This window comes from Miniopterus schreibersii (assembly GCF_964146895.1).
Source record: "Miniopterus schreibersii genome assembly, chromosome: 1".
NCBI classification, from domain to species: Eukaryota; Metazoa; Chordata; class Mammalia; order Chiroptera; family Miniopteridae; genus Miniopterus; species Miniopterus schreibersii.
This window is the reverse complement of record NC_138101.1, coordinates 74,202,961-74,312,971: the sequence shown is the minus strand read 5'-3', so window position 1 is coordinate 74,312,971 and position 110,011 is coordinate 74,202,961. Positions and strand designations below refer to the sequence as shown.

Sequence of the window (110,011 nt, the reverse complement as noted above, 5' to 3'; positions counted from 1 at the left end):
TCTGGACTCTGGGGAAGGGGCTGCCAAATGCAGGGAAAGAAAAGCAGCACAGGATAATGGTCTCTGCAGTTGAACATCTCCAACACCAGAACTCAGCTCTCCAGAGTAAGAGGTTTGCACTGATGAGCAATGCCACATTCCCTTGTTTGAACCAGCAGAAATGAGATGTAGAAGAAGCAGAGAAGGTGGGGTGGGAGACAGTTTTGCAGGAAGCTGTAACTGAAGCAGGACAGAGGAGAGAAACTGCATGTGAGTACCCTTGCAGCTGACAATGGAGAGAAATAAAGGCTAAACACACACACACACACACACACACACACACACACACACACAAAACAACCCACAACAGATTCCAACACTAACTCTCTGTGCCTGAGAATTTCTGCTACTCTGGACCAAGACCCCAGAATATTTCTTATCTAAGCCCCTGCAAATGTCTTGTTTAGGATGGACTTGACTCACTGAAGTTTCCACAAAAAGATGGAAAATGTACGCAACACAGATCAATACAAAGTTATACTTTAAGAAGAAAGAAAGTTAAGTTACCCAAGAAAAATATTGTAATGGAACAGGTGAATCCAGGGACCAAATACATTGCCATGAATTTTTAACATGTAATGAAGCAATGGCCTCTGTAAATAAGAGCTCATAGCAGAGATTTAAGAAAAGATAAGGTATATTTAAAAAAAAAAGAGGTGAAACCTGGGGTGTTTGTGCTCAGAAAATTCGTGTGAAGGTCACAGTGGAAGTGGCACATCTGATAATAGTCCCAGTTGAAAATACAGTATGAGGCCTGGATGGCAAGACTTTGAGAAAATGAGAACAAACCTAAATGGATGTGGACAGAATTAAAATTTTAGAGAACTTTCTGGGTAGACTGGAATGCACTAGCTGGTGTGAGATGTTAGGTATTGAGAAGGTCGAAGAAATAGGAATTATAAGGATAATAGGATTGGATAGTGTCTTAATTCATTCAAGCTACTATAACAAAATACCATAGATTGGGTATCTTACAAACAGAAATTTATTTCTCATAGTTTTGGAGGCTGGTAAACCCAAGATCAAGGTGCCAGCATATTGGTTCTCTTGTGAGAGCCCATTTCCTGCTTCACAGATAGAGTCTTTTAGCTGTGTTCTCACATGAAGGGGTTAGGGAGCCCCATGGATTCTAATCCCATTATATAAGTGCACTAATCCATTCGTGGGGGCTCCACCCTCATGACTTAATCACCTCCCAAAGGCTCCACTTCTTAGCACCATCACCTTGGGGTTTAGGATTCCAACATATGTATTTGGGGGACACAAACATTAAGACCATAACAGAAGGCTATTGCTAGTTTCCATTGGTATTTTACCAAAAAAAAAAAAAAAAAATAGTGGGTGTTTAACAAGCAACTGAAAGCCAAGTTTCAAATCCAAAGGAATTTCCTAGTAGGTTACAAAAGGACTCTCATCTCCTGAGTAAGTGGGAGGGTAGACAGCACTGAAAACTATGTCCCGCCAACATTTCCCCCTTGTTTTAAGACAATGCAAAGACCTCTTCTCCACAAGACAGAGCCTTCTTTCTACTTCCCCCTGGCCATTAGTTTCTAGCTAGGGTTGAGAAGCAGCATAACTCAGTCAGAGATTTTGTCCCTAGAGATGTCCTATTCCAACAATTATCTCCATAATTCTGCAGGTCAGGCCTGCATGGCTGCCGTTCCAACAACTCTGCTACTCATTATAATTGTACTCCCTTCATTCTTGCCCCCCGCCCCATCTTCTGGTGATTAAGAGCTGGCACTGGCCTCTCTTACAGACGTATCATCCCCATTGCTATCAGTGAGCCTAGCTGGACAGCCAACAAGGGTAATACTCAGCTTGTACTGTCAAAAGAAATAAAGGCTGGTTTACCAGGAGGCTGATGGAAGACATCCAACAAAAAGTCATGATCCCTTGCCCAAATTCCACTTCTGAGCCAGTTATTAGGCACAGAACTCATTGACAGAAGAGGAAGATGGTTCCCCAGGAGGAAGTACTCTGAAATACCACTCTGCAAGTATATATAATAATAATTCCCCCAGTCCTTCACCCAAGGGACTTTTGGCACTTTAATCAGGCAACTGTACTTGGGAAAGAGAAATAAAAAAAAACATTTTGAGGATTCTTGTTGACATTTATACCTGGAGATCTGAAGGATTATATGGCCCCCTTATTCAAGTTGGGATATAAGAGGACAGATAATAAATGGAGTCCTGGCCGAGGTCCAGTTTAAATAGACTAGCCATTTTCACAGTTTCTGAGTGTGTAATGGAGATTGATATACTTGGGAATTGCCACACTCCCTACCTTGGTTCTTTGGCCTGTGGGTGGGTGGTCTGTGGGTGACGGATATTACAGTGGAAAAGGTCAAATGAAAGCTTCTGAATATCCCTTCTCCCAAATCAATATAGAAAATAAATACAAATACTATTCCCCAGGGAATGGGGAGTATGGCAAAATTTAATACCACACTTAAGGATATAAAGCAGGAGTTGGTAAATATTTTAGACTTTGCAGACCATACAGTCTCTAGGGCAACCATTTGGCTTTGCTACGTTAGCACAAATGCAGCTATAGGCAATATGTAAATAACATTTCTGAATCTGAATAAAACTTTACATATGGACACTGAAATTTGAGTTTCATACAATTTTCATGTATCACAATATACTCTTCTTCTTTTGATTTAAACCATTTTAAAATGTAGAAACCATTTTTAGCTCACAGGCTGTATAAAAATAGGCAGTGGATTGAATTTGTCCTGCGGGTAATAGTTTGTGAACCCTTGACCTAAATGGCGAAGTGTGGTGGTTCCCATCATATTCCATTAAATTCACTAGTCTGACCTCAGAAAACATCAGCTAGATCCTGAAATAGAACAGTAGACTACTGTAAAATCAGCCAAGTAGAAGCCCCAGTTGCAGCTACCATAGCAAATATGGTACGTTTTCCAGAGCAGATTAACACTGCCTCAGGTACATACCATGTGGCATTATGATTTCGTCAATGAATTCTTTTTTATTTCAATCAGAACTAGTTGCAAGAGACAATAATCTACATTTACAGTTTTGCCCCAGGGCCATGTTAATTCTCCTACCCTCTATCATAATATTTGAAGAGATCTGGATGGTCCAGACATCCTGCAGAACATCACACTGATATTTTGCTAATTGGGCCAGATGAGTAAGAAATGGCTAGCCTGCTGCAAGATTTCATAAGACACTTGGGCTGCAAAGAGTGGGAGGTAAACCTTAAAAATATTCTGGAGCAGTCTATGGGTTTGGACAAATGTATAATGACATATATACATCATTACAGTATCATACAGAGTAGTTTCAGTGCCCTAAATATCCTCTGTGTTCTGCCTACTCATCTCCTTCCCACCCCCAAGCTCTGGCAACCACTGTCTTTTTATTGTCTATACAGTTTTGCTTCTTCTAGAATGTCATATAGGTAGAATTATACAGTACATAGCCTTTTATGATTGGCTTCTTTCATTTAGTAATATGCATTTAAAGTTCTTCCATTTCTTTTCATGGCTCAATAGCTCATTTCTTTTTAGTGCCAAATATTATTCCATTGTCTGGATTGACCACAGTTCATTTATCCATTCACCTACTGGAGGACATCTTGGTAGCTTCTAAGTTTTGGCAATTATGAATAAAGTTGCTCTAAACATCTCTGTAGAGGTTTCTGTGTGGACATAGCCTTTCAGTTCCTTTGGGTAAATACCAAGGAGCTCAATATTGTATAATAAGAGTATGTTTAGTCTTGTAAATGTTAATTTTGGCAGATTGTATCTTTCAAGGAAATGGTCCATTTTACCTAGGCTATAAAATTTGTGGGCAAAGAGCTGTTCATAGTATTCCTTTATTATCCTTTTAATGTCCATGGGACCTGTAGTGATGTTCCCTCTTTCATTTCCAATAATAATATTTTTTGTCTTTTCCCTTTTTTTTTTTTCTTAGTCTGGCTGGGATTATTGACTTTATTGCTCTTTTCCAAGAACCATCTATGGTTTTATTGATTTTTCTCTACTGATTTCCGGTTTTCAATTTTACTGATTTCTATTCTAATTCTTATTATTTCTTTTCTTTTACTTACTTTAGTCTTAAGCTGCTTTTTTTTCCTCTAGGTCCCTAAGATGGAAACTTGTATGACTGATTTTAGATCTTTCCTCTTTTCTAATATGTTCTTTCAGTGCTACAAATTAATTTTTAAGCACTGCTTTTTCTGCATCCACAAATTTTGATAAGTTGTGTTTTCATCTTCATTTAGTTAAAAATATTTTTAAATCTCTCTTGAGATTTCATCTTTGACCCATGTACTAACCTCCACATATTCGGGGGAACTTCCAGTTGCCTTTCTATTACTGGATTTCTAATATAATTCCACTGTTGTCTGAGGGCAGGCATTGTACGATTTCTATTCTTTCACATTTGTTAAGGGGTGTTTTATGGCCCAGAATGTGGTCTATTTTGGTGAATGTTTCATGTGAGCTTGAGAAAAATGTGTATTCTGCTGTTGTTGAATGAAACAGTCTACGAATCCATTATACACAGTTGATTGAAGGTGTTAAGTTCAGCTACCTCCTTACTGATTTTCTGCCTGCTGAATCTGTCTATTTCTGAGAGAGGTGTGTTATCTCCAACTATGATAGTGGATTCATCTATTTCTCCTTGCAGTTCTATCAGTTTTTGCATTACGTAGTTTGATGCTGTTGTTAGGCAAGTACACATTAAGAACTGTTATGTCTTCTTGGAGAATTGACCTCTTTATTATTATGTAATGTCCTACTTCATCCCTGCTAACTTTTCCTGCTTTGAAGTCTGCTCTGTTTGAAATTAGTATAGTTACTCCTGTTTACTTTTGACTAGTGTTAAAATGGTGTATTTTCCTTCATCCATTTACTTTGAATCTGTATGTGTCTTTATATTTAAAGTGGGTATCTTATAAACAACACAGAGTTGGAAGACTTCTGATCGAATGTTAAAATTTTCAAAGGTGAAGGTGTAAATTTTAGGAACTAATAGAAGAAAGCTGAGGACTCTCACCTTTGAGCTCTCCTGGTGGGCAGGCAGCAGGTCTTTAAATTGCTTCTGGTGCTGTTACCATTTTGAGACAGTATGCACACATTCCAACTTTCCAGGATTTTATCATCATCAATAGTAACTTATTTGCACTGTGTAGATGACTCAGCTCTGGGCTGAATACAGAGAGGAAATTTGCAAATGGGTATAAGGTACACAAAGGGGACAATGGGGTAGAGGAACCCCAAATGCATCATATGGGTCACTGAATGGCTATATCATGACACACATGAAACGCACCAAAATATACCCGAAGCAGACTTCCAGGAATGGGTACCAGCTGCAGTTTCACTCACTTTTCTCTCAAAAGAATAGCTATACGCAGGTCAGTTGGAATGAAGTTCTAAGGATAACTGTAGTCTTATGAAGCTGGGGAATACTGCTATCTTTGTAAATGATTACTTGCCACAGTCCTCACTACAGGTAAAGACCCACCGATGTGTCAGGACACCACCATTTCAAGTCATGGACTTGATGACCTTAATATCCCTTTTACTTTAAGGCTCTACTTTTGATTTTTCTTTTTAAGGGACTGGTAACGAGAGGAGAGTCTAGAACAGAAACTTTGGAACCTAGGAAGATAAGGTAAGGCCAAGCAATGACAAGTTATCTCAAGCTTATTCTTACAGTATTGCCTGTGTCATCCCCCTCCATAAAGGAAGCACTCCCATTGGATGAGTAGAGCACTCTCTCCTTGGACAACAAAGTCTTGCTCTTTGGGCTCCCTTTCAAAAACTCTCTGGAGTCATATCTTCCTTCTGTTGGTACATTCTTTCAACAGGCAACTAAAAATGATCATATTTAAGTTTTTAAAACTTACATTCATATTCCAGCTCTCCCTACTTCTTACACACACAATATCTTCATTGGACATGTGGTCCCAGACATTCATGGCAATAATTTCTGTTTGACTTCTATGGGAGCTTACATTCTCCTGTTGATTTTTGTTTCAGAAAGTAATTTATTTCTAGGCTCTAGGGTTTTGTGTACTGGCCACATGTATACTATTTAGTATCCTTTACAAAAATGTCTTTTGTAATAAAGATTTCAGGAAATTATCTCCTATTGCTATCAGTGGGGTGCTCTCTGTGTCCCCACCTGTTATTTGTGGAGGTGGAGCTCTTGGGATGCCACAGGAACAAGAATTTTCTGAGGCACCCTTGGGAGGAGGAAGAGGTATCATGGAAAGCTTTATAGATGAGGTAGCATTAAGGGAGTTCCCCTTCATGGTCCCATTTCCTTCCATTCTGCCATGGAAAAAGTCCCATTTTGTCTTTAGCAAAGTTAGAATTAAAGCCACTGCCCACAGTTTCTGCTCCATATTAAGGTCCAATGTAGTCCAGCATCTGGCTAAGTTAGCTTGTGTTCCCAGCTGCAGTCCATTGCACATGGGGCCATGTGGCTTCTAGGGCCACATGGCAGGCTACCATGGGTCATAGAGCAAGCTAGTGCAAAAAAGCAGGAGGGAAGCAAGGGGAACAAGAGAGCAAGAATTCTTTGTCTGGGGATTTTAACCTTCTAATATTTTTCACATTTGCAGTGGCTTCATCCCTCTAGCCCATTTTTTTTTTTTTTTTAGGTTAGATTGACAGGCAAGCATCTTCCCTACATCACCCCAACTTCACTATGCATGTGCCCATCCCTCTCCCTCCCAGTGATTTACAGGGAATGGGTGGTGGTTCTTGGGGAGTGTAAAATTGCAGCTTCCTGATGCAGCTGCCCAGATGACTATGTTTACAATGTCCGGTCTCCTCTTTGCTTTTTTCCTAGTATTAATATTAGCTAACTAATTATGACAGTAACTCTATCATTTCTTATATATTTAATTACAAACTCAGTGATGGATTATTGATTTATTTAATGATTTATTTATGATCCTACTTAAAGTTCTTTTTCTAGTCTAGTAACTCCAAATAATGATTGCCCACAGTCCACTTTCATATTCCAAAATACACATTTTTAAGCCAGAGGATTGTTTCCTAACAGGGAGCATGAGAATCAAGATGAAAAGTGTGTAATACACATATATGTATGGTTAGGAAAATGATAAAGATGACCTCGGAGAAAATAAAAACCTTTCTTCTGTTTTTCTCACCTCCTACCATTCACTACATGTCACGGTAAGGTGGCAGCTGTGACTAAACAATACCAACTGTATCTACCTCACCATGTGAAAGGACCACAAGCGTTAAAGAAGATGTCTTTTTCAAAATATCTATAAGAGTGACCTTCAAAGAAACAGAACAAGAAGTGCTAGTGAATTTTTTGTTTTCTCACAGGTATCCCTCCTTCCTTCCTTGCCTTCATTTCCTTTATGCAAGACTTCTTCCTTAAGCAAAAACATAGTTTCTTTCTATTACAAAACAGAAAATAGGATTAAATTTGTTTTCATCCATTTGTTTCCCTTTTCTATGGTGGTTTGTTTTCCCTGCTCTAAGAAGAAACATTTTGTTTGTCTGAACTTCATTCCAGTAAAGAAAAAAAAATCTGAAACATCTTCTTCAAGCCTGATTCTGACCATCCTCCTGTTAAAGGCTATAGAGTGACTCTCCTGCATGCCTCTATGCATTCTTGAGTGAGAGAAGGGAATGGAATTGAGCAGTCATTGTAGAGTCATATGATCTTAGGGTTGAAAGAAACCTTCTTCAATACTTAAATCTTTTCTATTACACCCACAATGTTGGGATTTCAGGGTGCTAATTAATTTTATCTCTCTCCCCTCTGAGTTCTGAACCTGTTGTAACATAAAAAGAGTATGATGTTGTAATTTATAATAAATATATATTTGGCCTTTGACATTGGTTCTGGCACAGAGCTCCTAAACCCCTTGGAATTTCCTCAGAGATGAGACTGATATAGGTGTCTTTTGTTATGTTAATGAGATGACTTTTGGAAAGCACCCAAGGATGGAGACTAGTAACCAGGGGAACCAACCGTGTGATTTGAGGATTGGGACTTTCAGTCCAACCCCCTGACCTTGGGGAAAGAGCTGGAGATTGAGTTCAATTGCCAATGGCCAATGATTCAATCAGTGATGCCTATGTAATAAAGCCTCCATAAAACCCCAAAACGATGAGGTTCAGAGAGCTTCTGGGTTGGTGAACTTGTGGAGATTCACGGAGAGTGGCATGTTCAGAAAGCACCACCCGTACTTCAACTAAAGTAATTCTGCTTTTGCTGATTTAACTATTGGTTTCCAAATTTAATATAACTTTTTTTTAAAAGAAGGAAGTTTTCATGCTTTAAAAATGTTTGACATGAAAGCTGACATCTGAGAATGAAGACCAAGACCAAGCTGAGTTTTAATATACCCTCGTGGCAGAGTTGTAGATCACCTTCAGCTGACATGCAGCATGGGTGAAACTTTTTGTGTTGTAAGCCATGAAACTTTGGAGTCATTCATTACTGCAACAATACTACCTAATAGTCACTTTCATCTCTCACAACTTATCCAATCTACTGGAATGTAAATTCCATGAAAGTAGGGGCATGATTTTATTCACTGCTGTTTCCTTAGGTCCAAAAAAGGTGACTGGCGTATAACAGCGACTTAATATATGAATGAGGCCTCTCTTCTAATACTCTGTCTTCCCCCTGGCTCTCAGGTGATGACTTTGCTTCTAATTTCACTGAGAAAATTAAGCAATGAGAAGAGATTCATCTCACTTCCCACCATCACATTCACCAACAGACCTACCTCTGACCCATTATTCACTATCTTCCACCAGTTACAGTAGAAGGACTATCTATGCTGGTATCTCAGGCTGGTTCTTGCATCTATGCACCAAATCCTCTGGCCTTTCTCATATTCAAAACTTTGTGTTTTCGATAATAATAATTATCTATCTCCAGCATTTTCATTAGCATGACATTATACCATAACTTCCTTCTTAAAAAAACAAACAAAATTATTTTTTTAAAAAAAACCTCACTAATTGCCTGCCTGGTGTGGCTCAGAGGTTGATTGTTGACCTATGATCCAGGAAATCAAGGTTTGATTTTCAATCGAGGTTTGATGCCCGAGTGGCGGGCTCGATCCCCACAGTAGGGAGCATGCAGGAGGCAGCCAATCAATGATTCTTATCATTGATGTTTCTGTCTCTCCCTCTCCCTTCCTCTCTCAGAAATCAATAAAATCATATTAAAAACAAACAAACAAAAAAACACTTCAATAATTGCTAGGGATTCGAGGAAAGGATGAGTAGGCGGAGCACAAAGGATTTTTAGGGCAGTGACACTACTCTGTATGGTACTCTAACCCATATAATATACACCACTAAGAGTGAGCCCTAATGTCAACTATGGGTGATGATGATGTGTCAGTGCAGGTTTATAAATTGTCACAAATGTACCACTCTGGTGGTAGATGTTGATAGTGGATGAGGGGGTGATGGGTATACGGGAAATGTCTGTAGGTACCAATCAAGTTTCCTGTGAATTTAAAACCACTCTAAAAAATAAAGTCTATTAAAAAAAAAACTCACTAGGCCCACAGCTCCTCCAGATACTGCCTTATATTCTCTGCTCCTCTTTAGAGCATGACTCCTCAAATTAGTTGTTTACACAACACCTACACAATATCCACTTAGATGCCAATCACCCATGGCCAAAACAAGAACTCTTGATTCCACTCTCCCTCATATCCCTAAACCACTTTCTATTCACCTTCACTATCTTGGTTAAGGGCAACATTTCTCACTGAGGACTCAAGTCAAAGAGCTCAGTCATCTTTGGTTCTTCTATTTTCCTTACATCCTTCATCCAACCAATCAAGCAAATTCTGTGGGCTTTACTTTTAAAATAGATGCCCAAAGTGGGCATTTCTCATCATCTCCACTGCTATCGACTCAGACCAAACCACCATCATCTCACTTGGACAAATGCAATAACCTGGTTGCTTTACTCCTCTGCACCTCTCACTTCTGTCTCTTCCTCACCTACTCACACCAGCCTGCTTGCTGGTCCTAGGACGTCAAGCTCATTCACACCACAGGGAAGCTCTTCCCCCTGACAGCTACATGTCTTGTTCCCTCATTTCACTGAGGTCTCTGGCCAAGTATCACCTTCTCAAAGGGGCTTTCTTGACATCTTCACCAATAAAAGCATCACTTCCACTCCATCCCGGGCATGCTTTATTTACCTGTATTATTTTTCTTTATAATACTTATCACCACGAAACATCGTACTATGTATTCATTTGTTTATTTGCTTATTGTCTGTCTGCCACATCAGAACTTAAACATCATAACAATGACTAGAATTTTGTCTATTTTATTCTCACTTAATGCCCATGCAATGTGCCTGGCACATAGTAGGTACTCAATAAGTAATAGCAGTAACAGAGCACCAAAAAATGAGCTCAGTAGAAAATGAATAATTATCTTCTTTTATAAAACAGACAAACAAGTCACCAACATGGGGAAATATGGGTAATAATATGAGAGATAGGCGTTTAAAAAAAAAAGGCAGACAGGTGAGAAAAGGAGAATTAGTCTTGTCTTCACCATGGATAAAATTAACCTAATCTCAACAGATCTCAATCCCTTCATTTATCAAATAAGAAATAGAATATTTCACAGTAGTTTGGGGAGGAAAAGAAGGAGGTAACTTATACAGAAAGTTCTGAAATTCTCAGAAAAAGTACATTTCACCAATTCAAGGTATTGTTAGTACCCCATCTTACCATGACTGATGAAGCAGATAAATGGATTCCATGAATTTAACCACTTGCTTATGTCACTTCTAGGTTCTTCAGCCAGGCTCCTTTGTTCCATTTTAATCCTCCAGATGCCATATAAAAAAAAAGTTGACCTATTATGAAATTACCACAATGTTCTCTATTTCATTTCTGTTTTTAATTTTTATTTATTTTTATTTTGTTTGTTCAACCCCTGAAAGTAGAAGTTGCTGGAAAAAAATTGTGGGAAAAGCTGTCAGTTTTTATGGATGGGCAAAGTTACTCAAAACCTAAATAAGCAAAATGTTATCTTCCTCTATCCTTACCTTCCTTAGGCCCACACACTCAGAAGACAAGGCTACCCAGCCCATCTGCTCTTAAGAAGAGGCAGTCCAGAGCCAAAGAGAACAACATACTTTTCTCCTAAAAGAAAGGAACTTACATCAGCTGGCTAATTGCATCCAATTCTCTGTATTCATTTTGAGGATACTGACCATCCTGACTACTGAAACTGAAGATATGAGTACAGTCAACCCTGTGTAACACATTGCCTAATTGTGGACTCAGATATATGGCAATTGAATATTTTCCCTCAAACCCAATTCCATGAAGTAAAAGCCTGATGAAAAACCAGTCGAGGCTGATACCATATTAATCTGGTCTTCCCAAACCAGGGCTTCAAAAGAGTTCTCCATGCAATCATTCATTCAACAGATACTTACTGAACATCTAAATAAAAAGGTGACTTAGAGGCATTTCCTGCCTCTAAATACATGTTGGAATGATCAACCATGTCTCCAGAAATCGATAACACAGTTATAAATTTGAAACTGCAGAGTGATGCAATAATAGCATTATTTAAGAGGTACGTCTAGACATAATACCTGGGGATCTAGACATGATACCAACCCTAAGTAACTGTATGAGTGTAGGCATTTCACAACCACAATGAGAATCAATGTCTTCATTTATAAAATGGAAATTGTGATCTCATTCAATTCCTGTGAGAAGTCAATGAGATAGATAATATGAAATGCTTAGCACAGTGCCTGCAATGTAGCATGAGTTTAATCAATGCCAGTGATTATTATTGATATTACTGAGACACAGAGGAGAGAGGGCACTTCCCATTGTAGGGATAAAGAGAGGTTTCCTTTAGAAGATGGCATTTGCGCTGGATCTTAAAGAGTGAGTTAGATTTAGACAGACAACCAAGAGAAGAGGAGGTCATGTTGGGGGATTAGTGAGCAGTTGATTTTTTGTTGCTGTTGCTTTTCTGTAGCAAAGACAGCATGAAGGAGAGTAGTGGAGAAATCTTGTTGAAGAGAATTCTAGGGTAGGTTATGAAGGATCTTGAATGCCAGGCTAAGGAATCTGGGCTTAATTTCACAAACACTATGGACATTCTTAAGACTATAGGTTTTGGATATGGGAAGGGAAAAATAACAGTGTTCTTCAGGAAGATTAAGCTGGAAGCAATGGGTAAGAATGATGGAGGTGTGAAGAGATATATTGGAAAGCTCCTTGGGAAGCTAGGTAGCCGTCTAGACAAAAAATGACTCAGGCATGCCTGCAGGTCTTATCCTAATACCTACAGACCACTGAGCTTAGCTGGAGCTCAAGAATCTGCTCCAGGAAGCCAGTGGTAAATATTAATCAGTGCTGGCTTGAAAGACAAAATGTATTATTATCCATACATAAACTAGAATCACGATGGAAGAGGGAGGGAGCTTTTGCTAATATTCATCCAGCAAACACGTCCTGCCCTCAAATGGAAAGGGGAAAAGGAATCTGACTTTTAGACAATCTGTGAGGTCCAACAAGAATGGTCATCACAAGCTACAAAATGATAGCAAAGTCAATTTTCAGTTATCACAGACGGAGGACTCTGTTTTTGATTCATACAAACCAACCATTCTCTTCCAGTATTTTATAGGCAGAGCAATTCACAACGGTCAAATAGCTCCTTGGGAACCTGACGTGTGAGTTGGGGAGAGTTGTTTGATTCATAGTGGATTTTGGTTTTCAACAGTAACCTCTGTGCCCCATTTAGTAAAATCTGGTGGAAATTACAAACTGTAGAAATTCAACTCACTGTAACAATAACAGGATGCACCTGTAGATTTCGTAGAATTAGCAGCAGCATTCTCTCAACACCAGTTTGAGAGAAATAAGACTGTTTGCATATCACCAACTGTGCCAAATCTGAAGTAGTATTACACATCTCTCAGTGATGGAAGTTATCCATCATGGCAGGTACTGTTCATCCCTCCACCATCCATTCAACAAACATGTACTGAAGACCTCCATGTACCAGCTTCTTTTCTTTGGTTGATTTGCTATTGGGAGTATTATCAATTTGACAGATGGTTTGCAGTTAGTTGGGGGCTTTTCTTCTCTCCAACCCCCATAATTAGATTGTGAACTCTTTGAGAGCAGGAACCCTATTTTTATTTGTCTTTGCATCTCCCAGACCCTGAGTGGAGTGTCTTGTTCCTGGACCCTAAATCCATGCTCATTGAATTATACTAAAGGATGCAACCAAGAGTGCAAGAACTATAAAAAAAGTGAATTGTGTGACCTGAAATGGAGATTTCAAGTCCATATCTAAAAGATAAAGATCAGAAAGGCCTGTGGTGTCCTCTTACTAAACTGAACGAGAACATCAATTATGTCAACAATAAGCTCTTTTCACCACCTGTGGTCATTATGCTGCCACTATCCAAGAAAGCAGAATTCTTTTCTTTTTGGATTGTGACTCTGAAACCACAGCTCAGCCCATCACTCTGCTAGAGAGGGTGTGAGATGAGAGAGCAAGACTGCTTTTATGTGGTGCCGCTGGGTAAGGCAGGGCAGGACTGAGTGTTTAAAGGATCCCTGCAGAACCCATCAGTCATTTCCCTTGTCAAGGGCCCAACTCGTCTCCTCTTTGAGTACATTGTGAGCAACCCCAGAGCTTAATTTCTTAGATCTCCCCTATATCCTAGCATAATTGTAGGTGTTCAATCAACGTCTGTTGATGTATTACTTGATGGCAGTGAAATTCTTTTGTCTGAGTTTCCTTTGCCTTCCTTAGGCTTCCCTGGTAAAGGTGCTAGCAAACAATGAAATGGTAAAGAGGACATCAACAGGAAAGAAAAGAGAGAAGCCACGTGATTTCTGAGCTAAATAGACCTCCCTCTTAACCCTATCTCACAGAAAAAGCTGAAATCAGCATTTTAACTCATCCTCAAAGCTAATTCAACTCCAGAAGTGATAAACAAAAAAATGGGAAATTTATTTAAGATTTTTGTGGAATGTTAGAGAAAAGTTTTAACATTGCAAAGCAAATTGCAAACTATTATCTGCCAATGATTTTTAAAAATCTCTTTTAAGGTCTCTATTATTTCTCCAAGTTCCCCTTAATTTTCTGCTCTATCCTAATCTCTTCTCTGGCACTCTCTTTTTTTTTTTCTTTCTTTTTTAATATATCTTTATGGATTTCAGAGAGGGAGAGAGATAGAAACATCAATGATGAGAGAGTCATTGATTGGCTAGCCCACAACCCGGGCATGTGCCCTGGCCAGGAATCGAACCCTGATAGCCTGGATCCTAGGTCAAGCTCAACCGCTGAGCCACGCCCAGCCGGGCTCTGGCACTCTCTTTCAACTCTACTTCTCCATTGTCTGTCCACCATTTATAATTTTTCTTGCTCCTGGCATCTCTAGTGTGCAAACTCATGCCCACCCTACCAACCAAGCCTTGGAGAAATAGTGTTTTAGTAAGTAATAAGTGGATTCAATAGAGAGCTCATCTTAGCAACTTTTAGTCTCCAGCATGACTCCATCCTCAATGATCAGGAGTTAGCAAGCTATGGTGGTAGCCCATCATCAAGTGGGACTCCCCATCTCTCACTGTGTTCACTTTTTTCTTATCTCATTTTTCCTTGTGCCAGCCTTTCTTCTTACTTTTTCTTTCTGCACTCAATCATCATAATCCATTTAATTTTCCTTTCATAGGAGAATCTGTGACACTATTCATTAGTGGATTGTGGGGAGAGATTGGGAAACCAAGGCTTAAGATAGTCTGGATGATAAATGCCAAAAACAAAGTTTGTGTCTTCAAGGACCATCCGAAAGAGTGGGAATGAGAGAACAACCAAAAGTGAATGGCTCACTCCTATCCATTAATAGTACCACTTTTCTGCCACTCACCTCACCTCAGTCTCATGCATCTGGATTTAACCCTCTGTTGTCTTCTTCCATGTCTCCTGCTGTTCTCTTCATTTGGTGCTTGCTTACAACTTCACAGGGGAGTGTTCAAGGAAAGGAAAAGATGAAACTCTAATCAGTGAATTCCACCTCTGCCAAAGCTCACAAATTCAATACTCTATACAGCAGGTATTAAAGACTGCATTTTTCCTTTGCAAGATATTCTGACATCATTCCTCCTAGCCATTTCAGTTTACATCACCTCATTCAGATTCTTATTTCATGCCTGGAGAGCATTTTAGCATCTGTATGTATCCAATCTCCCCTGTACCTTTACTCTCTCCTGCACACTGCACCAGCGCAGGCTAATTATGATGTCACTTGGACTAGGTCATGCCCCTATTTAGACATCTTCAGTAGCTAAAGTCCAAACATCTTATTCTGTCCTTCAAGTTCCACCCCACTCTAAGTCCGACTAATGTTTGTTTCTACCCTTAGCTTCTACCATCTGTCTACGCAACTCCACTTCTGGTGAACCACAGATCATGCCTTGCACCTCAATACCTACCTATCAAGGACAAACCCATCCTTCAAGGCCTTTTCCTGATCATATCAGCCTAGTAAATTTTCCCTTCCTGAATTTCTATTGCTCTTTTTATAATGAACATAAGTGTTTGTCAATTTATACTGTTAGAAAATTGTCTCAAGCCAAAGATAAGGCAGTCTGGGTCAGAAATTTGTTGTCTGATGTGAAGAACAGTTTATTCTAGGAATTACCAAGTATTTCTGAAAATAGAGCTGAGCAATTTCCTGATAAACTTAGATTCAACTTGCACATTTGACCATCTGTCCTGTGAGGAACTTAGTTACCTTAGCCAAATGTTCCTTTCTTGAATCTAATCTATCAATGTTATCTAACTACCTTTACTTCCTCAGAAACATATATATATCAATCAGGAAAGAAACCTATGAACTGGACTTACTGGAAAGTACCACCTTGCAGTCGGCTTGAAAAAAACTTTGACATGTGCTAACAAAGAATTTGTCTGAAATTGCTTTACTATATGTTAGTGATATTTTTATGCAGATATGCCTTAACAAATAGCAGTTGGACACCCACATGTGTTACCCATTATGTTAGGTGACATGAGTTCAAAGACAAATTGGGTATAAGGTCCATCTTCTAGAGGCCCACAGTTTAGCATGGAGATCTTTAATCTGTGATTTTCAGACCCTTGAAGTTCAAAGTGCCCATGACTTTTCTGAAACAGTCTGCCAACTTACTGAGTATATGCTGATGGATTTTTTTTTTTTAATCCTCACTTGAGGATTGTTTTTTGAGAGAGAGAGAGAGAGAAAGAGACAGAGAGAGAGAAACATCAACATAAGAGAGACACATCCATTGGTTGCCTCCTGCAGACTCCCCAACAGGGGCCAGGAATCAAGCCTACAACCAAGGTACCTGCCTTTGGCTGGAGTTGAACCCAGGACCCTTCATTCCACGGACCAATGCCCTAACCACTGAGCCAAACCAGCGAGGGTGCTGATGGACATTTTTTTCCAAGGGAAGAAACCATAGATTCCACCAGATTCTCAAGAGGGTTCTTAACCTGCTAAAAGATTAACCACCAGACTAGAGGAAGAAAAGGTGTGTAAACAGTGGATTACAATGCAGCATGGCACGTGCTATGGTAAAATGAGTATAAAGGATTAGAAAAGGCCTCCTGGTGGAAGTGATCCTCAAGTGTCTTTCCATCTCAATTGTAAATTCATTCAGGACACCAGCTTTGATATATACAGCCTCTAACATTATACACAATTCATGAAAAAACGGGTCTACTTTCTTCTCTTCTCTCTCCATCTTGTCTCTGCATAGTGCAGTGAGATACCACCCAGAAAGCTCAAGGTCATCAATGACTGAGCACTAAGACTGAAAGCTCAGTTCAGTGTAAACAGTAAAAGTCACCTGGGTTATTTGTTTTACATTAGTCCATCTTAGCACCAAGAGTTGGTCCTCTTATTTTTTCAGAAAAACTGTGGGGGCTTTGTGATATGGTATTTTAAATTTTTTTCAATAATATGAATTTAAATATTTTATAATTGCAATCAGTTAAATACTTGAAGATATTTGTTCTGCTGCTTTACTAGTGGCCTTAACGGTTGTTTAGTTACTTGAGCTCCAGGCAATATGTTGGTTCAAATATCAAGGTAATGTTTATGTGAAACTTACAAATAAATATTTTATTACTTTGCTACTAATAACTACAACATGTCAAACAATTTAATCATTTAGTCAGATTTATTGTTTAAAGCAAAATGGCAGAGTCCCCATATTTTGAAAACATTTTTTTATTAGAAGTTCACAAAATGCTATGTTTTTTCCATTTATGATGAGTCACATTAAAGCTATTATACTATTAAGTGATTTGAGAATTGTCAAACCATTCCTAAACAAGCCTGCCATCCCATGGGAAATCACTTATACAGGAACACGAGGTGTGTGATCTGTCCATTGAGACCAGTTATATTAGTTAGGGTAAGCTAAGCTGCTGTAACAAATGACCTAACAATAATTTGGTTGAAAGTACAAAAAAAGTTTACTGCTTTCTTACATAGCAACTTGAGGTATGTGTTCCTGGTCATAGGTGGCTGTGCTTCAGGCACTTAGGAGCCCAGGGGGAGCACAGTACAGCCATTTTCAACACCCAGCTTCCAGCTGGTTACAGTATTCCAGCCAGCAGGAAAGAAGAAATGCCCGGGTTTACAGTTAAACAAAAGAGGCAGAAGTGCTAAACATCACTGCTACTGATGTTTATTGGCAAGAACTTCGTTACATAACCACACTTGGCTAGGGGAGACTGAGGAATGTATTCTATTCAGTTGCCCAAGAAGAAGGAAAGAATGTTTTGGTGAACAGCTGGCAGTCTCCATCATGCTGACTGTCACATTGTTGATTTATTGCTCTCTGGACTTTGTCACATAACCTGAGTTTTAATTTTGTCATGTGTTTGTGACATTAGTTTAATGAATACCCAACATTTATATCACACAATCATGTTGACTTGGCTCTATGACTAAAAGACTTTTACATGGTTCTCCAACTGGGACTGACTTAAATAAGCGACAAGTCATAACATTTCAATGTAAAAATGAAAAACTCTAACATGAAATTTCTTAAAAATGGAAAAGTGAGTTTCCTAAGATAAATCAACTGGCAATTTTTTGGAACAGTGAGCAATTTCTGTCCCTTTCCCCCAACATATTAGTGCAGGATAGGATGTAAAAATTGTCAAATATGGTCTCTGATATGGGGGCTCTAACTTAGCAACACAACTCATAAAAATCAGTTATTTGATTTAAAAGGCTCTCAAATCACTATTTTCATTTTAATGATTTATGTATCATTTTAAGTAATAAAAATGTAAAATATTTAATCTATGTTTTAAATATTTTGTTACTTTGCTACTAATAAAATAAAATGGATTTGGCTCTTCTAATTACTGTGAGGAAGGGTTGAGGAAAGTTGTGTAGTAAAGAAAAAAAAAATCATGATTCAAATTTTGATTTTTAAAAAAAATGTATCTTTATTGTTGAGAGTATTACAGGTATCCCATTCCCCCCCCCCCAATTGATCCCCTCCACTTCTCTCCCATCCCCTTCACAGGCCTTCACCCCATTATTGACTGTGTCCATGGGTTATGCATATATGCATATAACTTCTTTGGTTAATCTCTTCCCACCCTCCACCCCACTTCCCTCTTTCCTCTGAACTATGATTGTCTGTTGCATGCGTCAATGTCCCTGGATCTATTTAGTTCATCAGATTCTTTTGTTCATTAGCTTCTTCTTAAAGAAGACCCTTCAACTTTTCCTGTAGTGCTGGTCTGGTGGTGCTGAACTCCTTTACCTTTTTCTTATCTGTGAAGCTCATTATTTGACCTTCAATTCTAAATGATAGCTTTGCTGGGTAGAGCCACCTTGGTTGTAGTTCCATGTTTTTCATCACTTTGAATATTTCTTGCCACTCCCTTCTGGCCTGCAAGGTTTCTGTTGAGAAATCAGCTGACAGTCGTATGGGTGCTCCCTTCTAGGTAACTAATTGATTTTCTCTTGCTGCTTTTAAGATTCTCTCTTTGTCTTTAACCTTTGGCATTTTAATTATGATGTGTCTTGCTGTGGGCCTCTTTGGGTTCTTCTTGTTTGGGACCCTCTGTGCTTCCTAGACTTGAAAGTCGATTTCTTTCCCCCGTAGGGGAAGTTTTCTGTCATTATTTTTTCAAACAGGTTTTCAATTCCTTGATCTCTTTCTGCCTCTTCTGGCACCCCAATAATATGAATGTTGGGCCTCTTGAAGTTGTCCCAGAGGCTCCTTATACTATTTTCATATTTCTGGATTCATTTTTCTTTTTGCTTTTCTGGTTGGGTGTTTTTTGTTTTCTCATGTTCCAAATTGCTGATTTCTCAGAGTTCTCTACTCTGCTGTTGATTCCCTGCAAATTATTCTTCATTTCAGTTCCTGTAGCCTTCATTTCAAATTGGTACTTTATTATGTTATCGATTTTCTCAGTTATTTCCCTAATAGTCTGCTTAAACATCCTTAACTCTGAACTCTCTATCTGTTAGCTTCCTTGGATCTATTTCATTGAGTTTCTCTTCTAGAGATTTATTCCGTTCTTTCCTTTGTGACAAGTTTCTTTGCCTCCACATTTTGGCTGCTTCCAGGTGTTTGTTTCTGTGTATTAGGTAGAGCTGCTATGCCTCCTGGAATTTGTAGAGTGGCTTTATGTAGTAGGTGTCCTGTAGGGTCCAGGGGCTCAGCCTCCCCAGTCACCTGAGCTGGGCCTTCTAGGTGCTCCTCTCTGTGGGCTGTGTGCACTGTCCTGTTGTAGTTGAGCCTTGGTTGCTGTTGGAGCTCCTTGGAGGAACTGACCCATCAGCTGTGAGGACCAGCTGCAACTACAGCCAAAGAGCTGCTGTGCTGGAGACACCCTTATGGAGCAGGATTTACTTCAGTGGAGCTTTGGTGTTCACCAAGTGCGCCCCTTGAGTGTGTCACTCATGGATGTGGTAGGGTTGTAATCCAGCGTGGTTCAGTCTAACCACCAGGTGCACTGTCTCTGGCGCCTCCCGGGAGGTGCAAAGTCAGCCTGTGCCAGTGCCTTGCCCAGGGCCACTCAGCATGAGCTACACAGCAAACCGTAGTTGGCTGCTACTTGTGCTGGGCTTGGAGGTGTCCAGAAGAGGCCAAGCTATGAGCCAATGCAGGCTGCCACTACTGCCAGGCCTGGGGCCGCTTATCAAACTGTATGGGGCCCGCTGCTGCTTGTTTGAGAGACTTTAGGAAAGTCCTAAGCATGAGGCTAGAGAGCTTCACAGAAACTTGCACAGAAAAGCCCCTGGAAATGGCCTGGATGATCCTGCAGGTGGGGAGGGGCGGGGCCTCCGGGAATCATGGGGCGGGGCCAAAGGTGTGAGTCAGGTGCTGGGGATTCAAATATGGCGCCTGCCTGCCGGCTGTGTGCGGGGAGGACTCGCCAAAGGAGCCATGGCCTCTGCAGCTCTTCTGCCCGGGAGGAAGCCGCCCCTCCACCTCTCGCCCGGATCTCAGGCAGGTTAGTTCCTCCCCGAGGGTCCCAGGTCCTTTCAGGCTGCTGCCCGGCGCTGGGCTCAGAGGGAGCGTCCGAGTGAGTCCGTGCCGGGCCCTTTAGGAGGAGCTGCTGGGGCTCCCGCAGCCTCCGCGACCCTCAGGGACAGTCCCCGCTGGTTTCACAGCCCGGAGTTGTGGGGACGTCTCTTTCCGGCCTGGAGCCCTGGGCTGGGGGCCTGCTGTGGGGCTGGGACCCCTCCCTCCTCCAGGAAATCCCCACCGCGGAGATTCCCTCTGGGTTTCAACCGCGGCACCGGGTGTGGGCCTGCGGCACGTCTCCAATTCAGCCCCGATTCAGCCCCGATCCGCCCGCGTCTCCGCCCCTCCTACCCGTTTCGGTGCTTCTTCAGCTCCCTGGTTGTGGGGCTTCTGTTCAGCCAGATCTCAGGAGGCTCAGAGTGACGGTGGTTCTGTATTTTAGTTGTAATTTTGATGTGTTCGCGGGAGGCAGTGGGTGCAGCTGTTACCTATTTGTTTCTCTCCAAATTTTGATTTTTTAAATTTTATTTTAGAACTCAAACCTTTATGTGTGCTGTAATGGGGAAGACAAATGATTAGTCATGTACATGAGGCAACAGTACTAGTTCTTACCCAACTTATTTCCCCATACATGCATAACTAATAGTCTTTTAATTCCAAGGACAGTAATTGTGTCATGGCCAAGTTACTGGTTAAGACCATCATCCAGCATGCCAATATAGAGATATATATATACATATATGTATATATATGTGTGTGTGTGTGTGTATATCTTTATTGCTGAGAGTATTACAGAAACCCCTCTCCACTTAAAAAATTTAAAGTGAAATTTAAGGGTCAGAGGGACATGATAACAAAAAGCCACTGGTATTACTTAACCAGTTGAATAGATGCATCTCAAACAAGTGATGCCATAAAGGGTTTACAGATCCTTCCCTAAATTTTTACAATTAGACCACATCTTGCAAAGGCCCCACACCATTTTGCTCTTACTTCCCAAACTGATGTTGGCTGACAGTTTCCTCCTAGTACTGGATCATTTAAAAAGCACAAACTTTCAAATGAAAGATATGATGGATTTTAAACTCTAACCTGGAGACATGAGTTGTTTGCTACCAAATATTGCAGTAATTTTACAGTGACCACAAAAGGTTCTTTGGTTCTTTGTTACAATGACTATGAAAAGATTAAGCAAAAACTTTTGTTGTTGTTAATACTGATCAAAAAGAAAAGATGTGTTTATAAGGCACGAAGTAACATACAAAATTCCTTCAGAAATCATTGTTTTTCACTTGTAATACTTTCAACAATAAATTTAAAAAAAAAAGTTACTAATATTACCTAGTATTTTTTCTGCCCACAAGCTGTATTAAATTCTCCAGGGCTCTGCCCACTGATATTTTCTCCAGAGAATTCCCTTCCATTCACATTTCCTACCATCTCACCCTCTGCAATATAACTAATCACCCCTCTCCCTTTCTTCACCCCACCCCTCCCAGTACCAGTGTCAAGCTGTCCTGCCCCCTCCTACAACCCTCATCCCAGGGTCCTCCCATTTGAATGCCAAGGTTGCTTTGGAATCTAATCAAGTAAAATTCAAGTTAAAAACACAAAGATGAATCAAAGATCACTATCAGTATCCTGACCATTACCTTCTCTTAGTAATCTGCAATGCAACCAAAATGCCCAAACGAGATCTGCCATTTCTAACAGAATTTGGGCATGACCAACTTGTACCTTCCCAGACTGCAGTACAACTCCCACCCACCTAATTGTTTCATTTAAACACTAGCCTAAGACATTTCAAACTTGAACATTTCCCCACAGTTATATCATCACACTAAGAATTCCTCGGACTAATGCAGAGGCAGGCAGGTAGGTAGGTGGGTAGGTGAGAGGGTCACTGAGCTCCATCTGCAAGCTCCATCTAAAAGCCATCATATCACTCTGTGGTGCGGCATCAATGTTAAAATGCTCTACAGCTTAAGAATCTTCTGGAAGCAAGGTTCGTAGCAGAGAACTAGCATGACAGGAGTCTCCATATAAAAGATGCAGCATCTGAAAATCACCCAAAAAGGAGGGGTGCCTGCTTGCATTCATGTGCCTGGAGGTTGGTGCTCCAAGATCAAAATTCAAATAAACACATCTGCTGGTCGCTCAGATGCACCTGATTTGTACTTTAAGATTGCCCCCTTAGAAGGTCATCTGAGAACATTAAATGTTGGCTTCCTGAATACAGGGCTTCCTGAGCAAGGCCTGGACACATGGCATTGGAGAACCTCCACCTAAGGCTCTGGAAATTCAATGTGCAGGCATTAATTTAGGTGGGCTCTCTCCTTCAGGGTCTCCCCCACTGCACTGCTCTCACTCACACTGGCCAGGTGCTCCATTTTTCCTGGTGCCATCTGATCACCACGATGAACACTATAGTAACAAACCATCATCCATGAGGCACTTTTGTAACTTTCAGCTGGTACCACTTTCAGCTGGCCCACCCAAGAGTGCACATTCAATCCCCACCCTCTCCACCCTCTCCGGCAAGCAACTCCAACCCAGAGTCTCAGCAGGGGAGCCTTTCTTCCTTCACGATTACCAACAATACCCACTCTAACGGAGACTTCAGTAACTTTCCCAGGCTTCCCAGATTACCAGAAGCAATGTTTTGAGTGGATAACCTTGAGAGAGTTAAAGGGAGGAGGAGTGTCAGAGTGCGTTCACAGGAGAGATTAACACTAAACCTAGAGGAAAAGTCCAAAGGGGAGCACTGCTACTTGGAAAATAAAGAGCGGGTAGATTTTGTCCAGACACAAACATGTGCCTCAGCAGCCCCGCCTGTTGGACACATTAGGTGCCACACCAGTAACCGCAAAGGATGGCACCTTACCTCCTGAATCACTACTTAGACCACCCTCACCACTAACCAGTCTGGCCTCACACCCAGACCTGGCTTCCACCAGACTGGGCCTGGCCTGGACCCCTTCCCAGACTGAGCCAAAATTACATACCAACCTGGGCCAGAAACATCAGCCCAGTGAAGCTAAGTTCAGTTTCCATAAGGCCAGGCCTCATCCCCAGGCAAGTTTACAACCCTTTGTCTGGAGAAATGGGGGCTGCTGGTATTGATAAGTTCAAGGTCTGCCCTCCAGCCCACCTGCGGCCCTGTACCCACTGCCTTCCTTCCAGATCATTTTCAGGGTATCAACTGCCCAATTCCCCCTGGTCTCCAGCTGGGCTGGCGAGACCCTCAGTCTCCTCCACCTCCTCCTCTCTCTGCCTTACTGCTTCCACACAAACCAGGGCACTGGGGGCTCTTTGAGCCCATGTAGGAGTGGCACCCTTACAAGATCAAGTTCCCCTTCTCCAATAGGCAGCAGTGACAGCTTGGGGTGTCGTCGCCCACCTCCTTGGTTACTGCAGGCCCTTTCAATGCAGCTTTCCCCAGGATAGTTTCCCCAAGATCTAGTCTCCTCCTTAAACTTCCTTCTCCTTGTACCCCACCTCTGCAGCCTCATCTAACTCTGCCATTGCCCTCATCCAGCCCCTAAGGCCCTAGACTGACCACTTCCTCTGCACAACTAGGCCCAAGCCCTTGGCCCTCCCTGTCGCTAACTCCTCTGATTATTTTATATAGTAAGGAATTAATCAGTGAGATTAATTTTTGCTGTCTACTTTAATCCAAGTATACCTATGGGTCCTGGTAAATATTTCTTTGATCTTCAAAATATTTATAAATAAATATCATTAAACTTATTTTTACTTTAACTTTATAAAGAAAAAAGAAACTATGTAAAACTGAAGATATTAGTAAACTTTAGATAATTATTACTTTCTAATAAGAAATATTAATTCCTAAGATGCTCTAGAGTTTTAAAAAAAATATGAAGCACATTAAAAGCTTGGAGGTCATTATGGTTTTGTCTGCTTCCTCATCACATATGACCTTGCTCTCTAAGGTTGTCTGGATTTCACATTTTGGCCTTATTTTCCTTTTACTGCCTTACTCTAGAATAGTGGCCACAAGCTTCCCTCTTCTCCTTCCCTTTCTGAACAATTCGGTCCTAAAGCTTTCAGGTGGAGCAAAGCAAGAAAGGCAACTGTGGTGTGCAGTGGGAGGTGACATAGTAGCCCAGACTGGGAAGTGTCACAGTCCAAGGAGGTGAAAAGGGTGTTCTCCATGGGGAGCCTGACTAGAATGGGGAGTTAGTGTCCAAGCAGAGTGAAGCAAGGATCCCCACAGGGAGCAGGCCAATGGGGGAAATCTGAACCTGATCAGGGTGAGAGGAGTTCCAAAAAGACAGGCAGATACTCAAGGGCTATCTGAGCCCAAGTGGGGTGGGGAGGAGGTTCACACATGGAGCTGGTGGCAAGGGGTGTCAGAACCAAGCCAGTGGAGGAGGTCATCCTCAAGAGGAATGGCCCAGCATAAGCTTGCAGCACCCAAACAGTGTCAGAAGGATGTCCATGAGAACACGGGAGGTAGCCAGGGAAGGGATGTCAGAGCCCGATCAGGGTGAGGAGGCCATTCTCTCAGAGTCTGGGCGTTGGCAGGGGTTCACAACCTGCCCAGGGAGAAAAGGGTACCCAGGTGGGGAAGGGGGCGGTGGTAGAGATGAGAGACTGATTACATACACGAGAATTGATTAAAAAGTAAGTAGACTAGAGATAATGGAAGCCAAATTTCCCACAGTCAGGGAAGGGAGTTATAAATACAAGAAAGGACAAAACTAGAATTCAACCCTGTGGTATAAGATTGGAACTGGGATGTTGGGATGTATTAGTGCAAACTCATGGTTTTCAATATGTATAGATGGATATAGACATAAATATAGATATAAAGGTGAGTGTGTGTGTACATGCATATAATCCCTAGGTCTGTACATGGGAAGAGCCTAGGAGTAGTGCCACCCCAGTAGCAATGAGCATATCTTGGCTTATATTAATTTTTAAAATTTATCTTTATTGTTGAAAGTATTACAAATGTCTTCCTTCTTCCCACTGATCCCCTCCCCCTACACCCCTCCCCCCAGGCCTCCACCACACTATTGTCTGTGTCCATGGGTTATGCATATATGCATATAGGTTCTTAGGTTAATCTCTCCCCACCCACCCTTGCCACTACCCACCCCTGCCTTCCCTCTGAGATTCGTCAATCTGTTCCATGCTTCTGTGTCTCTGGATCTATTTTGTTCATCGGTTTATTTTGTTCATTAGATTCCACACATGAGTAAGATCATGTGATACTTGTCTTTCTCTGACTGGCTTATTTCACTTAGCATAATACTCTCCAGGTCCCACCATGCTGTCTCAAAGGGTAGGGGATCTTTCTTTTTTATAGCTGCATAGTATTCCATGATGTAAATGTCCAAGAATATGCTTGATATGATTTCAGTCTTCTTGTACTTGTAGAGATTTGTTTTGTGTCCTAACATGTGGTCTATCTTTGAGAATGTCCCATGTGCACTTGTGAATGCCCCATGTGCACTTGTGAATGCATATTCTGCAGCTTTGTGGTGAAATGTTCTGTAACTGTCAATTAAATCCATCTAATCTAGTGTGTCATTTAGAGTCACTGTTTCCTTGTTGATTTTTTTGTCTGGAGGATCTATCCAGTAAAGTCAGTGGGGTGTTAAAGTTCCCCTACTATGACTGTATTGCTGTCGATCTCTCCTTTGAAGTCTTCCAGAAGTTTTATGTTTTTTCAGCCTGTACAAGTCTTTTGTTCTGTGGGACTCTTGTAGACAACATATATTTAGGTCTTGTTTTCTTATTCATTCAGCTACCCTAAGTCCTTTGATTGGAGCGTTTAATCCATTTATATTTAAGGTTATTATTGATAGGTACTTATCTATTGCCATTTTATTTCTTTGTGCCTATTCATTCTCTCTATTTCACCTTCTTATCACAATCTCTTTAACATTTCTTGCAATGCTGGTTTGGTGGTAATAAAGTCCTTTAGCCTTTTTTTTTTGGTCTGGGAAGCTCTTTATTTCACCATCTATCTTGAATGATAGCCTTGCTGGATAGAGTAGTCTTGGTTTCAGATCCTTGTTTTGCATTACCTTGAATATTTCATGCCATTCATTCCCTTCTGGCCTGTAGCATTTCTGATGAGAAATCAGCTGACAGCATTAATGGAACTCCTTTGTAGGTAACAGATTGCTTTTCTCTTGTTGTCTTTAAGATTCTTTGTCTTGAATTTTTGGCATTTTAATTACGATGTGTCTGGGTGTGCTCCTCTTTGTATTCTTTTTGCTTGGGACTCTCTGTGCATCCCAAACTTGTGTGACTTTTTCCTTGACCAGGTTAGGGAAGTTTTCTGCCATTATTTCTTCAAACAGGTTCTCTAACCCTTGCTTACTTTCTACATCTTCTGGCACTCCTATAATGTGGTTATTGTTACATTTCACGTTGTTCCACAGCTCCCTTAAGCTGTCCTGTTTTTTAATTGTTTTTGCGTTTTGGTTTCCTGACTGATTATTTTCTACCCTGTCTTCTAATTGGCTGGTCTGATCCTCAGCTTCCCCTAATCTGCTGTTTATTCCTTCCAATGTTTTGTTTTTGTAAATTTCTGTTATGTCATTCTTAATTTCCTTCATAGTTTCCATTTCTTTTCTCATGCTGTTGAGCATCCTTATGATCAGCATTCTGAACTCTATATCTGATAGATTGCTTATCTCCATTTCATTTAGCTCTTCTTCTGGAGAATTCTTTTGTTTTTTCATTTGGGGCTTGTTTTTTTGTCTCCCCACTTTGGCTGCCTGTTTGGATTTATTTCTATGTATTAGGTAGATCTGCTAGGTCTCCCAGTCTTTTGGATGGTCTCTGGTGCAGGCCAATGTCAGAAGCTGTTTGTGAATGGCCTTGAGTACCCTGTTGGAAGTTTTATGCACTCCACAGCTTGTGGTTCTCTCTGCTGGGGCTGGGTGTGTTTGGATAGGACTGAGATGCACACCAAGGTCTGCTTTTCCAAGCCCTGGGTCCAGAAGCAAGTGAGGCAGAGACTCAAAGCACCCAGAGGCTATTATTCAGTCTCTTAATGAGCCTCAGGCAGTAGAAACTGCACAGGGTGGGACAAGAGGTTTTCCAGCAGGGTGGGACAATTGCTTCCTCCCTCTCCCATCCCCCCAAGGCAAAAGCTGTTTGGAAGGTAAATGTCTGCCTAAGAAAGAAATCCTCTGCAGTATGGGGGAATGACTTAGCACAGGAATCCAGATGGCTGCCTTCTGATTTCTATTTTCCCAGCCAGCACCTCTGGATTCTCCTGACACAGCTCTAGTCCACTCTGCCCTCCCTCCACCAGAGCCCAAGGTGAGTGGTTGCACATGAAACTTTGTGTGTTGGCCCTTTAAGAGGGTGCCTGCAGTTCCAGCTGTCGCTCCCTGGCAGAGAGAAGCCCAGCTGCTTTGCACAGCCAGATGGACCTTCAGCTGCTGCCTGTGGGAGCCCAGCCAGCTCTGTTGTGTCTCCGCACTTCCTACCAGTCTCTATGGGGTCTCTACTTTTCATCCTTGGTTATGAGGGTGCTCTCCAGCTGGTCTTCAGTTGCAGCTGATTGTTCAGGATGGTTTTTCTATATTTTAGTTGTAATTCCAGTTTGATCCTGGGAGAGTGTCAGTGTAGCTTCCACTCAATCCTCCGCCATCTTGGAATTGTCCATATCTTGGCTTTTAAAGATTATTTTTCTCTAAAGGAATTAGGGAACTTTGGATAAATAGTGATTCCAGGGATTGAAGAGAGAAAGCACAAGATGAGTCTGGAAAATCTTTTTATGCCCCAAAGCAAGGAAGTAGTCAAAGAATGATGGGAACATGTCAAAAGGACACAGAAGCCAGCTTGAATGGACTTCTAATGGACAAACAGGAGACAATTTAGGCATTGAAATAAATGACAGTAATAGAGTATAACCCAATGAATAAAATAGAAAATCATGAGTCCACATAGATATAAGGAAATGAATAAATTGAAAATTTGTTGTGTAATGGAATTTTAACATCTTATCAAAATATATTCATTACAGAGGACAACAGTGACTGTATAGTGGGGGCACCTGGAAGACACCACTTTAATCAAGTGATCAAAGTGAACATCGGCAGTAATGGGATAAAAGGGTGCCTTAAGGACACAGTGCCCCACTGTGTTATTCTTGCCAAAAATGCAAAACCTGAATCTACTCATGAGGAAATAATAAGGGATCCAAATTGAGGGATAACCTACAAAATAACTTGCCTGTATTCCTCAAAAGTGTCAGGTCATGAAATCAGAAAAGACAGAGGACCTACTAAAGACACATGACAACTAAACACAGCAAGTGTTTCTGAACAGGATCCTTTTGCTGTAAAGGACATTATTGAGACAATTAGAGAAACCTGGGTCTGAGGATTCAATGTCAGTAATGCATCAATTGCATTTCCTGATTTTAATGGCTGTAGTGATTTTGGAGAGTGTCCTGGTTCATAGGAAATACACACTAAAGAATTCAAGAGTGATTAAACACCACATTGGCAACACTTGTAAATGGTTTGTGGGGGAATGTTATTTGTAATATAATTCCAATTTTTCTGTAAGTTTGTTTCAGAATTATATGATGATAACTATAGCTAGCAAAAATCTCCAGCTTAATAACAGGGATTGCTTCATGCTCCATACCATTGAAAAGGTTTCTAGCAATGAGGTTAAGCCTGCTATGGAATCTTAAAAGATAATCTTCTCACATTTTGGTAAGTATCCCACTCTGAGAAAGAGATCAGTTTACTATTTTTCTCTACAAACTCTTGTGCTTAGCCTGGAAACCACTCTCACTACATTGCAGGATCCCTCTCTTCAGAGGTAGCTGTCTTTCTGAGAGGTCAGGGGTAGAAGAAACACAAACTGGGGCCATGATCTGCTTGGCTTGCCCAAATGGTCTTTCTTTTGTCAATATCTTTGCTTTCTTTCTAATGTTTTAAAATTTTTATTTTACTATAACAAGATGATTGCTAATGGACATAAATTTCCAGATAGCAAAACAGTCAACCATTTCATGAAAATGAGGAGATAGCTCTCTGATAATTAAACAAGGAAGCAAGATTTAATTTTGCAAAAAAGTCCAAAGTTTAAAACCAAAGGCCACTTTTAGTGTTATCCTTTAAGAAAAAGATTAATCTGGAGATAATTATAAAACAACAACTCACATTCGGGAATCCAGGATATCCTGATAAAATGACTATGGTTAGTACCAATTATAAATCTTGGGAAATTATTAATGTGTTCTGAGTATGGGTCAGTCTGCTGCTGCTTCTTCAAATACCTAACTATTGGTGATCAGTCTTAAGGCCCACTAGATTTATTTATTTATTTATTTATTTATTTATTTATTTATTTTTAGTGTGATTTAAAAAAATTTATCTTTATTGTTGAAAGTATTACAGATGTCCCCCTTTCTCCCCTCTCCCATTGACCCCCTCCACCCCACTCCCACCACCTCCTTAGGCCTTCCCCACACTATTGTCTCTCCGTGGGCTATACATGTATGCATATAAATTCATTGGCTAATCTCTTTCTGCTCCCCCACCCTTCCCTCTGAAATGTGTCAGTCTACTGCATGCTTCAATGTCTCTGGATCTTTTTTGTCAGCTTATTTTGTTCATTAGGTTCCACATATGAGTGAGATCATGTGATACTTGTCTTTCTCTGACTGGCTTATTTCATTTAGCATAATACTCTCCAGGTCCCACCATGCTATCTCAAAGGGTAAGGGATCCTTCTTTTTTAAAGCTGCATAGTATTCCATTGTGTAAATGTACTACAGTTTTTTAATCTATTCATCTACTGATGGGCACTTTGGGCTGTTTCCAGATCTTAGCTATTGTAAATAACACTGCTATGAACACAGAGGGCATATATTCTTTCTAATTGGTGTTTCTGACTTCTTAGGATATATTCCTAGAAGTGGAATCACTGGGTCAAATGGCAGTTCAATTTTTAATTTTTTGAGCAAACTCCATACAGTTTTCCATAGTGGCTGGACCAGTCTGCATTTCTACCACCAACAGTATACTATGGTTCCCTTTTCTCCACATCCTTGCCAGCACTTTTTGTTTGTTGATTTATTGATGATAGCCATTCTGGCATATGTGAGGTGATACCCCATTGTGGTTTCAATTTGCATCTCTCTGATGATTAGCGACGTTGAACATTTTTTCATATGTCTCTTAGCCATTTGTATGTCCTCTTTGGAGAAGTGTTTAGTCAAGTCTTCTGCCCACTTTTTAATTGATTGAATTGTTTGTCTTCCTTTTGTTGAGTTGTATGTGTACTTTATATATTTTGGAAATTAGTCCCTTATCAGATGTATCATTGGCAAATATGTTCTCCCATACATTGGGTTCTCTTTTCATTTTGATGCTCGTTTCTTTCACTGTGCAGTAGCTTTTAATTTTGATGTAGTCCCATTTGTTTATTTTTCCCTTTGTTTCTCTTGCCCTAGGCAATGTATCAGTGAAAATTCTGCTCCATGAGATGTCTGATATTTTGCTGCCTATGTCTTCTTCTAGGGTTTTGATAGTTCCATGACTTATGTTTAAGTCTTTTATTGATTTTGAGTTTAATCTTGTGCATGGTCTAAGTTGGTCTAGTTTCAGTTTTTTGCATGTATCTGTCTAATTTTCCCAACGCCATTTATTGAAGAGACTGTCTTTACTCCATTATGTATGCTCTTAACTTGTTTGTCAAATTTTAATTGAGCATAATGGCTTGGGTCAATTTCTGGGTTCTCTGTTCTCTTCCATTGATCTACATGCCTGTTTTTGTGCCAGTACCACACTCTTTTGATTACAGTGACTGTGTAGTGTAACTTGATATCTGGTATTGTGATCCTTCCAACTTTGTTTTTCTTTCTCAAGGTTCTGCAGCTATTTGGGGTCATTTTCAGTTCCATATAAATTTTGGAAGTATTTGTTCTAGATCTGTGAAATATGCTGTTGGTAATTTAATAGGGATTGCATTGAATCTATAGATTGCTATGGGTAGTATGGACATTTTTATGATTGATTCCTGTTTATTCCTTTCAAGGAATTTTTAAATTTTAGCTATGTCATTCTTCAATTCCACTTGATTCTTATTCATGATTCTACCTTTTTTTATGCTGGTATAGTTCTCATTAAGTTGCTTTTAGTTCTCACTAAGTTGTCTGAGCATCCTTGTAACCATTACTTTGAACTCTTTATCTGACAAATTGCTTATCTCCATTTCACTTAGTTCCTTTTCTGGTGATTCCTCCTTTTCTTTCATTTGGGGATTGTTTCTCTGTATCCCCATTTTTGCTGTCCTTTTGTATTTGTTTCTGTGTATTAGATCAAATTGCTATGCCTCCCAGTCTTCTTGGGCTGGTCTTATGTAGTAGATGTTTTATGGGACCCAGTGGTGCCGTCTCTTAGATCTTCCAAGCTGGGTGCTCTAGGAATGCCCCTTGTTTGAGTTATTTTGGTTTTCCTATTGCAATTGGGTCTTGCATGTTGTTGTCCCATTTGTGGATGGAATCTCCTCTTAGGCTGGCTGACTGTGAGGCTCACCCCCAATCATGTCGTGCAACCCTGATCATGTCGTGCAACTATTGTGGAGGTGCTGATACAGCAAAAATCAAGAAACAAAAGAAACAAAACAAAAACATACACAAGACCCCCACAACGACAACAACAGCAACCACAAAAGAAGAGAGAATTAAGAAAGAGAAAAGAGAGCCAGAATGATAGGAGAAAAGAAAGAAAATATGAGGAGAAAAAAAAAGGGGAAGAAAAAGGAATATGAAGGGGCAGAGATGAAATAAAGAAAATAAGAATAAAAAATAGGGGAAGGAAAATGGTATAAAAGAGGAAGAAAAAAAAATAGAAAGGAAAATAGAGGAGAGAGCAGATAGACCCAAAATAAGGAAAGGACAAAAGATGAGAAAGCAGGAGAAAAAAAAAAAAATAGGAAAAAAAATTGAGTAGGAAAAGGAAAGAGAAAAATTCAAAATATGAAAGAAGCAATAGAGATTAAAATAATTACAAATCAGTAAAGCAGACAGATAAAGAAGATAAAAAAAGGCCCGGCCGGGCGTGGCTCAGCGGTTGAGCATCAACCTGGGATCCAGGCGATCGGGGTTCGATTCCTGGTCAGGGCACATGCCCGGGTTGTGGGCTTGATCAATGACTCTCTCATCATTGATGTTTCTGTCTCTCTCCTTTCCTCTCTCTGAAATCAATAAAGATATATTAAATAAAAAAAAATAAAGAAAAAAAAGAAAAAAGGAAAGAAAAAGAGAAAAATTTTTAAAAATGAAGTGTCATTCATCTCAGCAGAGTTTGGTGCCTCCTGGGAGCTCCCTTTGGATCCTGCTCTTCTGATGACTGCAGCTGACTGTTCTGTCTGCCAACTCTGGGCTTCCCAGGAAGTACTTAGATGCTAAGCACTGTGAGAACCTATCCTCCTTTGGCTTTCAGCAACCTGCTTGGAGCTCCAAGTGATCCCCAGTTTGTTCTTATGTCCACTGGACTTGGCTAAGCCTTGGCCCAGCTGCACTCTAAGACTAGTTTGTTAGCAGCACTGGGACCCAGGCTGGGTCAGCAAACTTCCTCAGGTTCCCTGAAGTCTGCCTCCACTCACCTTCTCCTACCAGCCAGCTGTCAATCTTAATCACTCAAACGTCTGTTTCTGAAAGGGCTTTAGGTAGAACGGAGAGTACAGACCTTTGGGTCTCCCATAGAGAGAGGTGCTGTTCAGATTTCAGGGAAAGTTGTGGGTGTGTTTTCTTGTCCCAGAGATATTCCTCTGACAGTGTCCCAGAATATTACTCTGCCCTCAGCAGACAGAGATCCTCGTAATGCAGTCCAGTGGGATCAGCTGGATAGCGGGAGTTTCCATCACTCTCCCTTGCAAGGGAAGCACCAGTCAGGTTCCCGGGGTAGTGGGGTGGACCGCCCCATCCCCACGCCAGTGACTGAGGCTTCCTGGGACTGTTCAAGGGCCTGGGCTTGGCCTCTGCTGCTGTCTCCTCTGCCAAGGTCAAGATGCAGGGTGTGGCAGGCAGGGCTCCTGAGGGTGTGGTGGGCTATATCACCTAGGGCAGGGGTCTTTCCTTTTCCTGAACTGTGGCCTCTGGGAGGAGCTAGTGTGTCTCAGGAAAAATGGTCGCTTCCGTTTGGGGGAGTACAACCAAATGCTGGACACAGGGCTTCTGTTTTTCTACATTTTCCCCCCAGTGCTTCCCACCCCAGCCTCTCCTTAGGCACCTCAAGACCTCACCCCCCTCCCTCCTCCAAAGCCTCAGGTGAGTAGCTGCAGAGGAAACTCCTGTGGGCTCTAGGTTTAAAAAAAACCTGTCTTTTTCTCCTATCAGCTCCGGACTCTCCAGTGGCCAGCTGCCCTGCAGCCTTTCAGGGCTGGGTGCTCCATGGGCCGCTGGTCTGGCTCTGGACCCTGGAGCCAACCGGGGTCCTGGGCCTCCATCCTCTCAGGGGAATAACCCTCCCAGAGCTCAGGGATCCCTCCTCACTCAGCCTGCCACCCCGGGAGCTGGGTCAGCCCCTCTTGCCCTTCCTACTAATTAGTCTCCAGGTATTTTCTGTCCTTCCTTGATATCAGTTGCCTCCTCAGCTGGACCTCAGTTGGTAATTCCAGGTGAATGTTCCCCAATTTAGTTGTATTTCCAGTCTGGTCCTGGGAGGAAGTATAAGAAAGGTGCCCACCTATTTGGCCTCCATCTTCTCCCCCCACCCCCTACCAGACTTTTTAAAGGGATTAGTGGCACCCAGCCTGGTTGGCTCAGCGGTTGAGCATGGACCTATGATCCAGGGGATCGAGGTTGGATTCCCAGTTAGTGCACATGCCAGGGATTCTGGCTCGATTCCCCAGGAGGGGATATGCAGGAGGCAGCCCATCAATGACTCTCTCATCATTGATGTTTCTCTCCCCCTCTCCCTTCCTCTCTCTGAAATCAATAGAGACATATAAAAAAATAAAGGGATTGGTGGTCACAGAACTTTAGGAAATTGCCATCTACGGTCAAGTCACCTCTTCCACATTCTTGACATGGCTATGCTCCTCCATTTCCTGTGACCCCTGCTGACTCCTCAGGGAGCTGCCAGTCTGGGGGAAGACCTCAATTTATGAAGTGCTAGATGAGACCACTGCCAAGAAGTGCTTGCTCACCTTCTTTTAACGGCAGGGGAATCTCCCTTTCCTGTTCTGGGTGAAGCTGAAGAAGATTCATCAACGAAGCCCAATCCTTCTCACCAACCCCAGCCCACACCTCCCAGCAATTGAACTTGAAAAACACCTGGTTAAAACCACTTCCTATATGAGACTAGAGAAGAGGCTGCCAGGCACGATTTCCTGGCTGAACAAATCAGCCTCACGCTTATAGAGAGCCACTCCTGGCTGTCACAGAGACTGGATGGACCAGCAGGGATGCATCTCTAATGGATTGATCCTGTCATCCCCCATCCTCTCAGCACGATGCTAACAAGAGGCTGACAGGAAACCCAGAATTCTGCAGAGAAAGATCTCTTGACTGTCCCTAAGCAGGCAGTCTATCCCAGGTGCTAAGATGGAGCTACACTTGCTGATGTGGAAATTCTTCACATTCATCATGGTAACTGGCTGCGTGACAGGTAAGGGGTCACAGATGCCCTTGGGAACTTGGGAAGGTTAATGGATGTCACCTCTCCCCAGCCAAAGAATCAAAGAGGGCACCTAAGTAGAAGGTACAGAGAAGGGGGTTGAATCCTGGGCTCTACCCCTTGTCTATGACCCTCTGGGGCCCCATTTTATGCCTCAGTTGTTCCTGATCTATATAAAGAGCTAAGAATGGTGGACTTGCCTGTCACTCATAGTTTTTCACAGTTAATTCTGGGATGAATAGAATGACCTGATATTTGAAAAGAAATTTTATTTTCTTTCTCAATGGATTTAGTTTTCTGCTGCACCCACCAGCTGTTAAGATAATACTAAGAATCTGCTAGAAATCTCTCTAAGACCAGGAAAATGTGCCTGAGATGTCAGTATCTTATAGGAAATATTAGGATAATTTAAGATCTCAGAATAGTTTAGCTTCAGTGTTGTACCCTTTGATTTTTACTGCCTCTGGAAATCATACCTAGGAAACTCCTTAAATGTGCAACTTTATAGAAATTTTTGAAATATAATCATGCTCACTTTCAGAGTACTACTTTTTCTTATGTTCTTATGTGTGTATATGCATGTACTATATGTATGTGTATAAGGTAGTTATATATATGCAAATTTTGAATTTCATTTATCCTTTCAGATGGGTTTTGTCAATTTTTTTTTTTTTAAGAAATAACCACCAACTTCTACCTCAAAACCACCCTTCCTAATTGACTATGAATTTTCTCATGACTTCTTCTCTTGCTTACCCAGGAAGACAGATAAGGTAGCAAAGTCTATAATTTCATATCCTTAATTTCTAGATATATAATAACACTAACTGGCCACAGATAAGAAGTGAAACATGATGATGCATATATCTTTTTGCTTATTTGAGGGAAGTGGACAAGTTATGTTGGGCTGTGAACTGACCCAGGTATAGGTATGTCTTTGGAGCTAAAGTGGGTATGATTTTAGGAATGCTTATAATATGATTTCTGTCTCAGCAGGGTCTTTGCAAAGTGGGAGGTCAGTCCAAGCCAGAACAGAGAAGTCTTTACAATTATTCATGCCCTATTTCTGGGAAACACATTTTAAGTAAACTTGCGTTATTGCTAGCAAATGGTAACTTACCTCAGGATATGAGTGGTCTTGCTGGCAGTGGGGCAAGTGAAAGTATTATGAGAACTCTTTCATTCACTCAGTTCTCCAAAAATCTATCCAATACCTCTTATTCCCATTTTCAGCACTGTAGGAAATATAAAAATGAACAAGGCAGTCTCTATCCTTAAGAGATTTATAACATAGTAAGAGGGAGAAAGGCATAGATTTAATAACAGTAATACAGTAATAAAGTCAGAATGTGATAAGATCTATGGGAGCATGAAGCTATCAGAGAAGGCTTCATGAGGTGGCATGCAAGAAGAAACCCTGATGGATTAGTGAATTTCCATAAGCGGAGATTCCAGACAGAGAGGACCATATTAGCAAAGACACAGCAGAGCATTAGGGACCCACAAGTGACCTGCTGTGGCCCCCAGCACTGGATGGTGATGTGAGAATATTGGGAATTAAGACTGGAAAGGTAAGATGGGGTCAAATTAATGATCCAAGGTCTTGGATAACAAGTTAAAAATATTTAACTTCATTTGGCAGTCAACAAAAGACTACTAAAAAGTAAAAATTATCATCTATAGAGTACCTTCTATGTGCCAGATATATGTCTTGTTTTAATCTTCTTAATGACTTTGCAGTGTGGATGTCACAAACCCACTAGATGAAGAAGAACCCAAAACTCAGAAGTCACACAGGCAGTGACAGAGCTGGGGCGCAAACCCAGGTCTCTCTTGCTTGTGCTCTTTCTGTTCTGTTCACTTCAGACAGGGTCAGAGCTCTGTGGACAGGACTCTGGCATAGGGTGGAGAAACATTAGGTGCACAGAGGCAGTTCATGAGGCTCCTGAGATAGTCCAATCCAGAGGCAAATGAGGACTTGGTGGTTAAAGAGAATGCAATGGATTGGGTAACAAATAGTCCCTTCTCAGACTTTTTCCTCCAAGAACCTAGTCTTAAACAAGTCTTTTTATTCCTCAGGAGTGAGAGGTCTAATGAAATCAAACAGATTGTCAACAGATGCAATTTCTAGCTGATTCATAAGGCTGATTTTCATTCTGAAAGTTTCCGAAGCCACCATTTAAAATTGTGATGAGTTACAGTGGATGTATTAATCAACTTGGATGTTTTTAGTCTCCATATTACTGGGTCCTGGGATGTGGTTAAAAGAGAATTCTCCTGATGTTACCAATAGAACACGTTATTGAAGGCACCTTTCTCAGAATTGTGGAAATTCTGAGACTTTATCTATGCCTTCATCATCTTTCTTTCATTCTAGGAATTCTGTGATCAAATCTTCATCCCTTAGACTCAAAAATAAAAAAACAAAAAAAGTGCGGAAACCCATTAAGATGATTTTTCTAATTGTCCCTTCTTGTAAAGACTACTGCCCACACTGGAATTTCCCACCTTCATATTTGTCATTAGATCATAAAATGTTTAACACTTCACACTTAATCATTCAATTTGTCTATATCCTAAAATGTTATTATCACTGTTACCTCGCTCATTTTCAAGGCATACCTTGGGGAACCCTGGCCGGGCAGCTCAGTTGGTTAAAGCGTCGTCCCCATACACCGAGGTTGCAAGTTTGATCCCAGGTCAGGGCACATACGAAAATCAACCCATGAATGCATAAGTAAGTAGAACAACAAATTAATGATTTTTTCCTCTCTAAAAATCAATAAATAAAAAACATATTTTTAAAAAGACATACCTTGGTGAGATAGGGTTTTGGTAAGCCTACGGAGTACCTCATAAAACAGTTGCTACTTTTTAAAAAATAGTGTATTCTTAAATAGACAGTGCTGTATATTGCCTGTGCATGTGCTCCACTTTAGATGTGAGGAAACTGAGGCATAAAAGAATTGACTTCACTAATGGATAGTTAGAGATTCTAGCCAAGAACTGTGGATGTGCGCGACAGACCCACCACTTGACCCCATTCATTTCAAAGAAAGCATTTTTAAACTTTTTTGGCTAACTCTTTGAATATTCTGGATACTTCTGTGTAGTTTCTTGTTGAAGTAATTCCTATAATAGGTAGAGTCACCCTTAAGTCAGGCTATCCCTCAACATGGTGGCCATACAAGTTAATTTCCCTGCTCCTCCCATTGCTCAGTGATCAGTAGGAACCTTAAAAATAAACAGAGTTCCCTTAGGGAGTGGGGCATGTCACCTGAGGTCAGTGGAGAGAATTAGAGGGAAATAAGACTTTTCAGGGAGTTGACAGAGGGCCAAACCACTTCCTAATGCACTTGTTGGAGGACTCAAGAGAAGACATGTGAAGGATGTGATTTTTGACAAATTTCTATACCTCCCTGGGCCTCAGTTTCTCTCTGTAAAATGAGAAGGTTGATAGAGATGATTTTGAGGTCCCCTTCCAGTTTCTGTCAAGAATTCTGAAAAGGGGGATAGAAGAAGAAGAAAAAAAGCTCTGTTTAAAAGGCACTTTCAAGCTGGGGTACTTTTGGATGAAAAAGTTTCCAAACTGAAGACATACACCACAGGATCTGGGTTAAGAAATCTTTGAGTGTCAAAGTACCAAAGCTGACATCTCATTGTAGGTTATTTCCAACTCTCTCTGCTGCACTCAAGCGTAACCCAGTGCTTCTCTAATTGCTGTAGTTGTAAATGTCAAGGCAAAAAACCTCACTGTTGGTGAGGCCTTCTGCTGCTTGTTTGCTGTTGAAGGAATTTTTTCCTGAAACCATTTCCTTGTTTCTGACCGGAGAAATCTTACACGAGTGGGAACCTATTTCTCTTCCCCTTATTCCAGGCCATTCCCTGTGAGAAAAGTAAAGAGTATCTTAATTCAATTGATTGCTTCAAAAAGTTACAAGCCCTTCACCCCTGAAAATGTTAAATAGAGGCTGAATATTCCCATTTCTGAGGAAAGCCATGGATTTGTGCATATGCTGGCAGGGAAGGCGGACTGGGTGATGTTCTGGGTTCTCCATTCTGGTTCTCCTGTGTCGTCTTCCAACCTCTATTGTTTGCTTCCCCTCCTAGAAAAGGAAATTAGGGACACGTGATTTTCATACTTCTCAAATCCAAAAGCATCCAGATCACATATAAGTATGGATTTCGGGTTTTAATCCACTGTCTGCTTCCCCACTCCAAACTTTGGGTGGCAGTGAGAAACATAAAAGGAAGGAGAATTTGAGTGGGAAGGTGACTGAGCCTGGGTGGTGGGAAGCCACTAAACGTAAAATTTGCCCTAGTCGATTTGGCTGTGGTTAGAGTGTCAGCCCTTGGACTGAAGAGTCCCAGGTTCAATTCCTGCCAAGGGCACGTACCTCAGTTGCAGGCTTGATCCCCGGCCCTGCGTGCGGGAGGTAACCAATCAGTGTGTTTCTCTCACATTGATGTCTCTCTCTCTCTCTCTCTCTCTCTCCCTCCCTTCCATTATCTCTGAAAAGAAAAGCAATGGAAAAAATATCCTCAGGTGAGGATTACAAATAAATTTTAAAAATTTGTGTAGAAAGGTCCAACCAGCAGAAAGCTTAAATGATAGGCTCTGATCCCTTTCAATTTAGAGTCTAGGATTTCTTCTCTCTATATTGACAACATGTACCATCCTGGCATCAGTCTATGGTCCATCCAGGGGCCCTCTGTTATTGGGGGGTCTCTACACTTCTGAGACCCTCTTCTCTCAATTCTTTCTCTAGGCAGGTATCAGGTAAGGAAAGATTGGACACCCTTAAAGACCTTCCTCGCCTCCTGCTTTCCTCTCTGGTGACCCTTTCTGATGATTTCTTCAGTAAGTTCTGGTTAGGTAAAGTTAGATGCTGCCCCAGGTAGCATTCATGGCGGGGAAAGGCCCAGAGAACCTCACTACATAAAGATGAATCTCATGTATCATTCCTATATACACAGCCTGAATTTCTCAACAGGAAAAACAATGTGGTAGCAACAACCCATCTAGCCTTTGGTTATTAATTTTTTTTTTTTGAGTAGCAAATTGGTAAATCCTTGAGAAAATTTGATGAGTTCTATTAGCTATCTCTTTAGAAAAAAATGTGCAAATGCATAAAATTTTGGATAAGCTTCTTGTGGCTGAAGCCTCCCTGCAAACCAGGGTCCCCATGTAAGACCTCTCATTACATAATTTGATACCTTAACACCCATTGTCACGAACAGAGAGAATGAGGCACAGAAAGTTACCCTCCCTGGTCGGGGGACTATAATTGGCAAGGGCAACCTAAGAGGGCTGGGTATCTAGTGAAGATAGCGAGTAAAGGTACCAAGGACAAACCGATGACACAGGCAAGCAAGAGAAGTGGTGAAGCCAGGGCTGGGATCTAGACCTTTTCCATCCCAGTCCAGTATTCCCTGCATGTCTTTCCATAGACTCTCAAGGACATGCATTCACCTATCCATTCAGGCATTAGGATTACTGAGATAAAAAAAACTGACAGCCCTTGCCCTCAAACTGCTTTTGGCTTAACAACGGGGATGAAACATCTGCTGAGCAATTCTCTTCTTGACTGACAAGGGAAGCCAACAGTGTTTGCCAATGAGTCAACAACCCATCACTGAATCCCCCCCATCAGGCTTTCAAATAAGTCACCCATTTAGGGGAAAAGAGTAATATAATTATCTCTAGGTATTTTAGGTATTTTCCATTCTAAGATTACTCACAGAGTTTTTGGCTATTTGGCTTGATTTAAGGATACTCTGGGATCTGCTGCCTTCAATAAGGAAACACAAGTCCAACAGGGAAATGCATTTAGAGCAGTGGTTCCCAGCACCAACCACACATTAAATGTGCATCTGGGATGCTTTAAAATATGATGTCCACTCCGCCCCCCCCAAAGAATAATTAATGCCAATTAGTTCAGATTATTTGGGGATGAGAATTGGACATAATTTTTTTTAAGGATTGAAATCCACAAAATAATGATCCCCATTTTGGTCTGATTCCATGATTTCATTTCTATTCATTAAGAATGGGTGCCCTATCGCAGTACTTCCCAAACTTCAATGTATTTACAAATCTGTGGATATTGTTATGAAGCAGAATCTGATTCAGGATATCCAGGGCAGGGGCTGAGATACTGGTTCAAACAGGCTCCTATATGAGGCCCGTGTTGTTGGTGCATGGACCCCATTTTGAGTAGCAAGGCTCTCATGTGAGAGAAGAAATACGAACTGTGTCTATCCACACAGAACTTGCAGCTAAAACGGGCAAGCCAAGCTGGGAAAGATTCAAGATCAAATATTGCAAAGTAGTATGTGACAAAATTGATACATGCCATAGCGATTAGAAAAGGTGGGTAATGTGCTTCCTGGAGAGTTAGGGAAGGCTTCTCGGAGCAGATGGCCCTGGGACTTACTGGCTCTGAATTTGTGATTGTGAATATCAGGAGATGGGTTGGAGGACGATGTTTTCTAATGATTTTGCTAAAGTTGTATACATGGATCATGCTCCATGAGTAACAAACTGAAAACTGAGGAGTTTAGTAGGGCAATGAAAGAAATGATCCATATTTCATATATCTATGAGCATTTGTGTGTTTGTGTGTGTGTGCTGAGCAAATAAGACTCAAATAGCTAGTGATTCTCTGATTTAAAAAATACTTTTGCTCATACAAAAAGCATCTGAGTGCTCCTCATCTCACTTTAAATCCTCTAATATCTACACATATTATTGGGACCTGGTAGACTTCATTCACACAATAGATCACTGGATCATCGTCACCAGGGCCACATGACAATTCTGGGTAACAGTCAAGAAGTCCAGGGTCTTATTTCCCTACATCCAAATGTTGTCCCTGACCCAGCCCCAGCTAACCACATGCCCCTGGCTAGAGTCCTGAGAATCCGTCCTGACAGCTCACACCTGCACCCCCACCACCCAATTCATGGGGCTTTTGATCAGCAACTCTGCCTGAAGCCCAGTACCAGGCATCCTGCCCACAGGAGGACTGCAGGCAGCAGAAAACTAAGGCACCAAAGTGTGGGTGTCATAGGTGAGGGTCACCACGCCAGGAAAAGGAAAAAGGGAAGGAGTAAGGCGCTGATTAGAAGTCTGTGCCTCCAGGCAGGCCCATCCCACGGTGGAAGGAGAGGGTGAGATTAGTCAGACATGCTTTCTGGCTGCTTTCTCCCTTTCCCAGGTGTCCCCATGCCCCTCATTCCAGACGTAGTGAAAGAATAGGCTGGTGTCAGACTAGGAGCGTTGAGTACTTTTTCCTCAAAAAAGAAAAAAAAAACACCCCAGCACATTTCTAAAGATAAAAGGGAAGGTCTAAGAAGGCAATTGGTTCCTTTACACTAAAGAGCATGGAAAATTGACTAGTTTCCAGTAGGCCCTGATTGCCTACAGTGGCCAAAAAAGGCGAACTGATGAGGGAAGCTGTGAACCGGAAAACAGATGGCTGGTTAAGGCAGGCCACGCACAGATACCAATACCAACACCTAATTTTTCCTTTCAGGCTTATTTGTTTTCAGCCAGACCCAAGAAATATTTTGAACTGTAATGATAACAACAAGAGCGACTACTCATATTCTATATGCTATCTTTCCGGCATTATGTGAAAACATAGCATTTCTTCAGTTAATCCTCAAAACAAGGCAGTCCTTTTTATTATGCCCATTTTACACCTGGCAAACTGAGGCTCATAGTGGCCCAAAGTAACCCAGCTAGGCTGAGCCAGGCAGTGTCATTCCAGAACCTGCGTTCTTTATTCTTCTAAACTGCTGCTAAAGGTCAAAGATATATGTGCTGTGTTAACAAAGAAATTTATCTTCACTCTTTAAAAAGTTGAAGTAAATATGCTGTGGGGTATGTCCCACTGCTTCTGTGGCTGTGCATAAATTAATGTGCCTGTGCCTACAGAAACCGAACGCTGATGCCACGGAGCTGTCCCTTAATGTAAGAGAGGGACTGATCTCTTCAGGCCCATTGAGTCCTTGGAGTCTTAAATTCTCTGAATCTTGCTGTTCCCCTTCAGTGTTCCCTCTTCCCCCCAAAAAGCAGCTTGAGTTGTCTTTTTTGCATTTGACGGTGCTTCAAAGAAACTTCAGTCAGGCCAAGTCTGCCCCAGACGCCCACAAAACGGAGGAAATTCTGAGCACCTCCGAGCATGAGTCAACCACACCATGTTCAGGAATTGCCAGATCTGCCCACGGAATCACCCACTCTTTTCTGTTTGGGACCAAAATAGATACCTCCTTCAGCAGCCTCACTGCTTTCTGTACTCTCAGCAATAAAAACAAAGGCAAGGATAGGTGGGTGCTTCTAAGGCAACATGGTGGGTGTTTTCTCTGCTGTGAAGGTTTTCAGTGAAAATGTTGCTGCCAAGGCAGAGCTGACAGGATGGGTGGGACGGGTGGAAGAGGGAAGCCATCGGGTGGCTGGGGACAGTCTTGCCTGCAGCAAGACTTCCCGTCATTTGCTCATTCCTTTGTTTATTTATTTATTCAGCAAGCATGTACTGAGCAACTGCCATGTGCCAGATACAGGGTAAGAGATGAAGGTAACCCTGTCCTCAGTCTGTAGGAGGTCACCAGGCTGCAGGGGAGAAATACGTGGCACAGATAATTACAACACAGGATCTAAGGCACAAGTGTAAAGAAAGAGTGATAGAACACACAGATAGAGAAATGTTCATTCCTACTGCAATCCCAACATCTTAAGTCAATAACTGCCTCATGTTTATACTAATATTTGGGACAAATTATTACTCATTAAAATTATTAAAATCAAACACCAGTAATTTTGAATTTGGAACAACATAGAGAGAGGATGTGCAGAAGCTTTCTTTTTCTCAAGAAATTCCTTTACAGGAAAATGAAAACACTTCAGGTGGGAGTATTTACAGTCCTTTAAGATCAAGCTGTTTGATTTCCTCCAAAGCCCCCAAGTGGTTTAGAAGCCCCATTTATAGACGGTGCTGACCAAGTGCTGCCTCCCCAGCTGGGCGTGAACCATTTCCCCATCCTAAACACTCAGGAAAGATGTTCCTCTCCAAGGGAATGTAATCAGTTCAATTTATGTTATTATGTACTTAAAAGCGAACCAACAGTGTTCCTTAAAAAAAAAAAAAATTTTGTTTTTTTTATAATTTCATGAAATGAGCCCTTTGGAGCAAACTGGCCCATCTCCTCATTGAAAGATCAGTTACTATGATACCAAGTAAAGGGCAAAGGAATCATTTCTAAGAGTTCTGCTTCACATCCCCAAAACATAGGTTGACGTCAGCTTCTTCCTGTCTCAGAGCTCTGTGAGTTTCCCGGGAGTTTTGGAGGTGATGGTGATTGACTTTACATGAGGTCGTGCATCTGACACCTTTCCTGGCTGTGGCCAGGGCTGTCTCGGCTTCCCCGGCTGATGAGACCGGGCAGAGCCTTCAAACCCAGCTGAGCACCTGTGTGGTTGGTATCTGTTTCCGGCCCCTGTGGTAGTGACACCTCTGTTCAGAGACTGATTTAGAATAAAAGGATCTTTGTAAAAAGAAAACTCCGTATTTTAAGTGGAAAGCAAAACAAGCAACTACAAAAACACACACACACACACACAAACCAAAACCATTTTAAAATAAAAGGGCAATTTCCTCAGACATCCTGCTAACACTTAAGAGAGCACGGAGACCGCAAAGGGTTAGCATTTCAGCTCTCGGTATTCAATCATTTTGTCATTTATTTCACTTTTGGCTTTCACTGCATTTCACTCATGGGCTGTGAATTTCAGTTTCCGTCTCCCAGGAGTTCTTGAGTTTCACTCCTCTGGTCTGAGTTTGTCATAGGCTGGTGCAAGAGGAACTTTCAGTCAGAGTGGGCCAGGCCCCCTAAGCATCCTCCCTTCCTCCTCTACACGTGATAGTAATTGGGGCTCCAGAGCCTTTTTGTGGGCCATCCAGGCACCAAGCTATACACTGCATCTATTATCTCATGGACTCCTCATAACAACCTTATTAGATGGGTACCATTATTATCATTCCCATTTTACAGATGAGGAAACTGAGGTTGTGAGGCCCAAGAAAGCAGTGGAAGTGGGCTATCTGCTCCATCCTTGTACAAGGAAAGCAGCTGTCCCATGACTTCTTATGTAAGCCTCCCATCTCTCATTTTTAGTCATTCTTTGAGTGACCCCCCAAATTAATCTCCCCTGAAAGCAAATTTCATGATGACTTTTCCCTGATCAAAGAGCTCAAACCATTTTCCACTGCATCTGGATCATATTTCCTCTGCCTGGCATCTAATATTCTTACCTGGATGTCCACATGTCCTCTGTAGAGGGCACCCCAGCTCCATGCACCCCAGCCAGCAGCTCTCCTATTCTGCAAACACATCTTCACCTGTGATTTCAAAGCTTGGCTTCTAGGGGAGCCTTATTTCTCCCCTTACTGGAATAATTTTTCACATCTTACCTGCCTACTTGGAATTCTGCCCAACTGGAAAACATCTTGGGAGAGCAGAAAGGGCTCATGAACAGCATACTACAGAGCAGTGTTAGGCAAGGGGAGGATATGATCTGGACTTTAGAGAGTTGGCACTGGCTTCATTGAGAATGATTAGCAGCAGACGGGAGGCAGGGATTGGTAGACCCCAAAGAAGCTGAGTTAGGCTGGTAGGTTAGGTGAGAGTGGATGGTAGGAAGATTCCTTAAACTTCCATGGGCTTTCGTTGCTGTGGAAAGAAAATGGGAATAACATGCCTCCACCCCAGTGGGTGGCTGTGGGGTTTGTGAGACAGCCTGCCTAAAGTAACTAGGATGTAGTAGGTGCTCAATAAACATGACTTGCTGGACTTCTAATCTGTACAACTGAAGGCTCATTGGACCTTTTCACATAAATATCTCACAGGCTTCTCAAACTTGACACATCCAGAATTGTTCCCCCAAGGCTCTTTCTCCCCTATTTCCTGTTTCCATGACAACACCATCATCCACCCAACTGTCCCAGAAACCTGGGCAAATTCCTTGTTTCTTTCCTTTCATTGGTCCCATGTGGCCCAATCAAGTTCCAATCCCTGGAACTTCCAGCCCTTACAATCTCTGAACCTTAGCAACCTCTCTCCATGATTGCTCTCATCACCTGCACTGAGAAGGCCTACGATAGCATCCCCACAATGCAGGAAAGATGCAGGACAGGGGCAGTGGGAGGTCAGAGGCTATAGTGACCCCAGGAACAGATGCTGCCAAGACACAAAGGGATGAGAGGTATGAACACTTACTGCTGTTAGGCTGCCAGGTCCAAGTGCTGCCTTCACCACAGACTGGCTGTGTGACTCTGGGAAGGTCACTCACTGAAACCTATCAGTGCCCCACTTCCACTATCTATAAAATGCAGATGGTAAGAACCACTCATCTAATAATTAATTAATTATTGAATGATTCTTATTTATACTTATAGTAATTATACTATAGTATTTTGTATGTTATTTATCATATATTTAATTATATTTTAATAATATATAGTATTTGGCATTAATATTTATAATAGCCTACTTTATAGGTGACTGAGAGGATTAGGGAGTCAATATGCTTAAAGTGCTTAGAGTAGTAGCTCCTGGAATGCAGTAACTCTGAGATACCTTGGACAAAAGTGTGCATGTTATGCAAGCAAGAAGATTAAGAGAAGGCGTCTTTAAGCCCCCTATCAGTCCTGACATTCTATGGCTTAATAAATACTTGCCCTATAGTGAAGTGAAAAGTAACATTCTCTTCTTTTTTTTTAGCACAAAGCAATTCTCAGTGAATCATGGTAACATCTTAAATTCCCATGTCCTTAGAAATGCAGCCACCTTGGATTCAAAGCCCAATATTAAGGCCCATTGCAGGACCAGAGACCATGCTTCCATGTATTAGCTAAGAATTTATGTAAGGCTGGAATGGTGTAGAGTGCTGGGGAACATGGAAGGCTGTGTTTCCTTCAGCACTGGCTGAGGGAGTCCACAGACTGAATTCAACAAAAGCGTTGAAGTTAAGTTGGCTTTTCTAAGGCCAGTCCCTGGAGTACAAGAGAGGACTTCCGGTATCATTTAACTGACAATCTTTTTTTTTTTTTTAAATATATCTTTATTGATTTCAGAGAGAGGAAAGGCCAGGGAGAGAGAGAGATAGAAACATCAATGATGAGAGAGTCATTGATTGAGCCCGCAACCTGGGCCTGTGCCCTGACCGGGAATCAAACCCTGATCGCCTAGATCCTAGGTCGATGCTCAACCACTGAGCCACGCCCAGCCAGGCTAACTGACAATCTTGACATAACCTTCTCCCTACCCTGTGTTGCCCACCCATCATCCCACTGGAAGTCTGAGGTCAGGGGACCAGCATGGCAGGGGTCTGGCGAGGACCTGCTTCTGGGTCCCAGATGGCCACCTTCTCATTGTGTCCTCACATGGCAGAGAGCAAAGAGAGGAAGCCAGCTCTCTTGTGGCTCTTAGAAGGGCATGAATACTATTTATGAGGCTTCACCCTCATGACCTCATCTAATCATAAAGGCCCCACCTCCTAATATCATCACAACGGACAGCAGGGTGTTGTCATATGAATTATATGTTTGTGTGGGGGGGCGATACAAACATTCAGTCCAAACAGTATACACTTGTGTCTTGTTTAAAACTGAGCATGACTCTTGAGAACTGGGAGTGCCTCAGAGTGAGGGTTCCAAGCGTCATTCCCAGGAGGTGGGTGTGGAGATGACAGGAGAGGGTGGATGATGGGTTATCCCAGGTTCTGTACATGTGGGTTTGGTGTGCTGGACACAATTAGGGCCTGTGTCAAATTAGGGCCTGTGTCAACGTGGCTGGTCCTTGCCTGACATCCAGACTAGGCCATAGTTTTGAGGAGAAACGCTTTGTTGCTGAAGTCTCCATTGTTGCACATGACTTTTTTCTTTCTCCATCTTTTCTTTGTTTCCCTTCTGGTCTTATGTTTTCACCTGACATCACACTTACCTATCTGGTATTCTTTAAAGTATCAGTGGAAATTCTACTGTTATCCAGTTGAAAATCCCCTCAACTCTGCAGTCTAATTTCCCAGAAAACTCTCCTCGTAGAATACTGTCTGTGGGATTCACCCATGTGGCCTATTTCTACTAAATATCATTCCATCCCAAGAAATAGGTTTCAAAGATTTGAAGGAAAACTGCTTTTAGATTTTAGAGAAAGAACAAGAGTATGTATTTCTACCCCCTTGTTTTTCTTATCTGATAACCCTTTAATTTTCATCAGATTGACTTTCTGTGGTGAGCTTGTGGTTAACCCTTTCATGTACAAAAACTTGTTATCAACTGAGAAGACTTCCAGGGGCAGAAAATAACCAGCCCCAACGGTTCACTTGCAGAAGTGTTTGAGATCCTGAAACATGATAATTTCAATTTAGAGACAGCTGCTAGGAGGAATATTTTTGGTTGCCTGCTTTCTTTTTTCCTTCCAAGGTAAAGAGAAAATACCTGGATTCTCAATACCCTACCTCCCTTTTATTCTTGGTAACAAGTGATGATGAAGGCACAAGTTGTTTTCCAGAAGGGTCTTACCCTATGAGTCACTCATCCTTCAACTGTGGAAACTCTGACTATTTGACCTTCGAGGCCCAGCCAGGTCTCAGGAACTGTGGATCAGATAACACACAGATGATGGATGCTAATTACTGCAGAATGTGCCCAACTGCACCCAGATTTCCTCCCTCAGAGCACACAGTCTCCCCTCTTATTTCCCCAGGGAACCAGGTGACTTTTTAAATCCTCACCTGAGGATATTTTTTCCATTGATTTTTAGAGCAAGTGGAAAGGAAGGAAGGAGGGAGGGAGGGGTAGAAAGAGAGACAGAGAGAAACATTGATGTGAGAGAGACACATCGATTGGTCACCTCTAGCATGCACCCCAACTGAAGCCAGCACTCAAACCTGCAACACACATATGTGCTCTTGACTGGGAATTGAACCTGCAACTCTTCAGTGTGCAGGCCAACACTCTAACCATTGGGCCATGCCAGCCAGAGCAAGGCACCTTTGTTTTTCTTTTTTCTTTGTAATCCTTACCCAAAGATATGTGTTTTTTTTTGTTTTTTGTTTTTTTAAAATATATTTTTATTGATTTCAGAGAAAGGAAGGGAGGGGGAGAGATAGAAATATCAATGATGAGAGAGAATCATTGATCGGCTGCCTCCCTCATGCTCCTGACTGGGGATGGAGCCCATAACCGGGACATGTGCTCTGACAGGAAATCAAACCACAATCGCCTGGATCATAGGTAGACGCTCAACCACTGAGCCACACCCGGCTAGGCTGAGGATATGTCTTTTTTATCCCACAACCTAGGTATGTGTCCTGACCAGGAATCAAACCCGCAACCGTTTGGCGTACAGGACAACACTCCAGCCAACCTAGCCACCTGGCCAGGGCAGTTCCTTTTCTTTTATCACATTAACTTCCATTGACCTCGTTGCCCCAGCCCCCATCCTTGAGACACCAAACTTTGCTTCTGCCAGTGCACTCAGCATTTATCCTTGCTGAACAAAGATGGATATTTGCTTGAATGAATGAATGAATGAACAGTATTACCACTGCCGATGCTCCCAATCATTTAGTCAGTGCCTACTTGCTGCCCATGTTGATGAAACAGTTTAAATAAATAATAGGTGATGCAAGCAGCCAGCAACAATGAGAAGTGACTGGAAATATTCAAACTAAACAGTGGGGACCTAGCTGGCTGTGATCAGGGAATTGACCGTATTTTATTTATTTAATTAGTTTATTTAATTTTTCTTTCTTTTTAAAAAAATCTTTACCTGAGGATATGTTTTCACTGATTTTAGAGAGACAGAGGGAGGGAGAGAAGGAGAGAGAGAAAGAAAAAGAGAGAAACATTGATCAGTTGCCTCTCATATGTGCCCTTACTGGAGATTGAACCCGAAACCTAGGTATGTGCCCTGGCCGGGAATCAAACCTGCAATCTTCTGGTGTACAGGACTAGTTCCAATCAACTAATCTATTATAAGCTATTCATGTGAATGTAGGTGGGAGGGAGGAAACTAATATAGAATTCTCATAAATAGTTCTTAGAAGATGAATTCAAAAGAAACTCCATTTCTTTGCTCTGCCACAATCGAGCTTTAAGTAATAATTTTTTTCCAGCTCACAAAGTAACCTTACATATTTTATCATTTTGTCCTAAAACAGCACTGCTTGAGGGGTTATAAGGCAACAAATAGGATTTATGGGGCTTTTTACAGATTTCAAGATCCTTTCGCTTACATTATTTCCACTGACATATTTCTGTCATTCGTAACTATGCCATTCACACTCCAGCAAAACATTTTACTTATAGTCCCCTGAACACAACATTCCCTAAGCCAGGTGACCTATTCTGCTGACCCTGCCAGGCGAACTCTATTCACCCTTCAAACACAGTATAGTCAAAAGTAGCCTTTCTCCTCATCTGGCTCATGGATTCCCTATCAGGGGGGCCTCATGTCAGGAGACACAGAAGACCAATCAGCATGGCCAAAGGCAACGACTTGGGGTGTCCAAGAAGCTCCTATGGTCACATGCTGGTTAATGGTTCTGAGGAATCTGTCTTCTGCTCTGATTGGCAAACACAATCGCCAAAGTAAAACAACAAAATGTAGTTAATACCCCCCAACAAAAACTGAGTCCGTGTAAGACAAACCCACTTCCTGGATCAAAAGAAAAAGAAGGGAGGCTTGTTGTTGTTATAACCAGAGATGAGTCACACAGGTGGAGAACACACAAAACCTCACCTCTAGGCCATTTATTATGCTACTAGTACAATCAGTTCTGTACTTCAGGATGCTCTATTTGACAATATTTTAAAGACATATTAGAGGGATGGAGAGATGAAATGTAGAGAGAAATAATAAAATGCTATTGCTATGGCAGGTGAGCAGTTAGGAGGTGGTAAAAGTGGAGATGAGAGGAGATATGAACAAGAGTATTGAGCAGAAGGAGGCTTTGGCCTGGTAGCTCAGTTGGTTGGAGCATCATCCTACGCCAAGGTTGCAGGTTCAGTCCTTGGTCAGGACACATACAGGAAGCAACCAATGAATGCATAAATAAGTGGAAAAACAAATTGATCTCTCTCGCTCTCTCAAAATTAATTAAAAAAGCGTAGTGAGCAGGTAAAAATAATGACTTTTGGGAAGTGATCTGATATGAGGGCAAAGGAGAGGTGAAATTTGAAGAGAATGATGAAGGGTCAAGCTTGGGAGACTCAGATGATGGAAATGTGAGGGTCACTAAGAGAAACAAGTCCAAGAAGGTCAGAGGGTTGTGTGTGTATTTGTTTTTAACTTTTAATTTTGAGATAATTGTAGATTCACATACAGTTGTAAAATAAGAATAGAGATCCAATATATTCTATATTCAGTTTCCCTGACTATAGCACAATATCACAAACAGGAAGTTGACATCGATACAATCCATCAATCTTATTCAGGTTGCACCAATTTTGTATGAATTCAATAGTGTATGTGTGTGTTTAGTTCTATGCAACTTTATCAAATGTGTAGATTCACATGATCACCACCATAGTTAAAATCACAACAGTTCCCATCACAAGGATCCCTCCTGCTACCCTGTTGTAGCTGTAGCCACCTACCTCCTTCCTTCCTAATCCCTGACAACCACTAAACTATTCTCCATTTCTATAATTTGTCATTTTTAAAAAAAATTTATCTTTATTGTTGAAAGTATTACAAGTGTCCCATTTCCCCCCCCAATTGACCCCCTCCACCTTGCTCCCACTCCCTCCCCAGGCCTTTACCCCGTTATTGTCTGTGTCCATGGGTTATGCATATATGCATATAACTTCTTTGGTTAATCTCTTCCCACCCTCCACCCCACTTCCCTCTTTCCTCTGAAATATGATCTTCTGTTGCATGTGTCAATGTCTCTTGATCTGTTTAATTCATCAGATTCTTTTGTTCATAAGCTTCTTTTTAGAGAAGACCCTTCAACGTTTCATGTAGTACTGGTCTGGTGGTGATGAACTCCTTTAGCTTTTCCTTGCCTGAGAAGCTCTTTATCTGACCTTCAATTCTAAATGATAGCTTTGCTGGGTAGAGCAATCTTGGTTGTAGGTTCGTTTTTCATCACTTTGAATATTTCTTGCCACTCCCTTCTGGCCTGCAAGGTTTCTGTTGAGAAATCAGCTGACAGTCGTATGGGTGCTCCCTTGTAGGTAACTAACTGCTTTTCTCTTGCTGCTTTTAAGATTCTTTGTCTTTAACCTTTGGCATTTTAATGATGATGTGTCTTGCTGTGGGCCTCTTTGGGTTCCTCTTCTTTGGGACCCTCTGTGCTTCCTGGACTTGTAAATCGATTTCTTTCCCCAGGTAGGGGAAGTTTTCTGTCATTATTTTTTCAAATAGGTTTTCAATTTCTTGGTCTCTTTCCTCTCCTTCTGGCACCCCAATAATATGAATGTGGGCTGCTTGAAGTTGTCCCAGAGACTCCTTATACTATCTTCATATTTCTGGATTCTTTTTGCTTTTTGCTTTTCTGGTTGGGTGTTTTTTATTTCCTCATATTCCAAATTGCTGATTTGATTCTCAGTATCCTCTACTCTATTGTTGATTCCCTGTAAATGATTCTTCATTTCAGTTCATGTAGCCTTCATTTCTGATTGGTACTTTATTAAGTCATCAATGGTCTCACTTGTTTTCGTAATAGTCTTACTAATATCATTGAGCATCCTTATTACAGTAATTCTGGACTCTATCTAGTAGCTTGCTTGGTTCTATTTTGTTTAGTTCCTTTTCTGGAGATTTCTTCTGTTCTTTCCTTTGTGACATGTTTCTTTGCCTCCACATTTTGGCTGCCTCCAGTTGTTTGTTTCTATGTATTAGGTAGAGCTGCTGTGTCTCCTGCAATCTGTAGAGTGGTTTTGTGCAGTAGGTGTCCTGTAGGGTCCAGTGGCTCAGCCTCCCCAGTCACCTGAGCTGGGCCTTCTAGGTGCTCCCCTGTGTGGGCTGTGTCACTGTCCTATTGTAGTTGAGCCTTGGTTGCTCTTGGCATCACTGGGAGGAATTGACCCCCAGGCCAATAGGCTGTGAGGACCAGCTGCAACTACAGCCAAAGGGCTGCTGTGCTGGAGACACCCCTATGGAGCAGGATTTACTTCAGTGGAGCTTTGGTTCACCAAGTGTACCCCTTGAGTGTGTCACTTGTGGATGTGGTAGGGTTGTAATCCAGTGTAGTCGAGTCTGGCCACTAGGTACACTGTCTCTGGGGCCTCCCAGGAGGTGCAAAGTCAGCCTCTGCCAGTGCCTTGCCCAGGGCCACCCAGCATGAGCTACACAGCAAACCGTAGTTGGCTGCTACTTGTGCTGGGCTTGGAGGTGTCCAGGAGAGGTGAAGCTATGAACCAATGCAGGCTGCCACTACTGCCAGGCCTGGGGCCGCTTATCAAACTGTATGGGACACATTGCTGCTTCTTTGAGAGATTTTAGGAAAGTCCTAAGCATGAGGCTGGAGAGGCCACTTGCATAGAAAAGCCCCTGGAAATGGCTTGCAGGTGGGGAGGGGCAGGGCCTCCCAGAATCACGGGGCGGGGCCAAAGGTGTGGGTCAGGTGCTGGGGATTCAAATATGGTGCCTGCCTGCGGCTGTGTGCGGGGAGGACTCGCCAAAGGAGCCATGGCCTCTGCTGGCTTTTCTGCCTGGGAGAAAGCTGCCCCTCCATCTCTCGCCTGGATTTCAGGCAAGTTAGTTCCTCCCCGAGTGTCCCAGGTCCTTTCAAGCTGCTGCCCGGTGCTGGGCTCCGAGGGAGCGTCCGAGTGAGTCCGTGCCGGGCCCTTTAAGAGGAGCTGCTGGGGCTCCTGCAGCCTCTGCTACCCTCAGCGACATTCCCCGCTGGTTTTCACAGCCCGAAGTTGTGGGAGCGTCCCTTCCTGGCCCTGGAGCCCTGGGATGGGGGCCTGCTGTGGGACTGGACCCCTCACTCCTCCAGGAAACCCCCACCACCGAGATTCCCTCCCGGGTTTCAACCTCGGCACCGGGTGTGGGCCCGAGGCTGTGTCTCCAGGATCCAGCCCCGATCGGCCTGCGTCTCCACCCCTCCTACTGTTCTCGATGCTCCTTCAGTTCCCTGGTTGTAGGGCTTCTGTTCAGCCAGATCTCAGGAGGCTCTGAGTGCTGGTGGTTCTGTATTTTAGTTGTAATTTTGATGTGGCTGCGGGAGGGGGCGGGTGCAGCTGTTACCTACGCCGCCATCTTGTTCTCCTATAATTTGTCATTTTCAGAATGCTATGTAAATGTTATATAATATGAAATTGGCTTTTTTCACTCAACTTAAGTCCCTTGAGATCCATCTTTCTGCACTTAATTCCCCTGAGATCCTTTTTTCTGCATTCCTTAGCTGGCATTATCCTGTAAAGGAGTGCTTTCTCCCCTCCCCCTCCCATCCCATGATTTTTTTAGTATCACTATCGATTGCTATCTTTTAAAATTATTTTATTACTTTCATCAATGATTCTCTTGGGTTTATTAGATATACTATCATAACTTGTAAACAGGGATAGTTTTATTTCTTTTATTTCTAATTTTTATGCCTCTACATTCTTTAATCTGATTGCATTGGCTAAAACCTCAACGGCAATGTTAAGGAGAAGAAGAAATAGTTTTGAACAGAGTTGCAGTACCAGAGGCTAGCCGAGTGGAAAAGTAGAAGGATGCAGAGTACGTCTAGACTAAAGCTGAGGGCTAGAGATATGGACCTAGAAGAGACGGCATGGCATCTTTGCTAAGAACATGGGCTCTGAAGCCTAGATGAGACTCCCAGCTCCATTACTGTGAGTCCTTTAGCTCTGTGACCTCTGTAGAGATCATCCCGAGATTTGTCATTACCCCTACCTGATGCTTTTTGAAAGTTTCTCACTATAGTCTGCTAAATTCCCAATTCATTTTACTGCTATATTCACATTTGTTCCTGACCCTGCTATCCTGCTTGGTCAGTATTTTGAATCTCGCTCCTGAGCAAAGCCAATGGCATCACCCTCTGAGCTTTTATGGTTTCCTATGGTCAATGCAAACCTTTTATCCACACTTCTGTCCTTTTATCCTTTCCTATTCCTGACATGTTTAAGTCTGCTGCTTGAAAGAATTTCCTAAAAGTAAAAGCAAAAGTGAAAAAATTTTAAAGGGAGAAAAGAGGGTGGTGATAGTAGGTTTTCTTGTGATTCCTGTCCCACCACCTCTCTCTGAACTTCAGTCTCCTGCTATGTAAGGCCAGGATGACAATATCTACCTTTCAGGAGTGCAGTGAACATTAAAGGCAATCTAGACAAAGGAGTAGCACACAGGCAGGGCTCAGATATTGGTTAGTATTACATAAATGGCCCCAATTGGAGGACCTGAGCTGTCTGACTTTTTCAAAGATAATGATCTAAATTAAACCACAACATTTCACAAACATTTTCCAGTGACCCAGATAGTTTAGACATAGCTCTACTCCAAGAGAGAGAACCTTCCACAACTGGGTGAAAAGCACACTTGTTCCTGAAGATTATGATTCTACATGATGGGAAAGCATTGATCCGGGGATCAGGATTGCCACCACTCGAGGAATGACACACAGCCTGAGTTCCCTTATCTACAAAATGTGGAGGTTGGCCTAGATGATCTCTAGGGTTTCTCCCAGCACTCAGGTCTTAGGATCCTTAAGAGTTATATTCAACATGTCCTATGGTATTTCCTGCCAGAAACACTTGGTTTTTGCTGGTTGGGTTTCCTAAGGAAAATGGATACTATCTTTGGCCTTAAGTATATCGAGGTTCTTCTTAGATTTGACATAGAAGATGAATAGCTTTATGTCAAGAACCAGATCATTTCTTTATCGGGTGCCCTAAGCTCTTAATGTACTTGTATATCCCTTGTGAAAAGCTTAGTAAATCATCATCATCATCTGTGCTTAGTTATTCTAATGTCCACCCCCCATCTCTACTGTATAGACAGAGAAGAGGAGAGGCGGAAAGATGAAGCTGTTTATTCAGTTTTGGAAACAGTGCTCGCTGGGCTGTGGGTAAACATAACTTGACCTTGATTCACCCACAGAGCAAAGAATTTTATCACAGTCTCTGTCCACATCCTTTTGAAGCCCCTTCTTTTCCTTATCTTTCATGTTGCTCACATGGGCCACAGGGGCCAGAGGAGTTCTTTCTCATTTTAGACATCAGACAGAAGACAAAAGTATCACGTTTTTTTACCCACCCGTCTTTCCTCCTGCCAAGGAAGTTTTCGCCGCACCCTCTTAGATACTGAGTAATGTGCCCGGGACCAAAATGCTCTGTAAGCATGTTGCGTGGCACCTACTCTCTGTCTACTGGGCCAAGAGGACAGCCAGAGAGGGCGGCTGCAGCAGCCACTGCTACTCTGTGGTTGCAGCACCAGCAACATCTGGGAGCTTGTCGGACATTGTCTTGGCCTCCACACTCGCCTATCCAACCCAAATGAGCATTTTAACAAAACCCCCGAGGGGACTTGTGTGTACATTCAAGTTTGAGAAGCACAGCTGTGAACAACTTAAGGAGAAGTCCCGCTGGTTGGGAGAATCCAACTTAGATTCACTCTCCCGGGTCAAATGACCTCCAAGTGCTGATATTTCTAGTTAACTCAAGGTACACAAACAGTGCCTCAGCACAAAACTCATTTTAGTTCTAGTCCCTTTAAAAGACAGACATAAACGCGTAAAAAATAAAGGGGTACCTTTATATGGGGGGAATTGGCAAAACAAGATAAAAAGGTGTCAGGATTCCAAATCCAATGAAGAACCCCTGGATCACTTGCTCCTGTCCTTCTTACTGTGTGAGGGGGACACTTATAGGAAGAAAAGAGAGTGCCTCATTTCACCACGTTTCTCATCTTTTATTTGAGACCCAAGCTATAGGAGCTGCACATTTATTCCTCTGGGAATAGTGATGGGTGGTTCATGTATGGTCTAATACTGGAAAGGAGAGAGCAGATGCCTGGGAGACAGAAAAGCTGGTTTGAATCCCTAAATGTGTTGCTGTGTATCCTACAAATGCCTCATCTTTCCCTACCTAGCATGGCATGTGAATGAGATGGAGAAGTTGAGTCTCCAGCAATCCACTGGAGGGAAAACAAAAAAAAACCCAGCAGTAAAAAGAGTGTCTGAGAGTTCCTCACCTTCACCCACCTTTCTATCCAGAACTGATTGGTGATACAAGCCATAGGAAGGTGGCTTTCAATTATCATCACTAGTGTCACCTGAGGAGGCCAAAAGTGCCCATGGAGTGTTATACTTGAGTTGAGTAAGAAGCAACAAATCCATAAATATCCCAAGGTAAGGTGGGCCCATGATAATATTTCAGACACAGTGATGGAGGTGGGGTGTGAGAAGGGAGTGGAACACGTGAGATCCTGCCTGTGTTGTTCAAATTACCACTCATAGAAAAAATATGAAATAAGATGTGAAACATTTTCAACATTAGAAGAGCTCAGTTTAATGAGCTCTTAGTGGATGCTGAAACCCTTGGGATTTTCAGGATTAATAATGTGTTTGGCATCTCCTTTTCTCACTGCCCACATAAAAGGCACAAGAGCTGAAAGTTAAGGCCACATCAGTGTACCCCTGTGCCTATGGTAGGACTCCCCTACTGGGAGCCCCACTTCTCAAGCTCTGGGCACTTATTTATCCCCATCTCCCAACACCAGGTTAGGAATCTAAAGTTTTACTCTACTCCATAGGTAGCAGACACTTTAAAAAAATTTTTAAATCAAGTATTTATTGACACCCATAGATATTAGTTTACAATAATATATATCTTTTTAATTTATCTTTATTGTTGAAAGGATTACAAATGCTCCCTCTTTCCCCGCATTGAGCCCCTCCACCCTGTACCCCTTCCCCCAGGCCTTCACCACACTATTGTCTGTGTCCATGACTGAAGTGAGAATCTGGTGTTCAATTGGAGAGAGAGATGAAATTAGATGAAGTGGTTGGAAGTCTTTATCCACCATTACTACCTCTGCTTCCCCCTCCTCCTGAATTCTTTCTTCTTTCTCTTCACTTTTCCTTTTTTGGAATCTGTCTTCCAGCCCTAGAACTGAGGATGGAATGCTTAGATTAATTACATTTGAGTTAAAGGGCTCCTTCGCACTGATGCAGAGAACTAACTAAAATTTGCGCCACTTGTTTCCATTTTTATTTAAAAAATAATATAGTACCATCTTGGTCGACATGCCAAATATACCTTCTGACTCTGCCTAACTTTATATCACAAATATTTCCTGGGAGACATCATAATCATTTTTAATATTTGCATAATGTCACAACACACTGATTTCTCTTATTTAACCATTTTTCCTTATGGCACAGTTCGATAGTACCTAGGTTTGTGGTTTAATAACAAGAACAATCTCTGAACATCTTTGTTCTCTCTCCTGTTGAATTGGTTGCTTAGGCACACTTCTTGTAGTGAGATTCTGGGGTCAATGATTATAAACATGATCCTGGCTTTTTATATGTATTTATGTCACTTATTTAATTGGAAAATGAACTCTGAGTTTTCCAAACACACTGCCACACAAATAAAATTGTATTACAATGCTGGTTTTTAAATTAGGGACTGCCTTTGGATTAGTCTAGACCTTGTTTTTGCAAGAAATAAACTGGGGCACATTGGTTCAATCAGCAAATATTCTGCTCATCTGTGAAGGGTTCTATATCAGGTGTTGCAAGGGGCTGCCAAGGGGACTAGGACACAGTTCTGGCCCCAGAGGGGATCCTAGTTGTGGTACTAGGTTGCAGTATAAAAACATTGGGTTAACTGGTGGTTTGGTCTTTTGTTCCTGGTAAAGTCAAGATCACACAGGCTGGGGTAGCTGCACAGAGGAGGCACCAGCGTGATGCACGGGGTGGCCACAGCAAACCTGGGAAGCCAAAGATGCTTGTCATCTGTGGGACTCTACGCTACTGGGTCTGAGTTCAGGCTCTGAGGACGACCTGAGCTATCCACGTGTCTTGTATGAGACTCTGGTTCCTCATCTACGAAATGGAGACAGTGTTTCCGTCCAACACTGTTGTCAGGATGAAATGCTAATGTGAAAGCCCTTTGGAACCAAATAATCCTATACAAATGTCACATATTAGTGATATATCAACCTTCCTCTTTCTCTATCTCTTACTTCCAATCCATCACCCTTCTCATGTGTTTCACTCCCTTATAATTCTTTGAGAATCCAGTTCTTTCCCTCCTTGGGAAGAATGTATTTCCCATTTTTACTCCAAACCTCAACTAGTTGGCAAACAGCAGAGGGTTGTATGAAATAATTTACGTTAAGAAGTGGTATTAGTCTGCTCAGGCTGCCATAATAAAATACCACAGAATTAGCAGCTTAAACAACAAAAATTTATTTTCTTAAACCTCTGGAGGTTGGAAGTCCAAGATCAAAGTGCCAGCAGGGTTGGTTTCCTCTGAGGCCTCTCTCCTTGGCTTGCAGACAACTGCCTTCTTGCTGCCTCTTCACAGGGTCTTTTCTCTGCGCCCATCCCTGGCATCTCCTGTCCAAACTCCTCTTTTTGTAAGGCACAAGTCAGATTGCGTTAGGGTCCACCCATATGACCTAATTTAATCTTAATTACCTCTTTAAAGGCCCATTCTCTATATACAGTCACATTTTAAGTTTCTGGGGGTTAGAACTTCAACATATGAATTTTGGGAGATACGATTCAGTCCATAACTAAGAGCCAATGATTAAATGATCTTCTAAAATTCTTGGCATTATAAAGAGGATGCTGAAGGAGAGAAAGCCATAAAGGAAAGGATGACTAAATGAAGGATAGTGATTGTAGCATCTCATGAGCAGTTGGATGGGGGTGAATTTGGGGCTGGGGATCTTCTTGGCACCCTTCACAGACCAACACCTAGGCAGCCACTGACAGTAGGCACCTTAAATACTCTCAGGAGAGAAAATGACATCTAAATCCAGAATTGTACCAATACTTAAAAATTACAGAGAGAAAAATATTTCCCATCCCACTTTTTAAAGAAAAATCTGTGTTTGCCTCCTAAGCTTCTCAGCCCATTGTGACCCAAAGGAATGGGTAGAGCTGAGAACACAGAACAATTTCTTCTAGTCAGAGCCTCTGGTAGGAATGAGAAAGACAGGTACAAGAGTAAAGGCAGAGAAAAGCCCCTCCCCGTCAGCTGAATTTCAAGAAAGAACTTTCAGAGTTTTTAGTGAGTAAAAGTAGAGAATAAGCAAAGCTGCCATGCTGTGTGGGGAGAAATTTTCAAGGGATAATATAAGGAAAGAGGGTTTAAAGACATTTTGCTAAGTCGTGTAAATGGAATTCTCCTTTGTTATTGCTCTGCAAGAGTTCAGAACAGACGAAGTACTTTCAATTCTTCTTTATTTTAGGTGTTGTACTGCTGTTTCTTTCATGACACCATCCTGAGAAAGGCCAAAAAAGATTCCAGATTTATTCCTATTAGAGTAAAAAGAAACAAACCTCCAGGGCTACCTTTCCCATGCACTCTCGTAACTCCCACTTTCTTCAGGTGGTATTTGGAACATCCTTGGCAAGGTGTTTCAGGGAAAAGAATTATAACCAAGCTTATTGCTGGTTCTTAAGTATAAACCAGGGAAGTTTCACTGTTCCTAAATTCCAGGAAAGATTCTTTTAATGTATAGATCTAGTGTCTAAATATTTTGTATGTATCTAAATATTTAGATAAAAGGAAAGTCTGTGGGGGTGAAAAGTTCTGGAACTCCTTGTCCTCACATGACCTCCTCAGCTACTCGGATGAATTCATGATGACTCTGGAAATTTCCATGGCCTTATTTAGAAAAGCATGCTATTATGCAATTAAAGAGTTTTTAAGGACATTTGTCTGCCTTTTTTCAAATTTATGTGTTTATAAATTTTATTGGTTTGTGGTTGAGTTACCAGATTCCAAATGCATCTGAGGTTGGTCAATACTTGATTATTTGCGGTAATTAATAATTGCAAGAGCTGCTAAGTATACTTCTTAATGGTTTTTTGAGGTAAAATTATGGATAGTGAAATGCACAGATCTAAAGTGTACAATGTGATGAATTTGGCAAATAACATCTGTTACCTCACTTCCAGTCACTCCCCAACCACCACAAGCAACCTGATTTCTTTTTGTATACTAGTTTTGTCTTTTCTTGAACATCATATAAATGGAATCAAACAGTCTATAGTATTTTGTGTCTATCTTCTTTAGTTCAGTATGATGTTTTTGAGGTTATTGAAAGCTACTCATATGCTTTCATTCCTATTAGACAAATACCTAGGAGTGGAGTGGCTAGATGTAGCATAGATATATATTTAACTTCATTTTTAAAACTTTCAGTTTTCCAAAGTAATGGTATTATTTTACACTCCTATCAGTAATGTAAGAGAGTTCCAGCTACAGAGAGTTCTCCAGCATTTGGTAGTGTCACTCTTTTATCCATTTTACCCCTTCTAATGGACTATTTCATGGTGGTTTCCAACTTGCTTTTTCTTTATGTCTTCTGATGTTGAGCACTCTTTCAAGTGCTTATTGATAATCATATATCTTCTTTGGAGAAGTGATCCTTCAACTGTTTGCCCCTTTATTTATTGGGTTATTTGCCCTTTTTATTGATTTTTAGTTCTTTATATAATGTGGACACAAGTCTTTTTATCAGATATGTATGTTGCAAATGTTTTCTCCAAGTCTATCTCTATCATTTATTTTTTCCATTTTCTTAGTGTCTTAGGATGAGTAGAAGTTTTTAATTTACTCTTCTTTTATAGTTAGTGTTTTTCGAGTCCTCTCTAGGAACTCTCTGCCTATAGCTACTTGCAAAGCTACTTGCCTTTATTTTCTTATATAAGCATAATAGTTTTAACTTTTATGTTTATATCTACAATGTATAGGTCTAGTGTCTAAATATTTAGATATGTAATAAAATGAATTTTTGTATATGGAGTGTTCCACTGATCTATCTGTCTCTTCTTTTACCAATACCATGCCGTCTTGATTACCACAGCTTTATAGTAAGTCTTGAAGTCAGGTAGTGTTCACCCTCCAACTTTGTTCTTCAATATTGTGTTGCTTATTCTGGGCCTTCTGCTTCTCCATATAAACTTTGGAATCAGTTTGTTGACATCCACAATATAACTTGTTGGAATTTTTATTGGGATTGCGTTGATTCTATAGGTCAAGTTGGGAAGAACTGACATATTGACAATATTGAATCTTCCTATCCATAAACATGGAATATCTCTCCATTTATTTAGTTCTTTGATTTCTTTCATCAGAGTTTTATAGTTTTCCTCATATAGATCTTGTACATATTTTGTTAGATTTATAGGCAGGTACTTTATTTTTTGGGTGATAATGTAAATGCTGTTGTGCTTTTAATTTCAATTTTCACTTGTTCATTGTTGCTATATAAAAACAAGCAATTTACTTTTGTATATTAGCTTTGTGTCCTTTAACCCTACTATAATTGCTAATTAGTATAAAGAGATTTTTTTTTTTCTGTTCTTTCATATTTTGTACATAGTCAATCATCACATCTGCAAACATGGGCAATTTAATTCTTCCTACCCAATCTGAATAACTTTTATTCCCTTTTCTTTCCTGTTGCACTAGCTAGGACTTCTAGTACAATGTTGAAAAGCAGTGGTTAAACAAAACATCCTTGCCTTGGCCAGGTGGCTCAGCTGGTTAGAGGGTCATCCCATACACCATGGGGTTGCGGGTTCAATTCCCGGTCAGGGCACATACCTAGGTTTTGGGCTTGATCCCTGATCAGGGCTTGTATGGGAGGCAACCAATGGATGTTTCTCTCTCTCTCTTCCCTTTCTTCTCTCTCTAAAATCGATAAAAACATATCCTTGAATAAGGATTTTTTAAAAAAGGAACAGCCTTGCCATGTTCCTCCATTGATTTTCTGATTATTATGCATATCTTATTTTAGCAACAAATTTACCTTCTGATACTTAAAAAAGTTGGTTGGTATTGATGTGATAAGTGCCAGTGAGTGGTACTGATGATATGGGCTGTAGAGAGAAATGCCATTTTGCAGGAGTTAAGGGGTCAAATAAACTTCAGCCCAGTCTCTATATGAATTACCATTCTCTTTTTCTAGACAGGGGAAAAATGGAGAAAAGCAGAGCAAGTTACCTTAGTATAGTATGTCATGAAATCTTTAAAAAATTAGTAAAATAATTATTATAACACCCACTTTACCAAAAAGGAAGCCACATCTTAGGTAAGTAAAAATAATAAAGTTATATAGCTAGTTAACTGATAGAACTAGAATTTAGAAAACCATCTTTCTCCCCTTTCCACCATGCTGCCTTTCTTGCCTTATTATGATAATTGTTATGATTGCCAGAATTTACTGAGTGTTTATGGTACATGTTCTTCTACTGATGCTGGCCCGCTGAGCCACTCCGATTGCTATCAGTTACTCCCTTCTTGGTTCCAGGTGGGGTAGGCTGTCCATGTTCTCCGCATCTTCTGTTCTTGGGGGTAATAGGAGTGTCATCCATCCTAAGTCTTGGATGGGAGTGATCTCTAGGATGACAAGACACTGGGCAGAGTGTCGGGAACAGAGAAGCTTCACTACAACCCAACTGATTAATAAGCAATCGGCAGCAACCAGCAACGACTGCAGCAACCAGTCCAGATTTGGTGCCCATTCTGGCGGGTGGAGAGGCTGACAGATGGAGGCCCCTGCTTTCTTACCTTTTCCTGCTTCCTGTAATCCTTCCTATCCACTTCTTTTATCCAGTGTGTAGTTTTTTCCTAAAAATCTAGTTTCTTGAACCAGGAGAATTTGTTGCAAGATATGCAATGCAGTCATCTTTCTGATTAGACCAAAGCCTTTTTCCCCTTAATAATTGGGCTTTTGGCCACTACATCAGGGTCTTTAGTGGGAAACCAGGGAATTTGAAAAACTCACAGAGGGGTAGGTGGGTGAGAAACACACACTTCCTACTAGCCAGACATTGAGTGAAGCACTTATATTTTATTTTTTTAATTATATTTTAATTCTCACCCGAGGATATTTTTTTCCACTGATTTTTTTTTTTTTTTTTAGAGAGTGTGGGAGGGAGGGATGGGGGAGAGAGGAAAACATCAATGTAAAAGAGACACATTGATTGGTTGCCTCCCGCATGCGCCCTGACCAGGGCTGTAGATTGAACCTGCAACTCAGGTACGTGCCCCTGACCAGGAATTGAACCAGAGACCCTTCAGTGTGTGGGCCTATGGTCTAAGCACTGAGCTACATTGGCCAGGGCTCTATTTTTTTTTTTTTTTAATATATCTTTATTGATTTCAGAGAGAGGAAAGGAGAGGGAGAGAGAGATAGAAACATCAGTGATGAGAGAGTCATTGATTGGCTGCCTCCTGAATGCCCCTGACTGGGGATCGAGCCTGCAACCTGGACATGTGCCCTGACATGGAATCAAACCCTGATCGCGTGGATCCTAGGTCGAGGCTCAACTGCTGAGCCACGCCTGGCCGGGCTCTATTTTTTTTTTAATGGTACAGAATCATTAATTACAGAAAGTTGGACAATCCTTATTTCCTGAAAAGTTCTTATTTCTCACACACATTTTGTCCCTTAAGTAAATATGCATTGCTTTTCTCTCTTTTCCTTATATCCGTTGGTCTTCCTTTCTCTACTTGCTCAACATGAGGCATATGCAGAATAAAACCTCATTCATTTCTATTCACTTACTTTGAAATATATTATAATTTGAAGAGAAATTTGGTTGAAATTAAATTTTGAACTGTCTCTCATACGAAGGTCTCTAAAGAACAGTGGCAATAGCCTTTGTTTCTGTCTCAGAAAAAGTGGGGTATATATAAACCTTTAAATAAAACGAAGAAATGTGTGATTAAATCCCTACATGATTAAATGTGGGAACATTTGACTGGGCCCTCCTGAACTCCTAATATGATTCTTTTCCTTCACAGAGTTTTGCGTCTCCCCCCCAGATGTCAGACACGCCACATTCAAAGCCCTCACGTACAAAACAGGCACCCTGTTAAACTGTGAATGCAAGAAAGGCTTCCGCAGAAAAATCAACCAGTCGGCCTTTATGAATTGTACGGGAGCTGCTGGCCACTCTTCCTGGGAAAACCAGTGTCAGTGCGTGAGGACTTGTAAGTGTTTCCTTTTATAACTACCAAGGGGAAGAGAAGAAGTATAGCAAAGAGTGAAACAGAGCTTCAGCTTTTGTTCACTCAGCCCCATAGAAAAAATTGGCCAGTCTAAACTATATGGTAACTAATTTTATTGGTTTCTGGAATATTCATTCGCTAAACAAATATTTAAGGAGTGTCTTCTAGTCCCAAGGACTGGTCTAGGCACATAGGATACCCAGCACTAAAGAAATTTATATTTCAGGGGCAGGGGGGAAACAGACATTATACTAATAATTACTGAACAATTAAAAATAATTCTAGTTCACAACAGTGTGAATGTACTGAATGCCACTGAACTATACACTTAAAATGACTGATGTGGTAAATTTTATGTTATGTCTATTTTATCACATTTTTAAGAAATAAAAAAAAAAGTCGTCTGAATGAGCCTATATGAAGACTATAAAAAATAAACAATTCTAGTGGGAAATATCTACCTGTAGGGCTGAACTAACTCGTTTTTATTCTAGTTTCCAAAGCTTGTACTTCATACCACCAATATCTTTTTTTTTAAAATATATCTTTATTGGCCTCAGAGAGAGGAAGGGAGAGGGAGAGAGAGGGATAGAAACATCAATGATGAGAAAGTCATTGATCGGCTATGAGCCCGCAACCTGGGCATGTGCCCTGACCAGGAATGGAACCCTGATCACCTGGATCCTAGGTCGACGCTCAACTGCTGAGCCATGCCCTGCCGGGCTTACCACCAATATCTTAATTGATGAAATATACTTATCCTAGCCCCACCTCCAGAAACACAGCAATGTGAATTCCTAAGAATGCCCTATGACCCCTCTTCCCTCCTCTCCCTTTCAGTGACCACCTCTGCCACCCTAAGGAAAAAGTTCTAGGCACAAAACAGGAGCATTGAGAGAGGCACTTCCTTCCCTGACAAGGGTAACAAGGAAATAGAAGCTCATGCTACTGAATTCTTGTCTTATATTTTACTGGCATTTTTCACTCTGGGTGCCATGGAGCCTTTTGGGGATTTCTTTAGAGGTGAAATATATTATCAGTCTAGGGCCTTCCCAGCCCAGTGTCAGGAACTGGCATTCCAGAACATGAGGAATAGTCCCCAAAGACCCCACATCCCCTTGCTGGGTCAGAATAACAAGCCCTAAGGCAGGTCAGACTGGTGTTGGGGATGAGGCCCCAATTCAGCAGGAGGGAAGCAGAGACGCAGAGGAACTTGTTCACTTAGAATTTCTTTATGCCTGAATTTCACAATATGGCTTGAAAACTTACAGCTCTCAGTGCTGGACATGATTGGAATCATTTGGTGGACTAAGAGTCCCCAAGTTCATGGCTGCTGGGGAGGGCAAGAAGAGATGGCAAAGCTTTTTGCCCAGATATTGTAGGCAGATCACCTCCCTGGAATGGCAATGAAGGAAATGACCCCCCAAGATGCTTTCTAAACCTAAGTTGATCTGACCATGATTTTGCCATTTAATTTTCTTCTTTGAATCCTGAAAGTTCTCTTATTAGTCCAACTTCCCTACAGGGTCTTTTATCCAGTCTGTGGTATTTAGAATGTGGCAAATAGTAATGGGTTCATGTGTCTTTTTATTTCTTAATCCTGAAGATGGTGTTGGTGGCTGCAGTGCCTTTTGTCCTTCCCAAACCATGTATGGACTGCAAAATTGAGAGATCGCTGCTCTATTGAAGTTCCCCACAGTCTTTTTTCCCCCAGAAGATCCCCTCTCTGACCCTAAGTTAGAATCCCAATTCCCCCTCATTTTAGTGCCCTTACTCAAGTCCTTTGCCAAACTCTTTACAGTAGAGAGGAGGGTTGTAGAGAGGTTTAGTTTTCATTACTTTAAGATTGCATCTCTCTAGCTTTTAAATAAACTGCTTCAGGGAAACAAAAGAGTCAGTGGGCTGTTGAGTCAGATCACTTCCTGTTGCCATCACACACATACCCATGCACCATGTTGGCAGGGTTGATGGCCAGCTTGGAGTCCCTCTGGGGAATTCCCAAATACACAAAAAATTCCACTGGAAAATCTTTCAGTACTTTCAGAAACATGCTGAAGGCCATTGTCATTACACACATGAGTACTGACAGGCCAGTGCTGTCCTGGGCTTGACGTGAGCAGGGCCCACTGAAAGTACCCCAAGGGCAGGGCTCGTGTGTGGCTCATCTTTGTTACCCCAGCACCTTGATATTTCCTGACAAGCTGCAAGCAGTAGAAAGATACTATTTCTGAGTAAATGAATACATGTAGAATGTTTACTATCATAAGCATTTGTGAAGTTATTTGCTTCATTCCATTCATATTCTCTAGCCCCCAGGGGCACAGACAAACAAGCAACTCCTAAACCTGAAGAACAGAAGGAAAGAAAAACCACAGAAATGCAAAACCAAATGCATCCCACAGACCAAGTTAACCTTCTAGGTAAGAGGCGAAGCTGAACAACTGTTGTCTTAGTACTTGGAGTCAACTCTTCTCTTGTGGGTATATGATGTGCTCCCCCAAAAAGGAAAGTCTGTCCCACTCTCCTCTCCTCTAAGGATATCATGTCAACAAGCGCAACTGTATAGCATTTTCAAGCTCTTGGCTCAGCATTTCAAGTCACTCTCACAGAAGCCAACCTGGGCTCCGAGTTTCTTCTAGGTTTGAGAGCTGCCTGAATAGAATTCAGTTCAATTCAATTTAAAAAGCATGTATTGGGACTAAAAGTGCCAGGCACTGCCAATAGAAGATACAAACATGAGCAGACACTAGTCCCTGCTCTAAAAGAAATACTATGTTTTCCCCCTAAGTAGAAGGTAATAAACTGCCAGCAAAGCAATTTACTTCAAGATGTTTCTTACGATGTGTGCATGTGTGTGTAAAATGTGCTGAGTCATACTGGTGAGTCTTGAAGCTGCAGATAAATACCTCCTAGCTAATGGGCTGTGGGTGAGTGAGCACCATAACTACCCAGTTGTTGCTGCAACTTTCCACCATGAATGATGTTGATTGAAGTCAAGTCATAATGTCAGGAAGAAACAGAGCCCATTAGGAATGGCTGAGATTTGGCCGACCAGGTGACCTTATACAACCCTATGGTCCCATGCTGATTGTATAACCTTATAAAAAACTTGAACATATTGTATATAATCTCACTTGAACCTAACAACCCAGTGAGTCAGGGAGCAGGAGTATTACTTCAAGTTACTGAAGAAATTGAGACATTGAGAAGGTAAAAGACTTGGCTAAACTCACATAATTTAGGAATAAGAACTTGGGTCTCCTGAGTTAGACTAGGGATCTTTCTACTGATTTACTTACTTTGGACTAGTTTGAATTTATTTGCAGCTTTCATTATTATTATTATTATTTTAAAGACTAATCCAGGGACATTGTTGCAACAAGATGTCTTTATCCATTTACCCCCTGCCAGCTTTGTACTGGAATGGTGTTTCAAAACACATTCAGTCGTTTTTCTCTTCTCCCATGATACCCTCTACAATTATTGAAAGGTTTCTCAAAAGGTCAATGTTTGTTGTCCTTACTCAAGAGATAACCAGTTGGTTCTGGCTAAGAGATATTTCACAGATTGTCTTAATTAGGCTGTTTTCATTTAAAAGAAGCAACCCCAGTTAAAAACAGGTTCAGAAAAATAGATCCAGAGACATAGAGGCATGGAACAGACTGAGGGATCTCAGAGGAAAGGCGAGGTTGGGGGAGTGGGTGGGGAGAGATTATTCAAAGAACTTATATGCTTATATGCGTAATCTATGGACACAGACATTGGTATGGGGAAGGCCTGGAGGTGGGGTGGATGCGTGGTGGAGGGGATCAATCGGGAGGAAAAGGGGACATCTGTAATACTTTCAACAATAAAGATAAATTAAAAATAAAATAAAAATAAAAAATCATTGGGAAAAAATTTGAAGCTCTCAGGAAATAAAAAAACATAAAAATGTTTTGAAAAATTATTTTTAAAAAAACAAAACAGGTTCAGACAGTTATGGATTTCACTGGCTGTAAAAGAAATTTTTTGAGACTATAAGTTCAGTCATGATTTGCAAGGTGGTATACTAGGGCAGACCACTCGGGACAGAACCACTGAGCTTCCAGCTGGGGCAAAAGGTTATACAGAGTATTTGTAGAGGTTATATTGGGTACTCAGGTTGTGGAAGGTCTGGAAGGTCAGAGAATACGTGTAGCTTTACGTGTCTGGGGAATAGAGGGTACCTGTGGTTCCATATTACCAGATTGGGTATGGGGTGAAAGATCCTGAGATTAAATCAGAGCAGGGCATGATCTTTGGAGTTAAAGGTCCGTCAGGCTTGAATTTTAGTTTGGGAGTGGAAAGTTACTGGGCATGGGGAATTTTCAGAGGGCTCATACAGGGCAAGCTCCAGGTGTGGCTTGATCAGAGATAAGGCTCCAATTCTCTGAGATTCTCTCAGCCCTTCTCTCCTCAGGGCTTTGGCTTTGTCCACAGTCCTTCTGCCATGGTCCTAAGGTGACCATTAGCTGCAACCCAAGGATGTAGCTTCCTCAATCAGCAGTGGAGATACAGGGTGGTTGGTCTTCACTGACCCAAATTGGGTTGAGCCTGCCCTTATCCCTCAGCTGAGACCACCCTTCCCTCTCCTGTCCACTTATCAAAACCCTCATTAGCATCAGAACTAATTACTTATTCCCCTGTGTTCCCATAGCAACTGTCTGTTCCTTAACTATAATACTCAGCACACTCTGCCTTCACAGGTCTTTCTTACCCAATTGACTTACCCCTCCTACAGGAGTGACCGGGTCTTTGTGCCTTTCCACAAACTACTTAGCAAAGTTCCTGACACAGATGTTCTCAATACATATTGGTTAAATGAAAGAAAAATCAATGAACAAATGAATGTGTAAACAAAAGAGTAAGAACCAAGGTCCAGTCTCTAGGAAGGGGAACCTTGGGTTTACTCCCATTGCTTTCCCCAGCTTGCCTTTGGAATTACCTTTCCCTCTTCCAGGCCATTGCAGGGAGCCTCCACCATGGGAGCATGAAGCTTCAGGGAGAATTTATCATTTCGTGGTGGGCCAGAGAGTTCACTACGAGTGTGCCCAGGGATTCAGGGCCCTACAGAGAGGTACTGCCGAGAGCATCTGCAAAATGATACGCGGGGCAATGAGGTGGACACAGCCCAAGCTCAAGTGCACCAGTGAAAGTAAGAACGATCAGTTTCTAGGTTTGGCGGCACCTTCCTGAGTTTACTACTTTGCCTTTTCCATCAGGCCCACCTGCCAGCTATGTAACCTTGGGCAAGTTGCTTGATCTCCTTGGGCCTCTGTTTTTTCTCATTCTATAAAAAAGACTAGATAAGCTCTAAGGTCTCTATCACTTAAGGTCCCCTGTACCCTGAGTGGGGATATGTAGCAGGAGAGGGAAAAGGAGGAAAGATCTTTTGAGTGTTCCAAAGCCCCACTCACTCACTAGTGATATTGCTTCTCCTTTCCTAGCTGATCCTGAAATTCCGCTTCTTCCTCAAAGCTACCAAGGCTTCCTCTTGTTCAAAAGGGAAAGTCCAGCCTGCAACTCACACATTTCTAACTTACTGATAGATAATGTTAAGTCCAATATTTGTACAGTGCTATACTGTTGACATGCAGCTTCCCCTTGTATAATTCCTACATGAACTTTGATAAAAGTGCAAATGTGCAGAGAAGGGACTTATTCAAGCACAAACAGGCACACCCACACCCTCATTTACCCATACACACAACCCACCTCTGTTGAAGTCTTCTGCTATTTTCATTCTGAAATCGTATTACTATTTCTACAATCAAAAGTCACTTTTGGTGTGTGGTAGAGTGTCAGCCCACACACCAAAGAGTTGTCGGTTCGACTCCCAGTTGAAGGCACGTATCTGGGTTGCAGGTTTGTTCCCTGGTCCTGGTAGTGCTACGTGTGTGAGGCAACCAATCAATGTGTCTCTCACATCAATGTTTCTCTCTCTCCACCTCCCTCCCTCCCACTCTCTCTAAAAATCAGTGGGGAAAAAACTCTTCTGGTGAGGGTTAACAACAATAACAAGTCACTTACATTGCCCTGGCCTGGTGGCTCAGTTGATTGGAGCATTATCCTGTACACCAAAAGGTTGCCAGTTCAATCCCCGGTAGGGGCGTGTACAGGAGCCAATCAATAGATGTTTCACTCTCACATTGATGTTTCTCTCTCTCTCTTTCTCAAATGAATATAAACATATCCTTGGGTGAGGAATCTATATATAAAATCACTTACATTTAACAGTGGGTTACTGGTTTCTTTGCTCACCACTCTTTCCAATATCCCATGTCTTCCCCTTGGATTCTTTGGCAATTCTGTTTCTTTCCTGTAGCCTGTCTCCACTGAGCCACACTGCTGGCCATAGCAGGTCCCTGGTTTCCTTTGTAAAGGATGACAAGGTGGGGCGGTGTCCAGGGTAACTGACGACACGCATGCTGAATGGGGAACCTTTCACAGAGAAAAGCGATCCTTTTATACCTTTCTACTTTGTTTGATGGTTCCATGGTCTTTGTATTATTAGGACCTGCTTCCAAGCCAGATGGAAACCAGGGCTGAGTAAGAAGCCTGGGGGGGGGGGGGGGGAAGAGTTTCTCAAAGTTCTATGGAAAACCAGGATCAGAATTAGAATTCCCCCTCACTGGTCTCTGCTGGGGCCACTTACCCACTTCCTTGTGACTCTGATGTAGAGCCGTGTGACGTGGCACCCACAGATAATATACCCAGAACTGAGATTCACATCTTAGCTAGTGTGTCCGGAGTCAGCTGAGGAGGACAGGTGGGGTTCGATGTGAGACCCCACTTCCCCCAGCTTCAGTTCCATGAGCATCACTTACTCTCTCCTCCAGGTGATGAAGAGTCTCAAACAAGCACGGATACTCCTTCTGGAAGTGAAACTCCCTGGCCCTTGATAACGGCAGGTACTACTACAGGTATGGCTAGAGTTTGTTTCTATGAAGATAAGAGCTTGGCCATTAAATCAAATGGGAGAAAGGAAAGGCAGTTTTCCTGGGGCAGCCCTGCCAGCAGATGGGCCACAGCTGCCCCCTGGATGTTAAAGACGATTAGGTGTCTGCATCTGACCTCCCAATCCTCATATGCTGGGAAGCAAGTGTCAAGAGACACCAGACAGAGAGCAGTGTCTCGAGGCAGAAGAACAAAGTGCTTGCATACAGCCTCCCCTTGTCTTTTACATCCCTTCCACCAATCTCTGAGGTTCTAGGGAGAAGTCCTAGCACTCTCCAGCCTGTGCAGTCCAATAATTGCCTAAACAGAACATCTTCCTTTCTCTCTTTTGCACAGATTTTAAAAAACATACAGAAGTGGATACACCCACGGAGATGTTCATATTTACCACCGAGTACCAGATAGCAGGTGGGTAGGAGTCACTTCTGTTATTGACAAAATGTACACCAGACAGAGACTGTGGAGTGTGTTGCTGGGTGGGTGGGTGAGTTAGTTGTTTAACATGACCCCCTATTCACACTATATGTTTGTAAGAGTAAAAGACTAACCCAGAAATTAACGTTACCTAAAATCACAGTAATCACTTACAGTATGTTGTTAGTGAAGTCTCAAACCAGCCCCAATCAGTTCCTCCTGAATGGATCCTAAATGACAAAATACCCTGTGCCTGTATGTGAGGGGAGAGGCAAAGAGGGAGGAAGGTGGTATAACCAGGGAATGGAAAAAAACCCATCCCTTAAACACTACAGTTGTTTCCTGGTAGGAGGAAAATATGCTTTGTGGCAAGAAAAAACAAAAATAGAAACGAGCTCCTAGAAAGAGAGTAGAATGGTGATCAGCTAGGGCCTGGGGCAAAAAGGGAGATGGTGGTCAGAGGGCACACACTTACATCAGAAGATAAGTTCTGGGGATGGAATGTACAGCATGGTGATTATAGTTAACAATACCATATTGTATATTTGAAAGTTGCTAAAAGACTAGATTGTACATAATCTCACCACAAAAAGGAAAAGGTAGTTATGTGATGTGATGGAGGTGCTAGCTAATGCTATGGTGGAAATCATATGGCAATATGTAAATATATCAAATCAACATGTTTTAGACCTTAAACTCACACAATGTATATGTCAGTTATATCTCAGTAAAGCTGGGGGAATGAAGAACAGGCTTTGAGGCACACCTAAGATAGGTAGGTAGGTAGATAGGTAAGTAGATAGATACATAGGTAGATAGATACATAGATAGGTGGCTCGCTCCAGTACTATTTGGGAAATATGAACACTTTCAAGAGATGCTAAAGTGTTTATCACTTATCTTTATGTTTCAGTATTTCTTTTACCTGTCACAGGCCACACTCATGGCCTCTTTAACTGAAGCCTGGCCTCTCAACCTTTCTGAAGAGAGTGTCTGTCAGTGTGATCTCACCTGAAAGCCCTTTGAGGAAAGGCTCCATGCCCTTCCCCATCCATGCCACCTCACTCAGTTCTAGAGTCTCCTAAGAAATCGGGGGAGGGAGCTGAATTCTGAGAGGGGAAATCAGAAACTGCAGAGCCCACCTCTTCAGGAAATCCTTGCTCATGGGGATGGGGATGGGGGGGTGTTCTCAGCCTGCTCTGTGACCTAGCCCAGGACGTGCCTTTGCTGACCAGCAGCTTCTCTGTTGACAGTGGCCAGTTGCGTTCTCCTGCTGATCAGTATCCTCCTTCTGAGTGCGTTCACGTGGCAGCAGAGATGGTGAGTTCCATATCAAGAAGGCCCTTGCCCAAGCTATGACGCCAGAGTAGGAAAAACACCAGGGTAGAGATACCTGAGCCCCCAGCCCACCCCACCCTCCTACTACCCACCAGCAGTTTGGGGAGTAGTAGAGGGAGAATGGGCCAGTGTATGCACTCCCAAAGAGTCAATCAACAAGAATTAAAGCCGCAGGGAACTGGGATAGCAAAGGAAACTAACATTTGTTGAGTGCTGTATACCAGTTTTAATGCTTGTCTAATAAACATTATCACAATCTGTCTTCTCAGAAACCTTATAGCTACATCTTAGATTAAGTAATGTAAACAAGATTGCACAGCAAAGGCCCACACTGCAACTTGAATGAAGAGCCCAAGACATTTCTGCCCCATCACCCGGCTAGAAGGAAGTTAGGTCCACTCCGAGCTTCTCCTCTCCTGTGCTCCTAACCCTACCTCCTGCAGACACTCACACCAGAGCCCCCTTGACAGGAACATGATCCATGTGTGGCCTTATTTGCACTAACTCAGATTCTCAATCAATCTTGGCTGTGGATTGGAACAACCAGGAGATTTTTTAAAAAATTGATTTGAGAGAAAGAGAGAGGGAGGGATAGAGAGAAACAGCAATGTGAGAGACATCAATTGATTGCCTCCTGCACATGTCCTGACTGGTGATGGAACCTGCAACCTTGGTACAAGCCCTCACCAGGAATTGAACCTGCCACCTTTCAGTGCACAGGACAATGCTCCAACCACCTGAGCCACACTGGCCAGGGCAAGAGATTAAAAAATATATATATATCTTTACTGACTTCAGAAAGAGGAAGGAGGAGGAGAGAGGGAGATAGAAACATCAATGATGAGAGAGTCATTGATCAGCTGCCTCCTGCACGCCCCCCATTGGGGCGGAGCCTACAACCTGGGCATGTGCTCTGACCAGGAATCGAACCATGATCTCCTGGATCATAGGTCAGTGCTCAACCGCTGAGCCATGCCTGGCCCAACAGGAGATATTTTTTAAAAATACTAATGCTTGGTCCTCAACCAGAATCTCTGGGGGTAGGCCCCAGGCATCAGTACTTTTTTCTTTTCAGTTGAGATAAGATTCATTATTTTAACCATTTTCAAGTGCATAACTCTGTGGTTTTTTAATAATGTTGTATATGCACCACCACTATCTAATTATACCTTAGGACATTTCCATCACCCCCAAAAGAAACCCCAAACTTCCCAATTCCCCATTTCCCCCATACCTTGGCAACCACTAATCTACTTTCCATCTCTGTGGATTTACCTGTTCTGGACATTTCATTTAAGTGGAATCATACAATATACAACCTTGTGTGACTAGGAAATAAGTACTTTTTAAAAACTCCTCAGCCCGGCCGGGTGTGGCTCAGCGGTTAAGCATCGACCTAGGATCCAGGCGATCAGGGTTCGATTCCCGGTCAGGGCACATGCCCGGGTTGCGGGCTCGACCAATGACTCTCTCATCATTGATGTCTCTCTCTCCCTCTCTGAAATCAATAAAGATATATTTAAAAAACAAACAAACAAACAAAAAAACAACTCAGATTCATCAAATACATACACATCCAATTGGCCAACTCAGCACTAAGCCAGTGGTTCTCAAATTTGAATGGGCATCAGAATCTCCTGGTGGGCTTGTTCAAACAGACTGCGGGCCCCACCCCCAGAGTTTCTGATTCAGCAGGTCTGGGGTGGGGCCTAAAAATATACATTTCTAGCAAATTCCCAAGTGATACTGATACTTCTGTTCCAGGAACCAAACTTGGAGAACTACTAAATGAGCCTAACAGTACTCAGACTAAGAATCAAGAGAGTGAAATCAATTCACACACACACACACACACACACACACACACACACACACACACGGCCAGCTTCTCCCTCCCTTTAGACAGCAGACTATAGAGACCTATTATGTCACTCTTTTGACAATGCAGAGTATCCCTACCCATACACTAGAGTACACTCTGTCCAACCCTGATATAAACTCCCCAGTAAGATCCTGATAAGATATTTGTTAGATCCTCTCCTTCCTTCAGTGACAAGACTTAATTAATACCTCTCAGGGATCTTTTCATTTCAGTACCTTAAAAGACCAAAAGCCATCAGACACAAAGGGATTAAGCTATTTGGGAGTGGTAAAGATTCTGGAATTTATGTTGTGAAACAAAGAACAGCCTAAAATCATGAGTTTCTACAAGCTCCTCCAGAATTACAATCTTCCAGAAAACTCAAACTGACTCCTCTGTCAGAGACTAGTCCAAAATCCTTCCTAAAATAAAATTTCATCTGATAATGCCCTCTTATGGTCAAACAGAATCCTGCATTTGATGAGCCAGAGCTGGCTTACACTGGCTTCTGAGAGCCAAAGTCAAATTTTTAGGAATTTTGCAAACTGATTTTAAACATAGCCATTATGAAAAATCAAAGTATGTAAACTTACAATGAAATAAATTACATTAAATACAAAATTAAATAGTCAAAAGTAATCACTTTTCTAATTATTTTACTACATTTTACTGCTTTCTTTATTCTCAGGGTTATTCACATCTACTGCATCTATATCAAGAAATTACTACATGATGGTTTACTACTGCACATCTCTTTCCAATTCTTTTCAGTAATGTCACATTGGTAGCTTAAAACTGGGCGTGGTGGGAGTATTTACACCAATGAAATAGGCAAACTTTTTCACAGAGCTGGTTGTTATACATTTCCCAGCATACCACTTATTGGAGCCTTGCCCCATGGGAGCTCTAAGTAGACAGAAAGCAACCAACTGGGCTAAATAAAAACTGGGTAGAGTAAGTACTGTACTGTTCAATATGGTAGCCACAAGTCACATGTGGACATTTAAGTTTAAACATAAATAAATTAAATATAATTAAAAATTCAGTTTATTAGTTGCACTAACCACATCTATATTTCTGTCATCGCAGGAAGTTCTTATAGTGCAGTGCTGGTTAGAAACTAAGAGTTTTCAATTCATGAAAATCACTTAGCATAGTTAGTTGCTATTATTATTCCTTTTCTGCAACTATTGTCCTCCATACAGTTAAAAAAATGTATAGAGTATCTCCTATGTAGATGTTGGTCAAAGGGTACAAATTCCCAGTTAGTAGATGAGTAAGTTTTAGGGATCAGATGCACAGCATTGTGATTATCGTCAACAGTACTGTATTATATACTTCAAAGTTGCTGAGAGAATAGATCTTAAATATTCTGACCATAAAAAAGAAATGATTATTATGTAATATGATGGAGGTGTTAGCTAATGCTATAATGGCAATGATATTGTGATATATAAACGTATCAAACGAACATGTTTACACCTTGAACTCACACAATGTTATATGTCAATTATATCTCGAAAAAACTATTACAAGAATATCTGAATTTTATTAACCAATGTAATGCCAATATATTCAATAAAAATATACAGGGGTGGGCAAAAGTAGATTAAATTACCAGCCATCATTACCTAAAAGATAAAGTATAAGGATACAAAATAATAACAATAATAATACAAATAAGTAATATAATAATTAATAAATAATAATACAAGAAAAAAACTGTTTTGTATACTCAAACTGTAAACTTACTTTTGCCCACCCTGTATATATATTTTTCAAAAAGAAAAGAGTATCTGCCATGTGTCAGGCTCTTGTTAGGGGCCCAAAGTTAAATACAAATGGCTTCTGTTCTCAGGAGCTTACAGACTAGTAGAGGAAAAGGGGGAAAAAAATAGAGAATTTAAATGTAGTGGTTTTTTTGAGGGAGAGAAAAAACACATTTAATGGAGGAAGAGTCCTAAGATTGAGGTGTTATAGGAACAAAGAAAAAGGACACTTAACCCTACAGGGGGGTGCCAAGAAGGCTTTTAGAGTTGAAGATGCCAAAGATGCCTGAAGCCAGATTTTTAAAAGGCAGGAGATAGCTGCTGGGCAGAGGGAGCATGGGGAGAGGGAAAGCAGTGAGAGGAAGCATAATGTTTGGGAGAAGCCGAGCAGTTCTGAACACAGAGCATGCTGGGGCAGTGGTGACATTAAAGTTCTGAGGTGGACAGTGACCAAGTCATGGAAGATCAGGCCAGACTGATGGGATTAGACCCTATTCTGAGGGCAACAGAGAGCACTACAGAAGCTTGACTTATGGGACAAATGGTAGCTTTGGCCCTTTGAGTGGTCCGGCTACAACAGAGGCTGGATTTAAGGTAGGTAACAGTGGTGGCAGTTTGATTATATTATGATGGAATAAATCCACATAGGAGATGATGACAGCATGAGCTAGGTCAGTGCGTACACGTCAAAAAGGAGCAAAAGAATCAAGACTTATATAAAGGAAGTCAAGGTAGCTGGTTGGATGTGAGGGTTAAGGAAGAGGGATGACTCGGGTGAGTCCAGGTGTTAGAGTGTGACAGTAGGACCGGGTGGTCACTTTACACTGGGATGAAATGCAAAGTGAGGATCTAGAGTAGTAAACCCCTTGGGGATTAACCCCCAAGCGGAGCCCATCCTGTAGTCCATTACCTGGGGCACACTCAGCCTCCACACCTATAACTGTCCGGTCCTGGAGCTGACAGGAAAATGGAAGGCCTATCTCAGGCTCTTTCTCAGGTCGACTTACTGCACAATGATTGAATTTTCATGCTGTAAGAACCCCGGGGCAGTCTTGGTGGGATGAAGAAGCCTTGGGGTCAGATTTCAGTATGTGAGAAGGTGATAATATCCTGGGGTGGAATTTTAAGTTAGCAGGTCAGTGTGGGCTTAGTTGAATGTCCTACCCACATCGGTTTAGGGTGGAACCACGTTTTCCTTGGTGCAGTGTTACACCGATAACTATGACTTAGTTATGTCACTACAGGAGGAAGAGTAGAAGAACAATCTAGAAAAGCCAGAGTGGTAAGAAGCTGAGAACAGCCAGCAGAAGTCATGAAGCACAAGCAAAATCAAAGAAGTTAAACACTCACCCAAGCTACATCTCCTGTGATCCCTTGGGTTTTGAAAAACTCTGAAGTCACATCGCAGAAAAACAGGCAACTGTGACCCCATCACAAAGCTGGCTGTGGAGTATCAATGAGTGAGCTCAACCTGCTTCTAAGTACATCGTTGGAGGAACAGGGAGGAATAACCAGAACTCTCACTCTTATTTTCATGTATGTGTAAAGCTTGATGGGCAAGGAACTCTCTCCACAACCCTATATAGTATAAAGAAAATAGCTTAATGTTAATTTCACCCCAACTTCCCAGTTTAGACAACCCAAGGAAAACCCCAGCACTAATGTAAATAGACACACACACACACTCTCTCTCTAGCCTATGTAATAGGACCTTGTCCCTTGATCCATGTAGATCCTTTCCCAGCCTTTGGTTGACTAGCCCATTCTCCTGGTCACATTCCTTAATGAATGCCCTGTAAGAACTCTGGTCTGGTCACTTGAATGCATCTTTTTGTCCTTAGGTCAGTCCTCTAAACTAGCCCCCCTCCACTGAACCTTCAGTTTTGAATTTCAAAATAGAGGTGATGGCAGAATTATCTTTGGGTAACACCAAAACAGCGCACTCAAGCCCTTGGAATTGTGGAGCTTTAATACTTGAAAGGATTTTACTGGAGTTCATGTTGGGAAAAGAAGAATAAACTGGGTCCTGGGTAATGAATTATACCTATTAAAAAGCGTTACCTATTCATTACTAATAGGTTTCATTAAGAGTTAGTTTCTTTGAGGTTGCTATAAATGATATTCTGAATTTGTCCTGCAAGAATTTGATGTTTGTAGACAGATACAAATGTGTAAATGTGTACATTTCCAAATAAGTGTCATAAAAACCCCCAATAAGAGATCAATACATTCAATGTTTATGGAAAGAAGGAAAGAAAGAAGGCAGTGAGGAGTGGGGAGGGAGATCATGCCGACAGGATGTAACTATGGAAAAGGTCATACCAGTGGTCCTCCAACTGTTAGCAAATCAGAATCACCTGTAGGCCTTGTTAAAACACAGATGGCTGGGACCATCTCCAGAGTTTTGGAGTCAACAGGTCTAGGGTGGGCCTGAAAATTTACATTTCTAACAACTTCCAGGTGATGCTGATGATTCGGGTCCAGGTAACAGACTTTGAAAACCACTGGTTATACCTCTTCATGCCCACTGATCCTCAACGCCTACCAGAAAAAAAAAGCTTCAGATGCTGGGATTTCAGTGAAGTTCTTGTACAGCCTCTTCCGTAAGAGCTCAATTATAAAATGAGTTGACTGAGATCTCCCAGTCGGACAAAATCACATGACTAAGGCGATTAATGAAAAATTTAAACCTGCAGTCAGTTATCACTTCTGAAAGGGCAGGAAAGTGTTATGAAAAAAATGGGCAGGTGTCAGCAGGTCCATATCCAGATTAAAGAACCATTTTCTTTCCTTTCTGTGACCAACCAAGTACCATACATATTCCATTATCAATATCCTCCATCACCACCCCAAATTTGTGTTTTCTGGTTAAACTAAAGTAGAGAGGAATCTCAGACCATAAAATTAAAAAAAAAAAATTTTAGTTATCTAGCCCTGCCTGATGTTGCTCAGTGGTTAGAGCATCAGCCTAACCATCAAAAGGTTGCAGGTTTGATTCCTGGTCAAGGGCACCTACCTGGCTTGCGGGTTTGATCCCCACCCCTAGTGGGGGTGTGTGCAGGAGGCAACCAGTCAATGTGTCTCTCTCACATCAATGTTTCTCCCTCTCTCTCTCTCCCCTCCCTTCCTCTCTCTCTGAAAAGCAATGGAGAAAATATCCTCATGTGAGAACAAAAAAAAAGGAAAACAAAAATTTACTTATCTTTCTTGAGTAAAATTGAATTGAATTATCATTACTCATTTTGGGGGAGGGAAAACTGTGAGATCAAAAATTTTTTCATAATAATTAAGATGTTTACCTACCTTTTTCACTCGCATTCTCTTATAAGTGTATGATGGAGTTTTCCCGAAGTTACCTGATATGTGATCATGTCATCACTTTGATGTTAACATACAATGAGTTTATTACTTTTTAAAAAGGAATTAATAAACAATATTTTTAAAATGTCTTGGTTTTAGTATCTAAATATCATAAGTATCACTAGATGTAACTATATAAACAAAGCTCTTCGGGGTCCTCAATACTTTTTAATAACATACAGAAGTCCTGACAAATAGCTAACAAGCACATCATCATTGGTCATTTCAGAAATTCAGATCAAAACTGCAATGAGATACTATGTCATACCCACTAAGATGACCTTAAGCAAAAAAAGAAAAAAAGAAGAGAGAGGGAGGGAAGAAGGAGGGAAGGAAGGAAAAGGGGAAAAAAGGAAAAGGGAAAGGAAAGGACAAATGTTGACAATGATATGGAGAAATTTTGGAGAAATAGGGACCCTTATAGATTGATGGTGGGAATGTAAATGGTGTAGCCACTATGGAAAACAGGTTGGCAGGTCCTCGAAAAGTTAAACATTGAAGTACCACATGATAGCAATTCTACTCCTAATTCTACCTCCAGGTATATACCCAAGAGAGGTGGAAACCTATGTCCAGACAGAATCTTGTACATGACTCCTTATAACAACATTATAGCCAAATAGCCAAGAGGTAAAAAAACCCCAAATTCCCATCAATGGATGCATGGCTAAGGAAATTGTAATATATCCATACACAGCAATATTATTCAGTCACAAAAAGGAGTGATACTGATACATGCTACAATGTAGATGAGTCTCTAACACCACAGAAACAGCAAAGAGTAAACACAACCACAACCTAACTCCTAGCCAGATAAACATAAACCCTCACACCAAAGGCCTATTTACCTTAGTTTCTTTTACCTACTACATCGTGTGCAGCTTTCAGCAAAAAATTACAAGGTATGCTAAAAGGCAAAAAACACAATTTGGAGAGACAAAGCCAGCATTAGAACCAAATTTAGCTATGGCAGAGATGTTGGAAGTATCAGAATGGGAATTTAAAACAATTATGGAAAATAGATCATTCTGACACATATTGCTATGTCCCCCTAAATCTATTCTTCCATTGGTAATAAAAGCTCCAGGTTTCAGTGGAACACATCCCTCTCCCCAGCTAAGGATAATGTTTGCTAGCCTCCCTTGCAGCTAAGTGTGGTCATGTGATTAAGTTCTGACCAATGAGACATGAGCAGAAGTGAAGTGTACAATTTTTACGATGTGTCTTTGAAGAGAACAGGTATGCCTTCCTCTTCTTTCTCTTCCATTGGCTGGCAGGTGGTCTTGATGGTGGGAGTTAGAATGACCAGTGGGATAGAAACTGCATGTAAAGTTTGACTGGGAGACAAAACCAAAGGAGACTGGGTGTATGACACCACGGAGGTGCCACACCAAGACTGCTTATACTTGGACTGTACCTAAAACAGAACCCCCCCACACCATTCAGGCCACTGTGATCTTTGCCCTTGTTAGAGCTGCTGCACCAGTATCCTATAACAATTATCCATCTCTTTCCCAAATTTCGCTTATGCTATCATATTAGCATCAAAATGTTTTCAACAGAAAATGGGACAAGAATTAGCTTTCGACATTTAAGCAGATTTTCAAGTTAAATACATGTTTTTGTTTCCATAAATATTACCTTAAAATTTGTCCCTCCAGGAAGTAAATAAATTTATCAGAAAAAATGGTGTAAATTCTTTGTGGTAATTTGATTAATCCCTTACTCATCTTCGGAGAATAACTGCAACTAATTTAAAATGTCCCCAAAGGCTTTCCAAAAATGTTGGCTTACAAGAGATGTTCCTATCAGATGGTGCTTTCTGGCTAAGTCAGGAATCAGAAAGAGAGAGCTGCTGAGATCTTCAAAGCCAATCCCTGTTATTTCCATCCCTCCTTTGAAGAATGTCCTTTCTACAATATTGAGAAATATGCCTTTGTAGTTACACTACTGCTTTGGGAGTAGAGACCAAAAGAAATACGAAGTCAAAAGATAAGAATTATCAAGCACCATATTAGCGTCCGTATCACTAAGGATTCTAAGTAGCAAATAATAAAAAATCCAAAACAACTTTTCACATAACTTGTACTCCTCAGTGGTAGTTTCCTTCATAGCTCAACAACCTTACCAAGAATGTGGTTTTTTTGCACAACCGGGTATGGCTGAGCGGTTGAACATCGGCTTAGGATCCAGGAGATAGTGGTTCCATTCCCAGTCAGGGCACATGCCTGGGTTGCTGGCTCGATCCCCATGGGGGGGCGTGCAGGAGGCAGCTGATCAATGACTCTCATCATTGATGTTTTTATCTCTTTCCCTCTCCCTTCCTCTCTCTGAAATCAATTAAGATATATATATTTTTTAAAAAGAATGTAGTTTTGTTTTTCCCCTCTCTGTTCTCTGTTTCCAGTGACGTCAGCTTTATCCAACAGCAAGATTAACTTCATGCGGCAAATAAGCTGTAAATATTCCAGAATTTTTATCAGATTACCCTATCTAGAAACACAAAGAGTGTCTTCCTAAGGAGGTCCCAGGAAATGGCTTCTCGAGTCTTATTGGCTCAAATTAGGCTGCACGTCTACCCTGCACTGTGGCCAGAGGATGTAAGATGACTCATTTCCTTAGGCCTGACCCACACATCCCACCCCTAGAATTAAGAGTGGAATCAGATTCCCTTATTGGCTACTTGGGGTGGGGAGAATGGTAAAAACCAAACGAAAAGTAGATTGTTACCAAGAGAAGGGAGGATGGATGTAGGGGTAAGCAAACATGCTTTTCTTTTTGGCCTATAAAGAAATATTACTCTATTAAAAGTCCCAAATTTTCACATCATCTTACTATTACAAAGCTTAGAAAGAACTAGCTCAAAGTTCAGTCATGGGAATAGGAAAGAAAACGTGGACAAAAGATTTGTTAGGGCTTCAGTATGGGAATTTTTATGGGTGTAGAAAAATTTCTTTGATGTTCTTCCATTGACAATGTTCTGGGCTGTACAAGCAAAACTTGGACTCAGTATCTGAGATGCAACACTACGGACTGGAATGGATTTGGGATGGGAGGGTTGGGTTGGCTGGAAGAGGAGAGGGTGGAGACTCAGAAGCTCTTAGATTTTGATATTAAAAAGCAGGCACCAGCAGACTATAGAGATCGGAGTGGGGGAAGGGGGAGGGAACAGGGTTGAAATGGGCTAAGAAAATTATCTCCTTTTTTTTTTTTCTTTTTTTTTTTTTTAAAAAAATATATCTTTATTGATTTCAGAGAGAGGAAAGGAGAGGGAGAGAGAGAGATAGAAACATCAATGATGAGAGAGTCATTGATCGAGCCCGCAACTCAGGCATGTGCCCTGACCGGGAATCGAACCCCGATCGCCTGGAACCCAGGTTGATGCTCAACCGCTGAGCCACGCCCGGCCGGGCTATCTCCTCTTCTTACATCTGTGTGTGCCAGGTCTGGGACATAGTGAGGTCTCTGTGTCCGTCAGGGAGCACTGCGACAGAATCCATGATGAAACAGCAGGTGTGCGCCCAAATCCCTTTATGCTCCATGATTCTACATCAATTATTCTTTCCCTTCCTCCACCAGTCTCTCGCTCAGAAGGTCCAAAGACTACACCAGCTACAAGATAAAGTACATAATCTTCAGTCTGCCATTTAAACCTTTCCACCCTCCACTCTGACCAGAGTGCTGTATTATGCGCAGTCCTCTAAACACCAGTGGCGTGGTTAGTGTTGTCCCCTTTATTAAATAAACATTGACCAGAGCCATGAGTAAAAGGCCATTTCAAGTCCCACTGCCTGAGAGCTCTGCAATGGGTGAATCAGTCTCCTCCTCTCAACTCAGAGTGTTCACTTTCACTTTTTGACAGTTAACTCCCCCCGCCATGTTTATTGAGGTATAAATGAAGAATTAAAATTGCATATATTTAAGGTGTGCGATGTGATGTTTGATGCATATATATGTTGTGAAATGATCACCACAATCAAGCTAATTAACATATCCATCACCTCATATAGTTACCTTTTTGTGAATATGTGAGAACAATTAAGATCTGCTCCCTCAGCAAATTTCAAGTTCATGAGACAGTATTAACTATAGTCATCATGCTATAATTAGATCTCCAGAACTTATTTATCCTGGACAACAGAAACTTTGTATTCCTTAACCAACATCTCCCATTTCCCCCACCTCCAGCCCCTGTAACTACCATTCTACTCTCTAATTCTATGAGTTTGACTTCTTTAGATTCTTCATATAAGTGGGATTATGCAGTTATTTGTCTTTCTGTGTCTGTTTTTTTAAGTATGTCCTTATTGATTTCAGAAAGAAGAAGGGAGAGGGAGAGAGAGACACAGAAACATCAATGATGAGAGAGTCATTGATCAGCTGCCTCCTGCAAGTCCCCCACCAGGGGTTGACCTGGCAACATGGGCATGTGCCCTGACCAGAATCGAACCAACATCTCCTGGATCATAGGTCGATGCTCAACTGCTGAGCCACACAGGCTGGGCTATATGTCTGGTTTATTTCATTTAGCATACTGTCCAGTTTCACCCATGTTGTTGAAATGCAGAATTTTTTTTAAGGCTGAATAATATCCCATTGTGTGTGTGTATATATATCTTATACACACCACGTTTTCTTTATCTATTCATCTGTTGAGGGACACTTAGTTGTTTCCATATCTTGACTATTATGAATAATGCTGCAATCAACATGGGAGTGCAGATATCTTGTTGAGGTACCAATTTTATTTCCTCTGGATATATCCACAGAAGTGGGGTTTCTGTATGATATGATAGTTCTTTTAATTTTTGAGGAACCACACCATTTTCATAATGGCTCTACCATGTCAGTAAACATGTTGTATTTTATTTTCCTTCCCTTCCCCCAAAATTTGAGCTTGTTGTACTTCATAGAATTCCATTGTCTACCTTAGTGCTATGCACATAACAGGCATCCATAAGTATTTGTGGAAAGAATGATCTCTTACTTCATTAGACCTGGAGGTTAACATCTATTGGTTGAGCAGCAGGTGGAAGAGTACAGATACATTGAGCTTCCCCTCAGAGTTCTAGATGTATCTCCTGGTCCTTATTAGTGCCCACTGATGATTCATTTCTCCTATATTCTTTGTGCATGGTATGTAGGACATTTCTTTGTGAAAAGTTCTGAAATTCTGCCTTTAAACCAATTGCCAGCTAATTTTTATTCCTACATTAATCCATTCAACATTTAGGCACACAGCCAGTACCATAGTTCTTTAGAGTATGAAACTGCCATCTGCTACATCTGGTTTTTGGGATCCCTGGCAGATATGTTACCATCAGTAACTATGAAAGAAAAATATTGTGTGGTACATTGAACAGACCAAGAAAAAATTATACAAGGATCAAATGACAAAATATTATGAAAACACCACTAAGGAAATAATGCATCTGAAAAAAAACCCTGACTAACAGCTAATTATATTTGAACAGTCAGGCAAGGCAGATAGCTAAGTGTTTTTCATTTCTAATTAGATCTGAAACAGAAAATTTGATTTAAGCTCTTTTGATGAGCTTCCCAGATAATCTTGCACTTGCTTCTGACTAAGTTTGGCCAATGGCAAGTCCTAAAAAGAGTTGTAAGGCAGATGAAAAAAAAGAAGACATAATCCTTCCTTTTTATCTGATTCTAGTGGCATCTCTATCAGCAAGAGATGGTTCCAGATTCCAGCAGCCTTTGGCAGTTCCAGCAAAGAGAGCAGTGGTTGACCACCATCAGCTTCTGGGAGTTACAGGCTCTGAAAATTTTTATATTCACAGCAGCATTGATTTCAGTAGCAACAGTTTCCACCAGTATCAGCCATAAGTACTCCTGGAGTCATGTAACATCATCTCCTTTTTGTTCCTCCAGAGTTTGCTTCCTGCAGTACAATTCTCTGAGCTATTTCACCTTTTCCATTTTTCTCCTTCAGCCCTTCAGAGATTTTTGGAACCAAATTCCTGTATTTAAAAAGCTCTGTTCAGCCCAGATGGGAGTGGCTCAGCTGTTGAGCATCGACCCAGGAGATAGAGGTTTGATTCCCAGTCAGCGCACATGCCTGGGTTGCGGGCTCGGTCCCCAGTCGGGGGGTGCAGGAAGCAGCCAATCAATGACTCTCTCATCATTGATGTTTCTATCTCTCTCTCACTCTCTCTCCCTCTCTCTGAAATCAATAAAGATATAATTTTTTTTTTTAAAAGCGTAAAAAAAAAAAAGCTCTGTTCAGCCTTCCATGTCTAGCCAAGGTGGAGTAATAGGGAACAAATTACCCTCATGTTTAAAACAACTAAAGAAATGAACAAAATATATGAGATAACAGTCTTTAAGACATTGGATATGAGGCAATGAATCTGGTCCCTGAGAGATAGGAAAAAAACAAGGTGAGCCTATGCTGGTCCCAGCTTGCTGCCTTGAGAGAGTTTTGGGGCATGGTGCAGGGAGGAGCAGCCCAGGTGGAGGCTAGCAGACTTCCTGAGCTGGAGATGGAGCTCAGCGTCCAGAGAGACAAAGGCAATTAGAGTTCGCAGGGAGGAGAACATGGAGGAGAGGGCAGCCCTGAGAGAGAACCCACAGATCTGCAGATATGGAAAGACTGCTTTCCTGTCCTATATTTCAGCGGAGTACTAATCACCAAATGCGTGTAAGAAAACTACTCAAAGCCAGGAAAAGAGCCACCCTAGAGGATTAGAGGGAACAACATTCAGCTTACATGGGGTTAAGAATTATGCCTGTTTCCACCAGCCAGCCTGAATCACTTCCTAATACCATAATTAATGGAGCATTAGGTAGGGTGTTCAGAAAGGCCATGCCTTAGTAGTGGGAAAGAATTATCCCTAGACTAAGAGCTGCTCTAATCCTGCCTAACACACATTAAAAGCAAGACCCCAAAGGATCAAAATATACTCAAGCAATTAACCACATCCCAGGACAAAGCTCAAGAACTTTTACAGGAATGCAAAAAATATCCAGCAACCAAGAAGGTAAAGCCCACAATTCAGTTGAGAATTACCAGCCAGGCAAATAAGCAGGAAAATATGACTCACAATGATAAGATGGTCAGTCAATCAAAATCAAAGCAGAACTGATACAGATGTTAGAATTAGCAGGCAAGCACATTAAAACAGTAACAATTGCTTTGTTCCATTTGTTTAAAAAAGCTAGAGGAAAGGTTATACATGTCAAGTAGAGACATGGAAGATAAATTTTTAAAGCCCCAAACAAAATTTCTGCATTTGAAACTATACTATCTCAGGTTTTAAAATATACTGGCTGGGATTAAAGCGGATTAAACATTGAAGAAGAAAAACTTTAGTGACTTGAAAACAACAATAGAAACCACCTAAAATAAAATACAGTGCTACCTCGATTTTCAAATATACTCCATTCAGGGAGACCATTCGAGTTCTGAAACGTTCGAAAACCGAGGGATCAACAGCCGATTACTAGGTCTCGGGATCTTGCCCTCAGCGGAAGCTGTGTGGCATGTTCGACTACCGAGGCGTGTTCAAAAACCAAAGCATTTACTTCCAGGTTTACGGCGTTCATAAACCGAAATGTTCGTCAACAGAGATGTTCAAAAACCAGGGTACCACTGTAGAGGGGAAAAACAGCAACAACAACAAAAACACAATTGTGAGCTCTGGGAACAATTAAAAAGAAACCATACAAAATAAAACAGAAGGAAAAAGACTCCAAAAAAAAATAAATAAAATAACAGCAATGAAAAGATCCTCAGTATCACTAACCCTTAGGGAAATGCAAATCAACACTACAATGAGTTACCACCTCACAGGTGTCAGAATGGCTATTAAAAAACAAAACAAGCCCACCGAGGTGTGGCTCAGCCGTTGAGCATCGACGTAGAATCCAGGAGGCCATGTTCGATTCTGGATCAGGGCACATGCCCAGGTTTCGGGCTCAATCCACAGTCAGGGGCATGCAGGAGGCAGCCGATCAATGACTCATCATTGACGTTTCAACTCTCTCTCTCCCTCTCCCTTCCTCTGTCTGAAATCAATAAAGATATATTTTTAAAAAACCAAAAAACACAGAAAATAACAAGTGGTGACAAAGATGTGGAGAAATTGGAACCCTTGTGCACCACTGGGAATGTGAAATTGTGCAGCTACTAAGGAAAGCAGTATAGCAGTTCCTCAAAAAATTAAAAATAGTACTACCATGTGAATCAGAAAATCCACTTCTGGATATAGACCCAAAAGAATTGAAAGTAGGGTCTCAAAAAGATACCCGTATACGATGTTTACAGCAGCATTATTCATAATAGCTAACCCATGGAAGCAACCCAGACATCAACAGATGAGTGGATAAAGAAGATGTGGTCCATACATACAAGGGAATGTTATTAGCCTTTAAAAAGGAAGGAAATTTTGCAACGGGCTACAGGACAGCTGAACCTCAAGGATATTTTACTAATAAAATAAGCCAATTACAGAAATGCAAGTATTGTCTGGTTCCACTTATATGAGGTACGTAGAGTAGTCAAAATCTTAAAGACAGAAAGTAGAACGGTGGTTGCCAGGGCTGTAGGAAGTGGAGGATGGGTGTTATTGTTTAATGAGCATAGAGCTTCAGTTTTGCAAGATGAAAAGAATTCTGAAGATGGATGGAAGTGATGGTTGCACAACCTGAATATACTCAATGCCACGAATTGTGTACTTAAAAATCATCAAAATGGTAAATTTTGTGTTATATATTTTTAGCACAATTTTCTAAAAAAATGAGTATTTACTGTTTGAGTCCATTTGTTTGACATAAATTTCTAGAAAATGTATTACTAATGTATGGTGACAGAAAGCAGGTTGTCAGATGAGAGGACAGGAAGGGGCAAGAATAAGGATTACAAAGAGGCATCGTCTGGACTGGGGTTTTACAGGTGTAGACATGTCAAAATTCACCAAATTGTACGCTTCAAATATGTGCAGTTTTTGCATGCCAACTGAATCCCCAATAAACCTCTTTGTAAAAAAATTACCTCTGAAATTCCTGGCCAGTTTCTGGGGTTTGGGGGTTTTGGTTTATTTCTTTTTTTATTTTTTGGTGGTGGGGTTGGTCTCTGACTGAAATATTCCCTGGCCTTACTGGCTGATATGTTCAGATAAGGTCAAGCTATTGATAATAACCCATAATTCCTTGACAATATTGATAATAACCCATAACTCCATCTGCTAGTGTAGAACTTCAGCCCTACACACACACACACACACACACACACACACACACACACACACACACACACACGAGCCGCATTCAGACACTTTGGGGAGTCCCTGGGATCCAGTTGGCAGGACTGCATTTGCACTAAAACAAGTTACTTGTACCCCAGTCTCACCGAGTCCTCCATGAAACCTGTATCCTCAGGTTATACCTATAGTTTTTCTTTCCATCAGGTTCTCACACATGGCCAAGGGGTGAGACCAGGAGCAATCTCAGACAAAAACCAGGATGTCCTCTCTATTCCCCTTCTATTCTCCTCCCCTTGGGTCACTCCTCCAAAACTGCCAATAGATTCCTGCGTCCTGCCCCATAGGCTCATCAGACATGCCCAGGGAGATGTGAATTTCACTGGCCAACTCTAATGAGTGTAACTTACAGTCCACATATATCAAGATGACAGTGTTGAAGCAACGTCTGTTAGGGCCTCTGGATTTAAGTTCTCCATGTATTCATTTGTTTTGTTGTTGTTTTTCAGGCACCTGCCCTTGGGATGACGGCTTTTATTTTCTGTTCATGAATCTTGTGCCCCCTTGTGTGACTCTGGTTTTCACTCCATCCCCAACGTTCAGTTTTTATTTCCCTCTGGGAGGGGTGAGTGTCCCAAGGTTGTTTTTCACAATCTACGGTTGGCGCCCACAGCATTGTCAAAGAGTTTTGTGTTGGAGAAATGTCTAGTTTTGTTCAAGAAGGAGTAGAAGCGCTGGTCTTTTACCTTCAGAGACAACATGTCACCGCATTGGGACATGCAGGATACCTGGTTCAAGGGAACCGAGAAATGGGCACCCAAGCCAAAGGGGATGTGAGTGGTGAGGGTCATCTGCTCCCCTACAGCCTGAGCTCTCCTATAGCATCACTGAACACACAGAGAGGAGGGAGAAGATCAACACCAAGTACCAGGATACAGATGGTGCCACAGCCCCATGGCAAAGCCGGAGTGCCAAGGCGTGGAGCACACATCTAAGCAATCCCAGTCTGGAAACTCTGCACTGGGAGGCTGCGCTGGGACCTGGGTAGAGCCAAAGCTGCCATGGCCAGAGAGGCCCAGAAGATGTCCTGGCCCGAAGAGAACAGCCCAAGAACAGTTAAGAGGGGGTCCTGCTCATGCTGCAAGAGCAGCAGGTCCTGCAGCCGGTCGCCTAGTGCAGAGCTGGGTGCCCAGGCAGATTCTGCAGGGTGACAAGCAGCCACCCTGGCCACCTGCTGCCCAGGTGCCACCATGGCCTGGGACATACCACTTCCGGTGGCGGGACTACTTCCATGTATTCATTTCACAAATATGTAACACCACTCCCTAGGAAAAACCTGCAAACAAAAGGCTCCATAGCCGGTGTGATGGGCTGATATGTAAAGTATTACATTTGGCAGAGTTAGAAATTAAGGCATTACACTATGTTCTGCACCCCTGCAACCACCTACACTTAGACTCATCAAAACAAAGTCATCAGTTGCTTATCTGTTGGGTTCAAAGAACACTGCACTAGGTGTGGGACAATAAAGGTGGGGAAATATGGGACAACCAGGAGAACTGGTTTCCTTCCTTACACCACTCTCACTGCCCCAAGCTATGAAGGAAAAACAGAAAGGAGATAATGACATCTACGCCCAATGCCTCCACCTTCCCCCTGCTCTGTGATCTGTGCAGGAAGGTGAGTTCTAATACACAGTACCACATTAAATTGAGACAGCCGAGAACCTAGTCGACTATGCAGAGTGAAGGAGATGTTAATGAGCTTGGTTGTGGTGATCTTTTCACAATGCATACATGTATCAAAACATCAAATTGCAGCCCTACCCAGCTTCTCGGTAGTTAGAGCATCCGCCCCCAAACTTAGCACTTATTTGCCTTTAAAAAATCTTCTCTTCTTTTATTTGTGATAGATATTTTCACTGCATATAGAATTTGAGGTTGACTCTTTTCTTTCAGTACAGATTCTCCTCTACTTATGAAGGGGTTCCGTCCCAATAAACCCATTGCATTGTTAAGTAGAAATGCATTTAGTACACCTAACCTACCAAACATCACAGCTTAGCCTAGTGCACCCCAAATGTGCTCAGAACACTTACATTAGCCTAAAATTGGACAAAAACACCAAACAAAATCTTAGTTTATAATAAAGTGTTGTCTAGCTCATGCTGATTATTATGCATATCACTTTCATACCATTGTAAAGTTGAAAAATCACAAATTGAACCATTATTAAGTTGGGACCACGTATATTTTAAATATATCACTCCATCATCTTCAGGCTTGCACAGTGCCTGATGTAAAGTCTGATGAATATAATGTCCTCCTTATGGACTATTTCATTATTCTCTTGCCATCTTCAAGATTTCCCCCTTATCACTCATTTTCAGCAGTTCGACTATGTTGTGCTAGTTGTGTTTTTGTTTGTATTTATTTTGCTTGGGGTCCTCTGAGCTTCCTGGATCTGGAGTCTGTTGTTTTCCATTCATTTTGGGAACATCTCAGCTTTACCTCTTTTTCTGTCTTCCTCTTTCTCTTATCCTTGTAGGACTCAGTTATATGTGTAGTTAGACCATTTCATATTGTTCCACAGCTTTTGGATGCTGTTTTTTTTTTTTTTGTCCTGCTTTTTTGCTCCTTACGTTTCAGTGTTGACCTATCTTCAAATTCACTGTTACGTTCCTCTGTTACGTTCATTGTGCTAATAAGCCTGTTGAAGGAATTCTTCATGTCTCATATCATGGTTGTACTAACCTGCTTGGGCAGAGCCTATCTCCAAATACAGTCAAATTGGAGAGTTAAGACTTCAACATATAAGTTTGGAGGGAAAGAGGGGAGGTCACAATTTAATCCATAAAAATGGTGTTCATTTATAGCATTCTCATTTAATTCTTTTTTAGAATTTCCGTCCATCTGATAAAATTCCCCATCATTCATGCCATTCACCTTTTCCTCTAGAACCTTTTAACATATTAATAACTATAATATAGTTATTTTAAAGTCTCTGATAGTTTCAACAGCTGCAGCATCTCTATATCTAACTCTGTTGACTACTTTATCTAATTTTATCTTGCTTTTTGGTATCTCTTGTAATTTGATTGAATGTTGGACTTTGTGTGTATAAGAATAGTAGAGACTGAGGTAAATTATATTTATATCCAGAAATGGGCATGCATGTTCTCCTATAAGGCAATTAGTATGTGGTGGATTGATTCTACTGAATGTCTACCCAGGGCCAGATTCATGGGTGTGTGATGCAAAGCCTCATTACTTAGAAACATCGTGCACTTGGTTTAATGCTCTGCTGTTACCATCTAGAAATTCTTAAAAATTTTAAACAAGAGGCTTCACATTTACATTCTGCACTGGACCCTGCAAATTATGCTGCTGGTCTTGCTCATAAGTATGAGTTTGTAACTGCTTCAGAAAATTCAGAAGTAAGGAATGATGGGAATTTCAGACTTTATGCATGAGTGTACCTGACTTAGGAGTACAGCTGTATATATCTGGACAAGCAAATATATACAGCCAATAAGATAGTGACCTTCAAAACCCACTAAGATCTGATCTAGAAATGAAATGTATAAGCCACTAACAGAACTAGATGTTGCCTCAAAGGCCTTGATCATAAAGTAATATAAATTAGGGTAGGTAAATAACATGACTGGGAAGAATTTTCCCCTTAAAATTGAACTCTCCAGGTTAAATTAAGAAATGATCAATGTGAATATATTTTTAAAGATAGAATAATTAGGATAAGCTAATATATCTTATAACCTTATAAATGTTCTTTGAATTATACTATAAATTTGATTATTTATTAAATTCAAGTATAATAATACATATTCTTTTTCTTTAAAAATACAACATAATTGTATGCTTTTTATAAATAAAATATAATAAAATTTATTTTATATATACCTATTTTATCCTCACCCAGGGATATGATTATTGATTTTAGAGAGAGAGGGAAAGAAACATCAATGTGTGAGAGAAAACATAAATTGGTTGTTCCCTATAAGCGCCCTGACCAGGGATGAAACCGCAGCCTATTGGTGTACGGGACAATGCTCCAACCAACTGAGCAACCTGGCCAAGAATAAAATTTATTTTAAATCACTAAAGGGTAATGAAGGGAGATAGGTTAAATAATATGTTAAAATTGATACAAATAAAAGAGTATACTATATATTTTTCCTTCCATCAGGGAAATAAAAATACCATGGCAAATAAAAAGAAAATCTATAAGGGGAAAAAATGCAAGCCTATCTGAAATTTACTTTCTCTTTCAAAGTGTATTAAGATAAAGTTTGTTTGTAAGATAAAAAAAAACAAAAAATAACAATGACAAGATGTTTATTTCTCTTTCCAAAGGGAAAGAGTCCAGACTAATTTGGTCCTCTTGGTGTGAGGGACCCAGGCTCTTTCCATCTTCTTTCTACTCTATGGATGGCTTGTGACTTCCATTTTCAAGAGTCCTCATGATCTAATATGACTACTGGAGTTCCAGTTATTTTGTCTGCACTTTAGATAGCAAGAAGGAGGAAGGACATTACAAAATGAAAAAAGAATCAATCCAACAAGTGAACATAAATAATCCCTCTAAACCTTTATGCAGCCAACATAGAAGCAACTAAATATATAAAGCAGCTATTGGTGGGAATAAAGGGAGAGACTGACAGTAATACAGTCATCTTAGGGAACTTCAACACCCCATTGACATCACTGGATAGATCTTCCAGCCAAAAATTCAACAAGGAAATAGAGGTCTTAAATGATACATTAGACCAGATGGATTTAATTGATATTTTTAGAGAATTTCATACTAAAAACAGCAGAATATACATTTTTTTCAAGTGCACATGGAACATTTTCCAGGAGAGCCAAATATTAGGCCACAAAACAAATCTCAGTAAATTTAAGAAGTTTGAAATCATATCAAGCATCTTCTCCAGGCACAATGGTGTGAAACTAGTAATCAATTACAGAAACCAACTAAAACACACACAAACACATAGAGGTTAAATAATGTATTACTAAACAATGAATAGATTAACAATGAGATCAAGGGAGAAATCAAAAGATACCTAGAAAAAATGAAAATAAAAGCACAACAACCTGAAATCTATGGTACATGGCGGAAGCAGTCCCAGTGAGGAAATACATAACAATACAGGCCTGACTCAAGAAACAAGAAAAATCTCAAATAAACAAGCTAACCTTCCACCAAACAAAACTAGAAAAAGAACAACAAGCAAAGCCCAAGTAAGTAGAAGGAAAAATATAATAAAGATCAGAGTACCCTGGCTGGTTAGAGCACTGGCCCATGCACCTAAGGGTCACGGGTTCGATTCCTGGTTAAGGGAATGTACGTAGGTTGCAGGTTCAATCCCTGGCCCTGGTTGGGGGCACGTGCTGGATGCAACCAACTGATGTTTCTCTCCCACACTGATGTTTCTCTCTCTCTCTCTCTGTCTCCCTCCCCTCCTTTCTACTCTCTCTAAAAATCAATGGGAAAAAATATCCTCAGGTGAGGATCAACAAAAATAAATAGATAGATAGATGATAGATGATAGATAGATAGATAGATAGATAGATAGATAGATAGATAGATAGATGATAGATAGATAGATAGATAGATGACAGATAGATGATAGATAGATAGATAGATAGATAGATAGATAGATAGATAGATAGATAGATGATAGATAGATATAAAGCCCAAAGTGGAAATAAATTAAATAGAGTCTAAAAAAAAAATACAAAAGATTAATGAAACCAAGGGCTGGTTCTTTGGAAAGATTAAAAAAAAAAAAAATAGATAAAATCTTTAACCAGACTCATTAAGAATAAAAGAGTAAAAGCTCAGATGAATAAAATCAGAAAGAACCCAAATAAATAAAATAAGATAGAGGAGAAATGACAACTGAAAAACAGAAATACAGAGGATTATAAGAAAATACTATGAACAATTATATGCCAGCAAGTTGAACAATCTGGAAGAAATGGACAAATTACCAGAAACATACAATCTTCCAAGACTGAATCAAGAAGAAACAGAAGCCCCAGCTGGTTTGGCTCAGTGGTTAGAGCGTCGGGCTGTGGACTGAAGGGTCCCGGGTTCAATTCCAGCCAAGGCCATGTACCTTGGTTGCAGGCTCAATTGATCCCTGGCCCGGTTGGGGTGTGTGCGGGAGGCAACCAATGGATGAGTCTCTCTCACATGGATCTTCCCCAGACCCCTTCCACTCTCTCTGAAAAGCCATGGGAAAAATATCCACCAGTGAGGATTAAAAAAAGAAGAAGAAGAAACAGAAAGTCTAAACAGACCAATTACAACCAATGAAATCAAAGCAGTAATAAAAAAAACTCTCAACAAACAAAAGTCTTAGACCAGATGGCTTCACAGGTGAACTTTACCAAATATTCAACCTATCCCCCTCAAACTATTCCAAAAATTTCAAGAGGAGGCAAGGCTCCCAGGCTCATTTTATGAGGCTAGCATTATCCTTATTCCAAAATAAGACATTACAAAGACATTATAAAAAGAAGAAAATTATAGACCAATATCCCTGCTGAATATAGATGTAAAAATCCTCAACAAAATATTAGTAAACTGAATTCAGCAATACATTAGAAAGATCATTAAAAATCCCATACAAGTGGGATTTATTTTTGGGATACAAACTTGGTTTGCTATCCACAAATCAGTTAATATGATATACCACATAAACAAAATGAAGGATAAAACTAATATGGGGTGTTGTTTTTGTTTTTTTTACAAAGGTATTTTATTTACTAGAGATAATATTGGTTCTTTAAAAGCATCTAATGGTTCACATCCCTTTAGTTAAAGTTTCAGGCTGGAAGTTTATTCTCTGGCATGTCCCTCAGCAGTGAAGAATTCCATCTCTCTTCTGGGCTGGAGTCCCTAGAGGTCAAGTGTGAATCTTTTCATTTGGACGGGCTCCCTCCTCCCCATGGAGTACCTACTCCGGGTTCTGGTGGATGAAACATCTCTTTAAAAGGTGAGCGTCCATGACAGTAACTGCTTCGGTCTGGTGAGCGCCTGCAGCTCCCTGAGGACCGTGGCCAGAAAGGCCTCTGGCTTCCCTTTAGCTATCTTTCTTCTCTGGCTGCTTCTTCTTTTCAGCTTTGAGCTGTTGCTGTCTTACTTCAAATCTTTTCCTCTGGTATATTTTGACTCTGGCAAATGCCAGGCAGAGAATTAATGTCTTTGCTGCCAAGATATGCAGCAGGAGGGGCACGTGATCCAGAACCTTCCAGTTCATGCTGGACCGACTGTGAGTCACTCCCAGTCAGTGCAGATCCTGGACCAGCACATGAGCAGCAGCAGCTTCCAGGCTCATTTTATGAAGCTTGGGATCAGGCTTGCTGGTCCCAAGAGTCGGAGACTTGAGCTGTGGATGAAAAAACTACACCTCCTGGTGACGTCCCTCTCAGGGCCTTGGTCCCATAGTTTAAGTCAAGGAGGCTGCAGCTCCCAGGGCCGAGAAGGCTGTGGCCCTCCAGGGTAAATATAATCAGGCCATATATGACAAACCTACAGCCAACATCAAACTCAATGGGCAAAAACTAAAACCATTTCTTCTAAGAACAGGAACAAAACAAGGGTGTCCAGTTTCACCACTCTTATTCAACACAGTACTGGAAGTCCTAGCCACAGCAATCAGACAAAAACAAAACATAAAAGGCATCCAAATTGGAAGGGAGGAAACAAAACTGTCATTATTTGCAGATGACATGATATTGCACATAGCGAATCTTAAAGACTCCACTAAAAAACTACTAGATTTAATAAATGAATTCAGCAAGGTAGCAGGATACAAAATTAACACCCAGAAATCTATGGCATTTTTATGGCACCAATAATGAACTCTCAGAAAGAGAAACTAAAAAAACAATCTCGTTTACCATTGCAACTAAAAAAATAAGATACCTAGGAATAAACTTAACCAAAGATGTAAAAGACCTTTACTCAGAAAACTACAGGACACTGAAAAAAGAAATAGAGGAAGATATAAACAAATGGAAAAATATACCATGTCCATGGATTGGAAGAATTAACATCCTTAAAATGTCCATTCTACCCAAAGCAATCTATAGATTCAATGCAACCCCTATTAAAATACCAACAGCATATTTCACAGATCTAGAACAAGCACTTCGAAAATTTATATGAAACTAAAAAACACCCTGAATAGCCACGCAATCTTGAGAAAAAAGAACAAAGTTGAAGGAATCGCAATACCAGCTATCCAGTTATACTGCAAAGCCACTGTAATTAAAACAGCCTGGTACTGGCATAAGAACAGACATATAAATCAGTGGAACAGAACAGAGAACCCAGAAATTGACACACTCCATTATGGTCAATTACTAATATTTGACAAAGGAAGCAAGAACATACAATGGAGTAAAGACAGTCTCTTCAATAAATGGTGTTGGGAAAATTGGACAGGTACATGCAAAAAAATGAAACTAGACCACCAACTTTCACCATACACAAAAGTAAATTCAAAATGGATAAGACTTAAATGTAAGGCAGGAAACCATAAAAATCCTAGAGGAAAACATAGGCAGCAAAATCTCAGACATCTTTCGTAGCAATATGTTTGCTGATACATCTCCTAGGGCAAGAGAAACTAAGGAGAAAATAAACAAATGGGACTGCATCAAAATAAAAAGCTTCTGTACAGCAAAAGAAACCACCAACAAAATGAAAAGGGAGCCCAATGTATGGGAGAACATATTTGCCAATGACACATCAGATAAAAGGCTAATATCCAAAATATATAAGGAACTCATACAACTTAACAAAAGGTAGACTAAAAATCCAATGAAAAAATGGGCAAAGAACCTAAATAGATACGTCTCCAAAGAGGACATACAAATGGCAAGAGACATATGAAAAAATGCTCAAAGTCGCTAATCATCAGAGAGATGCAAATTAAAACCACAATGAGGTATCACTTCACAACTGTCAGTATGGCTATCATCAACAAGTGCTGGCGGGGGTGTGGAGAAAAGGGCACCCTAGTACACTGCTGGCGGGAATGCAGACTGGTGAAGCCCCTATGGAAAGCAATATGGAGTTTCCTCAAAAGATTAAAAATTGACCTGCTATTTGACCCAGTGATCCCTCTTCTAGGAATATATCCTAAGGAACCCGAAACACCAATCACAAAGAACTTATGCACCCCTATGTTCGTAGCAGTGCAATTTACAATAGCTAAGATCTGGAAACAGCACAAGTGCCCATCAGTAGATGAGTGGATAAAAAAGCTGTGGGACATTTACACCATGGAACACTATGCAGCTATAAAAAAGAAGGATCTTTTATCTTTTGGCACAGCATAGAGGGAACTAGAAAGTATTATGCTAAGTGAAATAAGCCAGTCAGAGAAAGACAAGTACCACATGATCTCACTTATATGTGGAATCTAATAAACAAAATAAACTGATGTACAAAATGTATCCAGAGACATAGAAGCATGGAGCAGATTGAGGGATCTCGGAGGGAAGGTGGAGAGGGGAGAGGGGGTGAGGAGAGATTAATCAAAGAACTTATACGTTTATGAGCATAACCCATGGACACAGACATTTGTGTGGGGAAGGTCTGGGGGTGGGATGGATGAGGGGTGGAGGGGATTAATGGTGATAAAAAGGGGACATCTGTAATATTTTCAACAATAAAGATAAAGAAACTAAAAAACAATAATATGATCACATCAATAGATGCAGAAAATGCTTTTGACAAAATGCAGCACCCATTTATGATAAAAACTCTCAGCAAAGTGGGAAAAGAGGGAACATACCTCAACATAATAAAGGCCATATATGACAAACCACAGCTAACCACATATTCAGTGGGGAAAAGCTAAAAGTATTTTCCTTAAGATCAGGAACAAGACAGGGATGTCCCCTTCCACCACTCTTATTCAACATAATATTGAAGTTCTACCCACAGCAATGAGAGAAGAAAAAGAAATAAAAAACATCCAAATTGGAAAGGAGGAAGTAAAACTGTCATTATTTGCAGATGACATGATACCACATACAGGGAACCCTAGTGATTCCACTATAAAACTACTAGAACTGATAAATGAATTCAGTAAAGTATCAGGGTATAAAATATATATTCAGAAATCAGTTGTATTTTTATACATCAACATTGAACTATCAGAAAGAGAAAGTAAGAAAACAATCCCATTTGCAATTGCATTAAAAAACACACCTAGGAATAAATTTAACCAAGGAGGTAAAAGACCTGTACTTGGAAATCTGTAAGACATTGAAGAAAGAAATTAAAGAAGATACAAATAAATGTAGGCATATACTGTATTCATAGATAGAATGAATTAACATCATTAAAATGTTCATACTACAAATCTCTATGAAGATGCCAATGGTGCTTTTCACAGAACTAGAGCAAATAATTCAAAAATTTATATAGAACTGCAAAAAACCTACATAGCCACAGCAATCTTGAAAAACAAACAAACTTGGAGGTATCATGCTACCTGATATCAAACTGTACCACAATCAAAATAGCATGGTACTGGCATAAAAATAGATACATGGGTCAATGGAACAGAATACAGAGCCCAGTAATAACCCATGCCTATTTGGTCAATTAATATATGACAGAGTAGACAAGAACATACAGTGGGGTAAAGATGGGTTATTCAATAAATGGTGTTAGGAAAATTGGATAGATATGTGCCAAAAAAATGAAACTAGACAAACTGCTTACACCATATACAAGAGTAAGATCAAAATAGATTAAAGACTTAAATGTAAAACTCAAAACCATAAAATTCCTGGAAGAAAACATAGCCAGTAACCTCTTTTACATTTCTCTTAGCAATACTTTTTTCTGATATGTCTTCTCAAGCAAGGGAAACAAAAGAAAAAAATAAACAAAACTAAAAAGTTTTTGCACAGCAAAGGGAACAGTCAATAAAACAAAAAGACAACCTGCTGATTCAGAGAAGATATTTGCCAATGATATACCCAATAAGGGTTTAATATCCAAAATGTATCAAGAACTCATATGAATAAAACCAAAAAATCCAACCCAATTAAAAAATGGGCAGAAGACCTGAATAGACACTTATCCAAACAGGACATACACATGGTCAAGAGACATATGAAAAGATGCTCTACATTACTAATCATCAGAGAGATGCAAATTAAAATGATAATGAGATATCACCTCACATCTGTCAGAATGGCTACCATCCATAAATCAACAAACAACATGTATTGGTGAGGATGTGGAGAAAAGGGAGCCCTTGAGAAGGCAAATTGGTGCAGCCACTATGGAGAAAAGTATGGAACTGCCCTTATGACCCAGAGATTTCACCTCTGGGATATATTCAAAGAAGCCCAAAACACTAATTGGAAAGAATATATGTACCCCTATGTTCATTGCAGCGTTATTTACAATAGCCAAGATATAAAAGGAAACCCAAGTGCCCATCAATAGATGAGTGGATAAAAAAGTTGTGGTACATATATACAATAGGATAGTACTTGGCCATAAAAAATAGATGAAATCTTACCATTAGTGACAACATGGATGGATTTAAAGGGTATTATGCTCAGTGAAATAAGTAGGACAGAGAAAGACAAATACCATTTGAGTTCACTTATATGTGAAATCTAAAGAACAAAATAAATGAACAAACAAAACAGAAACAGACTCATAGATGCAGAGAACAAAATGATGGTTGTCAGAGGGGATGGGTTTGAGGGAGCTGAGTGAAAAAGGTGAAGAGATTAAGAAATACAAATCGGTAGTTACAAAATAGTCACAGAGATATAAAATACAGCATAGGGAATACATTCAATAATACTGTAGTAACTATGTATGGTGTCAGGTGGGTACTTGAATTATCAGGGAGATCACTTTGTAAATAATAAAATTGTCTAACCACTATGCTATACATCTGAAACTAGTATAAAACAATATTGAATATCAACTATAATAGAAAAATAAAATTTTAAAAATCCTTAAGTTCTTACATTTAAAAATTGCAATGTCTAGCCCCGCCGGGCATGGCTCAGTGGTTGAACATCAACCTAGGATCCAGGCGATCGGGGTTCAATTCCCGGTCAGGGCACATGCCCCGGTTGTGGGCTTGATCAATGACTCTCTCATCATTGATGTTTCTATCTCTCTCTCTCCCTCTCCCTTCTTCTCTCTGAAATCAATAAAGACATATTTTAAAAAAACAAACAAAAAAACACACAAAAAAACCCCAAAACAACAACAACAACAACAACAAAATTGCAATGCCTATAAAATATTACACATTATAGGCATTTTATTCTTGTCAAGGACACTTTTGAAAAAGCGGATGAAAGCTATGGATCCCTTCTGCAGAAAAGGGCAAAATGTTCCAATAAACTCTTTACAAAATGTTCCAAGAGGTCATGGGCCACCTATTTTGATTGGTCATAGATCTAAAAATTTAAAATTCATAAACCAAACTCATTTTAGTAAGTTAATACTTCTGATTTCGAGCTGGGTGGAGGAATAGAAACACTAAATAGCTGTCTGAATAAAAAGAAGATTACTATATATTAGATGTTGCAAAGCCTAAAGATGGGCTTTGTCTCGCTTCATGATGTTTTGATTTTTTTTCTAAAACAATAATCACTATTTGTAAATGAGATTTCACACAAGGGCCTATATTTTCAAAGTTTCTTCAAAAATTAAAAATCTAGTGTCACTAGACACATATTACTCCCTTACAGACTGTAAGAGCTTTCAGTCCACTTCTTGTCTCGCCCACCAAGCCTGCTGTCTGGCCCTTACCGGCATTTGAGTTTGGAACTCCCAAATAAATCTTGGGTTTACTTTTTTTTTTTTTTTTTGCACTTTTATTATTTATTTATTTTTTAATTCTCACCAGAGGATATTTTTTCCATTGCTTTTCAGAGAGAGTGGAAGGGAGAGAGAGAGAAACATCATGTGAGAGAGACACACCGATTGGTTGCCTCCAGCAAATATGCCGGGGATTGAGCCTGCAACTGAGGTGTGTGCCCTTAGCTGGAATCGAACCCGGGACTCTTCAGTCTGCAGGCAGATGCTCTAACCACTGAGAAAGCCAGCTAGGGCTAGTTATAGCACTCTTACATTTCAATAAGGCTTTGGGTTTTCTCTTTCCCCAAAAGTTAACACTGTGGTGGAAAGGCCCACTATTCCCTATTAGCACTTAATACAACCAAAGATAAAATGAATGGTAAACCAACACCCCTAAAGAATTTAGGTTAGGTATAAAAATTATCCTACAATAACATTTGTATTTATTATTTAAAATGCTATGAGGAAATTAAAAAGTCCTTCAATTAAGAATATTAAATACATAGCCTCTTACTTTATTTTTTTAAATTTCTCTTTATTGTTGAAAGTATTATAGATGTCCCCTTTTTTTCTCATCGATCCCCTCCACATGGCACCGGGCCCTGCCCTGCCTCTGCCCCCTAAGCCTTCTCCACACCATTGTCTGTGTCCACGGGTTAATCTAAGTACATGTCCTCTTAAAAAGAATGGAGGAGCTTCCCATACCCCCTCCCCACCCTGCTCACTCTCTACCCTGTATATCTGGAGTCGGAGATCAATCCAGTTGTCACTGGCACTTAAACAACACTTGAGCCACTAAAGCAAGTGGGCTCCTATTGACACAATCTGGACAGTTCTTTCTCCAAGAAATACTAGGGTTTTTGTTGTTGTTGTTTAATGGGCTATACAATCCTGGTCTCATTTCCATAATCGGCATTCCTAAACCATACAACACACTCATAGTTTAAAACCAATTCCAGAAGCAATTATCCAATATTTGTTAAAGGGGAAGACCCCTTTCTGAGGCTGGAAAACTAGTGGAAGATCACAGTGACTTTTCAGGGACCCAAAGGTTTGCATACTGAGTGTGGACCCACCATTCCTAGGGAAACAGAGAAAGGCTGGAGAGAAGCATTGAGTGAAGCAGGAGTTCCTTCTGGTTAATCTTCAAGCAATCCCCAGGAAGCATTCCTTACTTAGAAACATGACTTTCAGTGGAATGCTAAGTCCATAAGAAGGAAGGCTGAATTCTGGTGTGAGGGGAGGGATTATGAATGCAGGAGTCGTCAGACAGTGAAGTCTAAGGTACCTTTGGTTAATTACCTCATTTTTTACGCAGCCGTTAGGAAAACTTCTTGATACACAAGGCTTCTTTGAGAACTGCAAAGTCGTGGGTAGTTTTGCTCCCTTTTCTTGTGTTTTTATAGGTCGACAGCTGCACATAGAGCTATAGCGCAGGGGAATACATTCAAGATTATCGCCTCTATTTTTATTTTAACAAGGAAACACAAAAAAGTTCTACTACATGTAATGGGCTTGGAACACATCGGGGACAGAAGGATGTGAGTTTAGGATCCTTGTTTCTGAGGCAGGACAAACCCTTCCCAGGGCCTCCTTTCTGCCCATCCCCTGCGCTTCTGGGTTTACATTTTTAAAACCCTAAGATTCTGTCACTTTCTTCCTTGGTTTTATCCTGAGTTCAGGGATAAAACAAAAAACAAATGTGAAAGTAGAAGGTTCTTAAAAGGTTTTCCTCTTCTTCAAGTTCTCCTCACCAGGAGATGGGTTGAGAAAGGTAGAGAAGGGGATGGGGCAGAAGAGAAAAGGCAGACACATTTTGTGAACATGAAGGAAGTGCCCCAAGGGTGACAGGCCTAGCTCTTAAATAGATGAGGGTCAGTAGAGGATGCTCCTGGTGTAACTGGGAGTGGGGCATGAAGCTGTTTCATCTTGGGGTGGTTTGCTTTACAAGTTTATATTCTGGTTAGGTGTGGTCTTGCTGTGGGGAAATGATACCAAAGTGGGAGCATGTGTCCTAGCTGTAGAAAGTTCCACCCAGGGTGGAGTTTCTATCCTCACCATCTGTTCCTGAGGCCTTCCATCCATCTCCTTGGTGCTCTGGCATCCTGCCTTGACAGATGGTTCAGCTCAGTATCATAGATAATATATCTCTGAATACTTTTTCAACTCCTAACTTGTACTTAACATTTTTAGCTGACAATTTTTTCTACAATCATCTTAGGCAGTTTACAAAGGACAACATATTAAACATTATATATTGTGTATTATTTATTTAACACTTACTGATCATTTATTATGTCAGGCACTGTTCAAAATGCTTTTACTGAGTAATTTACTCCTCACAAATACCCTATGGTGTAGGTCCTCTCATTCCCACATATGCAGAACTAGTTTCAAAAACAATTAAAGAGTAAAATTCCAAAACAACTTTGAGTTAAAAAATAATGAAACTTTAAAAAGTTAAGCTCACTCTACTCAGATATATTTAAATATTTAAAAATCCAAATCCAAATATCATAGCTTAATATTTCAACTACAAAGGTGATTAAATTATGAGGCTCCAAATGAATACAATTGAGTTATCAAAAAATGAATTGTTCTCTTGGAGATTTTTGCTACCAAAGATTCATCAAAGGGAAGAAAGGGGTGATTTCCCCTAAAAACAGGCAAGCTTTTCTGTTCCAGAATTTGGGGCTCTCCCATCTCAGGGATGTAGTTTACAGATTGTTTATTTGTTTGAAGTTTGTTTATTTGATTGCAGGACACCAAAGAGGTCTTTTCTGGAGGAAGACCTAGGCTAACTGAGATAAACAGCCTAGATTGTCTGTGAGGATAACTGGATATGCAAAAGGTGTTTTGAAGGGAAAGGGGATGGATTACCTAGAAGGGAGTAAGGTGGATTTGTAGAGACCAGAGCCTGGAAGGCGGGTCTGGACAATGACCACCCGAAAATAACCAAAATGACACAGATCAGAGACCTCTCCCTATTTTCCTGGGCCCTGGCAAAACCCAAGGGAAGGGAAGATAATTATTTGCCATGGGTGGGGGTGGGGGGATGATATCAGATTTTTGTTGATATTGGCAAGTGGAAGCTTGAGGTCAGACATAATATGATTTACAAAAATGTGGTACTTTGTATACTTTGAGTATTGTGTATCAATTCTTTTCTCTCATAGCCAATGTTTGTTTTTCTGCTCTTAAGCAAAATCCTTCTGTGAGTGGACCCGTTTTCTTTCATTTCCTCCACCTCATTTTTACTGCCTTGGTTTTCCCAGGTTAGCTGTAGCAAGTAGATGCCTTTATGCTGATACCCACAGACTTATCTTGCCCTACTTCCTAAGTTAATATCTCCCAAGGCCAATTACGCTATCATTTGGTGAGCATTAGAAATGCATCACCCACACACACACCCAGTCTGAGAACCAGCTGTGACTGGTCCCTAAATGGCTCCCTGAGTTTTCTTGGTGGCCTTCGAGAATCTTAGAATTACAATATGACCCAAAAATTCCACTCTTAGGTATGTACCCAAGAAAGCTGAAAACATATGTTCACCCAAAAGCTTGTACATGAATGTTCATAGGAGTATTATACATAATAGCCAAAAAGTAGAAGCAGCCCTGGCTGGTGTGGCTCAGCTGGTTGGGCATCTTCCCGTGCATCAAAAGTTTGCCGGTTCAATTCCCAGTCAGGGCACATGCCCAGGTTGTGGTATTGATCCCTGGTGGGGGCGTGCAGGAGGCAGCCAATTGATGATTCACTCTCACATTGATGTTTTTTTCTCTTTCTCCCTCTCGCTTTCCCTCTTTTTCTAAAAATCAGTTTAAAAATATATTTTTTAAAGTGGAAACAATTCAAATGTCCATAAACAAGTGAATGAATCAACCAAAATTAATAGAATATGATCAAGTAATAAAAAGAAATAAAGTACCGATACATTGAAAACATTATGCTGAGCGAAAGAAGTCAGACACAAAGAATATATTGTATGATTCCATTTATGGGAACTATTTGGAATGGGAAAATCCATAGAGACAGAAAGTAGTACAGTTACCAGGGACAAAGGACAGGGGAAGGTGGGAGTGACTCCTAACAGGTACTGGATGATAGAAATATTCTGGAATTCGACAGTGGTGACGGTGGCACAACATCACAAATATACTAAAAACCATTGAATTATATGCTTTAAAATGGTGAATTTTAGGTTATGTGAATTACATCTTAATTTAAAATTTTAATATTCTAAAGTAAGATGAAGAAAAAGGAGGACGAGGAGGGGAAGAAAAGGAAAGAGAAGAAAGAAGAGAGAATAAGAATCCACTAGCCTTACGGAGAAGTCGAGATGGCAGCAGAGTAGGTGGAAGCTATACTCACCTCCTCCCAGGACCAAACTGGAATTACAACTAAATTAGAGAACTATCATCCTGAAAAAACAACTGAAGACTAGCTGAAGAGAAGTCTTATAACCAAGGATTTACAGAAGAAGCCACACTGAGACTGGTAGGAAGGGAGGACATGCAAAAAGGGCTGGCTCCACTCCCACGGGTGGTGGCTGAGTTTCCGGAGGGATATCTCAGCTGTGAGGGGTTCCCCCTCAGAAGCATGGGGTCTAAACTCAAAGCCGGGCTCCCCAGCCCAGAGCACCAGAGTGAGGAAGAGGTGCCCACATAACATCCAACTGTGAAAAACAGCAGAGTTTCTGCCTGCCAGGGAGAGATGGAGTCCACTGTAGACACAGGCACCCTCTTAAAGGACCAATGCACAAAATTTCGTTCGCGGCCACTCACCCTAGGCTCCAGGAGAGGAAGGGAGGAGTGCAGTCAAGTTGTGGGAGGAGAGTGTGGGGTTTGTGGTTCTGGGAGAAAGCTAAAGGGAAAGCTGCCAGGATCCCTGTGCTGAGCCACTCTTCCATACTGCAGATGTCATCTTTCTTGGGTGGAGCACTCCCCTCCGTGTGGCATCGGCCCCGGGGGTGGGGAATAACTGCCCCACCTACTGGGCTCACTCTTGCCCCATCCTGTGGAGCTTAGGCCATGCTGATGAGTCAGCTTCCTTGGCCACAGTGTAGAGGTCTGGGCAGACTCAAGGGATGTCAGTGACTGAGTTGTCTGGCTTTGAGGTGGTGGCCACTCCTCCCACTTTCCTGTGAACCTGACTGGCACTTCACCCTCAATGGGAGATCCAATAAAACCACCCTCCTGGCTTCCGGAAGACCCAACCTCCAGGCTCCAGAGGTGCCACCAGCCCAACTCTTAGTGGTTCTGCCCTCCCAAGGTTGGGACAAAATCTGAGACAGACTGAGTTATGTGGCTCTGGGGTAAAGACCACACCCACCACCTTCCCTGAAGCCTCACTGTCATCTCCCCCTAATGGGAGATCCACTAGTCCTATCCTGACTCTGCCAGGAGCTCTTTCACAGACTGAGCCTAACAGGCAGCCAGTAGGCAGAGGCAGGCAGAAGAGGATCTCAGGACTTTTGCTGACCTGCCCCTGGGCCTAGTGATGAAATAAGCTCGCCTTGGTATGCAGCTTGGTCTTACCCACATGCACCTGAACACAACAGAGGCATCCACAAACTAGACTGCTTCTAGCTCCAAACAGGTTGCTGAGGGCAGGCACAGAGAGTGTCTGACATTGGTCTGCATCAGAGTCCCACCCAAGAGGCCAAGGACCAACACACTCAGTGACCAGCTTCAGACAACATCAAAGCAGAATCCAATAAACTTCACAAACAGTATATCCAAAGGGAGATCAGGGCAGGAACCAAACCCTCCAAAGGTGAATTCTGCTTCATGTGGTCAGCACCTGTATAGCAGCTTGCACACACCGTGGTTGGGGTTGAGCCTCACAGCCAGCCAGCCTGAGGGTCAATGCCAGGCACACATAGAGCCAATAGCAATCAAGACTCAATTATAACTGGAGGGCCCACATAAGCCACACAAGGGACATTCCTAGAGCACCCAGCTTAGGGGATCAAGGAGACTGTGCCATTAGGTTCCCACAGGACACCTACTACATAAGGCCACCCCATGAAAACTGAAAGTCATAACAGATTTATCTAACATGCAAAAACAAACACAAAGAGGCAGTCAAAATGGAGAAATAAAGAAACAGGTCCCAAATGAAAGAACAGGAGAACTCTCCAGAAAAAGACCTAAATAAAATGGAGGCAAGCAATGTAAATTTCAAAGTAATGGTTATAAGGATGGCCAAGAAACTTAGTGAGAACTACAATAGCATGAAAAGGGACGTAGGAAAAAGGACCTATCCAAAATGAAGAATACAACATCTGACATCAAGAATACACTGGAAGAAAAAAAGATTCACCGGAAGGGATAAACAGTAGGTTGGATGACGCGGAGGACTGAATCAGTGATTTGGAAGACCAGGTAGGAAAAAAATACCCCATCAGAGCAGAAAGAAAAAAAAAAAAAGGCATGAAAAAGAATGAGGATCGTTTGAGGGGCCTTTGGGACAACATGAAGTGCAACAACATCCACATCATAGGGGTACCAGGGGAAGAGAGCAAGGGACCAAGGACCTGTTTGAAGAAATAATGATGGAAAACTTCCCTAACCTGGTGAAGGAAAAAGACACACAAGTCCAGGAAGCACTGAGAGGCCCACACCAAGACACATCATAATTAAAATGCCAAAGGTTAAAGACAAAGAAAGAATCTTAAAAGCCACAAGAAAAAGACAGCTACTTACCT

At 41.2% G+C, this 110,011-nt stretch overlaps 1 protein-coding gene and 1 pseudogene across 3 annotated transcripts; one reads left to right on the top strand and one right to left on the bottom strand.

The window, feature by feature from the left end:
- Nucleotides 1-34,945: 34,945 nt before the first annotated feature.
- On the top strand, nt 34,946-80,725 carry IL2RA (interleukin 2 receptor subunit alpha). Of its 2 annotated transcripts, XM_081137672.1 has the most exons (8): nt 34,960-35,231; nt 65,261-65,449; nt 67,777-67,887; nt 70,449-70,643; nt 72,328-72,411; nt 72,782-72,853; nt 74,113-74,179; nt 79,072-80,069. In XM_081137672.1, exons 1-8 carry the CDS (start codon nt 35,168-35,170, stop codon nt 79,094-79,096), a joined length of 807 nt encoding a protein of 268 aa, XP_080993798.1. In that variant the 5' UTR covers nt 34,960-35,167; the 3' UTR covers nt 79,097-80,069. The 2 variants fall into 2 exon arrangements, with proteins under 2 accessions (XP_080993799.1, XP_080993798.1); XM_081137673.1 differs by lacking the exon at nt 70,449-70,643 and having other exon boundaries at nt 34,946-35,231; nt 79,072-80,725.
- A 16,730-nt stretch (nt 80,726-97,455) lies between these two features.
- LOC308559536 (small integral membrane protein 11 pseudogene) lies at nt 97,456-97,699 on the bottom strand (annotated as a pseudogene). Its single transcript has one exon. The product of its transcript is annotated as a small integral membrane protein 11 pseudogene (transcript).
- Nucleotides 97,700-110,011: the final 12,312 nt, after the last annotated feature.

Bases quoted from the DNA above. Each gene is read 5' to 3' on its own strand.
- IL2RA (XM_081137672.1), top strand. From the start codon at position 35,168: ATGGAGCTACACTTGCTGATGTGGAAATTCTTCACATTCATCATGGTA. The intron at 65,450-67,776 runs GTAAGTGTTTCC...CATATTCTCTAG, and splicing joins GTGTCAGTGCGTGAGGACTT to CCCCCAGGGGCACAGACAAA. The intron at 67,888-70,448 runs GTAAGAGGCGAA...TCCCTCTTCCAG, and splicing joins AGACCAAGTTAACCTTCTAG to GCCATTGCAGGGAGCCTCCA.